This window comes from Vulpes lagopus, chromosome 4 (genome assembly GCF_018345385.1).
Source record: "Vulpes lagopus strain Blue_001 chromosome 4, ASM1834538v1, whole genome shotgun sequence".
In the NCBI taxonomy this organism is placed as follows: domain Eukaryota; kingdom Metazoa; phylum Chordata; class Mammalia; order Carnivora; family Canidae; genus Vulpes; species Vulpes lagopus.
This window is the reverse complement of record NC_054827.1, coordinates 145,361,000-145,505,178: the sequence shown is the minus strand read 5'-3', so window position 1 is coordinate 145,505,178 and position 144,179 is coordinate 145,361,000. Positions and strand designations below refer to the sequence as shown.

At 43.5% G+C, this 144,179-nt stretch overlaps 1 protein-coding gene across 3 annotated transcripts; it reads right to left on the bottom strand.

The window, feature by feature from the left end:
• Positions 1 to 62,692: 62,692 nt before the first annotated feature.
• On the bottom strand, positions 62,693 to 125,552 carry SEPSECS (Sep (O-phosphoserine) tRNA:Sec (selenocysteine) tRNA synthase). Of its 3 annotated transcripts, none has more exons than XM_041752484.1 (11): positions 125,226 to 125,552; positions 97,371 to 97,525; positions 94,835 to 94,953; positions 94,356 to 94,514; positions 91,682 to 91,835; positions 88,288 to 88,390; positions 81,558 to 81,687; positions 81,337 to 81,428; positions 70,273 to 70,366; positions 68,321 to 68,411; positions 62,693 to 66,921 (listed from the first exon to the last, which is right to left on the bottom strand). In XM_041752484.1, the coding sequence occupies exons 2-11, from the start codon at positions 97,457 to 97,459 to the stop codon at positions 66,618 to 66,620; spliced, it is 1,335 nt and encodes a 444-aa protein (XP_041608418.1). In that variant the 5' UTR covers positions 97,460 to 97,525; positions 125,226 to 125,552; the 3' UTR covers positions 62,693 to 66,617. The 3 variants fall into 3 exon arrangements, with proteins under 3 accessions (XP_041608418.1, XP_041608417.1, XP_041608420.1); XM_041752483.1 differs by lacking the exon at positions 125,226 to 125,552 and adding an exon at positions 98,707 to 98,923; XM_041752486.1 differs by lacking the exons at positions 97,371 to 97,525; positions 125,226 to 125,552 and adding exons at positions 97,575 to 97,803; positions 98,707 to 98,843.
• Positions 125,553 to 144,179: the final 18,627 nt, after the last annotated feature.

Here is a 144,179-nt window from a genome sequence, read left to right as displayed (position 1 = left end):
TAAAGAGTCACATTCTGAGTACTGAGGATTAGCACTTTGATGGATGGATTTTGGGGGAGCACAGTTCAACCCATAACATCAAGCTATTTAAAATATTCTCATTTCATCATGTAATCAGAATAAAAATTATTGAAATTTTAATTTAATTTAATTTTAATTTTACTTCATTCTCAGTCTTTGGAATCTGGTAATGAACTTTACATATATATATATATGTATGTGTATATGTGTGTGTGTGTGTGTGTGTGTTTTATATGTCAAATAGCTTATCCTTAGAGCATAAATTTTCATTAGAAATATTTTATCTGCATTTAGAGGTCATAAAATTTCCAGTGGAAAGTAAGATTCTCATATCCAAATTTTACAAAGCACACTTAAAAGTTTTGCAGTAACCTAATTAAGTACCAAGAGAATCATTTTCCTTTGGTATTTGTGGAGTGCAGGCACACAGTGGGTCTTCAGTTTTGAAGGCAGATGTAATCACTGGTCATGGCCTCCTTTCTATCCCACTGTGGGCATGAGGGATGGTCCTCACTGACATTGCCAGCTGGATCTCTGACGTTTCATACTTCTGGATTTTTTTTTCATTGTTCCATGAGCCAATAAATTATATTACTTTGTTTTTGCCAATTTGAATGGAGTTTTCTGGCCACCTGCTATGAAGAATGCTAATCATTGGGATGCCTGGGTGGCTCAGAGGGTTAAGCATCTGCCTTTGGCTCAGGTCATGATCTCAGGGTCCTGGGATGGAGCCCCACATCAGGCTCCCTGCTCTGTGGGAAGCCTGCTTCTCTCTCCCTCTCCCTCTGCTCGATGCTCCCCCTGCTTGTGTTCTTTCTTTTTCTCTGTCAAAGAAATGAATAAAATCTTAAAAAAAAAAAAATGAATGCTAGCTATCACAGCAAAACAAGATCTCATGAATTCACATGTCTGGAGTCACCATGTTCATCCTACAGATAAGGAGACAGGCTTAGAGAGCTTGAGCAACATTCCCCAAGCCAGGAAGCAGGAGCACTAGGATTCACCCGCATTTCTTCCTGCCTCCAAGAGGGGTGGCATTTCTAACAGTCCCCACTGCCCCCTAAGTGCAGGACACATACAAACCAGAGAAAGGAAGAAAGGCAACAATCAGGCTATAGAAAGATGACACCAAAGCACCAAACAAAGGGGGGGGGGGGGGTTACTTCCTATGCATCACAAAAAAAGGGAAATTAATTACATTCATGTACATGGAATGAAAAGAACTAGCCTTAAAATAGGGAGGCTGAGTAAAAACTCTTAAGAGATGTGCTTTAATGAATGGGGGGAAATAATTAGGAATTATTATGTCAATTGCATGCAATTAGGGGCTCTTAAAGTATTCAAGAGTACTGAAAATAATTTGAGGTTTTACATGATTTTACCATTCCCCTGGATATGCTCTCTGCCCAACTGGTAGTGTTGTGGTTGCTGATGGCTCCTTATGATGCCCACAGAAAATGGATCCATTTGAAAACCTACACTGGGACTCAGTGAGCTTTGTCCTGTGCACTTGATGAATCATTTGGGACAAACTAAATATTGGAATGAACTGGGAGGACTCCCAGGGAAAGGAAACCATGCATCCTAGAGTATAGCAGGCCAGGCCTGGAGACATGAGCCCCTTCCCTAGCATGGACTGGGAGGCCTATTCTCAGAGGATATCTCATTAGTCCTCACACTTCTCTCCTGGCTGGGGAAACCGAGGCTCAGAGAGCTTGAGGAACTTGCCCGGGTCATGCAGCCAGCCCACAGGGGACAGAGTTTTGCTTCACTGTCCTTTAGGAGCCCAAAAATGTAGATTGAGAGCCTGGTGGTTTTCCCATTTCGCATTTCTTTCTTATTTTCCTTTATATCTCCCTTAGTGCTTTGTTATGTCTGTGTAATTCATCCAGGTCCCACCACCTTGTGTTCTCATAAGGTGACACAGGAACACTAACCACATAATTGGGAGGTCTCAGATGTGTTGATAAGCAGGTCACCCAAGCAGAAGCCCTGAAATGCTTGAGACATCAGAAAGCTTCCTGGTGGGACATGGGAAAGGACAATCCACTCCCAATTTCGTTGACTGCTCTGTAGAGTCTTCCGACAGCAATGAATGAATTCAAGCACGTTTTAGGGGATTCATGAGAAATATATTTTTTCTGGAACAATAGGGCACTTTGGAACTTCAAGTCTCTGATCCCCACTTAGAGTTGGGTGAGCTCAAGGGCTCCACTTACTCTATGTGAGAATCAGTTTCCTCGTCTACAAAGTGCTCAAATAGTCACAACCACACGGTGGTTGTTAGGTGAATCACATCTAGGTAACGTTTAGACGTTTCTCTTCCTAACTGCCTCCCCTCCCTGTGAAATCAGTCAGTATATCTGTGCTTTATACACAAAAATAATTTTTTTCATCATCTAAGAACCAGTTTGCACACTGAGGTCTGCGTCGGCTCATGCTGTCCTTCTCCATCAGCCACTGGATCCAATGCCTCTGTTTCCAAAACAAACCATCAGTGTTCAGACTTGCTTACCCAGGCTACTTTACTTTCAAGTCACTTTCTTCAAGTGCCCAAAAAACACGGGGGCAGATCTGAAGACCTCTAAACCACATCCTTGTGCGTGTTGTATGTCCCTGTGTCTCTTTGCAAAGTTAGAGAGCCTGCCCTTTCTGGCTGCAGATTTAATTTCCTTGGCACTGGCAGTCTTTCCGGTTTGGTCTGTCTGAGCTTTCCATAGGCAATCATGGGGCTTATAGAGGTTTTCCTCACCGGTGTTTTGAGGGTGTGGGGCATAAATACGTCTTGTGGCTACTCTGTCCGGTGCAGTCCCCAGGCTACAGGACAGGAGAATAGTGAGCATCTAATGTTTTTTTCAAAAAAAAAAAAAAAAGATTTTATTTATTCATTTGACATGGAAAGAGAGAGAGAGCACAAGCAAAGGGAACAGCAGAGGGAGAGGGAGAAATAAGGCTCCTCACCAAGCAGGGAGCCCAATGTGGGGCTCAATCCCAGGACCCCAGGAGCATGACCTGAGCCAAAGACAGAAGCCCAACTCACTGAGCCACCCAGGTGGCTGCCCAGCTGGAGCAGCTGAATGCTCCCAGGTGCCCCTCTAATGCTTTTTTGTTATTGTTGTTAAACAGTTATAAGTCAAGGATACACAATAAAAATAATATATTAATAATTTGTTATTGAAGTCTAGAAGCTGGTCTCCTTGAATTAGGGAAAAAAAAAAACACTGTTTTAAAGGACTCATTCACTTACTTAGTAGACAATTATGGAATCCTTGATGTGTCTTCTGTTCTAAGCCATGGAAAAGCAGAAGTGAATGAAGCAGTCAGCATTCTTAGAACTAAGCCAAGTGTTGGAGACAGGATAAACCAGTAAATGCCCAGTGATTGGTATGATGAAGCGAATGCAAGAGGGCAAAGGCTTGGAGAATAGGAACAGAGTACTGCCTTTGAGGAGGGGGCATTTAATAAGGCAGGGCCAGGTGAGGGAGGTTGGGAAGGCCCTACTATGTATGTGGAAGAGAGAGAAGACAAAAGGCCTTCCTGTATTAGAGAAGCAGGAAGAAGGTTGAGGTAGCTAGCACAGACAGACTGATGTGGAAATGGGCAGGCTTGATGGTAGGTAACCACCAGGGGCCCCCCAGGCCACTGAGGCAAGCTTACGGTCATTCTAAGTACAATGGGAAGCCTCTGGAAGGCAGGGGAATGACAGGATCTGGCTTTATAAAGAATAGACTATACACAGCAACCAGGAAGGGGAGCCACATGGAGAAGGATCTCTGGAAGATGTGATGGGGACTTGGAACCAGTCATGGTACCAGGAGCTTTGCAATCTGGAACCTATACTTACTTACCATTTATTTATTTATTGGAACCTGTACTTTAAAGAGTTATGAAAAATATGCAGTCACCACATTTTATATTCACACCTGGTCTAACCAGTCTTGAAAGCACTTGCAATATAGATGAGTAGAAACGACTCACAAACATAAACCCCCAATAATGGCAGGAGGCAGTACGTGTGAATCAAAAGCATGATAGAGAGAGTCACATACATTCAAACCTTTATTGAGGGCTTCCTATGGACAGATCCTGAGTTAAGCACTTAATGTCATCCTATGTCATTTCTGAACTTCATCTCAACCCTCTAGGATATGTACCAATATCCCCAAGTGGGCAAGTGCAGCAAGTGAGGTCTAACTAGTAAGCAGCAGACCCAGGATCGAATCCAGCCCTATCTGGTCTTGAACTGCAGCCCAGATGGTCAGCTGAATGCTCTTTCTCTTGAAGATGCCCTCTGAGGCCCCGTTCAGGTCTAGGCTTTGTGAGTCTATGGTGTTATCCCAGTCATCAGGGTGGGCTGAAGTTCCTGGCCCTATGGAGAGGCCTCTGAACATCCCTAAGGGAAGGAACTGTCTTTCTTACCCATAACTCCCACTGGCCGGCACAGTACCTGGCTCATGGCAAATCCTCAATGGCATCTGTTCAATGAGGAAATGAATGAACAAATGAATGAACTCAAGTCATTCACTCTCTTCCAAACCAGAAGCAGGTCTGCCTCTTTGCACCATGTTGCTCAGGCGTAGAATTAGCAGGTAACTTGCCTGAAGGCGTGCGGTAGCTGGCTGGAAATTTTCATTCATTTATTCATACATGAATGTGATAAATATTTAACAAATGCATGCCATGTATAAATTTTTGTTGAGTGAAGGTGTTCGCCTTTCCAAATGATAGAAAGTCAAGCTGAAAAGCAAAAAACCCAAAAAACTCAATATAACACTTAAAAATTTTGATTCCAGAGTTCCAGTTCAGATGCTTACCACCTGGATGAACTTGATCTACTGAGACTCAGCTGCTTCAGCTGCAAAATGTGGCTAATCATATTTTTTTCATGAGGTCATGAGAACCAAATGAAAAGGGTATACAAAGTCCCCATAGTATAGATTCTATATAGTTAAGTCATATTAACTATTATTGCTACTGCTACTGTTATTATTAGTCTATTTCCCTTATTTTCTTTTTATTTTATTTTATTTTAATTCTGTTAATTAATATATAGTGTATTATTTCAGAAGTAGAGTTCAGTGATTCATCAGTTACATATAACACCCAGTGCTCATTATATCATGTTCCCTCCTTAATGTCATCATCTAATTACTCCATCCTCCCACCCACCATCCCTCCATCAACCCTCAGTTTGCCTCCTATACTTGAGTCTCTTATGATTTGTCTTCCTCTCTGATTTCGTCTTGTTTTATTTTTCTCTCCCTTCCCCCATGCTCCTCTGTTTTGTTTCTTAAATTCCATGTATGAGTGAAATCATATGATAATTGGCTTCCTCTGATTGACTTATTTCACTCAGAACAATACCCTCTAGTTCCATCCACATCATTGCAAATGGTAAGATTTCAATTTTTTGATGGCTGAATCATATTTCATTATACACACACACACACACACACACACACACCACTTCTTCTTTATCCTTGGGGCTCTTTCCATATTTTGGCTATTGTGGACATTGCTGCTATAAACATTGGGGTGCCGGTGCCCCTTTGGATCACTGTGTTTGTATCTTTGGGATAAATACCTAGGCAATTGCTGGGTCATAGTGCTATCCTTTATTTTCACAAGAATCTGTCTCCTTATTTTTGGCCTTTGTCTTTCTCTTCTCCACCCCCTGACTTCCATGGAGAAAGAAGAAAGGCAAGTCAATGCCATGAGCCCTGCCATTATTTAGATTATAAAAGCCCCTGCAAGCACGTGAGGTATTATTTTATTAAATATCCTTTCCCACTTCATCTATCTGAATCAAGCCCGTTTAATTTAATGAAAGCACTCCAGTAATAGCATAAGACATATTATAGTTTTAATAAATACCATCAAAGTAGTGTTAACCATCCACCAAAATAAAGCAATTATGCCAAAGAGTCGAAAAGGGGCATTTGTCAGAATGCAACATGATGACCTGTTGACTAGAGGCATTTGATTGAATCCCATTTGTAGATGCAAATCAAACTCTAACACAAGATAGCTGTAACGTCGTTCACGGCAAACAGTGGGGCCTGTAACTGTTAGGATTGCAAGAAGTCACCTGCCGTTATTTGCTTGGCCTTCGACTTTCCTGGAGCCTTCGTGGCAGAGAGGCATATTGAGAAATGAGCAGGAAAGAAAGAGCACAGTTTCACATTTGTGCCGTTTGCACATTGTGTCAGCTGGAGATATAATAATGCTGGCTGTTTTATTTTGCTATTTGAAGTGGAAGGTAAAAACCTAATAAGTTTTTTATGGCTTTGGCAAGAAATGACCACGAACTTAGTGGCTTCCAGCAACATAAATTTAGCACGTTCCAATTCTAGAGGTCAGGAATGTAAGATAGCTTCTCTAGGCGAAGGTCGAGGTGCTGGCAGGGCCCCATTCCCAGCTGAGGCTCTAGAGGAGGATCCTTCCCCTGCCTTTTCCAGCTTCTGGTGGCCTCCTGCATTCTGTGGCTCGTGGCCACTTCCTCCATCTGCAAAGCTGTGGCTCCAACCTCTGTCTTCATCATCACATCTCCTTTCGAAACTCTGACCCTCCTTCCTCCTGCTTATAAGACCCCTGTGACTGGCCCTGGTAATCTAGGATAACTGGATAGAAAGTTCCTTATCAACTAAGGTAATATAGTCACAGTTCCCAGAAATTAGGATGTGGACATCTTTGGGTGACCATTATCCTGTCTGCCACAGAGGGAGGAATAAAATACATATAAATACAGAGGAATGATTCCAAATCTTCTAGGAAATAAATAGAATGCCATCTGACCTTCTAGAACATTTTTCCTGAAATGTATCCCCATGACGGGGTCCAGGTCCTGAGCAGCCAAGTTCTCAACCCACAGTGGTTTCTATTTCCCTAGTTGGACCCTGACTGATACAGATGGGGGAAAATTATTTAAGTAGACTTCAGAGGAAAGTAGACACTTATTTTAATGATAATATCACTATTCAGATTAGTTCTGAAATTCCTTTCTCTTTGGGAATTGTCTTAAAGCCACATTTTCAAGCCAAAAAAATATAAACCAGTGTATTAATTTCCTGGAGCTGCCATAACAAATTACTACAAACATGGTGGCTTAAGACAAAATAGATTTATTCTCTTAGTTCTGTAGGCCAGAAATCTGCAGTTAAGGTGTCAACAGAGCCTTACTCTCTGTGAAGTGTCTCAGAGAGAACCCTTTGTTGTCTGCTCCAGCTTCTGCTGTCTCCAGGAACACCTGGGCTCATGGCCGCATCACTCCCATCCCTACCTCTGTCTTCACATGGCATTCTCTGGGCTCTCCTAAATCTCCTCCTGTCTCTTTCTTAGAAGACACTTGTCATTAGATTCAAGGCCCACCCGAAGAATAAAAGATGATCCCACCTTGAGATCCTTAATTACCCCTGCAATGACCCTTTCCCCCAAATAAACTCACACTCACCGTTTCTTCAGTATAGGACGTAGACGTGGACCTTTTCTGGGGGAGGGAGGGGGCCCTATGTAACACACTACGACCAGTTTCATTGCTTTATGGTCAGTTTGGAAGATCGCGTACACAGATACACACATATATGTGCACATGTGCGCGCACACGCACTCATTACTCAACTTTATCATCAACTTTATTCACCCGACTTAGCTCTCAATGTTTTTCACCGTTTGCAAAAATTAAATCAACTCCTAAAAGAGTTGAGGAGTAATGGAATGATAAATGATGGAAAGCCTTATCACAGCAGCATAAATAGAGATGAAGAATGATTTGCCAACGTCACAAAAGCTGGTCGATGGAAAAGGTGTGTCCTGACGTCCGTCATTCGCAAAGGCTGACTCCACCGATCAGCAGGAAAGGGATTTGAGTCTCTTTACTTGAAAAGTGTGCTCAGTCCACTTTACACTCCTTCTCTGCCCTCACTCAGCAGTTGCTTTTTCTGTTTTTAATCCAAAATATGTTTTCTCATTTATTCTTAGCACTCATTCGCCTGCCAAGTTAAATATGGTTAAGACGGCTATTGGTCTTGTGATTATTTTTAAGGGTACAGGGAGGCCCTTCCTAAAGGCATAGTTTTCACACGATCATCTGAATTTGTGTCATCGTCCATGTCCTGGTTCAAGTCAATGAACCACAAACAGTGACGTGGATGAGGACTTTAGATGACTTACGGAGATTATACTCTAATTCTTGGTTCAGAGCAAATAGAATCCTTAATGAAAATATAGCTGCACTGACTAATGCTCACCAAAAATAAACCGGAAAAGAGCATTAGATGTAGAAATAGAACAAGTAATTGCCCTGAGTTTTAAAAAGGGAGAAATGTGCTTTGTAGATGAGTCAAATTCCGTATAGCTTTTAACGTAAGGGAGAAACCAAGTCCCATGTAGACTACTCGGAGAGTCTTCGGAAAGCGAAGGAGAGGGAACTGCAGAGCTTTAAGTGAGCACTGGGTGTTAGGCTGTATGCTGGCAAGTTGAATTTAAATAAAAAATAAAAAATAAAAATAAATAAAACAAAAGAGCGCACCCTAGTGACCGGTTCAACAGCACCGCTCTCCCCATGGCGGTGCTGGGGAAGGCTTGTCTCACAATATAAAGATACTAGAAAAAGGGTTTGTACAGCATTAATTAAAATGTAAAGAAGAAAGAGCCCCTAAAATCTTCTCTTTCCTCTCGTTTTTAAAATTGTGAGTAGCCAAGTGTGTCACCGGCCATACAAGGATATGGATTATTCTCGCAAAACACTAATCTGACACATATTTTATGAAACTCATAATAGACTTTCTCCTGATGAATTAAAGCCACCGGTCACTGTGCGGAGGCCGTTATATACATCTCCAATATTTACGACAACGCTGCCCTTTTATAGATAAGGAAATTAGGTCTCAGAAAAGCAAAGACTTTACCCAAGGCCACAAATGGAATTACCTCAATTCCAAAATGCCATTGACTGTGGGACTCGCCATTGATTTCATAACTGCTTCACAGGGACCAACAAAAAATACACTTCATTAAGTGTACAGCTCAGTTGTAAGATCAATTGTGCTTTCAAAAACATTAAAATTTGAAGGGGAAAAAAAAGAGCATTTGAAATCCACAGAAATGTGGCAAATGTCAGCCCTGAGGAAGGGCTTCCAATCATCCTGGTCTCTCGGGACCCAAGACCCAGGCTCCCTGCACGACCACCGGCTTGCTCGCTGCTGTACGCGTTGGGGCCAAGGACTGAGAACCATAACCAGCACCACAGTGTACCATAAACCATGTTTTCAGCCCTCGGTATCTCTTGTTAGCTCTTTTGTAAGCTGTGGCAGCAAGGACTTTTTTTTAATCTAATATCAGGCATCAGTGATTCATCAGCATCCTCTTGATCCACTTCCTTATTCTGCAAATGTTGTGAGTCAGAACCCATGCTGGGCCCCGGAGGGACAGTGGAGAGCAGAACTCTGTCTTCAAGGAGCTTCCATGGGGGTTGGAAGAGGTGGGAAGATGGGAGCCAGGGGCATTAGCAAGCAATCACTCAAAGTGAGGAGAGGCGCAACTGAGGTATGTGCTGTGCAGAGGAAGTTCTCAGTGCTCTGGGGGCTTCTCTGAGGGGTTCTGATCTACTGGAGGAAATCACGCATGGCATTCCTGAACCGAGGTCCAGGAAGTGAGGAGGAGTCACTTCTGCTAAAAGGAGAAGGAAGAGCATGCTCAGTAGAGGACAGAGTGTGTGCAAGAGCCCTGTGGTGAGAGAAGAAGGGGTACAGGAAGTGGAAGTAGGTCGGTGTCACTGGAGTGCAGGGAGTGAGGAGGCTGGTGAGGTGGCAGGTACATGATGGACAGTTTCAAAGGCCACCAGGCCATTGTCCAGAGCAGTAGGTAAGAGTATGACCTCTGGAGCCCAACTCCTTGGGTTCAGATCCCTACTTTACTGCTTATTAGCTGTGTTACTTAATCTCTCTGTTTGCTTGTATGAAATATGAGGATATTAAGGAGATGATTAAATTAATTAATCCTGGTGTGTATAAAACTTTTTAGAACAGTGCTTGGCATATACTTAGTGAGATAGATAGATGATAGATAGATAGATAGATAGATGATAGATAGATGATAGGCAGGCAAGAAGCTTCAGGTTGGCCAGTTAGAATTGTTGCAGTAGTCCGGGTGACACTTGAAAAATGATGTTCGAGTAGAGTTGGAGAGAAGTGGACAGAATGAAGAGACAAGAGACAAAATCCACAGGACGTGGAAAGCAAGAAGAAGGGCTCATCCTGGTCGGTATCACCATTTTTACCACTCAACAGCTCAGAATCTGAGAATGCAAGACTCAAGGCAAAAGCAAGAAAGAATTTTTTGAGAAAGCCAGAAAATTAAAACAACGACAACAACAACACAACAGATCTTTAAAAGAAAAAACTCAGGGACGCCAGGGTGGCTCAGTGGTTGAGCATCTGCCTTGGGCTCAGGGCATGATCCCAAGGCCTAGGATCAAGTCCCACATCAGGCTCCCCTTAGGGAGCCCACGTCTCTGCCTGTGAGCTTCTCCCTCTGCCTGTGTCTTTGCATCTCTCTGTGTGTCTCTCATGAATAAATAAATAAAATCTTTTAAAAAAGAAAAGAAAGAAAAAACCCTGCATTACTACCAAGGTTGCCAACTTTGCATTCACCTATTGATGGTGAAATAACCAGTTTTCAGACAGGACGGCCATCTTCACATCCGCAGAAATCAACATTGGACAAGTCAGGGGTAAAGGCATTTTGCTAGGTAATCAGCAATGGCCAGGAAGTGCTCAAGGATTCATTTGTTTGGGTACTAGAACTAGGCAGGATGATCCTATTCTTTTGTTTTATTTTGTTGTTTCTATTTCATCTCGGGATGCGGTGTTTTATATTTTTTCCACCCATGAGGCATGATGGGTACACTTATTGATTTCTAGTGGAGGCGTGCAAAGAGGCAGTTTTGCTTCTGCACTTCCTGTCCCACTTCCTTCCGCCACCTCCAGTGCTGAGGGGTCTTCTCCTCTGCACATCCTTCTTCAGTCTTTGCTGGATCCTGGAGGATCCGTTTGGGAGGTCCTCAAAAAGCTCTCGGGGCTCTTCTCCAGCGCTGGACTTTGTACATACAAGGGGCTTTGAGCAGCCGAAATTCAAGGCCATGGTGGAAGAAGGTGGTTGGGAAGCTTCTGGCATGATTCAGAGTCCTAGCAAGGTAGTGTAGTAGCTTGGATAGTGTCCTCAAAATTCATGTCCGCACAGAATGTCAGAATGTGACTTTATTTGGAAATAGGGTCTTTGCAGGCATAATTAATTAAAGCATCTGGAGAAGAACTCATCCTGGATTTGGGGCCCAAATCCAATGACTGTCATCCTAAGAAGAGGAGGGATACAGAGAAGAAGGTGATGTCAAGATGGAGGCAGAGATTGGAGACATGCGTCTACACGCCAACGAAGGCCAGGAGGTAGGCCAGAAGCTAGAAGAGGCAAGGAAGGATTCTTCCCACTGGAACTTTGGAGCGAGCGTGGCTCTGACAGCACCTTGACTTTAGATTTCTGGTCTCAAAAGCTGTGAAAGAAGAAAATTCTGTTGTTTAAGCCACCATGTTTGTGGTAATTTGTTATGGCAGCAGGTGGAGAAATACAGGTGGCGTGTTGGTGCAGGAGATGGAGAAGGCTCAGGAGAAAGACAGAGGGATGGGTGGGGATCTCAGACAGGAACCCCCCTCCCTCCCACCCCAACAGATTGACTTTCAGGACCAACCTAGGGCAGAGTATGAGTTCAGAATCAAGGAGAAGACTGCTGAACAATTAAAGACAACTCAGACCGTATGGCAAAACTTGCTGTCTACCAAAACCTTTTCTCCCCTTCTTCCTCTTAGTAACAGGCCTGCCCCGGCCAAGCGCTAGCTGGATACATGGCCACCCAGCTGCAGACCGCACTTCCCACACTCCTCTCCAGCACGACCGGTCCACGTGCTGAGATTCTTACCAATATTAGGTCAAAGACAGTGACAGCTGCAATTTGGAGTTTCGACTCTACAACTGGGCGTGTGTTGCCCTTGCCTCTTCCCATGAGCTGAAATGCAAAAGTGGTGCCAACGAGCCAGGTCTAACCAGACAGACAAGAGCTCCCCTCTAGGGCTTGACTAACATGAGAGCCACCAGCCACGTGTGCTACCGAGCCCTGAAATATGGCTCTTCCAAACTGACATCTCTAAGTATGCAAGATACACTGGATGTCAAAGACCCAAGACCAAAAAAAAAAAAAAAAAAGAATGTAAAATAGCTCCTTAATTCTTATTTTGATTATGTGTTGAAATGATAAACTTTCAGACATGAGCTAAATACCACATGATATTAAAATTAATTTCCCCTGCTTCATTGTACTTTTTCTTTCATTGTACTTTTTTAAATGTTGCTACGAAATCAAAAATTATATGTGTAGCTCCCATTCTATTTCTGCTGGAAATAGCAAAGCTATGGCCCACGGGCCAAAGCCCACCCACCACCTGTTTTCATAAACCAAGTTCTGTTGGCGCTCAACCGCGTCCGTGCGTTTACACTTAGTCTCTAGCTGCTCTAGTGCTACAGTGGCAGAGTCAACACATCTCAACAGAGGCCACAAAGCTGGAGATATTTATTGTCTGGCCCTTTACAGAAAATATTTACTGATTCCTGATCTACAAGGATGGTTGACTTCAGAAGAGAAGCAATCTGGGTCGCAAAGACGAGGTCTCGACAGACCAGGGCTGTCCACCCAACCTGTGCCATCTGCCTCCGCTAAGTGCTTTGTGAGGGAGCAGTACATCTGACTCTCCTGTGAAGCTCTGCACCTTTGCAATACTTTGGCTTTACCCTAAAAAAAAAAATTTCTGGGGAGCCTGCAAGCTGAAGCTATAGGGAGAGGTCCCCCAAAGATGGGTATTTAGGGTAGGACGGTGGAGCACAAGTTAATAAAAGACATTTCTCAAGCTTTGCCCCCAACCCTCCACCCGCACCCCCACCCCCCCAGAGCTCGGGCCCAGAAATGTTAATTGTCACTATAGACCGTGAGCCTATAATGTAGGGTCGGAACTTCATCTGGGCCTGGCACCTAATTCTGCGAAAACCAGTGGATAATAGGGGTTGTGGAGGTTAATTGCCAGCTTTTACTAAACAATCACACTCGGCATTTTAAATCCCTTTGTCACCAGGCTACCGCTTATTTAAAGCCCTAGGTAATAAGGACAGTGCTGTTTGGAAACAGGCTCCGAAATGTGCAGTCAGCTCTCTTTCCTAGGCTTAACCAGGGCTGCCCAGGGGACCGTGACAGGGTCCCCAAATGGCGAAAGTCCAAATACAGAGGCTGAGTGGTCTCCCCGACTCTCCCCACCCCCCGTCTCCTAGGCCTTGAGCTCTCCTTAACACCCCTCTGCCTGCCAACTTTGAGCAGAAGCGTGTCCCCTTCACAGCACATTTGCAATGCAGTTATTTACCTGCATTCCCAATGACAGCAGTGCCTTGGGTAATAAATTCTCCTCTCTCCGACATGCCCGAGAAGGCAGGCTCTTCAGCTGATGGAAAAATTAACCTATAAACCGAGGGCCTTATTACCGGACACAGCTTGCAGCCCTACAAGCCAACCCCCAGCCCTCTCCTTTTTTTCTGATTATATAAAGAATGTCACAGTAATATATGGAACTGTTTTCGTGGGCATTCAGATCAGCTTTGCAAATGGCCACTCATTAAAGGGAGGCAAAAATGTAGGGGGGTTGCTCAGGGTAGAGTGGTGCGTGCGTGTGCCCCAAACAGCCAATTTCCGGTGCCCAAAATTATCCATCCGTTTTGGGGAGACATTCACAGGAAAATCCCTATTTTGAGTTGAGACCACCAACTGCACTCTCTCGTCTGCAGCAGATTCAAAGGTGGTCTTGCATGAACTTTCATTGTTCCCACTGTCACTATGGCAGAAACCGATAGAGAAAAAGGTCTAGAATGAGGTCAATCCCACAAACTCAGGGTCTGGGGAGGGGACTGAGCCACCCAGATGCGTTCCAGGGAGAATCAGAGGTTTTGTTTTCATTGGATAAGACTGATACCAGGTGTGGAGGTATTCTTCTGGAATTTCTTTGTTTGAGTCAGTTACTTCCCTGATGGCCTATTTTTCCTGCCTTCCTCCTCGGTACCTCTCGCATTCTTGAATGGAAGCGTCAAGGGTATTTGAATTATTTGTTCCCATTTGTCTCAAAAATTTGCAACTCCAGGAATTACATCCTTGTCTCTCCTGACCTCAGCGGCCCCACTCTCCTCCTTCCCCCACGGTTGCCTTGAGCCAAACCTCAACAAGTCTTGGCTGGCCTGTCTCCTCACAAACTTCCTGAAACAGAACCAATGGCTCCACAATTCTGCCTGCAAATCCAAACTGACTGTCCACCACCTGATGCTCAGGATGGGCCCCAAATCCTTCCGACTCCAATTGGCTTCTCCCCTCTCCCTCCTATCACAATGCACACAATCTAAGCTCTTGCCGTATCAAACTCCTTTCTGTTCCTTAAACGTACTCCTTCCGTCCTCCCTGCATGTACACACGTCTTCCTTCTGCCTGGACCTTTCTCTGCTCTGGCTGGTAAACTCCTATTCGTCCTTCAGGACCCAATTTAAATATCACCTTCTCTTTAGAACTTCCCTGACACCTCCAGGAAGACTGGTCCCTTCCTCATCGGGTTTCTTGCTTTCCTTTGCACTTAATGTTGTGACTAAGAGCTTTTTATTGCATTGTATCGTAATTGTTGCATGGCGTGAGATGCTATGATTATGTTACGCAGCAGCAAAGCTGCCTAAGACAGGTCATTGTCAATTTTTCACTATAAGTGAAGATGCTTGCATCTCTGCTTATTTACTTTGGATAGGTTTTGAAATGTGAACAAAAGTCATACACATTTTTAAGGCCCTTGATGCATGTCATAAAATTGTTTTCTGGAAATGTAATGATTCGATCTCTTACCTGCAATGATGAGAGATCCCCTTTCACACCAACACTCAGCAGCATTTTTACCTAGAAAATAAAGCACAGTTTGCCAGTGTGATTGGGAGAAAAATCTTACTATTTTATTTTTCTATCTTTCATTACTAGTGGATTAAAAATGTTCCCATATATTTAATATGAGTTGTACATTTATATCATTAGCACATTTATATCATAGTCTCCACTGGACTGTTTGCCTTTTCATATTTGGTTGTAAAAGCTCTTTATATATTAAGGATACAAATCCTTTGTCATATTTCTTTTTGCAAACTTTCAATCGTAGTTCATTTCAGGCTAATTTTAATATTGCATATGGAATTTAACTTGTGCAATGATGTCTTTCTTTTCATCATATGTTTCATGCTTTAGAGAGTCCATTTCCATCCCCAAATCCTATCAATTTTAACTTACAGTGTCTTCTAGATTTTCTGGCTGGGGCGAGGGGAGAGGTTAATTCTCCAATCAGTAATTCTGATCCAAAGTTTGAGGTAAAATCTACACTTTCCCCCTGATAATTAAAGAATAGTCCCAACACCATTTCTTTAGCTATTTTTTTATTTACTCTTTTATTATGTTTATCAAATAAAAATCTTATCCTAGAGTTTATTTCTGGGATACATCTTCTGCTCCATTCATCCATTTGTCTGGATGGGCTTTAGAGGCTGGATTTTTTTTTTAATTTATTTATGATAGTCACAGAGAGAGAGAGAGAGAGGGGCAGAGACATAGGCAGAGGGAGAAGCAGGCTCCATGCACCGGGAGCCCGATGTGGGATTCCATCCCGGGTCTCCAGGATCGCGCCCTGGGCCAAAGGCAGGCGCCAAACCGCTGCACCACCCAGGGATCCCTAGAGGCTGGATTTTTACTGTCATGTTATGTTTTCTGGATATTAGGTTTCTCAAACCTCCTCATTGCCCATCTACTCTCCTCACCTGGTAGCCTTTACTTCATATCTTTCTATTTGAGTATGGCTTCCTTTGGGAAGCATCTCTTAATGCTCATCTAATAAAGTTCCCCTCCCCAAGGCTCACCTAGTAAAGCACTTTACTGCAATTCACTGCATAGAATATCTTAACTCTTAGTTTTGTTGCCTACTTATTCCATTAGACCATCAACTTCTTGAGGGCAGAGACTTTTAAATTATTATTTCTTTATTTTGTAGCCCAATTACCTAGTAAGTACAATGCCTTTCTCAAGGTAGGTGCTCAATAAACATTTGTTTATTTGAATTGAGTTAAATTGAGTTGAGTTGAATGGAATCAAATCATATTGGATAGGATTGCTAATAATGAAAAAAATAAATAATAATAAAAAAAAGGATTGCTAATAATGTATGGATTGAGCTGCGTCTCAGATGTCATTGCTCAGCAAATTGGCTTCCTTTTCTGTACCAGTCACGCTCCAGCTGGGTAAACAGAAACCAGTCTAAGTATTTGGAGCAGAAGGAATTTAACACAGGGGATTGCTTGCTCAGTCAATGAACTGAGAAGCAAAACAGGGGATGGGGAGTCACCTCCTCACCAGGAGAGACATAGGGAAAAGGTGGTGCTACCAAAACCAGGATCCTCCTACAGGACCATTTATATCCCTGGAGAACTGAGGTCACATAGAAGAGGCAGCTACTGCTAGGATCACTGAGAGCAGAGAGGAGTAAGAAATACCCTGCCTTCGGCCTTCTTTCCACCCTCCCAGCTCCCACCCCTGCCTCCTACTGGCCAAACACAGCTGAGGTCAATTACTTTGGAACCTGAAGAGTACAGCCTGCAAGGGGGGCTCTCTCAGATACAGAGCAGAGCAGGAGAGGGAATGAATTCAAGAGCAACAGGATTGACACTTTTTTTTTCTTTTTCTTTTTTGACAGTATTATTTATTTCTAATCGGAGAAGCTAGGGAAATGAGATCAGGAAAGTCAACAAGTGAAAAATCAACCCACAGTGGAAGGCAAATTAACAGACTGCAGTAACTCCTAATGGGCTCTCATCTCCAGCAGCCGAGGAGTCAGTTGGGATGGGTAAGTGCTTGGGGAACCGGGGGTGGAAAGGGCGAGGCCATCACAAGTCAAGCATGGCTGCAGTCTCATTAAAGACCCAGGGTGACAATAACCCTCAATTTCATTTTTCCCAGAAACTTTCTCGGATTATGGGCTTTGTGGAGATAGATGGCTGGAATCCTGGGCAGGGGGAGGGCAGCAGGAAGCCCAGGTACCCTGATACATACCCAAATTGCTGGGTCTCAAACTGGGCCAGATTCCCACATGAAAGAGAAGAGAAAAACAGCAAATGTGTCACCAGATGACTAAGGAATGCTGGGCTCTTGGCTTCAACACTCCAAATTAAGATTCGGAGGAAGTAGGGAAGAGGCTCTAAGAGTTTTGCTTCAGGAATTGGAAATGCCAGGTTCAGTTCTAAACTCAGGTGCTACCTGGTTGTGTAGATTTGGAAAAATTATTCAAACTCCCTGTGACTCAGTTTCCTCATTTGCAGAATGAAAAAATGAGTAGCACCTCTCTCCAAAGGCTATTGTGAGGATTAAATGAGATCATACATGCAAAGTGCTTTACCTTATAGTAAACATTTAGGAAATGTTGGCTACCACTATTTGGGGTGTTGTTTTATTATTTTCAGGTGGGTCTTATGGAGCTGATCCACACTTTTGCATGTGCTGTATTCTCTGGCTGAAATGTCTTTCTCACTGGTCTTTTCCCTCTCCTGAATACCCACCCCTCCTTCAAGACCCAAGTCAAATGTTACCTCCCCCAGGATGTCTCTCTCTCTTCCTCAGGGGTCCCTGAGCCCCACAAGTCTGAATTGGCTGACCCTTCTCTGCGTTCCCCCGGCATCCTGTTCTTACACTTATACCACTTCCCACATTGTATTGCTTGTAACGCTTTGCTTAGCAGGCCACGAGCTACTCTCTGAGTAGAACTGAGTCTTTTCATTCTTTCTCTCCAGTCCCTAGTATGTGGACCAGGAGGACACAATAGGAGCTCAAAAAATGCCGGTTGAATAAAGGATATATATATATATAATGTAATTTCCAGAGTTTCTGGAAAACTCCTGCTAGTTTCAGAAGTGCCTCTCTCAGTTCCCAAAATTCTATCATCAGAGCTTTTCCTTCTAGCTAAGACTCTGGTCTTATTTATTTTATTTTTTTAAGATTTTATTTATTTATTCATGAAAGACACACAGAGAGAGAGAGAGAGAGAGCGGCAGAGGTGCAGGCAGAGGGAGAAGCAGGCTCCATGCAGGAAGCCCGATGCGGGACTCAATCCCAGGACCCTGGGATCATGCCCTGGGCCGAAGACAGGTGCCAAACCGCTACCCAGGGATCCCCTGGTCTTATTTAAATCCTGCATATCACCCACCACCTTCTGTCACCTGCCACTGGAATGTATGTGGTAGGTGCTCAATTAATATTTGAACCACCTAATTGATTGAGAGGTTGGGGCCTCTAGGGGGGAAAACGCAGACATCACTTAATCTAAGAGGAGAGGGTGGTGTAGGGGGAACAGAAGGTTCCTTCTTGATGGGGACCTATCCCTGAAACAGAAGCCCAGCTCCTCCCACTCAGGGCAAAGTACAAGGAAAGGGAAGGCTTCTTCTGGGTCTGCATCTCCCTTGGGTTCTTCAGGGTCCTCTGCATCTCGCTTGGGTTCCATTCTCCCTTGGCCCTTCCAGACCTCCTACCTCATTTCCTCTGGAAGTCTCCTGGACTTCCTTGGACTGCTCCATGCTTTCCGGAGGACAGACTTTGCTGAGGAGCAATACTTAACTCACAGGAATAGTGATTTAAATGAAGGAAGGAGGGCACGGACTCATGGCTAGACCTCTACATACTATTGGCCGATGCCTCTAACATTCCAGAAAAGTGCGTATGATTAGCTCCATTTTACAGACAGGGAAAATGAGGCTCAGAGAGATGGACACCTTGCCCAAAGCCACACAGCAAGTAAGCTGTGGGAAGTACCCGCCACAGCGCTGACCATCCGAAGGGCCTGCAGTGAATGTGCGTATTTTGTTTGCTAACTGTGGCCACCCCCATCCTATCTCAATGGTGGGTAGAAAGTACTTCTATTGCTGTCCTAAGTTCATAACGTGAAAAGCTCCCTGGTATTTTTCTTCTTCACACTGTGGCTGCTCTAGATCCAACTTTGCTTTTTTTGTTTCTAAGTTCCCAGATTTATGTGCTATCTCTTGGTGGTTTTTCTGTATCTTCCTCTTCAAAGTTTTAAAAGGGTTATCAAGCACTGGACTAGCTCTCAGTGTGGTGATGCGTGTTGTATGGGTAGGGAACAGAGAAGAAAACACTCCGTTGAAACGCTTTTTAAAAACACACACACCCTCAACCGGAGATAGTGGTGGGTGATATGCTAAGAAGAAATGACATCATGTTTAGACCAAAGACAGGAAAACGCAGCCTTGCTGGGTGACAGCCGGTCGAGACAGCCCTACCTAATGGATAGTACAAGCATTGTCTGGGGACATTTACTACAGAATACGATGGGGTAAAGGCACCAAAGGTGAACAAAATATCATCCTTCATAGGCAGAAACACAGGCGGTGACAGAAAATAAATTGCCGGAGAAGCATCTCTTAAAGAAGAATAGGTTTAAATGTCTGCCTGATGTGAGTACCAGAGGCTGCTAGGATTTTTATCAACTGGAGGGATGGAGCTCAGCAGAAGACTTTTGTTTTATTTTTCTTTGGGCAGGGGGGACATGGCATGGGAAAAGCTGGTTGGGTGTGGAGAAACATTAAAATGCCCGGCTTCTTTTGCAGTAAGCATTCATTTTTTTGAAGACCATATATTTAACCTCAAATAAATTGGGAGCAATACAGGATAATGTGACAGTAGTAGAGTATAATGCTGAAGACCACAAAATTTGGTATGAGAGCTAGGGTTGAACCCCGACTCCAATGACTACTAGCTGGAAGATCTTTACAACCCCTCTGTATTAGTTAGGATAGGCTCAGGCTCTGCTGCGGTAACAAATATGCCCAATAGCTCCATTTGATTTCTTGCTCAAAGTTTGATGGAGGTTAAGCACCAACTCTTGGTAGCTCTGCTCCAAGCAGGGATTCAAGGATTCAGGCTCCCCTCCCCCCACCATCTTTTGACACCACCACCTTAAACATGTGGCCTCTGAGGCCACTATGAGAGGGGAAGAGAGTCTGCAGGTGGGTTCAGGGCTGGGCCTGGAAATGATGTGCATCACTTCTGCCCATTTTCTGTTGGCCAGACCAGTCGTGTGACCCCATCTAACTGCACAGAGGCTAGACGAGGTGGTCTCTCAGTGTGAGTCCCTAGAACCATCCTTGCCACATTGAGAACATCTGTGTGAGGAGGAATGTAATAGAAGCTCCTCACATGGCTGCTGTGCAATTCATAGCTCACACAGAGTTACCATTACTTGAATTTGCGCTGATAGAGCTATAATTAATGTGCCATCAAACTAGATTTGAGTTGTAGTCAAATTCATAGAAAACCTAGAATGGTGGTTACCAGGGGCTGGCGGCAGGGAGGGATGGGCATCATTGTGTCAACGGGTACAGAGTTGCAGTTTGCAGGGTGAAAAATCTCTGTAACTTGAGGGTTGTGGTGGCTTCACCAACCTGTATACTTACTAAGGGGTAGAATGGTAAATGTTATGTTATGTAGATTTTAGCTCAATTTTAAAAATAAATAATTTGGTTAAAAATCGGGCCTGGGTTAACTCCAAGGTCTGGGTTCACCTGGCTCAGGGACAGAGTGACGGCTGGGTAGTGGAGTTTGTGTCAGATGGAAGACAGGTTGATTCTGGGCCTAAACTTCTGAGGACATGAGGAAAGTTTGATCTGATTCTCTCTTTGGGAGCTTTATCTAGAAACATGGTGTTTAAAGCTCTCAAAGTCTATCTTGAATGCAGAGTCACTTAGCAATACAAAGAAAGGGAATAAAGTGGTGATGATCCCAGTCACTTTTCCCAGGACCCCCTTCCCCTGACAGCACACTCACACACTTGCTGGCTCTCCTGTGCTGGTCTTACCTCGGTCTAGGTCACCTCAGGACCTAACCCCAAGTCTGCACCGTCCAGCCGGAGTTCCCAGCCCTGGTGCACATCAGGTTCACCTAGGGAGCTTTAAAGCGTTCTGATACCCAGGCCAAGCTCAATCCCATTAAATCAGCCTCTCTGGGATGGGGCCTGGGCACCAGTGCTGTTTTAAAAGCTCCCCAGCTGATTTTCATGTGCATCCAAGCTGAGAACCGCTGACTACATTCTGTTCTGGCCTCTTCCCAGCTGCCTTTCTGCAGAGCCACTAAAAGCAGGGCGCTGAGGACAGGCTCAGGCTTCCAGCCCATCTCAGCCCCTCCTTGCGGTCTTAGGCACATTGCATAACCTCTCCGGTCCTTAGTCTATCTATACAGTAGGGGTGATGAGAGTGGGCGCATGGGAAATAGTGCAGCACCTGACACAGGCTTCAGTGCTTACTACGCGAGGATACATATCATTATCAACACTTCCTTTTACTGTTACTTCCTAGTGTGAGGATATGCTGCCAGTTTCCCACAAAACTCCCTTTTTTTTCCTTGTGGATCCGTAGTCCTGGTTATAGAAGTTATTTTCTATAAATTTTTCAATTATTTAAACTAAAGAAAACCCAACAGTTCACCCAGTTCTCCTACCCTCACCCTCCCACCTCTGGTAGCCCCCATCTGTTCTCTGTATCTATGAGCTTGGCTTTTTGTTTTTTAATTCCACATATAATAGAGACATACAGTATTTGTCTTTCTGTATGAGTCGTTGCACTTACCATAATGCGCTCGAGGTCCATCCACGTCATTCTTTTTCACGGCTGAATAATATTCATATTTATCACAATTTCTTAATCCATTCATCCGTTGAGGGACACTTAGGTTGTTTCCACATCTTGGCTATTGTAAATAATGCTCCAATGAACATGGAGGTGGATATATCTTTTCAAGTTATTGTTTTCATTTTCTTAGGATGAATACCCAGAAGTGGAGATACTGGACTATACGGTGTTTCTATTTCTTTAAAATTTTTTGAGGAGGGACGCCTGGGTGGCTCAGCAGTTAAGCACATGCCCCTGGCTCAGGGCGTGATCCACGGTCTCGGGATCAAGTCCCACATCAGGCTCCCTGCCTGGAGCCTGCTTCTTCCTCTGCCTACGTCTCTGCCTTTCTCTCTCTGTGTCTTTCATGAATAAATAAATAAAATCTTAAAAACATTTTTTTCCTGAGGACCCTGCATACTGTTTAATTTTTGAGGACACTGTATACTGAATGTTAAGTGGCTGCGCAAATTTATAGTCCCACCAACAGTGCACAAGGATTCCCTTTTTCCCACATCCTGGCCAACGCTTGTTATTTTTTGTCTTTTGGTAAGAGTCATTCAAACAGGTATGTAGGGGCATCTCATTATGGTTTCACTGTGGATTTCCCTGGTGAGGAGTGACGTCATGCATCTTTTCCTGTGCCTCTTGGCTATCTGTATGTCTTCTTAAAAAAAAAAAAAAAAACTATTCAGGGGGCTCCTGGGTGGCTCAGTGGATTAAGCATCCAACTCGATTTTGGCTCAGATGTCATGATCTCAGGATTGTGAGACTGAGGCCTGCATTGAGCTCTGCACTCAGCGTGGAGTCTACTTGTCCCCCTCCCTCTGCTCCTCCTCACACGCATGTGCTCTCTCTTCCCCCGCTCTCTTAAATAAATAAATATCTTTTTAATTAAAAAATTTAAAAAATTCAGTCTTCTGTCCATTTTTTAAATGGGATTGGTGTTTTGCTCTTAAGTTATAGTTCTTTATAGATGTTGGATAATAGCTTCTTATCAGATATGATTTGCAAATATTTTCTGCCATTCAGTAGGTTCCCTTTTCATTTTGTGGATGGTTTCCTTTGCTGTGCAGAAACGTTTTAGTTTGATGTAGCAATTCTTTAACTTGCAGCTTGGTGCCCGTTCCATTGAGATCTCTCAGATTCTGTCAAAGGCAATGAAGGAGCCGTCTCTTTGTCCCCGAACACAGCCCCTCCCTTGGCCAGTCACCTGCTACTCTCTTAAAGCATTCCCTTCCCTCAGAACATTCTAAATCCTATTAAGCAAAACCAAACATGAATATAAATAATCAAATCCAGATTTCTTCCTAGCGCACCTGCCAAGAAGTGTGACAGAAATGTTTTTATGGGGGGGGGGGTGCTTTAACCACAGCTTACAAGAATTTGTTCAGGCTGGTTTGAAGCTTAGTAGCACAGAGCAGTAGCGAGTTGGTGCCAGTCTGAGTTAAACTAGGTTTGGTCCTTAATCTCCCTGAACAAACCCAATTCAGACAAGCTGAGGCATGAGGCATGTGAGGGCCAGGCCACTGGGACCGGTGGGAAAGTCAAGGCAGCTGGGGAACAGAGGGATGGAGGACGGGAACACGCTCCAGGGGCTAACCTAGGGATGGAGTGACCTGAACTTGGTCCAAGCCAGAGGTGAGAACTCTTCCCAGACATCATACCGGGTATGAGCTTGATTCTTGCTTTATTTACCTAAAGCATATTATTTATATCATTATACATAAAATGAAATACAAGTCAAGCCTCCACCTACTGAGTTCTTTTCTTCAGAAAGCTCCTTCAGGGGGTTAGGTGGAGGAAGACAGGAGTTCATAAGTGATCCAGAACATCTCCGGAAGGCCCTTTGGACAACATTCATGAGCCCATTGTCTGAGAGTCTTAGGACCTCCTGGTGGGAACCTCTCAGAAAACCATGCCTATTGTACCTGCTTTGGGGTGCTAACCACAGCAAAGGAAGTGAGGTGAGGCCCTGACACCCCACACCAGCCCTAGCCCTTGACCTTCCAAGTCTTTTGGAATCCTTCCCCCAGCTCTTACCACTTGGAGGTTTCCCACTTTACCCGCTCAAAACCTCACTTTGCTCATTGATTGAATGAAAATAATAGCAATTGTGTCTTCCTCGTAGGATCAGGTTGTAGCAAAGCATAGATGAGTTCATAGAAAGCTCTTGGCTGGCGCCTAGCACAAAGGAAGTGCTGCACGCACGCTAGCTTCTGTTGATGCTGCTAATCCTCAGAGTGCCCCAGACCCTCAAACACCGCCCTAGCTTCCTGGGCCCCTAATCTTAGCTTTCAAAAGCAGGAGTCTCCTCCTTCTGTCTCAAGCAAAATACTTAATTTCAAGACTCCAAGTTCCCAAGCTCTGCTTCCCTCTTAAGGGAAACAAACAAACAAAAAAAACCCACCTCCCCCCCAAAAAAACATGCCTTTCATTTTTACCAACTCACCTACCATGACAAGGACATATAAAAACTTAATATCTCAATATCTTCAGCAGCTTGGAGCCTAAGAAAGAAGGAGGATCCAATCCCCCAGAAGGAAGGCAGATTCACTTGTTTTCTTCATTTTGTATTAAGTACCTACTGGGTACCGTAAGACAGCGCCCCCCCCCACCACCACCACCTCGCCCTGCCCTCAAGGAGACCACAGCTTGGGGGCAGTTGTCTCAACCCTGGTTGCACATTCGGAGCTTGTAAAAGTGCCAATGAATCCAGACCCATTACATCAAAATCTCTTGGGGGTGGGGGCAAAACTCAGGTGGCAGTATTTTTTAAAGCTCCCCAGAGGAGCTCAATGTGTAGCCAAGGGGAGAGCCAGTGATCTGGAAAGAGTGGCAGGGAAAAGATCATTCCAATCCAGTGTTGCTAGAACAAGTAAGTGATATATGGTACCAATACTATACCTCAGGAAGGCTATTGAGCAGAAACAAACAGGTAAGTGTGGGGTTACAGGCACCCAGGGAAGGCAGCCTGCTTTGGCCCAGGGTTTGGGGTAGAACTCAGCTAAGCCTCCCAAAGGCGGGAGTTTCCTCTCTGCTTCGATAGCAGAGGTAGTCAGACATGCTGAGATAATGAAGGGAAAAGTGTGCACTTAATTTTCATTTTGAAAGCAACAACCCCCTATGTTATTGACAGTATAGGACACACTGCATAATTAAGTCCTTTAATGAGTATTAATAAAATTGGCACATTTTTTTTTTCATTTAGATTAACACTTCTCAAGCCTCGAGGATAGCTTTTGGTGGTTTAGTTGGAGCCTCTTGGGAACTCTGGGAGAAGTCTGATGTGTGAGCAAAAAAAAAAAAACCCCAAAAAACAAAAAAGCACAAGGCCTGGGCCAGAAAATCTCAGTGGCAGCTTTGACTCATCCCTTCCCTCATCCCTGGGTCTGAGGAAGTCCAAGTCCTAGTAGGTCTCTGTGGTGAAGAGAGTTCAGATACGGCCCCAGGAAGTCTTCTTCCCCTTGTGCTTTTGTGCCACCCTTCACATTAAGAGGTAGGGCCTGTATTCCCTCCCCTGGGATCTGGACTGGCCTGTGATTTGTTTTGATCGATAGAAGGTTGTAGAATTAACAACTGCCACGCCCAGGCCTGAAGAGAGTTGGCAGGGGCTATATCGTCTCTCCGGAGTCTAGACACTGTGCTAGTAGGAGATGGAGGTTGGCCGACTGCAGGATCAGAGGTTGTGCGTGAAGAGAGGCCTTGGAGAATGCTCTGGACTGAATTGCATCCCCCCAAAATTCATGTTGAAGCTCTAATCCCCACTGTGACTCTATTTGGAGATAGGCCCTTTCCGGAAGTAACTAACATCAAGTGAGATCATCAGGGTAGAGCCCTGCTGGGATAATAGTAGTGTCCTTCAAAGAAGGAGAAGGAGGAGGAGGAGGAGGAGGAGGAGGAGGAGGAGGAGGAGGAGGGAGACCAAGGCTCTCTCTCCACCCACATACACCAAGAGACCATGCGAGTGCCCAGCAAGAAGGTCTCTGTCTACACACCAGGAAGAGAGCCTTCACAAGAAATCAAACACCGCCAGAAACTTCTTGAATTGCCAGACTCCAGAGCTGGGAGGAAGGAAATTTCTGTTGTTTAAGCCACTCAGTCTGCGGTGTTTTGTTACGGCAACCTGAGCAGAAATACATAAGATGTGAGGCCAGCTTGGAAGTTCCAGGTCTAGCCAAGCTCCCAAGTGAATGGAAACACATGAAAAAACCCAACTGAGACCAGCAGAAAATTGCCCACCTGAGCTCTGGCCAACTACTTGACCCGCACAATCATGAAGAGATTAATAAATCATTGTTCTAAGCCACTAAGTTTCAGAGCCTTCTGTTATACAGTAATAGTAACTGAAAAATAAAATCCCCCTGTGGCATCTTTTCTTTCCATTGCGTGTAGCACAGTGATCTAGCCAAGCTCGTTTCGTTGCGCCCAGTTATTAGTTGGGCAGCTGTTAGCAGCCTCCCTGTGAAGGTTTTTAAACTGTGGGTCATGGAATTCAAGGAAGTCCCCAAATTTGGATAAGGAAAAAAATAATAACATCTTAATTTTCATTAACCTTTAATGGAAATTTAGCATTGTCTTTAATTATGAACGAGGCCACAAACTACAATGGTATAAGAATATTTGTGACTTTGTCACTAACAGAAATTGCGGATAAATTTTTCTCAGGTCACGTTCCTTCCAATTGTCATCAAATATCCTAAAATAGCTTTCGTGCTTATCACTGCCCGCTGCTAGGTATTGCTACTGAAGGTGTCAATGAAGGAGCACGTATATTGTGCTAAATGTGGTCGTTAATATCGTCAGTGTAATTCATCCCCTCCGGACCCTAGCATTTTGTTTTATGCGTTTGGAACCATGATCCTGCAATGGTATCATAGGCTTCACGACTGCTAAAGGGGTCCAGGCCCTACAGAGGAATAAGAACCCCTGAACCAGATGTGGGTATGGGCCAAAATCCCCTATAAATTTCCCATGAGATTTCACTGAAGGCAAGTCTCAGACTGAGCCCTGCTACCTCCAAGACATTTATCCATAAGTTGGCACGAAAGCAGTTCCCACAATGTATTCTGGAAGCAAGATCAAGTTCTGGCTCCCTCTGTCTTTTTTGGGGTTCCTGTAGCATCTCATCCGAAAGGTTCATTCAAGGCAAATATTCTAGTTGCTTGTGTCAGCCGGCTCGCAGCTGGACACTATAATCACGCCTTAGAAACTTGTCCAAAAATCACAATGAAAATAGTGTGAATGAGAAGAATAATCCAATAATAATAATAATCCAGTAACAGCTAACACTTAATTGAGAACTACTCCTTATGCTGTTTTAAGTACTCAACATAAATTAACTCAGTCCTCACTACCACCAGATGAGGGAGGCATATTATTAGACCCATGTTACAGGTGAGGAAACCGAGCTCACAGAGGTTAGTATCGTGCTCAAGGTCACACAGCTCACAAAGTAAGGGAGCTAAATGAGAAGCACACCAAGGGAGTCAAGCTCCGCAGGTAGAACTCAGGTATCAGATTATTTTATTTTTTTTTATTTTTTATTTTTTTAAAGATTTATTTATTCATTTATGATAGACATGGGGTGGGGGGCAGAGACACAGGAGGAGAGAGAAGCAGGCTCCATGCAGGGAGCCCGATTTGGGACTCGATTCCAGGACTCCAGGATCGCGCTCTGGGCCAAAGGCAGGCTCCAAACTGCTGAGCCACCCAGGGATCCCCCTCAGATTATTTTTAAAGCATCCTGCCCGGCGATCACAATGTGCAGCCAGGTTTGAGAACTCATGTGCTGTGGATCTCCCTGCTCGTGCAAGAGTCGGAGTCCCCATATCAAGCCCATCCACACATCTTGAATACTACGTAGTTCACCAATGAGAAATAATTTCTAGCATCCATTATGTTAATTAACAAAGCCTCTGACATTGACCGGAGATGAAGATAGCTGAAAACGTGTGGCGGCCACCTCAACGGGTTAGACTGATTTGCAAAGCTAACCAAACACCCCATGGAGCACTCTGATTAGAATGTTCTAAAGGCTAACTGTCTATAGACCCTGAATCGAAACCCACTCATATATGCTTACACATCATGCTGTCTCTGTCAAAATTATTTATTTATTCATTCATTCGCTCATTTATTTTGAGAGAGAGCGCGCGCATGGAGAAGGAGGCAGAGGGAGAGGGAGAGAATCCCAAGCAGACTCTGCGGCTGAGCACAAGCCTGATGCATGACCTCAGGTTGATCTCACAACCCTGAGATCATGACCCGAGCCAAAATCAAGAGTCCAACACTTAACCAACTGGGCCACCCAGGTGACCCTCCGTTAAAATATTTTAGCTTAATTTATAGACAACATAATATATTGCCATTACCTCCATTCCCCTCTTGTGTTGAAAAACCTAACAAACCTTCCCACCTGCCCTGGAGTTTTCTAGATCACCTAATCAATAACATTAGTAGGTCTTTTGAACCACCAAACCTTCAACATGGAACTTCAAGATCAGTTGGTGTCTCTCTATCCCTTGAGATCAAAATGCCTCAAGCTACCCCATCCCCCCCACCTTTATATTTTTTATCACCACTAATCAGTCAGGATCTGAGATATTATCCTCCTCGCAGACTATTATTAAGTCAGCCTGACACAGTTTCATGGATGCTGGCAGAAGACATGAGACTCCTGGGTCCGAGACAAAGGGATTTATTACTCACAGCCTGGCAAGCAGTAGAACACGGTGCTGGCACTGGTTTTCCTGTCTCCCAAGTCCTGGCGGGATGACACAGAGGGGGGCGAGCTAGATGCCACACACCCAGTGCATTTGCATCCCAGCAGAAGAGCATCACGCTTGGGGAATTTATAGCTTTCACAGTGAGCGGTAAGCAAACGTGCTCTCTGTGTGATGGCAAACAGGATTGCTCACCACACACACAACCATGAGGGAGGCCCAGTAGAGAGGAGCGAGGGCCACGCATTCCGGGCGTACTCAGCAGCGATTAGCTGGGACTCTCAGCACCCATGTTGGGTTGCCTCTCCCAAGACCCTTTGCTTGGGTTTATTTTCATCTCAGCACCTAACTTCCTGATATTTTCTCATTAGGGTTCCTACTCATGTCCTCTAATGCCGTGGCAGCTCCGGAGGGCAAGGACCTGTCTGTCCGTCCTGATTTCCCAACACCAAGGACGACGCCTGGCTTGGCCCACAGAAGATGCTCAGTGAACGTAGTGAACGTCTGTTGAACGAATGAGTAAGACTGGCTCCAACTTCCAACCTGGGCCACAAATTCTCCATGCCAGTCAAACAGAGTTTTTAGTTGTCGCCATACATGTCCTCGGCCTAAGGAAACCTGTGCTGCAGGGCTTACCTCCATCCCCCCTATACACACGCTCACTCACCCCCAAGCCCAGTTCGGTTTCCCTCTCTCAAATTCCTTCCACCTATACATCCTCCTCGATTTTCCCAAAGTCTTCCCTTTTGGCCTCAGGCATGATTATTATTGCTATCATCATCCCCTTCCTCCCTACCACTATTATTTAGTTGCAATGGCTTAAGGGTCTTGTTAACACGTAAACATCCCGAGTGGGGAGCAGAAGGAGAGGTGAGGCCAGGGAAGTAGTAACAGGCCCCAGACATCTGCCTTGCTACTTGGCAGCTGCATGCCCTTAGGCAAGCAGTTTAACCTCTCTGTACCTCAGTCGTACCATCTGCAAAATGGGAATATGACCATACCTACCCCGGAGGGTTATTCCGAGGATCCAGTGGGCTATTTTACAGCAGGCACGCAGAAGAGTGCTTTTTGGGTCATTTGTGTCACACCTCCCACAAGCCCTCCTGAGGTTTCCGAGGAATTCGTGGAGGCCCCCCGTGGGAATGCCTCCCTTGAAAGGGCAGGGGCAGGGACTTCGGTTGGCCTGCTTGCCAAGCAGTTCCCCACGCTGGCCCAGAGCCCCTGACTCCTGGGGGAGGGAGGGCGCGAAAAGCATGTTGAGCAGATACTCCCAGACGAAGTCCGATCTTTCACAGAATCGGGGGTGGGTGTTCACGCATGACTTTAATGGTCAAAAAGAAGAGGCTTGTCGAGCCAGATGGCTGAGGACCAGTTACCCCAGATTTCAAGTCTGGTCATAGTAGCAAAAGTTACAGTGGGTACCCCTACGTGGAGTTGGTTTTCTGAGCTGAGGGAGGCCCTGGAGTGGCCTGCACCAGTTTTTCTCCCCAGGTGCCATTTAATTGATCGCAAGAAGCTACCTGTTTGTAGAACTTCACAAAGCACCTTACCATGTACCATCGCCTTTAACCTTTCCAGGCCGAGGCGGTAGGTATTTCCACCAGCCTCATCATTACCCCGCTTTATGGGAGAGGAACCTGAGGCCCAGAAGGCTGCAATTTAAGGGCTGGGATTTAAGCCCTGCCCCACCCCTTATGGTAAACAGAATAAGGGGATCCCAAGAGATGTCCTTGCCCTAATCCCTGAGACCTATTGATATGTTTCCTTGTGCAACCAAAGGGACCTTGGAGCTGTGAATAAATTAGGGATCCCAAGATGGGAAGATCAAGCTGGATGACCTGGGTGGGCCCTGTCACACGGGCCCTTACAAAGAAGAGAGTAGAGTCACAGATGGGAAGACGCCGCTGCCTTTGAGGATGAAGGGGCCACAAGCTAAGGAACGCAGAACCCTCTAGAAGCTGGAAATGGCAAAGAAGGGAGTTGGCCCCTGGAGTCTCCAGAAGGAATGCAGCTCCATCAGCATCTCGATTTGAGCCTAGTTAGACCCACTGAGGATTTAGGGCCATCAGAACCATAAAATAATAAGTCGGAGTTGTTTTAAGCCACTTTAGTTTGGGATAATGTGTTACAGCAGCAACAGGAAGCTCATACAGCCCCCACGGGGCTGCCGGGGCATCATGATGTTGTCAGCATGTGATTTTCCCAACGAATCTGTGCTTGATGGGAATAGCACGGAGACACGTGGGACCCAGAGAGGGCCCCCACCTACCCTGTCCCGTCAGCTCCTGGAATTCCCTGCGAGGAATTGGGAGAGGCAGGACGCATGGTGGGAGGACTGGAAGGCTGCAAACAAAGGACTCCGCCTCCTTGTGCCTATTTCCTCATCCGAGGACACGCGTGAAGGCAGCGCGGACTTCCAGGACCAGGGAAACTTGCCACTTGGCTGTCAGCGATCACTCTTAATGACCCTTCAGTCCTTCAAAAGCTGGTTAAAATTTAAACATGGTAGGAGGGCAGGTGAGGGGAGAGATGGCTTCCTGAGCCTCCTGGGGGGCGGGGGGCAGGTTCCAGACACTGTCTGGGGAACCCCGGGCCCACATCTGATGTATCCTTCTGATGGCCAAGCGGGGAAGCTCAGAGGAGTCAACGCCCAGTCACCCAGCAAAGGAGGAGCTGAATTCAAACCCAGATCTCTCCGATTCCAAAGGCCTGTCCGAACCGCCTCTCCCACCTCAGCAAGGGCAGAGCGAAATTGGGAAGAAACAGACAAGCCCATGTTTCTGAATCTCCATTTTCTCACCCACATAATGAAGAATAGCCAGAAGCATGGGAGCAATCAGAAGAGATGAGACCCACGAGCTTCCTTTACTCGCCAAAAATGCACCACTCACGTGGAAGGGGCTCGGAGGATTGCCCCTCAGCTGGGGCAGCCGGGGTGAGACTGAGGTGAGGGAGGGCAGGGGGCGCCAAATGTGCACAGGGCGGCTGGGGATGGAGAGCCAAGATCGGCCCGAGGCCCTTTACTCAAGAGCCACTATTTGGAAAGGTGGCTCTGGGCCGGGCACTGTGCCAAGTGCTGGCCACTCCGTCCTCACCAGCCCCACCTTCGTTCGAGTGGCAGATTCTTCTTCCTTCCAGATAGAAGGAGAGGTTGGGTGGGGGGGGTGAGGGGGGGGTGCAAGTCACCGATTCATTTTCAGCAACCACAACCCAGGTGTTGAGTGGAGAATGTTCCGGCCCGGAGTGTACTGGCCGATGGATTCTCCAGCAGGCAGTGGCCAGACCATTTGGGGTCAGTCAGCAACCGAGTCTAAAAGCAGATGCTTTTGGGTGGAAGAGAGGTCTCTGTGCCCCATGATTTCAAGCCCTCGAGTCTGGGTTTCTTGGCCTGGAGCAGACATTGCCAGTGTTTCCAAGCCAACAGCAAACACTGTCCGTTTGTGGGGTGCTTTACAGTTTGCAAAGTGCTTTCACGTATGTGTTTCGTCTTTAACATGATTTCAAGGCTGAGGAAAATAAAGGATGGCTGTGTGAGGAATGCTTTAGGCCATAAGGGGCAGCAAACATAACTAGAGTGGGTTAAGCAAATAGACTGGGCTGTTTCTCAACACAGGAAGTCCCGGGGTCGGCAGCTGCTGGCTTTGATTCAGTAGCACAGTGATGTCAAGACGGTTGCCTCCAAGTCTCCTGGTCTCCCCCTCATGGCTGCAAGTCGGCTGCCACTGCTCCGGGCATCTAGTTGCATTCTAGGCAGGAAGGAAAAGAGAGAAGGAACAATGCCAGCAGATTCTGGTTCTGTTCCTTTGCCAGAACAGTGTCACACAGCCCTCTGAGCTGCACTGGCTGTTGGGGAAATCGAGTACTTCGCTTTCTAACGTCCACATCGGAGGAAGGAAACAGATAAAAGGCTTGGGAATGGGGCTGAACGAGTCACCCACAGGGTCTGCTGTAGTAGGAGTAGAGGCTACAGGCCAGAAGAGACTAGAATGACTTAGGATATTATGGGGCCCAGGGGCTCTCAACACGTGGCTGTACATGAGAATCGCCCGAAGATCTTTTAAGAGTGATGCCAGGCCCTACGCCAGGCCACCTAAACAGAATCTCGGCGAATACATCCTGGTATTGTCGCCTTTAAAAGCTCCCAGGTGGATTAGGACGTGTGGGGCCGGTTTTCCAGAGCTGTTCTGTCCAATATGGGCAGCCCCGAACCCCCCCCCCGCCCGTGGCTATTGACATTGAGTTGAAATTAATTAAGATTAAATAAAATTTAAAATTTAGTTGCTCCATCTCAACAGCCACATTTCAGAGTCAGCGGCCCCACGGGGCCAGTGGCTATGGTACAGCGCGGCCCATATAGAACAGTCCCATCCTGTGGACGGCTCCCTGGGGGGATGGCGCTGTTCCAGAGGAACCCAAGAGCAAGAGCCTGTTGGGAATTTCAAGGCTCCTTAAGTCTGGCCTGATTTGGGCAGACGGGCTTGACCTGGATGGAGGCAGTGCAGGAGAGTGGTTAAGGGCAGGAACCGGGCGGGCCATACAGCCGGGGTTTGAATCCCAGATCCCCAACTTCCTAAAGAGGTGACCAGACAAGTTTTTTCCCTTCTCTTTCTCCATCTGCAAAATGGGAATGCCACCTCCCGGGGTTGCAGTGAGAACTCCAAGCCGATTCGTGGCACATGCTACCTGCAGCCCTGCTGTCTAGGAGGGTTGACAGCTGGCCCCACCCCCGAGGCGCCCCCAGCTGGACAGCCTTGTCATGGTCCTCCTCGACTCCATCTGGGACTGCGTCTAGGCTGCGGTGCTGTCCCCGATGGACTCTGACGCTGGCACTTCCCTGCCACCCCCTGCTTTGAGTCTGACCTCCTGGTGCTCAGTTGGACGGCCCACCCTGGCCCGTGTCTATAGGGCGGCGGAGAGTGAACGAATGTCTGGATAAACACTGGCCCCATCCCCGTTTTCATCCACGGAGCTTAAGCAGGGCTTTTTGACCTGTAACGAGGTCCTGGGTCGGTGGCTGCAGAGGGTGTGGGGGCAGGAGAGGCAGGCTGTGTGGTCCTGAGCAGGTCACCTGCCTCCCCGAGCCGGTGGCTGCTGATGTAGAGAACCGGGGTTGGGGAGAGTACGGAGGACAGGCTCTGAAGGGCATGATGCCTCCGCAACACGGGTTTTTCCCTTCTTGGGGACAATCACAGCTTCTAACCAGGGTGGCTGTACATTGGTCTTCGTCCAGGGTTTCTGATCTCCGCAAGGTGACCCGCGGCTCCGTTCTCGGCTCCCAGGGCTGTGCCCCCAGCCTTCCCTGCCCCTTCCCTGTCTCCAGGCAGGCTCAGCAGTGTCGGGGAGTAGGGCCCCGGGTTCGGAAGGTGTCATTCACGCCACCAGGAATGAGCAAGATGCCCCCTCCCCGCCACAGGAGGGTTCTCGGGAGGTGGGGGGGCTCCTCCACCAGCCCGCCTCCCAGGGAGGGAAGGGCATTTTCAGATGCAACAACCTTGAGCCTCAGCACATCTGCTCCTGGCGGGCGCTCCACAGCGCGGCAGACACGCCACGATGGGTCCCAGTCATTAACTGGCTGTCAGGTTCTTCAGATGATGGAGCTAAAAATAGCGCGCTATAGATAGAAGCTTCTCCCACGCAGGCGGCACCGGCTGCAAATGCAAGTGGGGAGAAGGAGCCCCCGCTCCCTCTCCCCTCCAGGAGGCCCATGCGCATCCACAGCCCCCCTGCCCTCGGGGGGCCCTGCTTACTTCAGCCGCACCCCCCTGGCCCCCCAGCCGCGCCCCAGCTTGCCGGGGTGCGGGGTTCAGCTGTGTGCTACACCCTGGGTACCAGCCATAAGGCCCCAAACCCCAAGGAGACCGCGCAGATGAACCCCCATGCAGCCGCTCCGGAGGCGAGCTATTTATAGAATCCAAATATCAGCATTTTCCACCCATTTACACAAAGCAATTTCAGCCTTCTCAGATGAGAAAAGAGTGGCCTGGGCCGTCATTCATTCCGGTGCCGGAATCACATTTGGGGCCAGGAAGCCCTGATTTTATAGGAAACCTCGAGGCCGGCTCGGATTAAAGATCAATGGCCACATAAAATGTAGGCTGTCATATTCTCGCTGCGAACTTGTCCCGGTAATAAAAAATGTTGTTTTAGTAAATAAACTCGGGGAGATGCATTGCCGGGGGCTGTTTATTCCCCACCCCCCACCCAGGCCCCCCACCCCGGGCCTCGTCCTGAGTGCTCCCAGCAAAGGACCCGGAGACGGAGAGCACAGGAGCCCAGGGTGGGGGCCCCCGTGGAGCCCGCCGGCCGTGGACTGGCCACCCAGGCACCTGCCCACCCAGCCCCCCAGCCACCCAGCCACCTGCCCACCTGGCCCCCCAGCTCCCTGGCCACCTGCCCACCCAGCCCCCCAGCTACCTGGCCACCTGCCTACCCAGCCCCCCGCCACCGGACCCACCCGGCCCTCCAGCCACCTGGTCCCCCAGTCACACAGCCACCTGCCCACCCAGTCACCCGGCCACCCAGTCACACAGCCACCCAGGGACCCTGACACGCTCGTGCCCACAAAGCCCACGCCACCCTGGCTGAGTCTCCACACACACGCTCACCCTGCGGCTGCTTTTAAAAAAAAGGTGAAATGTGTTTGTAAATAATGATGAGGCCGCAGTGGAGCGGGGCTAGCAGGACAGACAGACAGACCTGGGGCCAAGGCCTGGCCCTGCACATCCTAGTCCCCCGGAGTCTGGGAAGTGCCTGATGGCCCTGAAGTTCAGTTTCTCATCTGTTGTTAGGTGGGGGCCTGTGACCCCTCCCTCTCTCTCTCTCTCTCTCATTGGGCAGAGTCCTGTGCAGGCCATCTGCTCCGAACATCCCCCTCCCCAACACCACACCCTGATTTGGCAAACCCACCAGAGAAGGGAGCCGGCCAGGGGCTGGCTCTGTGCCAGGCGCCATCTGATCATTGCTTGCTTCCTCCCAGCTCACCTGTCTGCCCGCTGTCTGGACCAGCGGTGCTCCCACCTCAGCGTGTCCTCAAAACCATCAGGACAGCTGGCCGACCAACACCCCTGCCCCGCCACCCCGCCACCCTCACCGAGTGCCGAGCTCCAGCCCCAGGCGCTGATGGGGTGAGTGGGGTAGAGTCTGAGGATTTACATTCCTAGTAAGTTCCCAGGTGGTGCCCGATGACACGGATCCCACCATGCAGGGAGGCCCACGCTTGGAGAACGGACCTCCTGGAGAAACCAATAGGAAAGCTGAGGCTCCAGAAAGTTCTGCTACTCCTAACCGCGGCTCGTGGCGTTGCAGTGACTAAGCGCTTCAGGTTTGGCTGAGTCTGGGCCGTTGAAACACCGAGATAGGTCTCTAATTGCACACTGAGAGGACCGCCACGTAGGAAGACTCGGCGCGCCTGGAGAGCGTGCGGGCCCTGGGTTAGGATCGCGCCTGCTCCGAGGACACAGTAGCAGAAGCATTCGCCGTCCACAGCAAGGGAGGACGGGGGTCGGGCCCTTCAGCTCTGGGCGTGGGCAGGCGGCTACACAGGCCTGGGGTCCCGGGCTGCGGCCCCGGCCCCCCATCCCTCCCTCTGCCTCGGCTCCCACGCTGTTGGCCGAGGGCCCTCTGAGCGCCAGCTGAGGGGACACAGCTGTCCCTCCAAGCTCTGTGTTTCCGCAGAAGAGAGGCTCGGGCCTTACACAACTCCGAGTCCCGCCGGGGCCCGGCCTCCCATTCCTCCTGCACCTGCGTGCTCGTGGGCCTGCCCGTGGGAAATAGGGCAAGAAAGGAGTTTGGAAACGTTCTTTTCTCTCAACAGTGCCTGGCTCCAGGGGGCTGCCCTCTTGCTGGAGCAGGCCAGAGATCCCAGCCCAGGAAGCCGGGGACGCCACCTCGGGACTGGTGGGCCCCCTGCTCTGCGCCCCTGCCTGTCCACGGGCACCCTGAGCTGCGATCACGCTGAGGGCTGGGGTTCCCTGGGGGGCCCCTGGCTGCCCTGAGCCACGAGCACCCAGTGCAAAAGCTCCAGCCCCCAGGTGCCCTAGCGCACCCCTGCCCATCTGGGTCTTTCTAACGCTACTTGCCCCGCCAGCGGCCAGCAGGGGACAAAGAAGCAAAGCCCCAGGTAGGCGAGCTTTCCAGTCTCCTGTGGTTCCACTGTTCACCATGACCTCTAGGGATCCGAAGGGTAAGAAAGGGGTCTCCACCTCCCTGGTGTTATACCCTCCTTCTTCCTAACCCCAGCCCAGCTTTTGTGACCCACAGTGTCGCTGCTCTCTCCCCAGGGCCTAGCACAGAGCTTGGCCCACCGGGGGCGCTCACTCAGTGTCCCCGGGATGGGTGAGTGCCTGCGGTCCCCTCCCTGGCCAGTTCCTGGGACGGCCACAGCCCAAGCACCCCCCCCCCATACCCATTCTCCGGGCCCCCTGGTTCTTCCTGGCGAATCCGGCTGACCCTTCAGTGTCCAGCACACACTCGAATTTTCCAGGGAGCCCTCCCATCCTCCGCAGCCGCTACAATGACCCGGAGCGTTTCTTCTTTCTTCCCTCGGCCTCTCCCTCCTCGAGCCTCAGTCCCACCCCCTCTGCTTAGAACGGATCCTTTTCTTTTCTGTGACTTTGTGTTAGATCAAGTTGCTAGGTGCTTGTTCCTTTGCTGAGGAGAACAAGAGACATTTTATTTTGCTTTGTATTTGTTTCTCCTGCCTTTCACTCCCATTTCCAGTAGTGGTCACCACGCTAGGTACGCAGCGGTGAATATTTGTTGAACTACCCCTAATTACTATTATATGGTAAATATGTGTATCATATTGTATGCAACATGATGTCCCATGATACCACCTGTTAGATGCATGTGGTTTCGCATGTACCTCCTGTGTGCTGCATACACTGGCTCTACTGAGGGCTCCTCTACCTTCCTAGGGGTTACGGACTCATGCCGTCCTCCCAGCAGCCCCGAAGTTTGCCCAAGCCCACACAGTCAGTAGTGGGGAGACCTGGGAATCTAGTCCTGGGGGAGTGGGGTGCCTGGTTTTAAAAGTGGCGTTCTTCAAGGGCGCCTGGGTGCCTCAGTCGGTGAAGCGTCTGCCTTCGGCTCGGGTCATGATCTCGGGGTCCTGGGATCGAGCCCCATATCGGGCTCCTTGCTCAGCAAGGAGCCTACTTCTCCTCCTCCCTCTGCCTGGCTCCACCTGCTTGTGCACTCTCTCTGTCAGATAAATAAATAACATCTTAAAAAATTAAATTATGAAAGCGCATTCCTTTTTTTAGGATGTTATTTATTTTAGAGTGAGCGTGCTCGTAAGGGGGGGAGGGAGGAGCAGAGGGGCGGGAGGAGGGAGGGGGGATATCATCCCAAGCGGACCCTGCGCTGAGTGCAGGGCCTGATGTGGGGCTCAGGCTCAGGACCCTGGGATCACGACCGGGGCCGAAACCGAGAGTCAAACGCCCAACCGACTGAGCCACCCAGGCGCCCCTGAAAGTGCCTTCTAAGCAAAGGGCCTGGGCCTTGGGGCTTGGCAAACCCGGGAGGCTTCTCGAAGGCAGGGGTAGAGTCCATGGTCATTTAGAGGAGAGCAGGCGGGTCTCAGGGCCGGAGGAGGCCAGAGAAAGCGGGCAGGGTGGAGGCCGGGGGAGGCTGCTGGCCTCTCTGCGCCTCGCTCATTCCCCTGAGGTCAGTGAACTTGAAAGAGCAGCTGCCTCCTTTGGTTGCAGGGGGAGACGATCCAAGAGGCGTGATGCGGGTGTGCGGGCGTCATCGCCGCTGCAAGAGGCCTGTTGGGCCTTTGCTGGGAGCTCACGCCGGGGGGCGATGACAGCCACCGTTCCACTGTGTCCCTTGCCTTCTGACACGCCCATGGCTCTTCGCGGCCTCACACCTGCGCCAGCCACAAGCTCCGGAGGCAACAGCAGAAACTGCATTTCCCGCGGGTGCTCATCTGGGAGGCTCATTCCCCAGTGCCTGTGGGCAGCTACCTGGGAAGGTTCCAGCACCTGCTCTGTCCCGCTCTGTCCTCAGCAAGTCCCCCAAGGGGACCTGCCCCCCACCTAGAAAGGGAAACTGAGGACAGGGCGGGAGGTAGGAGTGTGCCCTTCTCTGGGGCCACTGAACAGGGGTAGGGGAGCCCTCCGCGGAGTCTCCCGAGAAAAGCCCAGAGCATTCCCCACCACACAAAGGCTCCCAAGGGTGTCACGGTGAGTGTGCTTCGGGCGGGGGGGGGGGGACGTCAGCACCCACCTCGCCAGCATCAGCAGCCACACTTGGCTCGGGCTCTAAACCCCTCAGACGAAAGAATGTTCGCCCGCAGCGAGGTTGCACAAGAATCAGCGAGAGGGATTTTCTTTGCGGTCGGCTTGACACCAGGACAATGGGCTGATGCGAGGGTGTGCGAGCCGAGTGAGGGTGCCAGACAAGCTGGTTATTTGCTTTTGTCTGAACCCTAAATCCTCTTTCTCTGGCTGAGCATGTCACTCGCGCACCTATTAGGTGGGTGTCGCCCTAAGTGGTGGCTCCTCAGTTCTGGCGTGTAGAGGAATTTCCCAGTGGGTGTGTCAGGACCGGTCCAATCCCCGGGGGGTTCTGACTCCCTGAACTCAGGAAAATCCACGTTATTACACCGGAGCAACACAGGGTTCTCTTGGAGGGACCTCTCAGCTGGAGTTTAAGAAACGTGGTTGCCCCACGGTCCCTTCCTTCTGCATTGACTCTCTCCTCGAGGGCTAGGCCGAGGGTGCCAACCTGGGCGATGTCCTGCGCTTCCTCTTTTCCACCCCAAGACATTGTGTCCACTCCCAGGACACATCGTCTGCCATTCACGGCTTGGGATGACCCTCACGTTCCTGTGCTCTCCCTCCTGTTTCTGTCCAAAGGTCACGCGCTGGGTCTCCACGTGGGCAGCAGCAGAAGCCGTGCCTAGCGTGGTGATGACCTTTATAAATATTTTTGAGCTACTGCATTTCATATATATTAAGTATTTTTTTTTTAAGATTTTATTTATTTATTCATGATAGAGAGAGAGAGAGAGGCAGATACACAGGCAGAGGGAGAAGCAGGCTCCATGCACTGGGAGCCTGACGTGGGATTCGATCCCGGGTCTCCAGGATCGCGCCCTGGGCCAAAGGCAGGCGCCAAACCGCTGCGCCACCCAGGGATCCCTCATATATATTAAGTATTAACCTTGCTTCAGGCCCAAAGCTAGCTGCTAATGAGAAGAAAGAAAATAGACAAATTCTAACCAAAATTGATACACAGTGCTGAGGGTCAAGTATAAAGCCTCAAACCTATTGGATTGGCTAAGGTTGCAAAAAAAGGAAAATACCCAGCTTTGGCAGAGGCGAGGGGACGCTCTGACGGTGTGTGTAGGATTGTGAATTGCTAGGACCATTCTGGAGAGCAATCTGGCAATATAGGACTCAAATTTAAATGTCTATTCCCTTTGACCCTAAAATTCTAGTTCTAGGAACTTTTTCTAAGGAGATAACAGAACAGGGATGGCTGGGTGGCTCAGTGGTTGAGCGTCTTCCTTCGGCTCGGGTTCTGATCTTGAGGTCCTGGGATCGAGTCCCGCATCGGGCTCCCTGCAGGGAGCTGCTTCTCCCTCTGCCTGTGTCTCTGTGTCTCTCATGAATAAATAAGTAAAATCTTTTTTTTTTTAAAGGGCATAACAGAACAAGGACACAAAGCTATTCACTTGAGTCGTTACCCAAACATTTACTGAGCACCTACTACACACTGGGCAGAGTGTGATGAAGCAGGCAGGAGGATATGAGAGTGTGGATGGCGTATGTGTGTGTCTGGGGTGGGGGTGGGGGTTATCAGAGCAAGAGCCTGACAGCAACCTAAAAGTCCATCCGCGGATGGCCCACACCACATTTTGACATAACAGAATACAAAGCAGCCATTTAAACTGTTGCTGTGTAGTCATTGTTGGAGGAAGCTCCCTGTGACACTGTTGAATAAAAAAAAATGCAAATTGGGAAGCAGGAAATGTCTCATTATGTCAAGTGACACATAAATGTCTACATGAGTATATACATAGAGGAAGGTGTCGAAAACTTCACTGTCAAATGTCAGAATGTTCAAAGGATTTGTTTCTGGTTCGTCGGGTGTTTTGTATTCGTCTTTCTACCTTTCTGTATTTATTTTTTTTTTTCAAGAGGAGGTACACAGAATGCGAATAACATCTTTGTAAACAATGAATGGGTGGGTGAGTGAATGAAAGAACAAACAAGGGAAAAAGCAAGATAACATCCAAGCTCAACCAACCTGGGAAGGCACAACAGCCTTCATGGAAGCCCTGGTACTCCCTCACACGCCGCCCTGGGAGGAGTTGAGCTCCTAGAGGGTACGGACTAGGCTGGCAAGTGGTAAGTGTGCATCTGTGTGGCTGCTGCCCTTCTGCGGTGTCCTAAGGTGACACACTCACCCCAGAAAGCCTCACAAGTCTTCTCTCATCCAACAACTGTTGGACCCCGTGATTTTCCTGGGCCTCTTCCACCTGGGAGGCTCAGAGAGGCTGAGACTCAGACAACAAGTGAAATCAATCCGGGCCCCACTGGGCTGGAGTTGGCTGGCTGGCCCTGGGTTGTTGTTTCTTATCTGCCGAGGCTCCGTTGAACTGGCTGAGTGACGAGGCACAGCTGGGGTTGTTAAATCTTCCCCCGCAACGCATGTGCTGCTAGGATTATTCACAGTGGCTTCGGTCCCCTGCCCAAGACCCCTTTTCCCCAAAGATACCCTTCCAAGCCCGATGCACGGCTAATAAACCCAAACCCAAATTGATCTCCCAGCTGTTCTTCAGATGCACTGCCAGCCCCCTTATCTGAGCCAAGCTGTTTGGACTTACAATAAATAGGGGCAATTTTTCATCCGGGGATTTTCATTGGTTTCAGAAACTGTTCTCATTCAGCAAAGGCTTTGTTTTTTGTTTTTAAGATAGTATTTTTTAGAGCAGTTCTAGGCTTACAATAAAATTGAGAGGAAGGTGTAGAGACTTCCCATATATCCCCCTTTCCCTCCTCCATTATCAACAACACTTATCAGAATGGCACATTTTTTTTTATTATTATTAAGGATGAACCGACATTGACACATCATAATCACCAAAGTGCATAGTTTATCTAAGGGTTCACTCCTGGTGTTAAACATTCAGTGGTTTTGGACAGATGTATAAGGACACGTATCCATCATTATAATATAATACAGGGCATTCTCACTGCCCTAAAAATCCTCTGTGCTCTGCCTCTTTATCCCCTCTGCCCCCACCTCCACCCCTGGCAACCATTGATCTTTTTCTTGTCTCCATAGTTTCAGCAAAAGCTTTTCAGTGGAGGCAGTAACACATCTTGGCAACGTCATAGGTTTGGAAAACTGGCTTTCTCTTACTACCAGATATACTGGCAAAAAAAAAAAAAAAGAAAAAAGAAAACCTCTATCTGTTAACATAGCTTGGTTCCTCCATGGCTGCATGGTTTGCTCATGAGAAAGAAAAAGGCACAGTGAATGCCCCGTCCCCACAGCTTCCTTCCATCCAATTGGGACAGAACTTCAAACAACTGGCCCAGGTGTAAAAGGAAGGCTGGGAACTCAACACTATCGATCAGCTCAGTACTAGGCAGTTGGGGAAAGAGGAGAGGTGTGGTTCTTTGGAACGACGTGTCTGGAGGTCCATGAGGACAAGAGCTGCAGACCGCTCTAAGCCTTGGACTCTGTAGCCACAGCGGTGGGAGAAATAACAATTTCAACAACAAATATTTAGGGTGGAGCTTGGCCTTTCATAGAGTGTGTGCCCATGTATAATCCCATTAGCTTCAGTTGCAAAGCCAGATTCTCCCTCAGATGCATAGTGCCCAGGGGCCATGCAGGATCCATTTATTCATTCGTTCGTTTGTTCCCTTATGGGCAAACACTTACCAGGCACTCTGCTAGGTAATTGTTCTACCCAGGGTATGCCAGAGAAGCAAAGCTGATATGATATTTATATACAAAGGGAGAAGTTTAAGGAATCTACGTTTGATTATGGAGACTGACAAGTTCAAAATCTGCAGGGTGGACCAGCAGGCTGGACAGCCAGGAGGAGCTGATGTTGTAGTTGAAGTCCCAAGACCATCTGCTGATAGAATTCCCTCTGGCTCAGCGGAAGTGGGGCTTCTGTTCTAGTCAACTGGTTGGATGAGGCCTTCAACTGATGGGGCGAGGCTCACCCATATTATGGAGGGCAATCTGCTTTACTCACTGTCAAGTGACTTAAACGTTAATCTTATCCAAAAATACCTCGTGGAAACATCCAAAATAACATTTGGACCACATATCCAGGCACCATGGCCCACCCGAGTGGACACAAAATTAAGTATCACACGAATGAAGGCACCGGGATGAGTCAACTCCGCCCCCAAGAAGATTGAAGACTAGCAGTAGGAGCAATAGCATGTCTTAGAAGGGCAGTGCCATAGGAAGCGATACATGCTGTACGAGAGACACACATAGTGTGGGAAATCTGAATGGCATTTCGTTTGGCCACGGGTAAGAGGTGAAGGAGCACGGGGTCCACAGAAGGCTTTGTGGAGCAGGAGAATTTGAGTGGGCTCCTGAAGGATGGGTGGACTTGAGGTGGGTGCACACAGAGGGAGGAAAATGGCACTAGATAGGTGGAAGAGCCTGAGCAAAGAAAGATTTGAACCTGTTCACGGAGCCGCCAGGAATGGATTACAGGTGTGTAGAGAAGTAACACGCAATATTGCAATCCACAGAGCAGACCAAGGCGTTGCACCCGGCTTGAAAGTGCTCCTTCTTGTCCCTTTCCAGCTCCCTGCTCCCTGTGCTCTAACCTCTCTCTCTGTCCCATTACAGTTAACAGCCCAGGTTCCAGGGAGGCTGAGCCTGAAGGCCGTGCCCTGCTGGGCAGCTCAGGGAAGGGCGGGAAGATGGGTCCTGGTGCCTCGGAACACGGCCTCGGGGCATGGAGGAGGCTTCCGTGGGACAGATGCTGGAGGTCCACAAGGCTCTGGCGATACCTGAAAACCCCGATGGGAATATGAGCAATGGGGATGCCTGGGGGACTCAGTGGCTGAGCATCTGCCTTGGGCTCAGGGCGTGACCCCAGGGTCCTGAGATCCAGTCCCTCATCAGGCTCTCTGCAGGGAGCCTGCTTCTCCCTGTGTCTTCTGCCTGTGTCTCTGCCTCTCTCTCTATGTGTCTCTCATGGATAAGTAGAAGAAGAAGAAGAAGAAGAAGAAGAAGAAGAAGAAGAAGAAGAAGAAGAAGAAGAAGAAGAAGGAGGAGGAGGAGGAGGAGGAGGAGGAGGAGGAGGAGGAGGAGGAGGAGGAGGAGGAGGAGGAGGAGGAGAAGGAGAAGGAGAAGGAGAAGGAGAAGGAGAAGGAGAAGGAGAAGGAGAAGGAGAAGGAGAAGGAGAAGGAGAAGGAGAAGGAGAAGGAAGGAAGAAGAACGAGCACCAACGGTGTATTGAACACTTGGTGCCCGCCAAACATGGACAGATTCCGCCATATGGTCGTTGCTGTCACCCCCCATTTTATCCCTGAGGAAACAGCCTCCAGAATTTAAGGAACCTCCTCAAGGATCCCCCCATCAAAACAGAACAGGAACATCCAGTCTCAAACCCAGTTCTCCCTGGTGTAAACCCCAAGCTCTTGCCACCTCAGTGGTTCAGAAACACCTGGGAAGACTCTGAGAAAGTGGGGGAATCCAGGCCCCCGACCCCCCAGACATATGCATCACTTGGCCTGGGCGGGGGGCGGTCCTGGCATCCTTCACTGGCAGCCACTGCCCCAGATCATGGGGGAAGGAGCGACTCCTGCTGGCCGCTTGCGCAGAAGCATGTGACCCCCTCAGCCCCCCAAACTCCCAGCAGCCCAGGGCGACCCTAACTTGGACAAAACACTGCCCTTTGGATTATGTGACTCCTGCACTCCCCCCCGCCACCCCGACTCAGAGAAGTGCCCTGTCATCTAGAGGGTGCAAGTGAGGGGTGGGAGGTGGCCTAGGCCAAAGCAGGAGACTGCTCCTTCTCTTTTTACATTTGTCCTGTCGTTTGTAGAAAACACGCTGTACAGTCAAAAGCAGCTGCAGCGGGAAACTCAGGGATGTGGGCTCCTGGCTTGTCACAGCTATGATCCACGTTCTGTTCCACTCCACTTACGAGCACAAATGTCCCTGCAATATTCCGGGAACGGTGTACACAGCTGGTCCCACCACACACACACCACCTCCAGGGCCAGGAAAGGGGCTGTTCGAGGCAGGGCATGGGCCTGACTCCACGTCTGGGGTCGATTTGGATTTTTAATTGTTGGGCTGTAGGGATGGGGTGGGGGGCGGTCATATGCGGGAAAGGTTGGGTTATTTGCTTGTTTTCTGGAGTTGGCCAAATGTAATCATTCAGGATTTCTTTTCTGAACATTCTTCTTGCTTTAAAAAAAAAAAAAATGCCTGGGCTGCATTTTTGATTTTATGGCCTCTCCCACGAGATCAGCTTTTATTTCAAAAGTAAAACCCCAGCACAAAGGGTAAGGAAGCTTGCAAGCCTTTTGAGGATGGCTGTATAGCATGAGCTCTCATTAAAATGCTTCCGTAACTTCTGTGTTATCAGGAAAAGACCTTTGTACTTAGTCTAGAAACTCAGGTTCCTTCTGATTTTTTGACCCTGTGATTCTCTTGTGCCCAGCACAGTGCCTGCCACATAGTACTAAGCAATTTTTTTTTTTTTTTCAAAGAACAACAGCAGAAAAGAAGGCTTATTGACCAACTAGCTTTGGTCTTCATCAGCAAGTTGCCTCAGGGACTTCAGTATTACATGAAATGTGAAATTATTACCAAACTGAATTTTAATGAAACATTTCACCATTGGGGGAAATTTTAAGAAAAAAAAAAAAAGCAAAATTTATCCTATGTTTGTGGTTACCATTTTAACATGATTCTATGAACAAACAAACAAAACTTTAAAACGATGTTCAGGGGCCATGGAGCCTGCTGCTCCCTCTGCCTGTGTCTCTGCCTCTCTCTCTGGGTCTCTCATGAATAAACAAATAAAAAAATAAAATCTTAAAAAAATAATAATAATAAATAAATAAATAAAATAATGTTCAGAGGGGGGAAAAAAGAAACAGAAAAATAGGAGTAGAGCTGGAGAGCATGGTATCTATTTCTAAAATGCAATAGAAAGATGTTTGGATCTAAGACTTAAGACCTTCCTCTCAAACTGGTCATTATTCAACATTCTTTGTCTACAACCGAAGATGAATCAAACTATCTGGGCTATACAGTCAGACCACATTTCTCCGTCTTGCCCAAAAGGCTGTTGTTAGGGTCTCTGATAAACATCTCACAAGATCAAGGCTTACCAAGTCTTCAGCATTTCCCAGATCCACATTAACCCCATCCCTAAAAGACTTATAGTGGGTTTGGCGTGACTTGTTTATAGTGAACCCACAAGAGTACCAGGTGATCACTTCTTTCTTCCAACCCACGTATGCCCAAGGCATCTAATATTTTTACAGGGGATTGTTATCACCCCAGTCTGGAGTCTCTACAATTTTTCCTTTTCTCCTTAAAAAAAACAAAAAACAAACAAACAAAAAACTAGGAGAGCCCTTTCCATCCCTGGCTCTCTCCCACCACTCCCCTATCTCTTGACTCCTCACTGGATGCAGGCAGCAGCTGTATGGCCACTTCGGCAAGTTTTCCAGTGTTCCTGGGGTACAGCTGAGCTGAGCCTTGGGAGTGGCCCTAAAGTAGCTCCATATGCTTTCACTCTCTTCCTGGTCTTAAGAATCTGTTCACTCGTTCCCTGAACGATCATGTAAAGGTCAGCCTCTGAGGAAGCTAGGAGCAAACTAAGTGCCATCATGGTGTGTTCTGGGCTTCCACACACGCTCACATTCTGTGTCATGACACCGACATCTGCTGAGGAACATACAGTGTGTTGGACAGTGTCCCCGGGGCTTTACTTACGGGCTCACAAGTGATTCTTCCAACAACTCGGTGAAGAAGGTACAGCTATTAACCTGGTCATGCAGATGAAGGAACTGAAGCCCAGAGCCGGTGAGTAATTTCGCCAAGGTCACACAGCTCAGTGGCAGAGCTGGTGTCCAAACCCATGTCCTGACCACTACGCTACACTGATCTGTCCCTTCTATGTCACCTTTTTTGAACTTAGTTTTATGGTAGGATGGGATCATGGGAGATGATTCTCTGTTTTCTGTTAATTTTTTTTTCTTTTTAATCTGGTGAGTAGTTTACAAAGCCTGTTCAGGTGGCCCTAGGAGCACTGAATGGACCCACCTTTGTGGAAGCCTCGCCAATGAGGCTCCTCTTCTGCCTCCTGCCTCATTCCCCATCAGTCTCTTCAGGAGCCACAGCCCCAGGCGAAGATGGTGGCAGGGACTGAAGTGTCCTGTCTGGAAACATCGGCCACAAGGAAAGACTTGATGTTACGGGTTGAATTGCGTCCCTCTACAATGCATACGTTGAAGTCCCAACCCCAGTATTTCACAAGGTGACCCACCTTGTTTGGAAACAGGGTCATCGCAGAGGTGATTAGTTAAGACAAGGCCATGCTGGAGGGGGGCAGACGCTCATCCAACATGACCGGTGTGCTTCTAAGGAGAGGAAGTTTGGACACAGACGCACACAGGGCAAACACCATGAGGAGGCATAAAGGTGAAGACAGGGGTCAGGGTGACGTGTCAGAGGCCAAGGAGTGTGAAGGGTTGCCAGCAAAGCACTGGAAGCTGGGAGTGGGGCACGGAACAGGTTCTCCCTCACGGCCTCAGAAGAAACCAACCCAGCCGACACCTTGGTCTTGGACTTCCAGCCTCCAATCGGGAGACGGCACGTTTCTGTTGTGTAAAAGGCCCCCTTTGTGGCACCTGGTTACAGGAGCCCTAGCAAACTACTACACTGAATGTCAAACAGTAAAGACGGACGAAGGCCATCCCAGCCAACAGGATCCTCTGACCCCCCACTTAGGTGCCCCCTTTCTCAGGAAGCCTTCCCCAAGGCCCCGACGATGGTCTACAGAAGAGTCAGGCTGCGGGGTGGGGAGCTTCCTGGCAGAAGAGGAGGCCAGGGGCTGGAGCGGAGTCGGGGCTGCAAAGAGTATCACGCGAGCATGTGTATTCGTGGTGAGCTCGGGTGCAAGGTGGGGGTGAGTCGGGTAGTGGTAGCTGAATAAAGAGCCAGTCCTCTTATTGCACGGATACTCTCTCTCTCTTTTATTTAAATTATTTTTTTTAGGGCTGCCAAGTGATTTTTTTTTCTGAGAATTTGTTTTTTCTGTGAAGATAGGGGTGGGGAATGAAGCACCTATGAGCCTCCCACGTGGGCTCCATCCCCGCCCCCCAGACTGGGGGAGGTACTCCTCCGCCCCCCCCCCCCCACTCCCATGCACTTGCCTCCTGGCCGAAGTCAGGCCCATGCCTGCTCAGTCAGCGGGACCTGCATGACCATGCCTGGCCCAGTGCGGGCCTCTTGGGTGGGTGAGTGGGTGGGTGGGTGGGTGCTGGTGTGCATGGGAGGGGAGGAGAGGGCCAAAGAACCAGGAAGATGGAAAAGTAGAAAGGGGAGGGAAAGAAGCAGCAGGATATTTTGTAAAGTTGGCGGGGAGGGTGGTAAAAAGGAAGGACAAAGAGGGAAGGAGAGAAGGGTCAGAAGAGCGGTGGTCAGCCACTTTCCTGATGGGGATCCACAATTCCATTTCTGATCCTCTTGGGACCAGATGTTTTCCATACTCAGAATTTCGGGGTTTTGAGGAAGATACAATGGCCCTCTCTGCCTTTGGGCCATCTTCTCGGAAACCATGCGAGCCCAGGGGAGGAAGGAGTGGATGCCCAGGCTTGGCGGGGAAGAAGCAAGGGGACGCAGAGTTCCAAGTAAGCTGCTGGCCCGTGTGGCCGTGGAAGCCACAGGCGCGGAAATAAGGAAGGCCAGAGGCCAGGGGCTGCGCGCCTACTTTCTAGAACGTTGATGCAATGGATTGAGGACATCCATCACCATCCGACCGCAATGACCACCTTGGAGAAACCCGCCTTGCACATACTAGAGCAATAGGTCCCTTTGGGTCCTTTTCCCTGGACCTGTGACTTTCAGGAGTAGTTCTGTTTTCATCTGTGGCGACCTGTCACACCTGTATAATAAATCATGGATTCTGCTGTCTTAGCTGAAGAAAAAAAATATATAAAACAAGATACCAGGGGCCATAGTTCATATGGGGTAGCAGCATCCTGTATGCAAACACATGGATTTCTCTGGAGTGAAAATGGATGAATATTCACATAAAGTGGAATAAATGAAGGCTAAAAAGAGCCCTACATTCAAGTCAGATTTAAAATATATATAATTTTTTATTTATTTGAGAGAAAGAGAGAGCACAAACAAGGGGAGGGGCAGAGGGAGAGGGAGAAGCAGGCTCCCCGCTGAGCAGGGAACCCGACGTGGGGCCAATCCCAAGACCCAGGGATCATGACCTGAGCTGAAGGCACACGCGTAACCCACCGAGCCACCCAGGAGCCCCAAGTCAGATTTTCTTAAACTTCAGATTTTCTTAAATTTCAGATTTTCACAGGATTCGGCCCTGGGATGATGTTCACAGAGTGCGGCTCTGTAAAGGAACAAAAGCCAAGCCAAGATACAAATCTCTGCTCACGCTTCTCATTTCCAAGAAGCGGGGAGTCCTCGGGCAGAGAGAGCCCTCCCCTGTCTCTGTGTTCTAAGGTCACGGGCTTTCCGAGGAACCTATCGAACAAACCATTTGTTCAAAGTATATAAAAAGACAGAGCTTTGTTCTCAATCCAAGGAAAAGAGGCAGGGACAGAAGTCTTCTCAATGAAACTCAAATCTTTCCTTTAGTTCCAGACTCCTCCCCCGTCCTCCCCTCCCTAATAAACCATATTTCCCTGGGAAAACATCCCACAGACGTCCTCCCAGGGCCCAGCTGTCCCAAGCTGGATGGTCTACAGCGTCTGAGCCCCCGGGGCAACGCCGAGGACCTACTAAGCGTTGAGAAGGCCCCTTCCTATAGGATTTGCCCTTGAGCCTGGCTGGGCTCATTCTCGCCTGGTTGAGGCAGCTGCCCACATGGCTCTGCTGTCGCTCAAGGCTCGCAAAGCCGATCCAGGCTCGTCCCTCCACCTCTTCAAGGGGTGAGGGTTAGGATGGGGCAAGAGGGAGGAGAATAAAGTTCAGGGCCAGGCAGGTTTGGCTTTCAGTCTTGTCCTTGCCACCTGCTTTGCAACCTTAGGCTTTGTGACTTAATCTTTCTGGATTTCAGTATCCCCCTGCGTAGAAAAGGGAATAAGGATTTCTCTTCTAGGATTGCGGCAGAGATGAAGCCAGATGGCGTATGATCATACATGAAAAGCCAAGGTCCTCAGTATAGAGCAACCACTCCTGCGTCTGCTGCTCCGTGAACCACCCAGTGATATTCTTGGAGCCGGGGGCCCACTGTTGCCTACGCGGTATGTCGGAGGTGGGGTGATGGGGGGTGGCGGGCTTGGAAGACGTCTGGAGCAAGGCCCCAAGCTTCTCCCGCGCGGGTCCACACTCCCCACACCTCGGGCAATTCCGCAGTTTGCGGGGGACCCTCCAGGGACTGTCCTTAGAAGGTTATCCTGGGTCTACGGCTGGTCCCTGTAGAGGTAGGTTGATCTCAGAACCACTTCCTCGAAGCGTCCTCGGCCTTCCCACCAGCCCATCCGTGAGTGATCTTGCCTCCCTGGGGCTGGTAGACCACGACAGCTGGCCCTGCCTGGGGCGGACACCCCGCGACCGGGGCACATCTGTGCAGGCCGCAGCCCGTCCGTTCTTATCAAGCTAGCCGGTGTGATGATGGGCAGTTCACAGGTCCATGAGGGAGGGGACCCAGCCAACACGGGGTGCGGGGATTGATGCCCAGGGTGGCACCAAGGCCTCCTCAGCTTCTAGTCCACGTCAGGTCAGGTTCTGGAAAGACTGGCTACACACATCCCTATAGTCTGTGCCGTGATCTTCGCTCCTGGTGTCTCCCTGCGGAGCCCTCACGGTCCAAGTTGGTTGCGTGAGCTCCAGCCGTCACATCTGTGCTCTGCTTGCTTCCCAGGGCTCCGCCCCCCCATCCCATCCCCCGCCCCCGCCAGCCGGCGTGACCATTCCTGGTGCTCACCTTACTGACCCGTGGGGTGGTTTCAAGCACGTCTACACGTTCCCTGACGCTCCCACGGAGAAAGGCGGAGGTCCGTGCCCCCTCCCTGCATCTGGGCCAGCATCTGTGACTCACTTGCCACCCCTAGAGTGCAATGGGAGACAGACAGGTAGTGCAGATTAGAAAGGACGTGCTGACTCCACCTGGGGCTCTGGGGGTGCTGGCCCGGGGTTCGGGGAGCCTCCCTCCCCTTCAGAAGTCTCGTGCCCCAGAACCAGCAGGCTGAAAAGGCCGCACCTGACGAGGGACGACACTGGTATCAGGACCAGCTGAGCGGCAGTTCCCAAGCCACACGTTCTCCCAAGAGCCTGTTAGGGGACAGCAGGGTGCAGCGTTGGGGTGCGGCCTCGGAGGCCGATCGCCAGGGTCCGCGTGCCACTTCATCCACTCACTGGCCGTGTGTCTTATGCAGGCAATTTTATCTTCTTATCGTGCCTCTGTTTCCCCCACCTCTTAGATGGGGATTATAATGGTCCCTTCTTCACAGAATTGACACGAAAATTAAATCGGTGACCACATGGGACCGGCTGAGAACCGGGCCACACTCAATATTGCCTTGTCCTCTTTGCTTCGTGGCACCCACTATTTCCTGGGATTACTGTGTTTCCTCATTTACAGGCCTCTCTGCGCTAGGATGTGAGGGCACAGGGCGTGTGCCACGTGTACGATCCTCGCTGCTCGGTCACCCCCACCCACCCGGAAAAGGGTCTGGCATTGGGGGAGCACTCGTGTCCGTTTAGATCGGGTTTGTCTAGGTAGCAAGTGATCATGACAGTAGTCGTGTCCGAAGGGAGCCGTTTATCCGCCTCTTACAAAAAGTGCCTGGAAGGGTGTGGCCCAGGGAGTTTTGTGACGCTGTCGTCGTCGTCACAGGCCCAGACTCCTACCCAGCTACTCCACCAGGCTTGTCCACTTCGTGGCTCAGGATGGTTGCTTGAGCTCCAGCCGTCACATCTGAATTCTGTGTTAGGAATAAGGAAGCACAAAAATGGGAATTGCTTCCCTTTTAAGGAAACCTGCCAGCAGTCCCACACGACAACTCTGCTGACCGCTCACTGGCCTGACCTTTCTGTGTGTGGTTACACCTCCTGACACCAAAGCAGGCTGGGAACTCAATTCATTGGAAGGGTGCCACTCTTCCAGGTAAAGCTGGGGTTCTAAGGGAGGGGGGAAAGAAGCTAGCAGTCCCCAGCCAGTGCTCAATCTTAGATAGATAGATACAGGGGTGGGGGCTCTTGCATCCATGCCCGGCGGAACCCCTGGGGCTGGAGGCCAGTGGACCTGTAATTTGTGAAGACCGGGCTATGAGCAGTGACTGAGTCAGAGTCAGAAGGGAGGACGCAGGCTCGGGGAGAGGGCTGAGCAGGGCAGAGGCAGCCAGCATTCGGGCTGTGGCATCCCCCCTCCTTCCCATAAGTGAGGTCCCCCCACATCACTGCCAGGGCAATCCCTGGGCACAGGAGAGGTGACACTGAGGCTGTGGGGTAATGTGGGCATGGCCGCGAGCCGACCTTCCCCACTGGCCCTTCAGCCCAGCCCTCATCTACTTGGTGACCGAGGGCTCTCCCCTACCGCTGGCACCTGCAGCGTGGTTGGCGGGAGCGCCAGGGGGCCTGTGGGCACGGGTGGGTGGACAGCCTGCTGACAAACGGGGAGCCCCGGGGCCAGGAGTGCACACACTCCACTTGGTCTCCTGGGTCCCCAGAGCTCTGCTCTCACCTCTGGGCCTGCGTCGTCCCTGGGTCACCTGACAAGGCTGGTCTCTAGAGGATTCCAGAAACAGGTGCTGGGCCACGAGCATCTGCTTCTGAAAGGGGAGGTTGGGGAGCTACACTAGGGCCATCCCAGGCCATCTTTGCCATCCTGGGCCATCCCAGCTCATCCCGGGCCATCCCAGACTCATCCCGGGCTGTCTCCGGCCATCTTTTGGCAACCCAGACAATCTCAGACTCATCTTAGTCCATCCCCGGCCATCCTGGGCCATCTCAGGCTCATCCCAGCCCACTCTGGGCCATCCCAGGCTCATCCCAGGCCATCCCAGTCTCATTCCAGGCGATCCCGGACTCATCCTGGGCAGCCTGGGACATCCCAGGCCATTCTGGGCTCATCCCGGCTCATCCCAGGCTATCCTGGGTCATCTCAGGCTCATATAGGACCATCCCAGGCTCATCCCGGCTCATCCTGGGCCATCCCAGGCCATCTCGGGCCATCCCAGGCTCATCTTGGGCTATCCGGAGGGGTATCCTGGGCCATCCCAGACTCATTCCGGGCCATCCCCAGCCATCCTGGGCCATCCCGGTTCATCCCGGGCCATCTCAGACTCATCTCGGGCCATCCCCGGCCATCCCAATCTCATTCTGGGCCATCCCAGGCTCATCCTAGGCCATCCCAAGTCATCCCAGACTCATCCCAGGGCATCCCGGGCCATCCTAGGCTGAGCACACAGGCCCAGGGCCTTTTCCCGGACTCAGCCTCTCAGTAGCTCACTGAGCTCCCAGGCGCCTTCTGGCCTCCACCCCAGTCTCATCGGTGACACCAGAGCCCTGGGGACGTGCCCCCTGGCCTGGGTCTGAATTCTCCGGGTGACAGGCTCAGAGGGCTGTTTCCAAAGTTCTGGCCATCTCTGTCCTCAGGGACCAGCGGTGCATATTTGGCTAACAGACGACCCCACCACCTCCACCACCACCACCCAACCACCGTCCACACCAACACTGGCCTCTTCAGAGCCTGGCTTGGAGGTGGGCACCGACGAGGGACAGGCCAGGGAGTTCATCTGCTCTGGAAGAGCGCTCACCCCAAGCAGAGCACCAGCCTGTGCCCCGCACACCTATTATCCTATTTGATCTTCTCCATCCTACGAGGTGGAGACCATTGCTATTACCCCCATTTTACAGATGAGGAAATTAAGGCCAGAACACAGAAACTGCTTATCCTGATTTCGGGGCGGACACCCAACGGGCAGCCTGTACTCATTTCGTTTGAGCCTTTTTTTTTTTTCCATCAGTGATGAGATTATTTTTAAGGGCATATCTGTGGTTTAAAAAAAAAAAAGTATTTCTGCCCTGTGGGCATGTCTGGATTTGTCTTCAATGCACAATTTTTCATCAGCACCAGGTGCAGAAAAGGCTGAGGTGTTTTGAAAGAGCCAGAACATTCGGGCAGGATGAACTACTCCCCAGAACGTAGCAGCACCGTGGAGAGCACCCGCCTCCCGTCTACCAAGGGCGGACTCCTAGCAAGCCTTACGCCGGACGCTTCACAGTCCTTAGATCTCGTCGCTCCGTCCCTGCGGGGAGGTGTCGTCACCTTCCCCACCTTGTAGTTGATGCTGAGGCTTGTCGAGATCGCCTGCCCCAAATGACACACGTCCTGGGAACCGGCTCTCGACGCGCATCCGCCCACCACGGCCCAGAGTGAGATCCGAGCGGCCCCCTTGGGTTTGTACAGCTCACGAGCTAAGAATAGGTCTTACACTTTTAAGTGATTGCGGTGGGGGGGGGGAATCCAAAGAAGACCGATATTTCACAACTTGCGAAAATTATCTGAAATTCAAATTTCAGTGTCCATAAATAAAGTGTTATTGGAACACAGCCAGGCCCGTCATTTACATATTGTCTGTGGCTGCTTTCGAGTAATTACGGCAGGGGCCGTATGGCCTGCAAAGCCTAAAATATTTACTACCCGGTTCTTGACAGGAGAAGAGCGCCGGCCCCTGTCGCGTGATTCTGTCTGAAACCTTATTGCCAAGTTTCCAGGAAAGCTCGGAGGCCGGGCCCACAGCCCTGAGTTTCGAAGGCCCTACCCTCGGAATGAGGCCAGACGAGACACCTGAGTCGTCAAACTTCTCTTGGGCTTCACGGCAAAATAAGGGTCATCCCAGGGCGCCGGGGTGGGTGGCTCAGCCGGTTAGGCGTCCGCCTCTCGATTTCGGCTCAGGTCATGATCTCAGGGTGGTGAGATCGAATCCTGGTCGGGCTCTGAGCTGGGCGAGGTGTCTGCTCGACTCTTTTCCCTCTCCCTCTGCCCCTCTTCTCACCCTCTCTCTCTCAAAAAATAAAAATAAAAAATAAATAAGGATCATCACCACGCCCGGCCTGGCTCTGAAGACCGTCAGATGAAAATACAGTAATGGATGTGAAAGCATTCCTGCAATCTGGAAAGCACTCTAGAAATGAGGGATCACTGCAGTATTTGATTCAGAGGAAGGAGGTTGGTAGGAGGGAAATAAGCCGGTGGGGCGGAGGGGCAGGGGCTGGAGGGAAATTCGACTTTGCTTCTGCACACGATTCATCAATAATTAAATCCAAGCCTGCACGAAATGGCCTTTGTCATCAACCCCGTGCCCCTGGCTCACGTCCTGGTTTGTGTGGCCTGGCACTCGAATCCACCCGGCAGCGTTCACGTCGGAGGCCGGTGCCCCTGCCCCGAAGCGGCCGAGGGGGCCTGCCCCGGCCTGGCCGTCGTCCCAAGGCGTGGGCTTCCTGCCCAGGGCATCTCCACCCCAAACTCGCCCTGTTCTTTCTGCTCCCTGGCTCGCCACGTGGCGCAGGAATCCACGTGGGTCTTTATTCCAAACTCGTTTAAACGAGTATCCCTAGAGGAGCCCAACAGTAAACCGTGTTCCCTATTTCTACAGCGCGAGCAAGTTCGTGGGTCGTTGGTTCACCCCGTACCTGCCACCTGCCGAGGCCCCCCCACGTGCCGAGGGCACGGAGGGAAGTTTGATGCATCAAGGCCCCCCCACCTCCGGCAGAAAGGAGGCGATCCGAGGGGCCGGCAGGGAGAAATGGGATCTGATGCCACCAGCCCTGGGCCGAATCGACCCCATTTTTCCAAGGTGTCTAAGCGAGTGAAAGGTGGAGAAGAAAGTGCAGCAGGAGTTTCAGCACGTCTGCTTGGGTTCGGGTAGTTCCGCGGTACAGAAGGCGAGGCCCTGAGCCACATGTTGAAGGGGTATTCGGAGCCGCTGCCGGCTAACTCCGGGGTGGGGTCCAGGTTGGGGTCCAGGGTGGCCCCGGGGTGGGGTCCGCGGCTGCCGTGAGCCCCCCCTTTACAGGAACCCTGCTGTCCTGCAGCCTCTCAACACAAAGGCCAGGCTGGAGCCCAACAGCAGCCCTGCTGGGCCGGCCTCCCCCGCGCCCCCCGGCCCCATGCCCAGCCCCCAGGTCCCCCCAACCGCTGGCACTGCGCACGCCTGACACTCGGCCGATCTTTTAAAACCGAGAGGCAAACAAAACCGTGCGCAGAATTGGATGTTTATTTCCACCATCTGCGTGGCAATCCAAGTTCAAGTTATAATGGCATCCGCTCTCCATCAGTATTAGGGGCCGTTCAAACAGCCACAGCCATTTACTGATTATAAACACACGCTGGAAAAGAAAAAAAAAGGGCGGCAAGTGGCATGTGGCCCCGCACCTGCTGCCTTTCCGTGCGTCAGTCAATTTCACGCCTAGGAAGCGCCGGCTCCGTGGGGACGGCTATAGAAGCAGTCTGGTGGGTTGTCAGTTCTCCTTTTTATTTTTTTCCCTCTCTTTTTTTTTTTTCCTGGGGAACAGTGTAAACCAAGTATTGGCCCCGATATACTCTTATGGCAAATAGATGGGAATAAATGGGAAATAGCGATCATAAATGCAACCCCCCCACCAAAAGAAAAAAAAAACCCACCAAAAACCCAAAATGCTGAATTTCCTAATGTTAAAAGGTCCGTGTGCTTATAATTGGTAGATTGAAATCAGAGAGTATTTTTACTGGTCTTCAGAAAGTTTCGGGGTCGCTGTGCCAAAGGCTCCTGCCCCCCTGTCCACCCAACCCCCCCCCCACCGGGAAGGTTGGAGTCACCGGCGAGCGGGACATACATTGGACACGGTGGGAGCAGCCAGGGGAAGCTGAAGAAACAGACCTCCGTGCATTTTACAGGGAAATGAAAGTTTACCCGAAAGCTGCGAAAATGTTCTCCGAATCCACTTTTTACCTTGCAAAGGGTTTGCTCTCCCGTGCTTCAGCCCTGGCCCTGGCCCGGGGGCGGCTGTCCACCGGCGATACGCGGGCCAGTGCGACTGTCTGCTCAGTGGGGGTGCGGCGGGGCTGGGGGGGCTCCGTCACGTTTCCAGGTTAACCTCTCCAAGCAGAGGGGGGCTCGGGGGACTGGGTTCCGTTGTTTGGGGCTCCCCGCCCAGCTTCCTAGCTGAAAGTCCTCTCTGCCTGTGTGGTGTGAGGGACCCGTTTGGGGTCGGGGAGAGCAGAAGCGCCCCTCTCAGCGTCTCGTCTGCTCCAGCCCTCCAAGGCCCCCCCAGGCCCGTGTGTGTCTCTCAGGAATGAATAAATAAAATCTTTTTAAGAAAAGAAAAACTGTTAGAAAACACCGTCTCGAGCGTTTCGCATCTCCTCTCTGCACTGACTGCACTTTCACTGGCATCTCGAGCTGCTTCTCACTTCTTCACTTTTTTCCACTAAAATCTATCCTTAGGAAATCTCTTTTTTTTTTTTTTTTTAGATTTTTATTTATTCATAGAGAGAGAGGCAGAGACACAAGCAGAAGGAGGAGCAGGCTCCCTGCAGGGAGCCCAATGTGGGACTCGATCCCAGGACCCCAGGATCACACCCTGAGCCAAAGGCAGATGCTCAACCGCTGAGCCCCCCAGGCGTCCCTACCCCTAGGAAACCTTATTTGGATCCTGACTCAAGTGTAAAAAGAAAGGTAATTAGAAAAATGGACACCGACAGCATATTTGATGATATCAAGATATTACAAGTTTTTAAAAACTGTGATAATGGTGTATCGTGACTTCTTTTTTTAGAGTCCTTTACTTTGGAGATACATATTGAAATGAGATGTCCATGAAGTGATGCCTGAGATTTGATTAAAATAAGGTGGTGCTGGGGACACAAAATGAGACGCAAGTTGTTAAGTGTCAAAGCTGAGTGATGGATACAAGGCTTCATTTTATGGTTCTCTCTGCTTTTATACATGCTTGAAATTTTCTATAATAAAACTTTTTTTTTTTTTGTCTTTGTTTTAAATAATCTGCTCCTGGGGCTTCTGAGTGGCTCAGTCAGTCAAGAGTCTGCCTTCGGCTCAGGCATGATCTTAGGGTCCTGGGATAGAGCCCTGCATGGGCCTCCCTGCTCAGCGGGGAGCCTGCTTCTCCCTTTCCCTCTGCCTGCCGCTCCCTCTGCTTGTGCTCTCTCTCTCTCCCAAGTAAATAAATAAAATCTTTAAAAAATAAATTAACCCACTCCTAGGGAAACAAGTGGTAGACTTGTTAGATAAACTCATCTACACAAAGATGATGCTGACAAGGATAAATAGCAGCTATCAACTTCTTGATGTATCTGTATTTTACTTTCTGTTTAAGATTTTATTTATTTTGAGAGTGTGCACGCACATGCAGTGGGAGGAGCAGAGGGAGAGGGAGAGAGAATCTCAAGCAGGTTCCATGCTTAGTGCAGAGCTAATGCGGGGCTCCTTCCCCCCACCCCGAGATCATGACCTGAGCAGAATCAAGAGTCAGATGCCTAACTGACGGAGCCACCCGGGCGCCCCGATGTATCTGCATTTTATTTTAAGATTTTTATTTATTTATTCATGACAGAGAGAGAGAGAGAGAGGCAGAGACACAGGCAGAGGGAGAAGCAGGCTCCATGCAGGCAGCCCGACGGGGACTCGATCCCGGGTCCCCAGGATCAGGCCTTGGGCTGAAGGCGGCACTAAACCGCTGAGCCCCCCCCCCCCCACCTCCCGGGCTGCCCTGTACCTGCATTTTAATAGGAGAAAACAGACATAAGACAAGAGCCAGGACTCCAACAGCGGCAAGTCAGGCAGAAGCAAAAAGCAAGGAAGGAAGTGGGCAAAGCACAACAAAGAGGCCGCTTGAACCAAGACTCTGAGTGCAGTTCTGGTCTCAGTGTTCTTTTTCTTCATCTGACCCAATAGGGTTTAATAAAGATTGGGCCGATAAACACAGCTGTATTTTACGATGACTGGTTTTGGTGCTACTTTATGGAAGATACTTAGCATTTTTTTTTTGAGAACCACCATGTAAAAATAGCTACTATCAGAGCACTTGCTGTTCGTCATTCTCTTGGCTAGGTGATTTATATCCATGATTTAATGCGATCTTTATTAACCCCTTTCGATATTTTTGTCCCCATTTCACAGATGGGTCAAAAGTGACTTGTGCGAGGCCACGAGGCCCAGGTGAAGTCTGCCTTTTACTTTACTTCAGAGCCACGACAGGCCTCAAACGAAACTCTTCCTGAAAGTTGGCTGGTGGGTGATTTAGGTCTCTCGCAGAATATGGACCACTCATCAAAGCTCTGCCAAATTTGATGTCTTGCCACACACTCAAAAACATTAAATCAGTATTTTAAGTTATGACACAGCTAACAGATGATGCCAGATTAAGACAATGTAAGAATCTGTGATGGCCAACAAATGAAAGAGCAATTAGCCTAACGAGGAACTATACTATGCATCGGTATTATTTAAATAGTAGTAAGGGGGGATCCCTGGGTGGCGCAGCGGTTTGGCGCCTGCCTTTGGCCCAGGGCGCAATCCTGGAGACCCGGGATCGAATCCCACATCGGGCTCCCGGTGCATGGAGCCTGCTTCTCCCTCTGCCTGTGTCTCTGCCCCTCTCTCTCTCTCTCTCTCTCTGTATGACTATCATAAAAAAAAATAATAATAAATAAAATAAATAGTAGTAAGTAGATGCCTCTGGGATTCGGCCGGTCTCTTTAGAGCAAGGGAGAAGGCGCGCGGGAGAGGCAGCAGGTGGGAAAGGTAGGCAGGCAGGCGAGTAGAGCCCACCCTGGAGGCCACAGGTGGCGTAAGTTGGATTCTCTGGGAAGCAGACACGTGCCTCCCTTTGTACCTAAGAGTACCGGAGGCTTACGGGGAGGAGCGCCTGTAAAGACGAGCGGGGAGGCAGCTGGGGCAGGGGGAGCCGTCAGACTGCGATGCCGACCCCACCAAGTCGAGCCAGCCCCGTGAGGGGCTCTGAAGCAGAGACAGCCCGTTCGAGGGATCCTTCAGGCCCCGGTACCAGGCCTGGCACCACGCTGCCGTGCTCGGAAATTGACCAAGGGGGTGACTTTGGCTCAAAAACTGAGGTTTGAGCTAAACTTGAAGGAGCTCAGGGCAGGGAGGCGGTCAGCGAAGCACATGCTCCCTGCAGCTGGGTAGCAAGTCCTCTCTGGAAGGGGGGTCCGAGCGGTGCCTCTGTGTCTGCCATAACTAATAGGAATTTGGGAGCTCTGTTCTAAAACTGGTGGAAAACTGCAGAATAGCTCCAATCAGACATGATGGGATTTCATATATATATATATAAATATTTAGCAGTGCCCACGGAATCATTCCTACAACAAATATTTGAGCATCTGACACGTGCCAGGGGCTCTCGAGGTGCTTGGGATACATGAGTGGACAAAACAAAGATCCTGCTCTAGTGGAGCCCACGCTCTAGCCAAAGGGAAAGAGACAAACAGGACACAATAAATATGTGAACTTTGTAGTGTGCCGGACCTCTGCTCCTTGTGTGTGGCCCGAGGGATCAGTATCACGTCGGGGCTTGCTAGAAATGCTGGCTTCACCCCAGACCTACTGATTTCAAATCTACATTTTAACAAGAACCTCAGGAGATTTTAAGGACGGTAAAACTGAGGCTTTGTTCTTGGTTTTAAGACGATATTTAGATGCTGTTACAGTGGCGGAGATAACCAGAGTATTAAAAAGGAATAGTGTGGGGGCATCTGCCTTTGGCTTAGGTCATGATCTCAGGGTCCTGGGATCGAGCCCCAGGCTGGGCTCCCTGCTCTCTCAAATAAATAGTCTTTTAAAAAAATAAATAAAAATTAAAAAAAATTAAAAGGATAATCTAGGTAGACATCACTGAAAAGGAAAATTTTGATTAAAAACACGAAGCCGGGGAGGCCTTTAGCCAAGGATCTGGGCTGGGGTGTTCCCGGTGGGTGGACGGGGCATAGATGTCTGGAACCAAGGCTCTGAGGCAACACGCACCCATAGCGTTTGAGGAACAGCAAGATGGCCAGTTCGGCTGGAGCAGAGGGAGGAGACAAAGGTAAAGAGTAGGAAGAAGGGCCAGAAAGGTAAGGGAGGCAGGGGTCGGATGGCCACATGCTGTTGAACTTTGGAGACAGCAAGGACTCTGGCTTATGCCCAGTAGCATGAGTATACTGGGTGTACTCACACCGCAAGAATCTGAGCAGACAGCTGATAGGATCCATGTCTTAAAAGGATCCCCCTGGATATTATATTCTCAATAGATTACAAAGGGGCATGGAGAGAAGACACGGTGGCGTACTGTCTCCCTCTTTAATGGCAGGAGGATGCAGAGAGGGGGCGTACTGCAATAATCCAGGCGGGAAACACTGACAGTTCAGGTGGGGCTGCTAGCAGAGGAGAAGGTGAGTAGTGGTTTGATTCTGGATAATTTTTTAAAGGTAGATCCGATATGATTTTTTTGATGGGTAAGACACAGAATGTTAGAAAGAGAGGAACAGAAGAGAACTCCACGGTTTTTGGACTAAGTAATTGAAAGAACAGAAACATATTCGACTGAGAAGGGGAAGGCTGCGGGTAGCCTCAGACCTGTACATATTCACAGGTTTTCTGGGGAAAAGACATATTCACAGGTTTTCTGGGGAAAAGATCAAGGGATCGCCCTCAGCATGAGGAAGATGAAGGTTCAACAGACGGAAACCCAAGAAGTGATCGACAGTTTCTTACAATTGCAGAATTGAGGAAAGAGGTCTACTAAAAGATGTAAATTTGGGAGTCATTAGTCATTCTACTGAATGTGTAGAGTCATCTAAGAATAGGGCTGAATATGATGAACTGCTCTGCTCACTGGTCTGCTGGCTACACCAAAAACTTTGGTCCGATAATACAACCGATGTGAAGTCACTGTGCCAGGAACTATTTATGTACGACTCTCCTGAGCTGTGATCTGAGTTCGGGTGCATAAAATAGCAAATCATCTTTACTGTTTCGTAAAAACAATTCTCAAGTGTAAAGGCAAAACAAAAAGGAACTCATAGAAACCAAAATAGAAAAATTCTGAAAGTAAAAAAAAAGATCTAAAATCAACTACACACTTGACGGGATGAGCACTGGGTGTTATTCTCTATGTTGGCAAATTGAACACCAATAAAAAATAAATTTATTATTAAAAAAAAGATTTAAAAACCAAAAAAATAAATAAATAAAAAATAAATAAATAAAATTAAATCAACTACATACTTTTTAATTTCTACTGGAGAATGGACAAAATTCATTGATGATTCCCCTTCAAAAAAGTTCTACTAAACCAACTAGAAAATGAGTATCTTTCCATTTAAATCTAGTACAAATGAGCTTCATGTACAGCATCATAGCAGTTATTAACAGGAAGTTCTATACCAGGCACTGATTAAATCTTTACATATATTATCATCTCATTCAATCCTCAATCCTGTAAGATTGTACCCATTTCACACATGACGGGGCCTATAGTCAGAGGTTAAATATGTGAGCTCACATGGTTATTAATAAGTTCCCGTGCAGAGATCCAGTTCCAAATCAAATGAGAACTACCTGCAAAATTCAAACAGCACAATTTAAAAATAAAATCTGAAGAAGGCAGTAATACTATTTTATTTTCAAATAAACAAAAAAGTGTTTTAGAAAAGATTAAATAATTCTATGCATCCAACTTTCTATAGTCAATAGATCCCTTGCAAAAGGTTGTTGGAATGTCATCTTCCTTTTTAAAAAAACAGCAACAAACTAGCCCCCAACCCCATGACTCATGATTCCCACTGTAAACAGGACTTCTCTTGCTGATTGGTACTGATGATTGAATCCAAAAATGAGCAATAATTTGACGTTCATTATCTGTACTTTCAGATTTTTATCTGCAGCAATGATTAGGTAAAATAATGTAATGCACTGTCAATGATTTATTAAAAATTTATTTCATGTAATAAATTATATAATTCACTTTTATTTTTAAACAGTCTACACCAAAAAATATTTTTTTGAAACATCTTTTTCTTTTGGTAAACGTACAGGGTAGCAGGCTGACATGAGCTTCAATTCTAGTAGGTAAAGTCCCCTCACAATTGTTACGGTGAAACATAGCTTGTCTTCACATTTCTCTAAAAGTTCCAAGTTGACATCACTTGATAAAAACAAGACCGTATAAACACTTTGAGATTTTTGCCTCAGGCCTTAGATTGAACTGAGTATTAGGTGGGATGTTATAAAGATCTATTCATTAGCCCTGAACTCATCACCTGACATGTGTACACACCATATGGCTGAAAGGAGAAGGAAAGCAAGAAGAAAGGCACAAGACTCAGTGGGGAGGTCTCACGCCTGTACATTAAGAGTGGCCATAAGGAACATATCATCAACACGATGTGACAGACAAGGCAAAGCTGCTTACAGGAATTTCTTTCTTAAGTGCTAATAGCATATTCACAGTTTTTACCAAATTATTCAGAGGGCACCACACTTCTGAAATGACCAAGCTTCTATGTACACAAGCTGGATTATTTCCTAGTTCCAAAATAAAGTCAACCTCACGAATGCAAGATATAACACAACCACCTAAGGGCTTGGGAGAAATTAGCACATCTTAGGAAATGGGAAGAAAAAACTCAAGTTTTAGGTGTACCAAACGTACATGCGTGCAAAAGTGCTACACGAGTGCTACACAAATGAGACTCACCAGTTTGCTGCTATTACTGTCAACTGTCAGCTGTTCTCCTCTTTGAAGGGACACAAGAATTTTACTCTCACGATGAGCTATTTCAAGATTTTTTTTTTTTTGAGCTATTTCAAGATTGAAGTAATCTCACCGGTTTAAAAAAAAAAAAAAAACTGTCTTTATTTCATTTAAATTTTCCTAAAGCCTCTCCTAAGCACATAGTCTACAAATGAAAACACAGCCTATAGCTTCGGCCTCGACAGAGTCATGATGCGGTGCTTACAGAAACAGAACCATAGGAAAGTTATGTGCTGGGGAGAAATATCAGTAGGAACTTAATTTATATTTAAATTTACCATCCTGTGTATCAAGTGCCTACTGGATGAACAGAACTGTATTCAACAATTCACATTCTATAACTTCATTCAACTAATACTTAAAGCTAAATAGAAAGATTTATAGTTGAACACTGGGCTCTTAAGGCTGGTATCACATATCATTCCCTGATAGAGAATTCATCAGCAGAGGACATAAGAGCCAAATTGAGAGCTGGATTTTAAAACACCTTTCCCTGCTGAGCGAATAAGTAACACATTGTGTAGTGACCTAAAGAATATTTTGTGTTATTCAATTTTCTTTTCTGGGAAGACTACCACAGTCCAATGACTTTAAAAACCAAACTCCAAAACTCTGCCTGAGAACCTTAATAAGGGCAGTCAGATCATAAAGATAGGTCATCTTAGTCCTGATCAGAAAAGGCATCAGGCCGTTGCTCCCCAGCCACCGTCGAAGGGTAACGAAGGCCAATTATGAGGTTTACTGGTTGGTACTAACAATTTAAAATAAATAATTGTATATACTTATTTATAGTTACATGTGGAAATGGACAAGAGTGAGCAAAAATGAGACTGGGGTAGGAGCGAAGGCAAGCCTGAGTATACAGGACCTATGGCACCTCTTCAAAAGCTCTTGTGAATTCTAGGACCTCAAGGTCAAATATAAACCAGCAGGAATAGAGCTGTTATTCCAAAACCTCTGAAAAGAAAGAACTAATAATAAAAACTGCAGCTGATTTTATGCACCAGGAATGAAATGTTACAACACATCTATCATTCACATGTGGGTTCATGTAATTTATCTTCAATTAGAATTATTATCTATTCAGCAGCTGAAGTCCAAGAACTGCTGATACACTGCAGATGAGAAAACATTTGCTGGTCTCTCGGCTCCGGCCTTCTCAAGCTAAATGATGATCACACAGTATAGATCACTTGTTCTAGAAAACCATCTTGGCTCATGTGTACAGTAAGCTGTGCCACCAGCACTTAACATTTCCAACATCGCTTCATTTCCTCTCGTAGACTCCAGAGGTATGGCTCGGACTCTTCAACTTTATTGGTTCTACAACTCAGTCCCAAATTCATATAAAAAAACCTCACATAACCTTTTAATCCAGGATTTACACCTCTGAAATGTGTTACTATAGCTATTAAAAAAAGATATCTAAAATATCGGAGCCCCAAAGATATAATAATTTCAGAGTAACCTTTACAATATTTATAATTAAGTACTTTATCTGAACAGTCTTGACTTCCAAGGTTGTCAGGTTAGCGTCAGTATTTTAACTTACACACTGATAGGAGTGGTATCTGTCGGAGCTCATGTTTAAGATGGTTAACATTACTAAATCAACAAAGAAAAACACAACCCAGAAACTGAGGTGGCATTCTCAACTGCAGCGTTTTCAAAAGCATGTTCAGCGGGATGTCAGTAAGTATTTAATTGGAAAAAAAGGGTTCCACCTTTGGTTAAGGCCATATTTAAGCTGGTTTCCAAGGTATCTCAGAGCCTTTAACATGCTGATAGGCAGGTTTACAAAGGCCCAAAATTATCTGCCTATGAAACACTTTATCCCCGTGAGCATCTCATTGGAATAACTGCTCCACCAAGGAGGTATGGAGAAATAGGACTTTGGCATTTTGGTGTACTCAAAAGCTTCACTAATTCCTCAGGCTTTGAGACATTAGTCTATTTCTCAAAAATAAACAACAAAAATTGTTATAGCCAGTAAGTCTGGAATATCAGACTAAGAATGTGAGCATGGGGATGGGGGAAGGGGTGGGCAGAGGGAAATACACCTGTTTATCCCATTACATCATTTTCACCTCCCTAGCAAAAATATGTTCAAAAATACTCAGGTTAACCACTCTTGATAATGGCTATGTACAACACAAAATGTCCAATATGCAAAGCCTGCTTCAAGCAAAAACAGTGGAATAAAGCTTTCACCTGCCCAAAGGGAAAAAGGCACAAATGCCCTAAGATCTCATGTTTAGAACTGGTAATCCTGGTTATCACTTAAGAATCTAACGCTATATAATTTGATAACATTTGTAGAGCTTTCTTCTTTGAAGCACTACTGAACAACTAAAGTTGCCGTGGAAAACTTTACTTGGGAAGTTTGTTTAGAGTAGTATGCCTCGACCTCAGTATTACTGAGATTTGGGGCTCTGCTCTGGGAAGTTTTCTGGTCCACTGCAGGATGTTGAACAGTAGTACCCCTGGCCTCCACCCCTAGATGTCAACAGCATTCCACAGGTTGTGACAACTAAAAATGTCCCTCCACGTTGCTTAGATATAAGCAAATCATCCCCAGTTGAGAACCACTGCTACTGAGTGAAAACTGAAGCTTACGCCTGGACTCTGCTTCCCTGGGGAAGTGTCCATTTCACAGGCAGACCATGACTTACACATATCAACATCTTGTAAATAGTAGAATTGGATCATTCTAAATTCTCTGTGACCAGAAACATAAGTAATTTGTGAATGGTATTATTAGGAGAAAGCATTTCAAAAAGAATTAGAAGTAATTTGACTGTCACATTAGTAAGAATTATCTGAATCATGTTTAATTGACAAATATTCTAACAATTAGAAAAAATCCTAATTGTATTTTAACTGTTAAGGGTCATAATGATTGAGGCAGTCTAAGAGTAAAAGAACCTAACAGTCCTCAATGGCTCGCTCAGCCCACATTCTATCCCTTGACCAAATATTCTCCGTGAAATTCTCAATTCCGAAACCTCAAGTCTTATCTTTAAACTGCTTATTTGCACTGCAGCCTCATCGCTTTTTTCAAATGATAAAAAAGAAACCTTTCAAATGTCAGGAAGAATTCTGGTATGTGTCAAAAAGCACATTATCTAGTTTTAAAGCCATTTCTTCAATATCCACATCTTCAGTTTTGTCATAATTGTCAACTCCAGATACGTTACTCTCCTTATTTTGTTCTTTTCTTACTGTCTTTAAACACTTGTCAAGTCTCTTGATGAACAAGTCCACATCCTGTGTCTTCATTCCAATGGCTGATGCAGCATTGAGGTAAGCGCAAGGGTAATTATTTGTATGTGACATAAAGCCTCGGAAAGTGTGGCCACTCACGGTTTGCACAGACCCAAGAGGCACAACCCTGAAAGGGAAAAGATTTAGCAATTTCATATGTCTGATGATGTTAACAGAATATCATGGATATCTGTGTTACTAAGCTTTATTTCTTCTGATTAAGAAGCTTAAAAACAGCCATAAATCATGACCTATGAAAACAGACTGTGGCAGCTTAAAAGAAAATGATACAATACACTACTATTCTACATAGAGGAGTACTGCCCAGAGATTACCATTTACGTATCTAACATTAAAGAGCTGTAACTTCCAGGAATCATAAATATCTTTGTACCTTCTTGAAAGAGAGAAAAAGAAAATTATTTCTGTTTTTGTACTAAGTATGGAATCTGACCTTCACATATACATACTTTAATGGAATACTGAAATTTCTAAGTCAAACCACCACCTTGACTAATTGCCGTGTATCACCTCAAATAACCAACAAACTAGAATTACACCTATCTGATCAGTGTGGTACAATGGAGGGTTTTAGAGCAAGGACCCAGGAAAAAAATCCCGTAACTGCTTACAGCAGGGGGGTGGTTAGCAATCAGTGATATTCGGCAGTGGTACATGCATTTTTTAAGTTTGATTTCATTGGCATACTTGATCATAAGCAGATTTCTAACAGTACTTTTAAAAAAAAAAAGTCAATTAAGATCAACCTTAACAAAAAGACAAATAGTGGCAACGCTACAAGCAAGGCCAAGAAAACCATTTTTGGAGCATCAAAACTATGCTGTATATGGATACAGTTCATCAAGGTAAAAGCTGAACTAATCTAAGCTTTTTTCTTTTAAAAAGTTGTCCTTTGATGTAAAATCTCTAATCTCTGGTAGTCAAAGAGAAAGTCTTTAATAAAGGCATGTAAAGAAGAGTACTTAGAGCAGGATATTTCTTTTCAAGTCATTTTTCTCTGACCTCATCAAATATAAAATGAAAAATGAAATTCATTTTTAAGCCATGTACATATAGGAGCAAAGAGTACATTTTTCAAAGGCAGTACTTAGACAATAATTGCATAACCTTTTTGGTTCAGGAAATGGGCTTTTCCTTAGAAATGTTTTCATCCAAATTTAGTAATGAAGATGACTTATTTCCAACACCACAATGTGACACCACTAAAGATTATCTAACAAAGGAAAATAAGGATAAGAATGCATATGGAGAGGTGCTGAAACTCTGTTTGCAGGTCCTATAACAACAGACAGGAGTCCCACCCTCCTGAGATGGTTTCCAGTGCAGGCCTTGCACAGGTGGGCCAGCACGGCCTTACAAACTCTCCACCTCACCCCTTCTTCACCCGTGACCGATTATCACATGGAGCTCAGCAGATATTTGGGGGACAACTGTTTGGGAAAAGTACTTTATTACAGTTACCTTGGAAAAGCCCCGTAAATCCAACCTCTTTTAGACAGACTTACCTGGCTCCAGAAACCTGTCTGGTAAAAAGCATCGAGCCAAGCTGAGTGATAGCTTTGTCTTGGTGTTCACCTCGTGTCTTAAGTGTCATAGCTGAAAAAGAAAAAAAAGGATCCCACTGTACCTTGGTTCACCAGCACAAAATCACTCAAAAAAAAAAAAAAAAAAAAAAAAAACCACCAAACACTTACTGATGGAGACTCCACTTTTGTGTGTGTTAAAATACACATAACATAAAATTTTACCATCTTAACCACTTTTAGGTGTACAGTCCATGATTAAACACATTCACACTGTTGTGCAACCATCGCCACTGTCCATCCCCATAACTCTTTCCATCTCACAAGATAAAAAGACTGTACCTATTCAACAATACCTCTCCATTCTTGCCCCCGTGCCCGGGCTCCCCACAGTCACCATTCTCTGTCTCTGTGGTTCTCACTACACTAAGTACCCCACACAAAAGGAATCATATATTTTTTGTAACTGGCTGGGGAAGTTACTTTTTATTCATTGTCAAATGGCATGATTTCATTTTAATGCACTTAATAAATTATAGTAAGCATCTGTTTGCATATCAGACAAAAATATGTTAATACAAAAGAACATACTAAGAGTCAGAACAGACTTTCCATTTCACCCTTATGGAGAGTGAACTTTCCAATTAAATAGAACAATGACACGATCAATACGGTAGTTTATTCAAATTCAATATTTGAATATTGTAAATATTCAATATTTCAAATATTCAGGAATATTTTCAGTATATATGTTAGACTAAGTAAGATCACCTTCTGCATATGCAAACAAAAATCTTACTGAGGTTATGTGGGTAAGCCATGTTCTCACCACCAATATTAGCTACCATTTCCTGAGGACTGATTTACCATACTAGATACTTTATAATCTCAACCATTCTTTTTTTTTTTTAAGATTTTATTTATTGAGAGGGGAGCAGGAACAGAGGGAGAGAGGGACAAGCAGACTCTGTGCGGAGAGGAGCTCAGAGTCCAATGTGGGGCTTGAACCCATGACCCTGAGATCACGACCTGAGCCAAAATCAAGAGTCAAATGCTTAACCGACTGAGCCACTCAGGCGCCCCTCAAACATTCTTTAACAATTGTGTATGAGGAATCATTCTCCCTATTTTATAGATAGGGGAATGGGGGTCAGAGGTTAGTACATTGCAGAATTGGGATTTAAATCATACCATATCATTTTCTACAACATCTATATACTTTATATACCAGCAAAGGACTAAGTGGGATGGGTTTTATTATACATCAGTGGCAAATGGTTTTCCACGGAAGCCTATTCCTGAAAAAGGCTTCAGTTACAAATGATTGATTCTTTAGTTTCCTCAGATATACATAACAAGTGAAACATGTTATTCTATGACTAGTCACAGAAGGGATAATTATGAAACCTAAAAGTTAAATGTATAAAAGTCAACATTCATATTATCTTGTTTAGTAGTCCTTATAATATAATATATGACAAAAATATATAGTCCTTATACAAAGGAAATAATCATAAATACAGATTACTCTAGTATAAAGACGCTCAGGAAAACAATCATAGCATTAAAAATAATAGAGATTTAATTTCTAACCTTATGATGTGTTAACTGGTAGAAATTTTAAAAAATTTTTATAGAGCTCTTCCTAGTGACTAAATGATTTTGGTTAGAAAGAATTAAAGTATCATTTTCTGTATATGCATTATAAAAACTTAGAGTGATTTAGATTCTTTTCAGTGTATACTTTTTATCTCAGAAATACACTAAAGCATTTCTAAAAGCTAGGCTTTTTCAATTTTCAAATTAATACTGTATTCAACTTAGAAATATCATTTTAACCAGAAAGAATTCATACTCTTTCTAGAAATACCAAGTCCCTGCTGGGAAAGGTTAAGCAGCACTGATTTTTATTTTTCTTAAGAAAAATATATTACCTAAAGATATGGGATTGTGAGGTGTATGCAACAGTCTTTCATTGTAGCTTTCTGACAGCTTCTTCAGTTGGCTGGACAAATATGAAAACATTTCCTGCAACAACAAAATGTCACATTTAAAGAAAATCAAATAAATGCTTATTGCAACTTACCAGATTAAATGAGACAAAATCTGTTTAGTGCGATGTCTATGCTATAAATTAACTCATCTATGTGCCCTAGGAGCAATTCTTTCCTTTGACACAATATAGTGAGATTCAAAGCCACCACAATTATTAGAAACCACAGGCTTTAGGTAAAGAAGGCAAAGGACCAGCATATTTCCTTCTTTGGGACTATTATGTATCTATCACAAATCTATCCTCTTTTTAGAACCTCCAGAGCCTCCACTCTAATCCAAGTGGCCATCAATCTGTTCCCTGGACCACAGCAATAGAATCTAAATGACTTCTCTGCCAACTTTCCTTGCCCCTCTATAGTCTGTTCTACATTCAGAGGCCATGAGTAGTCTTTGAAAAGCATAAATCAGATCATGTCCCTCCCAACGATGGACTCTCTTCTGTAAGTATTACAAAACCAAACTCTTACCTATAAGGCCCAAATGAACTAGGCCAGCCAAAGCCAACTGCGCAACAGTCATTCCCCCCACTTACTATAGTGCCGGCCACATCAGCCTCCTCTCCAACCACTGAACATGTCAAGCTCCTTCCAGTGTCAAAACCTTCATGCCTGCTTCCCCAAACTCAGTTCTCCCAGAATATTCCATGGGACCTACCGTTATGACTTCCCTATTAATGAACTCCTAATCTCCCTCCAACAACCACTCCCTAATTTTGGTTTCTTCACTATATGTATCAGAATCTGAAATTATCTCATTTACTTGCTTAAATGAATACTCCCTATAACTATCTACTCAAATGGGAAAACCTGAAAGCACGGACTTTGTGTTCTTCATTACTGTTTTCCAAACACCAAGAAAAATATGCCAGACTTTTAGCATGTAAGTGACTTAGGAAAAAGTAGTTTAAAATGCATTTCCTTTAAATTGCACAAATTCAAAATTAACAATTCCAACTCAAAAGAATATAAGCAACTAAAAATGAAAAACTGTATTCTTAGTCTTACTCTGGAAAATAATATAAATCTAATAATAGAAAATAAAAAATATTTTAGAAGTACAAAATTTCACATGTACATGTAAGTAGTTTAACAAAGTTTTAACAAAATACTGTAAATAAATATTAAATTGGAAACCGTTAGATAAAGTTATACTTTCTTCTAGTAAGCCCTTTATAAAGTGTTAAAATGAAAATCTGCCCAAATAAGTCTTTCTGAAGAAGTGTATCTGTACTGACCTCCTCCAGTCATAGTCAAAACACACAAACTCTAAGGATACACCATAGAGCCAAGGGCCAACAGAGTACCCAAGTAGAGACAGCAGGAAACAATACTTCTACTTCAAAGGCCACAAAAACTGCTTCAGTTTCTCTAAGGTAAAGGCTGGATAGTCTGATCCCACTAAATCTGTCTTTTATTAAATAAAGATTAAGAAGAGGAAAGTCCTACCAAGTTTGTTCATTATTAATGAGTCTACTCTTAAGATCCCAAGTATTTTTGCCCTTGTCAATATGGTATATTTTATACTCTGCCCTAAAAAATTTTAAACTAATAGTCATTCTTAAATTTTTAGGCTATTTTATAAGAACAATTCTCTCAGGAAGTCAGAATCACGAAATCTTAGGTCACTAAAATAAACCAATTTTTTTTTTATATTAGAAAAGTTAACATCCACACTTGCCACATCTAATGAAGCCACGAGGAAATGTTACTATTAGACGTAATAAGCCTTTCTCTTTCATTAAAAAAAAAATAGAGAGAGAAATATTTAAGGAGGCAAATGTTACCACCATTTGCAAATTGTAAAAAGCTATGTAGGCAAAAAAAAAAAAAAAAAAAAAAGCTATGTAGGCATCTGTTCTTAGACAAGTAGATTTCTTGGCCCCCCCCTCTTCAACTAATATTCTGATATTCACAGTATATCAGAAACAGTAAGATAATCAAGTGGAATGTAGAAATGAGTTTTTTTCTGGCAACTAGAACAATCTGTTATCTTTTAGTACTATATACCAGTGTTAAATGAACAGTAAAATTTCTGGGTTTCATTTATATATTTTCAACTACTATAAAGTAACTAGATCACTAATTTAAATGCTCTGTGTTGATTAAAAAAAGAAAAAGGCAGTAGCATGTTTTAACTTAGAGATTAACTACTGATTTTTCATCATCTGTTACACACCAAAGTCTTAATCTGCATGTCTGTCTGTCTAGTTCTTAGTCTCAAATTCAACTTCTCATAAGCAGAAACAAATCTGATAGAAAGAAAAAAAATGCCTTTTATGGATTCCTCCGTTTTCCACCGTAACAGTTACAGCAAAATACTTCTTTAAGCAGCAAGAACAAATTTAAAATATTATTCTATCTAGTATGGCTGCCACGGTCATCACTGATGTGGTCACACCTGGAAACTAAGAGAAGCCTGATGAGTAATTAATATGTACTTAATTTGTAGTTAGCTATTTCCCAAAAAAAGAGGAAATATTTCCTTAGTAACACCCCTAGAGGGTGCTTTTAAACTTATTGATGCACACATGGCTATTAAAAAACTCAGATTTTCCTAATACTCCATTTCTAATACTTTAACGAATCAGTTTTAACTGGTTCTACCAATCACTTCTTAATGCCACTAGAATTCAGCTTTAACTGCAGTCAAAATCTTTAGACTACAAACATTATACTAAGGTAACTGAATCTTACATATCACTAGCATGGGAGTAGTAAGACAAAAAAGAAAACATTTGTGAGTCAAGTTCACAGCCATCCGCAAATACTCAGTGTAAAGGGCTATGATACGTAATCCAATCAGCAAAGAAGCTGAAATGTCTTAATGCACAATATATGAATCCTACAATATCTGACAGCATAAGGTCCTAAATGCTCTCCTGTTAATATCACTACATTTAAAATATATCGTTTAGGAGACTGAACCACTATTTCCCACATACTACTTAGCTAAGCAGTTTTTTTCCTGATATATTAAAGGTACTACAAAACCTGCACTATTTTTTTGCCACAGTTAAATCTATAACTGACATTTATTATAAAATACTTCTGTAAAGGGAGAAATTTATAAGCACCCAAAGCAAATGTATATAGAAAGATCTTACTTAAAAGAAATGAAATATTATTGATTTTTCATGTCTTTTGTGCTGTATTTAACTTAATTTTAAAAGACTCTTCACTAGAGATAAACTGAACTGCATACCTGAATGCTAATGTCAGCTATATTTCTAGAATAAAAATACAAAACTTTACACCATAGTTCAAGATGTTAATGGAAGGGAAGTTAAATTATATTAAGCATTATCTTTCACATGGCCTTTCACAAATTGATTTGCAGTCGTAAAGCCCAACATTTAGCCTATCCCTCCCCATAACCCCCAAATGCGCATAATTCACTACATTTTAAGGGACAATGTCTTCTGTAATCATGCTTTTTGAAACATACTGTTTCACATTACAAGAGAAGATGAAAACAGAACTTCACAAATTATTATGTCTTACAGAGTTGGTAATAAATCAAAAGGGAAACATAATAAGTGCTCTAACGCCTCCGTAATACCATGAAAGGGCAGATGGACAACAGACTGTAGGTACAGATCCATGCACAGAGGTCCGTATGTGCAGATACCAGTACTAACTGCAATATGCTGCTCTGACTGTGGCCAGCTGAAAGGACCCGGGCATACTCAGCAGACCATGCATCTCAGGCTAAAGCACTGCTTTCAACAACTCTTCTGTCGAGGCCATTGCCAGGTCTGAAATGCAACACTTTTGAGATTCAACAACTCCTCTTTTAGGGCTGCAAATCTACTCATGTTTCCAAACCTAGCTTTGTTATAGGACAGTGTTTGAAGTCGTATGTCTGATGTTCTTCTAGAACTTAGCTGATCTTCCAAAGCCTCAGCTAACAAACGCTAGCCATTGAAGCAACCACCCACTGCCCTTGCTCTTCCACACTTGTCCAATTCAGGAGATACCTGCAACAATGAGTGATTATCTGCTTGCTCGGTTCAGCAAAGCACTCTTCTAAAAGGAAAGCTAAGCAGAATGATGGCCTTCTCTGGAAGCAAACAGAAGTGGGGAGAAACTTCTAAGACTGATCTTTCTTTTTTGCAGAGAGAAACTCACAGAAATAATGTCTTAAATGTTAACCCCTTTTCTTAAAGGCCTCTTCAGTTAAATTCCTGGTCATCTGTCCCCTCAGTGAAGCACATGCGTGGATCGTGGATCGGGAAGGGGCTGAGGGCAGGGGTTCAATGCACACACACAGTCCCACTCTCTCTGATCCTTTCACCCTTCAAAAAAGAAGGCTTGAGAAGGAATGGCTTCAAGCTGAGTTCTTGTCTGCCTCTACTGTGAAAAGATAAAGCCCTTTCTGAAGAGATATACTAGATGAAATAACCTCTAAAAATATCATTGTGGTGAATAAGGGCACGGAATAAAAAAAAATCCTAAGTTTTCTTTTAACACTCCTTTTTTAGTACGCAATAACACCGATAATATAAAAAGGAGCTCTCAGTGATGGTATATAAATAGCTCTGGCTGAAGCAAAATAGCTTTACCTCAGCTTCTCCAGAACTGAACCGATAAACTATCACGATTAAATTTTCACAGTTCAAAAGCAAGTCCATTTAAACAAAAGAGGCCCTTACTTCTGCAACAAATCCAATAAAAAAACAATATTTATGCTACATATATGCAATTATGGCTTATGGCAGACATCCACATTTTTCAGTGAAAAGATTTGCCTGTTGAATGAAGTTGTTAAAGAGCAAACTTTTATTCACTTAAAATGACAGAGTTCTCAAAGGAGCATTTTAATGCTTTGAAGATTACTTACTTCAGGTAGTCTCTGTTCTAAGTACATTCTATACAAAGAATTTTAAATAAAACCTATTAATATATTAGAGCCTTTGGGGTTTTACATACCTCCAGTAGCTAAGAATAAAGGGTCACAAGATCATCATTTTTATGGGTCCAATGCCTGGTACAGAGCGGGAAACCACTCCCTCAATGCTGGATGAGTGATTGGAAGCAGTAAGAGAGTGGTTAAGACATAAAGCACAGAGGCTTTAGAATCACACAGATCTGGGTTTCAGTAGCAGTTCTGGCACTTTTTTGTGCTCTTTGAATAAGTACTTAACTTCTCTGAGCCTCAATTTCATCTATAAAATGGGGATAATATCTTCCTCACAAACTTGCTTTAAGTAGTACATGAAATAATGAATAAGTAAACCTAACAGAGTTCTTGGCACAGAGTAAACATTCATAAAAATGCTAAAACTTTCCACCCATCTACTTTTCCCTCCTAAAATAATTTTCAGGTTAAAATAGCTAACATTAGTGGGACACCTGTGTGGCACATTCAGTTGAGCATCCAACTCTTGGTTTTGGCTCAGGTCATGATCTTGGGGTCATGAGAGCAAGCTCCATGTAGGGCTCTGCACTCAGTGTTGAAGTCTGTCAAGATTCTCCCTCCTACTTCTTCTGCCCTTCCACCCCACATTCGTGTTTTCTCTCTCTCAAATAAATATTTACCAAAAAAATAACTAAAAAATAATAATATAAGTAACATTAGCTGACAGGACTCTTTACAGACACATGCTAATACCCTGTAGCTATATCCCATACTTGTCCTGTCCCTGTGTATTCCACTCTACTCCATCTAGATAAAAGGAAATGAACAAAGTTCTGAATGTTACAAAGAGAAGTAACCTCCTGACATCTGAGATAGTCATTCAATTCATAGATATCACTAGAACTTAAAATGCCCTATAAGATATTTATATAATGACTAACAAAGAACAAAGTCCCAATGAGAAGTAGAGCTGGGCTACCTGCTGGATCTATTTACCAGTTAAGCTACATATTCCTATAGGTCATTCTCAAAGCTGGTAGATTTTCTTTTTCATGCAAAATGTACACATGTATGAGTGTTTGGAATTATCTTGAAGTAGCTGAAAATTTTAAAGTCAAACTATAAATGTCAAAAGTCAGAAGAACCATGGCATCGCAGAAATTCTTAGATTCCAAAAAGATGACAGAGTACCCCTACAATCAACAATTCCAAAATCCTAAGATTAAGAAATTAATTTGAAAGTGGAGTACCTGCTAAAGAGGAAGACCTATTCCCAGAAATACAGGACCTGTTACACATAACAGGTCATCACCATTTTAACTCACTCCTTTTCACAAATTTGCAACTATATCCATATAGAGAAATACTTCCATGAGAACACCTAATTATAATGTCAAAAAGTTAATTTGCAGGACACCTGCGTGGCTCAGTGGTTGAGCGTCTGATTTCGGGTCAGGTGGTGACCCTGGGGTCCGGGGATTGAGTCCCTCATCAGGCTCCACACAGCGAGCCTGCTTCTCCTGCCTATGCCTCTCTCTGTGTCTCTCATGAATAAATAAATAAAATCTTTTAAAAAATTGATTTACTTTCTAATTTTCCAGAAAGATATTTATTCTGTGTAAAACATGAGATGATTAAACAAAACTAAACCTAGGTGTTCCCAAATCCCTTCCATTGATTCATTCAACAAACATCTGATCAGCACCTAATATATCAAGCAAAGGATACGAAGAACAGAGAGGGATGAATGTAAACTCCGAGGGAGACATGAGTCTCCCAAACTACCTTATAATCAAAGACCAAGTTTCAATTTAGACACTTGATGGGGATTTGGGGCGGAGGCGGGGGGGAATGCACTCAGATCAGCTTAATTATTAGTTATCATATACAGTTTCAATTCAAGAACAGAAACAGGAAATATAAAATAGTACATTTACCTGATATAATAACAACAGCATAAAAAAGTTTTAAAGTTTCTATCTACATTATAAAGAGTAATCTTTAAATGTCTAACTTAAAACTTTATGTAATAATTTTATCAGAGCTATTATAAATTCCAAAAATGAATTTTTAGCCAAATCTGCAGAGGAATCATTATAAGGTAAAGAGCAACAATATAAGAAAAGACTATAACTAGGATAACAGAAAAGATCAGAAATAAAGAGATAACTAACAAGTTATATCATTAAGCTTTGATATTTGGGATGCTCATGCAGTCCATCCCAAACTCCGTAAGATTTTATCTACCTATGAACTAAAATGCTAGGACATTGTTGTGTTTCTTCTCCAAATTTCTATTATAGATACAAGTGACCTGTGTGCCCCCCAAACAATGGGTTTCAAACTAGGATGTGCATCAGATTCATCAGGGAAGTTTGTTAAAAATGCTGTTTTTTGAGCCCCATTCCAGACTTACTGAATCTGAATTTATCCTAAAGGAAAGCCAATTTTATGAAGTGATCCAGAACAAACTCTCCAATAACTGGCACAATACTTTTCTTTCTAGACTCAGTCTAAAGTACCCTTTAAGAGTTTTTACAGTTATTTTAGTCATCCACTCTAGTTTATGATGACACCATAGATGTCTAATAAATGTACGAGTTGTACTTTTGTAGAACAGATGTCTCTTCCTCGGGGAGGCCCTCCCCAACCCTGCCAGAACTGGGTTAGGTGCCCCAGCTGGGTTAGGTGACACATGCTCTCATACCTTCTGCTTGTCCTTTCATAATGCCAGACAGATTTATAATAGTGTATTTAATATCTAGATTTCCCCCGACTATAATTTCCATGATGGTAAAGACTATGTAATATGTAAGTCTCATTTGTGAATGAGGGCCTAAGCATAAATATCTCTTTGCCCGAATAAATGAATGAGCAGGGTCCAATACAGACTATAAAGAATCGTGATGGCAGGCTAAGGAATATGGACTTTGTCTTGCAGGCAACCAGAACCCAAAGCAGAATAACCTGAAGAACTTTAAAATATTAGTCTGGTACTAGTCTAGAACATAGCAAATTAGAGAAGAGTAAAATTGGGGATCAGGAGACCTGGTAAATGACTAACGATCCAGGTGTGATGTGGTAAGAGCTTGAGCTAAGGGGTTGTGGCAGTGGAAGTGGAAAGGAGGAATTGAATGCTGGTAAACATTATGAAGGACTCAAGGGTATAAGAGGAATCAAAAAGCATCAGTGTTAGAAATCTAATTTAAAACAGAAAAGGGGGTAGCCCAGGTGGCTCAGTGGTTTAGCGCCACCTTCAGCCCAGGGCCTGATCCTGGGGACCCGGGATGGAGTCCCACGTCGGGCTCCCTGCATGGAGCCTGCTTCTCCCTCTGCCTGTGTCTCTGCCTCGATCTCTCTCTCTCTCTCTCTCTCTCTGTCTCTCATGAATAAATAAATAAAATCTTTAAAAAAATAAATAAAACAGAAAAGGGAATTTGTTGGTTCATCTCACAGCCAAGTCTACAAGCAGGCACGGCTGGATCCAGAGACACAAATGACTCTTAGTTTCATTTTCCCTCTCATATTCTCAATTCCCAAGAAGACTCTTGGCATGGCTAGAAACATGGTAGCTGAGTATTAAAATTATCTCCTTACAGTTTACTATCTGCGAAACAGCAAACCCTCTCTCTCTCTAAAGGATCTATCACACCTGCTGGAAGGAATCTACTGTCGCATGCCCACCTGTGAACCACGTAAGCCAGATCATATGCCCACCACTCTGAAAAGACAGTAAGAAGGGATGCTGTGATTGACAGTCTCAGTAGGATTGCCTGGTGTCAGGAAGGGGCAGTTCTCAACCAACAGATTCCACACAAGTAAACACCTTATATCCTTTCTAAAATATAATTGAGTTTTGGTCAGAATCACCAAATTCATTCATTGTTTTTGCCTCCTCTGGACATTAGTAGACCTAAGTCTTCATATTGATAGCTATATAAGACAACTACATAGCTACCAGGCTAGACTATTTATCCATGTAAGAAAAAAGCAGTAGAGTTTAAGGTTAAGATAGAGGATCAAAGGCCCAATTGCCTAGCTTTAAACCCATGTCCCACAATTTACTTCACACATGTTACTTTTCTGTCCTTCCATTTCCTGTAAAAACGAGGTAATGGGAACACCTCACAAAAAAATCTGTGAGTTCAAATATCTTTTCCATAGTGAAACAACCAGTTACAGGAGAGTTAAGGCCCACGGACATCTAACACAACTAAACTCTCATATAAACAATATAAACATAAGAGTTTTGCTCATCTACAAACAGGCTTCCTCTGTCATATGGAAAGGGTTCCTTGGAAGATTTATTGAGGCCTTCTCTTAGCTAAAACAATCTATGACCATGATGATTATTTCTGGGAGTTTATGAAACTGGCGTTTTATTCTAGTCATTTGAAAATCTTTGTTAGGTTTATTGAGGTATAATTTCAGAGGCCTAGTTTTTAGGGGTCCACTTCTATGAGTTTGGACAAACATACACAGCTACAAAACCACCCCCACTATCAGGATACAAACCATTTCCTATCCCATGAGCCCTCTCCCTCAACTCATAACTCTGACAACTTCTCTCTGTCCTATGTTTTGCCTTTTCCAGAATAGCATATATATGAAACCATATAATATGTAGCCCTTAGAGTCTGGCTTATTTCATTTAGTATAATGCATTTGAGAGCCATTATTTTGTTGCTTATATCAGTCATTTGTTCCTTTTTATTGCTGAGTATGTATGTACCACAGTTTGTTTATACACCAGATGATGGACATTTGAGTTGTTTCCAGGGTTTGGCAATTATGAATAAAATCTCTATAAACATTCATGTATAGGTTTTTGTAGAGACATAAATTTTCATTTCCCTTGAGTAAATAGCTAGGAGCAGGATGGCTAGTTTATACGGTGAGCATATGCTTAACTTTCTAAAAAACTGCAAAAGTGTTTTTCCAAAGTTACTGTACCATTTGTGTTCTTGCCAGCCATGTCTGAGAGTTCTCTACTTGCTTGAGATCTTTGCCAGCATTTAGTCTGATCAGTTTTCTTTATATTAGCCCTTCTACTAGGCGTGAAGTGGTATCTCGCTGGTTTTCTTTCTTTTTTTTTTTTTTTATCTCGCTGGTTTTCACATGCATTTCCTAAAGACTGATGTTGGGTCTCTTTTCCTGCATCATGTAAATCTTAAGAGATGTCCCCATAATACTAAGTAAACAATTATCTTCCTATGGACTAAACTGGTGAGGGGAGAGAGGTGGCTAGAGGAAAACAGGGAACAAAATTTTTCAACTTCTATTGCATATGCATAAGGCTATTGAGAGGCTCTATCAGATAATACATATAACATATCTTAAAATATGGAAAGTACTATTATAAATCTAAAGGACTATAATTGCTACTGAATGTTAGAAACCTACATAGATGCAAAAACTGTAACAGCAGCCTCTGGCTCTCCCAGATGGGAGATGAATAAAACATTTTAGTTTGACCCAGACCCACCCTGCCAACACTGTCTCTGTCTACAGTTTTGGAGTTGTCCCGAATTAATTAAGCCACTTTCAGTGTTGCAGATGAAGTCCAGTTTTCAAGCAAAAATGTCACTTTTCTTTCACAGCCAACATAACCAATGCGTTCAGCATTCCAGTAATGGCAAGGGATGAATTATCTTAGAATGAGAAGCTGGCCAGATTCTGACCTGGTTCTTCTCCTCTGACTGACATCTCACACCTATACAAGTCTTCAGACATCCAAGAACTAAAAAGAAAAAACTTATTCATTTGTCTTTCAAAACCTTCTATTTGAATATCTTGAAGTGATAAATAAACTGAATTTTAGTAAACTAATAGGAATCTCTGATGTAGAAATTTCACAATAAAAAACAAAAGCAAACTCACCTGTCCAAGATCCCTCACAACATCTGAACGCACAGGAAACAACGACACCTGAAAACCACCTGGCACAGGATTCCATTCAAAGTAGATCCCATAGGACCACACTAGCTAGCTATATTCTCAAAGTGACAAGCCAAAAAGCAAAAACACCAATAATTTGGAATAAGTTTAGTCAAGGGTACCATTTAACACCTAAAAGGAAAGCTTACCTTTCTTTCTTTCAATAGCTTTTTATAGCCATTTGATCCAAGTGATAATAAAGTAATAAGGACATCTAAAGAAGGTGAAGCTGAAGCTCTTCCTGAAATAAGATAAACAAGTTACATTCAGGAAGGGGGAAAACCCTTTAGAAATTAAGATTTATTATAGTAGCCTGGGTACAAATGGATTTTTGTTGTTACTTTTTCTGAAGAGCAACTGATTTATTTACCTGGATACATCTTGCTGATTTCCTGAATGAAGGAATCATTAAAGCCAGCAATTATAGCACCACCTACTGGAACCATAAAATTTTTGTCCAAGCTCTGAACGAAAGCATCTATTCGGCCAACCCGAGCCCCCTGGAATGAAATACACGGAGTATTACATACTGGCTTGTAGGAAAAGAAACGACAACTGCTATTAAGAAATAAATACCATTAGACAATGCATGAAAAGTCAGAAATAGAGCAACTATTCTTATTTTCTTTGTAACAGTGCCAACAAAGGATTTTTAAGCATGAAAATGAGTTTTTAATGTTGCTCCTTTTAGGTGAAAGAGCACTTTATAGTCTACAACCTGCTTTCATACAAAAAAAATCATTACATCCTCACAACCACCTTGGGAGGAAGGCAGAGTTTCAGTATTATTCCACGTGGGAACTCAGCTTTCCATCTTAAAGTTGGCTAAGAGTAGAATCCTCCCATACCTCTCATCCTGTCTCATCTGTGATCTTCTATTTACAACAAAGGCCAACAGTGGGTCCTGCAACTATTAAGTAATTTTAAACACACTCTGAGCTCAAGAGTGGCCACCATAATCTCACGTAGCTTACCCGTGTTGCCAATGAGTTAACACATTTAAGTACTTCTCTTTGATGCTTAATCTACTACTTGCATGACTAAGCAACAGCTCTGCTCCTACCACCACTCAGATAGCAAAAGAGAAAAAAATTTATTTTTAACAGCAACTAATGGAAATTTTTTTTTTTTGTATACTCTTGGCAATGTTTCTACATAACTCATGTTTCCTAATGTTATAATCTTAGATGATCTCATTCCACTGCAAATGAACTTCAAGTGAAAATCTAATATTCTGGTGAAAAAATGAATACTTACTTCCTAGAAACGTAAAAACTAAGTTCTAGTCCCCATCCAATGTAGTCTGTGACCTTCTATCTAATGTGCTTCAATTTTCTCCTCTTAAAAATAGAGATACTATCTAAATTTCAACTAAGATAGTTTTTTTCTTTATCTGTAGCGACAGATTTTTCAATCTGTATTCACAATCTACATTCCTATTAATATTATAACCACATATGACCTTCATCTTCACACTTTCCCTCCACAGCCATATCTCAGGGAGAATAGAAGGAGCAGATAGCCAGCCTAATCTAAGAGACCAGATCCAGGCAATAGGTAGAAACACAAAAGCAGGAAAGGGAAGCAGACTACTTTGGAAGCTACTGCATGATTGTTTAAATCTTAACCTTTCCCTGTTACTTTTCTAATTTCCTCATAAACTATGATCAAAGAAAATCTCACCATATCACAGGAAAACAGAAAGAAGCATATAGAGACTAAGAGAACCATATAAGACTAATAGAATAAATAACTAAACAGCACACAAAGTAGTAGAACATAAAAATAAAGAAGAATACTCAGAGTTGTCTTTTATTAACATTTAAGTACTGTCCAGAGCTTCCTAAGAGAAATGTGAGCCTAAATCAGGAGCAGGAGTATTAAGAGAACGATCACTGCGAGACTTTGCTAGAACCCTTTCATCACTAACACACAGAAAGTGGGGTGCCTGGGTGGCTCACTCAATTAAACATCTGCCTTCGGCTCAGGTCATGATCCTGGGGTCCTGGGACTGAGCCCCATGTTGGGCTCCCTGCTCAGTGAGGTCTGGTTCTCCCTCTCCCCACCCCCTGGCTTATGTTCTCTCTCGTGCTCTCTCTCTCTCAAATAAATAAAATCTTTAAAAAATAAAATAAAACACAGAAAGCATAAAGAGCAGTACACTACGGCAAGAAAGCAAACAGCCTCACAAAAAACAAACGGTTTTATCAAAGAAACAGAATGAATGAGCCCCAACGTAGATCTAAATATTTTTTAAAAGATAATTGAAGCTTTGCAAATAAATGTGGAAGTATGGGGTTTTTTCTTTTTTTTTTTTAATGAAAAAACACTTTTTTTGTCAGTTTTATTGAGATATAATTGACATAGTATGTATAAGTTTGAGGTGTATGACATGATGATTTGACATATGCATATATTATGAAATGATTACCATAGAAAGTTTAGCTAATATCTATCACGTATGGCTTAATAAATTACCCGCTTAGCAAAAAAGAAAAAAAAAAAAAAACAGCAAGCTGGACCCACTCTCAATGAAGTCAGAGGATATCAATGAGAAGGAAAAAAACCCACCAGAATAAGGCTGAAAGGGCTTAAACATAATAGGGAACACATGAGCTTCTGCTATGAAGGAAAGGGCTGCCATGTATCAGTTCGTTTGTTTCCTTGTTTATTCACAAAAGAATATCTGGGCACCTATCAGCTGCCAAACACTGCTCAAGGTTCTAGGGACAGTGGTAATAAATAAAAGATAATTGTTCATGTAAAAATTTCTGCTGGAATTCACTGCGAACTTACTATGCATCAGGCACTATTCTAAGCACTTTACATTCGACCCTCATAATAACCATATGAGGTAGACGCCACTATAATAGCTATTTCACAGATGAGAAAATTAAGGCACGATAGAATTAAAGCGGCCTGCCCAAGGTCAGAAATGTACTTAATAGCACAGCTGGGATTCAAATCCAGGCAGTTAAAGCACCTTACTGAGAGTCACCCAGGTAATCAAAGACACAGCAGGGACTAAACCCTAGCCAGGTAATCTGGAGGAAGAGCCCATGTTTATGAAATAAAATATTATTCCCATGGCATTTCCATTCTTCCAGCTACCCAAGCCAAAGCCCTGGAGTCGCTGAATTCTCATTTCCTCATACCTCACATCTGATTCATCAGCACACCCTGTAAGATCCACTCTCAAAATACATCTGAATCCAACCACATCTTAACACCTTAACAGCTACCTGCTTGGCCCGAGCCACCAACATATATTTCATGTGGGCTCCACAACAGCCTTCCATTCTTGCCTATCATCTATTAACCCCATAGTAGCCAGAATGAGGCTGAAAAATGTAAATTACATGTCACTCTCCTGCTCAAAACCTTCCCATGGTTGACAACCATACCAAAGATAAAATCCCAAGTCCTTAGCACACCTCAATCTCTTTACTACTGTCGTTGTCCTCATTTGTCCAGATCCAGCCACCCTGGCATCCTTGCTGCTCCGCACATACTCCTGCCTCAGAGTCTTGGCACTTGCTAGTTACCTTCTGTCTGGACTCTAGAGCACGGCAGGGCTCATGCCTTCCTATCACTAAGGGCTCTGCTCAAATATTACTTCTTGGAGAGGACCTCCTGGATCACTCCATCTAATCTGACACCCCTTCCCCAATCCAGAGCATTTATCAAGACCCGTCATACTTATTGTTTACTGTCTGCTTCTGCTTCATGAAGATAAGGATTTTGTTGTATTCACTACTGTATCCCCACGGCCTAACCTGATGCCCGGCACCTGTAAATATTTGTTGAATGAATGGACGACTAGGTCTGTGAATAAGCAGTAGGACACCTACTTTCCCCAAATTCTTAATAAGCGAAGCTGCTGCTTCTCACACTCTGGGCATTTTATAATCCATGCTGACTCTAAAATCATTTATCCTATGTATTTCTGTGACTCTATAACATTGCTCTCCATTAATCTGTCCTCCCATCCACATTCCATCAGTCTCCTAAATTAGTCAGTGTAGTATATAAACAGAAATATAGGTTCCTCAAAGCCACCTTCCTGGGGATGACATGCGCATGCCAGAATGTTTCATATGCTCTTCATAAATCATTCTGGGGCATCATCTCTAAAATAAAAAAAAAATTAAAACAGAGCTGAAACATTTTAGTTATAGCCCTTTGATTGATTAATGCAACACCATCTTCTCAAGGAAGTATTTGCAATTTTAGCACTTTGTTTTTTAGAAGAAAATAGGAGGCTCTGAAGTTACACTAAACTAAATGGGCCATTTTGTAGCTATGGAACCTTGGGCTAGTCACTTAATCCTTCTGAGTCTGTTTCTTCATTTGTAGAAAGGAAATAATAAGTACACCTTAAACCGTTAGGATTAAGTTAATAAACTTTAAAAGTCTAGCAGGATGCCTGACACATGGTGGGTACTCAGTAAATGGCATATATTACTAAGAATTATTGCGATGAATTAAATCTAACTATAATTTTTTAAATGTCATGAATAGCAACTAGCACTCAATAACACCCAATTTTAGCAAAATCACCTCACAAATGAAGAGAGGTGTTGACAAAGTAGGGCATTTGTGATGTACAACTCCAACAGCACCTTTTACATCATATCCTGGAGCTCACTGTCTCTGTCTTAAGCTCTCCAGCTATGCTGCCAAATTTTCTGGTATTCAAAATTATACTGTGAGCACCACAACACTAAGGACTTCTAGGTTAAATACATAATATTTGAGTAAATGTCTTGGAGCCATTGAAATGATCAATATGAAGATTTTATAGGGATGTGGAGAATATCAAAATATAACCTGCAAAAATTAAATATATTTTTTGCCCTAAGTTTAAAAAAGGTAACATTTAGTGCACAATCATTGCCACGATGTAAAAAGCAATCCACATATAAAAAAAGAGAAAAAGTGAACAAATAAATTATTAAGGGTATTTGTTGGGGTATATAAGTGACCTTCTATTCCTTCCTCACTTTTATGACCTTTTAGTAATACTGATGTACTAAACTTTCAAAATAATTGAGGCTGCTAAAAATTAAAAAGGAAAAGAAGAGAGGGGGGAAAGGAAGGAGGAGTAAAAACAAATCACTGAAAGAAAATGTTTTTTAAGATTTCCAGTGTAGAGAATTATGTGACTTTTCTTGGCTATCATTCACACTGGAAATAACCTAGTCTAGAATTATGATAAAGTTCCTCAAAAAGTTAAGGAATAATAGAAAAGGATATGAAAGAAATGACAGTCTTCCTCTGGCATAACAAGCCTACCACCCACTCCACCTCTGGACTTCTTATGCTATGTAAATGCATCTAGTTCCTCATTGGTTAGGCTATTTTGAGTTGGTTTTCTTTTATTTGTAGCCAACTGCATCCTAGCTGGCACAACCTTTGAGAAAAGAAGCAAATTGGCTAATAACTATCACATAAACCACATTTATATGAGTTGATATTAACACTCCAATTTTTTTTTTTTTTTTTTTTTTTTTTTTACCAGCAAAGACCTACTGGGCTAAGGAGCATTCACCACTGCACTGAAGAAGGCCACAGATAATCTGTGAATAAGTCCCCACATAACATAAACCACATGTGTGTCAAAACCAAGTATGTGATCAACACCATTATGCAAATTATACACTTCATACCATACATGAATAGTATCTATCCACATCTTCATAGAGTATAAATAATCATTGTAAGTAGATAATGCTTTCAGTAACCAGTTACTGAGTATCAATTATGTACACCAGATTCTGTCCTAAGTACTGAAGACATAATAGTGAACAAAGTCCTTAACAGAACCTCAATTTTCATTAGTAACAATAACTAGACAATAAAAAAGTAAATAAATCATATTAAATGGTGAGATGTGCTTTGTAGAAAAAGAGCAAGGGACCATCAATTTTAAGAAGCACCCAAATTTTCCACACCACTAGGTAAGAAAGAACATTGTCAACTAACATTATGAGACACCACTAATTCTAAGATGCTCCCATTTTAGAGATGTTACAATGTGGGAAAATGTATCCCTTAAAACAAATGAGTATGGCATAAAATAGGAAAAGGGACACAGAAAACGCAGGCAAGGAAAAGGAACCAGTAATTTCAGATCGGGTGTCTGACAAAGGTAAGAAGCCATTCAAGTCTCTGGAAGAGGAATCTAGTGAGGGGAAGGGACGAGCACAAAACCAGGGCAGTGGGCACACCTGTGGCACACTGGAGGAACAGAAGGCAGGCAGGTGTGCAGGAGACAGCAGGTGAGAGCACAGCAGGAAACGAAACTGAGAAGCTACAGAGGCCTGAATACACAAAGCCTTGCAGGCCATGGCTCTAATTCTTAACCTGAGCAGGATGGGATGCCCAGTCATATTTTCAAAAAAGATCTAAACCAGGGGCGTCTGGGTAGCATCATCAGTTAAGCGTCTGACTCTTGGTTTTGGGTCATGATCTCAGGGTGGTGGGATAGAGCCCTGAATCGCGCTCAGCACAGAGTCTGCTGGAGATGTTCTCTCCATCTCCCTCTGCCCCCTCTTTCCCACACGTGCGTGCGCTCACTCTCTCTAAAATAAATAAATAAATCTTTAAAAAAAAATGTAAAACAGATGACCAGGATCTCATCCTATTTGATATTTATAAGAACAAAATCATAACATTATTTTAAAACCTGTAACTACATAGCTATATGCTAAAATGTTATAAAGTGAAGCCATTTTCCAGCGTAGGATAATAAAAGTGATTCCTTAAATATGAAATAAATCATCAATATAGTTTTTAAATTATAATAACCCAGTATATTAGAAAAGTGAGAATGCTGGTAATGAAACAACCTCAGAAAGTTAAAAAAAATGAGCTATTGAAGTATTTCTCTGTTGGTCCTGACCAAAACTATTAGTCCAACTACCAGCAAAGAAGAGTGACTTTTACTGTATGGATATCAGATGCCAATTTCTAATGCTGCATGAAGTTGAGGATGCCAAATGGTTGATTTTACTATATTAAGTAGTAAGGAAAACAAAGGAAGAATCTTGTAATATGTTAAAATAGTTTTTTCTTGACACATCTTTTTAAACTCTTACCTGCTGGATGAGGTGCATACACTTTGAAGACTGCACTCCATAAGCATTGTTGACTATATGTGGAATGCCAGAATTAGCACAAATCACAGCCAGTTCTTCTAATCTACAAACATAAATATTCAACAGAAAGACATATTCCTACTGTGCTTTTATAAATTACAGTGTGAGAACTTTTTTCAATTCAATAGTTATTCTTAATGTACACTATGAAAAAAATGGGAAAACTGAAATTTCTACAGCAGTATTTTAGCATAAAATTCAGCAGCAGGCACTTTAGGATAAACCTAAAAAAGCTTTTAAATTAATGTTACCAATAAATGAGAAAACGGGTATTTATAAAAATCCGTATACATGGGAGCTTTTAAATCACTTTAAAATTTCCTATATAAAAAAGCGAAAAGATTATAATGACCTCTTAACAGGGTGGTATGCTCATTTTTAAATGCTTTTGGTTGCTTATCATACTAAAGCTAATAGTTGCAAAATAATTAGCATGTCTTAAAATCTTAAGAAATCTTACATTTAACATCTCATAAAGTAAAAAATACATTTTCAAGTAGACTTTAATGTATTAAAAAATACAGAACATTAAAATGTTTCAGTACCAAAATAACATTTTCCAACAACTTGCAAACTAAAGAATCTTTTAAATAGCTGCTGGTTTTAAATTCACTCTTACTTTTTCATTTGACACTCCTTATATTAAAACAAGTTGAGAGTCAAGCTCTATGCAAAATAAGGTAATAAATTTCAATTAGTGTGTAATGAATGGTGTTCCTCTGCAAATCCAAATACTACTTGTGACTGAGGCCATCTCTAACAAATATCTTCACATGCTATGAAACTAAGACTAAATCCTATGTTTTAATAAAGTTTTAAATTTCTTAAAAATGTTCTTTCTATAATATAAAGGATTTGAAGCAAAGCATTTTTATTCAATAAAAGTTCTTTCCCATAAGGATGTATTTCAAGTATATATTACATAGTTATTTATTTTTGCAAAATACATTTTTTTAGATGTACATTGTTTGTTTTTTAAGATTTTATTTATTTATTCATGAGAGACACAGAGAGAGAGAGGGAGGCAGAGACACAGGTAGAGGGAGAAGCAGGCTCCATGCAGGGAGCCCGACATGGGACTCGATCCCGGATCTCCATGATCACGCCCTAGGCTGAAGGCAGTACTAAACTGTTGAGCCACCCGAGCTGCCCGCATTATGTTTTTAAAGTACAGACAGAAAAAAAAAAAAAAAGTACAGACAGGAATGCCATTTTTCTGTCAGAAGTTTTCAATTTACTTCCTTAAGGTATTATGAGTTAAAGTCATTTTATCATTCATTTTCATAAACCTCACAAATTGAGAGGAACCTTTCATTACTCAAATTAATCAGATACTTGTTTTTAACAAAACAGACCTTCTGGGATGCACACAAGTATTTTCTTCATAAAAGGCACTTCAACATGTTTGTGTTCTAATGAAAGCATTCCTTATTAACAAAGTTCCTTGAGAGTAAGATGCTATAATAACATAAAGTACTATTTTAAAATGGAAAAAAAATATCATTTGAGTTGTTTTAAATATTCAGAATTGATCAAATCTGCTAATATTGTATAAAGATATTTAATGAAAGGCAAGGACAGATAAAAAATACTTTCCATGTAGATCAAATTGTATTGCAACTTAGCAGCCAATTGAGATGTTATTCAGATAGAAGAAATGATACCCTTATTTTTTTATATTTCCTTTGACTGATTTTGCCCTACAATACTCTGTCCAATTAATTAACTAATAAAGATAACATACATATGCTTATTTAAGTTAAGACGATAAAGGAATCTTAATGCAAAGAAATCAAAATACATCTTAAATTTAATAAAATTAGAAATTCGAACATATTACTAATAACTGTGCTTCACCATTTTCCTAAAGTTCACTCTTATCAGGAACATTCATTATATAACAGAACTAAAAAGTGTCATTTGAGAATTCTGCTGATAAAAAATATTTGTAATTTTTTTCCAAAAGAGATAATACATGTAAAATACTTAACCCTACACCAAGCATACTGTAAACATCTTTAAAAAAAAAAAAAATCAAAAGGAAACAAAACTATCCTAAAGTATAAACAATCTAACACATACCCATGTGCTGTATTTGGGAAATGCGATTTATTTCTATCACATTAAAATATTTCTAGGTAGCAAAATCATCAATGAAGAAAGTAAAGAGATCTTTATTTATATTTCAATATAAATTTAAAAACTGTTAAGTAATGAATAAACAAGGAAATGATATGTAATATTATCTTAAAATAGAATTCAGAGTCACAAATAAAACAAGGTAAATTTTCAAGAGCATGGTCTTAAAACTGTCTCTTAAAACATGCCTAATAAAAAAGTAACATACATTCATTACTGCCGAATTGTGTGATTCCGTGAATAAAACTAAAGTTTAACTTGATCTTAAAAAACAGTCCAAAGTCAATATAGTTCTGACAAATTATTAGCACTTCTGTTCAACATGATAGAATGAAACAGAGAGTGCCATCAAAACTAGAAATTTGTATTACTATACCCAAGCCTGTTATATTTTCAGAATAAAATTTGTGGACATCCTTTAGAAAAAAAAAAATTTGCTTTTTTTTTTTTTTTGCTTTTCTCTTAAATATATGCAGTTTTCTCTAAATGCAAAGACAATCACCGTGTACACTCAAGTGTACACGAGTTCATCTTCCAATTAAGAAATTCAGAAGTGGGGGATCCCTGGGTGGCTCAGCGATTTAGCACCTGCCTTCGGCCCGGGATGTGGTCCTGGAGACCTGGGATCGAGTCCCATGTTGGGCTCCCTGCATGGAGCCTGCTTCTGCCTCTGCCTGTGTCTCTGCCCCTCTCTCTCTCTCTCTGTCTCTCATGAATGAATAAAATCTTTAAAAAAAAAAAAAAAAAAGAAAAAAAGAAAAGAAATTCAGAAGGTAATAAATAATCCTAAATTTTCTACTTAAAAATCTGTTGATACTGGTAGTTCTGATATAAGAAAACTAACTGTAAGATCAAAGAAGTGGAGCAATGAAAACAACTAAATCCAACATTATGCTTAGAAACTTCTATTAAATAATGAGGCAAAGATGCAAAGAGATCAGAAACAGACAAAAACAGGAAGACAGATGCTCTGTGTCTACTCAGGTGATAAAGGGATCTCCATTTGGTATTAGTTGTTTTTCTTCTTTTGTATCAAATTTTTATTTCTCCAAACCCCTGTGTTGTTTCTCCACTAGTCCATTCACCTATTTCCTGCCAAATGTTACTTAATAAGCATCTTTGAGAGTCCGTATATCTGCATTTCATTTAAAAGACCAATGGACGCCTAAGGGACAATTATTTGGAAATGATTTACCTATCAGGCACCCTTGGAGCGAAACAGGATGTAGTAGAATGAACACACAGAATGTTATCAGGCCCAAGTTCCTGGACTTTAGCCTCCACTGCTTTCAGGTCTGTGCGCAGCTCGTCACCTTCTAACACGTTCTCTATCACCACAGGCTCAAAACCTAACCAAGCCAATCAGAAATCAAAATGTTAGATAAACTAAAATAAGGGAAGATCCTAGAACTCTAGGAAGCAGTGCTATTCTACACAGGAACTCTAAATTTGGTCAGTGAGCCCTTGCCTCGTAATAAAGACCTGGCTCAATCTTGGCATGAATCAAAAGCAGGTCAAAACAACGTACGTGAAGGACAAGTAGACCACAATTAGGACCGCAAAATCTATTTAATACTTAGATATGACTAGGAAGACTTGTTCTGGGAAGGAAAACAAAGGTCAAATAGATACCTATAAAAGTAAGGATCCTTCACTATGATTCCATTTAGACTGAGGAAAAGTAAATCCATTCTCTGGCAGCATTTCATTTTTAAGTTGGCTTTATTTCAGAGATGGACAAGAATAATAATATAATTCGAGTACTAAAATCACAATCGTCAACTTTATATTTTAGTCCTAAAGTAAAAGTAATGAATTTTATCAGCCTAATGATCACTGACCATCCCATAGTTTACAAGGACCTTCTTCTATACTTTAAATATAAAAACTATTTCTCAATTTTCAATTGAATTAGTACACTTAACTAGCACATGATCAAATGTCTGACCAAATAATGTGTTATCTTATATGGTGAATATTAAGGTATCCATAAACTTTAAGAGTTGTATGTGCAATATATACAGTAAGCAATGTACAAAGCACTTAGATAACTAAATATGTTGTAACACTAGTAAGTACTTAGGGTAAAAGTAAAATCAACATGCTTAAGTCTTACAAACTGGATAGAAAATAAACTAGGGAAATTTTACAAGTAAAGTTATTATGTAGTCACATTTTCAGTCTTCCCAAATAGCAAATCTACAGCAGGCTGGACTCATGTATTTAGAGGCTATAAGAGATTTAGAAACCATTTAGTTCAACTCGCTCATTTCATAGACAAGGGAGACAAAACACAGAAAATTAAAGCAGTTAAGAGGAAGTAGTTTTCTTCTGTGTTTTATAATCCATATTAAGTTGTCTGCATTCTATCTACAGAAATATAAAAACCTGGCCACCCTAAAATCATCAATCCGATCATGTTGGTTCAGAGATGTCCATGTTTTACATCTATACTTTCACAGCTATTAAAACAAAACCTAAATAGTGCTTCCTAAATGACACCTAATTTTCTATTCTTTCTTAAATTTTTGAGACCTAACGCTACTTTCGCTTTCAACGTTAAAAATGTTTTTTGTTTTTTTTTTTGAGAATACAACTATCTTGTCTCCTAAGAATATAGACTATCCTAAGAAAGGATAAACCGTAAATTGTAGTACAAATCCTAACATCTTTTGGAAACGTTTCCAATTCTTCAATATGGCCATCTTTCCCCTAAGTTTGGTTATTAGTTCTTTGGTTAATAGGATATAAATAAACAGACTTCTTGACAACTTCATACCACTTAAAATAAATCAGTATATCTCTTAAAAGTCTATCAGTTTCTGCTATATGTCCATATTATGAATCCCTTTTCATGAGTTTCTTCAGGATTATTTACATGGTTTAGTTATAGGCCAATACAGTTCATTTCATACAACAGACTGAGATTATTCAAAATTAACCTTAAATTCTCAGATTTGCCTTGATTTAAGCAAGCCAAATACTAAAATACCAATGTAAAGTTTTTATCTCGTCTATACATAACGATGCCTGTATCCTTACACTTTGATTTATGACAACAATTTATGTGTTTTCCACATATGTATATACAACAACCATTCCTGAAGCCCTTAGCACCCTTCATGCTCAGGGATTACTGTTGGGCATTTCATATGTCATCCTGCTTAATACTCAAACAATCTTGTGAGATAAGTATTTGTAACTCCATTTTAAAGAATGGACATACGATACAGCCATTCCACTTCATGGCATATACCCCAAAGAATTCAAAGGAGGACTCAAATGGGTATTTGTGCACCCATATTCACAGCAGCATTATTCGCCAGAGCCAAAAAGTGAAAACAACCCAGGTGTCCATTAACAAATGAATGAACGAGTAAACAACGTTGAGAAAGATAAATACAGTGATGTATTAGCCTTAAAAGAGGAAAGAAATTCTAATACATGCTGCAACATGAACTTTAAAGATATTGTGCTATGCGAAATAAGCCAGTCTCAAAAGGACAAATACTCTGTAACTCCACTTATATAAAGGACCTAGAGCAATTTCAGAGACAGAAAGAATAGTGATTGTGAGGAACTGGGGGTCGTGGGGAGGGAGGAGTTATTATTTTAGTGGGTACAGAGTCAGTTGAGGTGAAAAAGTTCTGGAGATTATATGTTACACAATGGCTGTACGACAATGTGAATGTATATAATGTTACAGAACCATACATTTAAAAATGATTAAAATGGTAAATCTTGTTATGTATACTTTCTTACAAATAAGAAGGGAAAACAGGAACACATTTAGTTTCTTCTTCATTCATCTTTCTCTATACAAAAAGTTTGAATTTCCTACATTATATATGCCACTTCTCTTCTCTTACCTGCAGTGATCATGGATTTAAAGCAAGACTTCTGGTCTATTCTCGGCCATATAATATACTTTGCCTTTGGTCTTTTGTGTCGTAACGTTAAGAAACACAAGGTTAGACTCATACCAGTCGCCATGGGAACTACAAAGCAGTTGGTCACTGCAGGGACACCTAAAAATAAAAAGTAAGAGAAATTAATTATTCCGCTGAAAAACTAGCATCCTTCTTGAAGAAATTCTGTAGTTCTTCAATCAAACAGTAGGAGTTACAGACTTAGTGCTTCCTCTCTACTTGGTCTCAGGAAGCTCACTGCCAATTCAACCTCCAGGCTTATGGCTCTGGTTTTCTATCTTTTTCTAAAGGGTTTTTAAAAATATTTATCTTTCAAAAGCCATTTATAACCTGTTTGGAAAGAGGCGTTCATAAAAGATAGGAGGCAAAGGTGTATGTGGCTGGCCAGCCGAAAATATTATGATTAACACAGTACGTACCAGCCAACTTTATGATGTCCAGGACCAAAGAATTGGTAATTTTGTTCAAAAGGCTAGAACCTGCAGCTTTTGGTTGCACAGCAGAAATATCACCCGATCGTCCAATTCCATGAATGAACCTAAGCAAAAAATGGGCCAACAACCGGACAAAAATATTCAGTGTTCCTAAGTAATCCACTGTATAAGTATACAGATACAATAACCAAAAAAAAAAAAAAAAAAAAAAAAAAAAACCCACACCAGAAACAACACTTGACTATTGCAGACATATTTCATAAACTATTAATAATGTAAAAATATCCTGGTTAAATTGAAACAAATTTATCAATTACATTGTAGGGCTAGTCTCCAAAGATGGCCACCATCAATTCCTCTTCTCCCAATGCCCATACACTATTGCCAACACCAAGAAATGGAATCAAATTCCTCTCCACTTGAATCTGTGCTGGCCTTAGTGACTGGCTTGGCCAGGAAGAATCTAATGGAGGTGATGTTCTGGAATTTCTGATCTAGATCCAAGAAGCCTTACAGCTTCACCTGACCTCTTGAAGAACTGCTCTTGCAGGAGCTCCCTCCTATTATCCAGATGCCATGCTGGGAGAGGCCCAAGCCACCCGGGGAGGCCATCTGAGCTCCCGGCCACCTAAGTGAGTCAACTTGGATAAATTGCCCAGTTGAACCTAGTAACTAAAACTCTCAGCCAACATCTGACTACAACTGCATGACACGCTGGAAGCAATAATCAACTTGCTGAGCCCAGTTAATGCACAGAACTGTGAGAGATAATAATAAGCTATCGTTTTAAGCTACTAAGTTTTGAGGTGGTTTGCTAGCAGCAAAAAAAACCAGAATATATGCAACATTAGATTCTCTTATTTCTTTCCACTTCCTTAACGAGAGCAGTGGACTAAGTTCCCATGGGGATGAGCTGCAAGTTCAAATATTGCCTTAATTTAAAAAAATACTACACTTAATCCCTGAATGGGGGGGGGGGGGGTAGGAGAGGCCTGCATAGTCAAAAATTTATGTATAACTACTTTGATTCCCCCAGAAACGTCATTACTATTTGCCTATTGTTGACCGGAAGCCATACCAATAACAAAGTCAATTAACACATATTTTATATGCTATATTATATACTGTTTTCTTACAATAAAGCAAGTTAGTGAAAAGAAATATTGTTGACCGGAAGCCATACCAATAACAAAGTCAATTAACACATATTTTATATGCTATATTATATACTGTTTTCTTACAATAAAGCAAGTTAGAGAAAAGAAATGCAGGTCCTAAGTCCTTAAGGAAATCATAAGGAAGAACGAAAGTACAGTTTTCATCAAAAAAAGTCCACATGTAAGTGGACCTGCACAGTTCAAATCCATATTGTTTCAAGGGTCATCTGTATACATTCCTTGAAAATTAGTGTCCAAATCCACTCATGTTAAATTAGATGACATTATACACATGAATGATACCTCTGAATATTCTTCAAAATTATATCTGTTTGTACTTTATAGTTAGATTAGAAATCTGTCACACTGGAATTATCACAGAACACCAGTGTCATACATCATCACCACTGAAACCTAATGTACAAAGCATTTTTTTTTTTACAAATATCATAAATCATGTTATTAGCCTATGTTAACCATGAATTTTTCATCCAAGTTATAGATTCATTATCATTAGTTCTCACTGCAATGATTCTGAGTGAAATAATATTCTACTATCCCCAGGAAAACTTCACCACTGAACATTTCAAGACAGGAGTTTTTAAAAGTTTACCTATATTTCACAGAAAAGTGGAAGAGCAGAGAAATGATCATATTTGGAAACACTACCAATTACATGGTTAACAGAATTGATGAAAAAGCTTTCTAAAATATCACAAAAGGAAAAAGTGACTTAATTTAAAATCAAGTGTAGTGTACCTTTCCTGCACCTATTTCAGCAAAGCAAGGGATTTATAAAATAGGATTTGGTTCAGATCCAGATGAACGTTTTAAAGTTCTACCTACTAATCAGTTTCTTAAAAAACCTGCAACGTTAGGAAAGAAATATAGCAAACTATAAACAACTTCAACATATTTTAAATTCTAACAACCAAATAGGTTCATTCACATTAAATGTACAGGGGGTAGAGTTAAACACCCAGAACCCGACAGGATAACTAGAACTTTCACCCTACTGTCCTGAAAAGCAACTACTCAGGCAAATTGTTTCCATCTCCCTGTTGCATCTGGTTCATGCGCCCATTTGAATAGGGAAGAAGTAGGTTACCAATAGATGTTTTATTGGTATTACCACCATCGTTTTTAACAACAAAAATCTTAAAAAAAAAAAAAAAGGGGGGGGGGGCGGGAACGCCTGGGTGCCTCAGGGCCTGGTCCAGGGTCAGGGGATGGAGTCCCACATGGGGCTCCCTGCAGGGAGCCTGCTTCTCCCCCTGCCTGTGTCTCTGCCTTGCTCTGTCTCTCATAAATAAATAAACAAAATATTTTTTTTAAAAAAAGATGTTTCTATTTTAAAAATATACCTGTAATGACGTCGAGCAACTAATGCAGATGCGACTCTCCCTTCCCTTTCTCCCACACCACAATTGCCCAGGAAATTGTTGCTATCCATGATGGCAAGTTCATGCAAAAAAAGTTCAAGTGTACTTTCATCCCAACCATCCTCTGGACACTTCCCCTAAAAAAGATAAAAATGAAAATAAAAATAAATTCTTAAAAAAGCTTACATTTCAGCCCTAGAATCTTCCTTCAATGATTTTTTTTTTTGAAACTTCGCCACGTGTATTTTGCCATCCTCCTTGCTTTCTAAACTTCAGACATAAATTGGGCCCAAGGCAAGAAAAACCTTGAGGGGGCCACACATTTGTTACACGGCGCTGCCATCAGCTCTGGGTTGCGGGGGGAGGTGGGGGGGCGGTAACCAATGACTACGAGGAGATCCGCTCGGGTCTCAAGCTGCAGGAAGCACAGGTTAACCGAAAACCAATAAATGTTATTATCTTCAAGTGACGATTCTCCAACCGAGGCCGTGAAAACGAGGACTTGTCAAAGTGGAGTGCAATTAAAATTCGGGTGAGAGGGATTAGAGGGAAAGGGGAGGAACTGAGTGGGAAGCATCAGAGAGGGAGGGAGACAGAGCAGGAGACTCCGGACTCTGGGAAAGGGACAGGGGGCGGTGGCAGGGGGTGGGCCGGGCACGGAGCCGGGCGCTCGGGGGGAGGAGCACCGGGCGATATGCTCTATGTCGGCGAGTCGACCTCCAGTAAAAAAATATACAAATATAAATAAATAAATAAAGTCAAGTAAAATAAAATAAGCACAGGGTGTTATGCTATATGTCACCAAGTCGACCTCCAATAAAAAAAATATATATATGCATACATACGTAAAATAAAATAAAAGCACCAAAAAAAAAAAAAAAAAATCCTGGAGCCTGGCGGGAACCAGACTCGTGAGGCTCCGGCAGCTCCCCCAGAGCCGGGCATAGGGCCCTCGGGGTCCCTGGCAATGGCCAAGCTGAAAGGATGCGAACTTTGCCCTTTCTGCAAACTGGCCCGGAGTTGGGCAAAAAAGCAAAACAAAACAAAAAAAAAAAGCAAACCAAACAGGACTCCACCCGCTGACCCCACGAGCTCCCCAGCACCACGCTCGGCTCCGGCTGGAGAGGGAGGGGGAGGGAGGGGGAGGGCGGGGGGCGGGCGTGCGCCGCGGGCTGCAGCGGGGGGGCCGCGGGGGGGGCCGCGAGGGCCGCGGGGGGGGCGGGGGGCCGCCAGGGACGGGGGGTCCGCGAGGGCCGCGGGGCGCGGAGCCGGGGCCCCGAGGGGCGCGGCGGCCGGGGCCGGCCCGACAGCCGCGTACCTTCTCCAGCAGCAGCCGTATGAGGTGCTCGTGCGAGCGGCGGGCCTCACAGCCCTGCCGCACGTAAGCCGGCGACACCAGCCGCTCGCCCGCCGCGAAGCTGTCGCGGTTCATCTCGGCGGCGGCCCCGGCGGCGGGGGTCCCACGCCGCCCGCGCGGGGCACGGCCGCTGAAGCAGGAAGCCGCCCGCCGCCCGGACGGTACGGCAAGGCCTTGGGACAAACATCCTGAGTCGTTTGTGCACATGCGCACAACTGGCCGAGGGCGCTCCCGGCCTGCGGGCTTGGGCATGCGCAGCGGCGCCGGCGCTGAGCCCGACCTGGAGGCGGAGCGCTGCACCTGTGCGCGGCGGCTGCGGCGCTCCAGCCCGGTCGACTGGCGAGATTTGCGCAGTCTGTGCTTCGGGCTTCCGACCCCGTGTCTCTCTAGTCCCAGAACCTTTCCTCCGCACTTTCCTGAGCCTCAGCATGTGCTAGGGCCTGGCAGCCCGCTAGGACATAGCAGCGCCCCATTCCCTTCGTCCTGGCACTACAGAATTTTGGGCCTCAACACTTACCACCCATCACCTGATTTTACTTTTTTTTTTTTTGGTACACCCCGCACCCACACACCTATGGATGTAAACTGCCTAAAGGTACGCACCTGGTTCCCGCTGCTGTACCCCCCCAAGCGCCTGGAACAGTGCCCGGAATATAGCAAGGGCATGCATGCATGCATGAATAAAAATTAAAATGAACAAAATTAAATAAATAAAACTAAATAAAATAAAAATAGATAAATAAAAAATAGAATAAAAAATTCCTGTTGAATTAACGAATTGCTTTGACCATTCAACAACCTAGCACTAGGGATGAGAGGTACAGAAATGAAAAGGTAGGATCCCTGCCTTGGGTTTCCTTGCACTCTCCTCCTTAGGTGAGCCCACAGCCATTCCTGACGTTGCATTGCTCTTGTTCCGCCTGTGCTGGAGTCCACTTGAACTGGTCCAAACTCGCTTTGCTAAATGTTCAGGATCCTTGCGAGCTGGTTTGTAAATGCAGTTGCTTTTTTAATAATGAATTGTGTGGCTTTGCAGTAAAGTTAACTCTCTGAAAAGCAAAAGTAGATACACAAACTTAACCACTTCCTACTTATTTTTACATTTTGCTGTTATCTGTGCTTTTGAGATTATTTACATCTATTGTATCTATAGGGTGGAAATCCAGCATAGCGGTGTGCTGCTACTGTATTATCTCTTTCTGGCTCCCTCTTTAGTGGCGTCATGTTAGGAGTTTGAAAATGGCCATGGGCGGGAGTATTTGCTCCATGGAAATCAACAAATGCTGCAAATCGGGCTCTGGCCTCCCGGCCACTCCCCAGGAATAAGTTGTCCGGCGTGTACCAAGTCACCACTGCTTCTACTATACCTTCCCAGGGTATCCTATAATTTATCAGCTTCGTACTTGTCAAACTGCATTTCAGTTGTTAATTTTCTGTTTTCCTCAACTAGACTGTGAGCTCCTGTTTGACAAAGGCGATAGTTGATATGTATTCAAAGCACAGAACTAAACACAGAATAGATGTTTGACAAATATTTATTAAATTATAGACCATTTGACTACACAGAAAGATGAACGACAAAAATAACAAGAATTTAGCTTATTTTTTTTAGTGAGCATCAACTTTAAACTTTTGAAGAGTTGAGTTCTTATTCCCCAAATATAACTATGCTTCCAACTTCTCTGAGAAAGCCTTCAAAGCCGTTTTGTCAATCATAGGCAAATGTGCAAAGATCACAAGATCCGTCTCATTACTGAGCAGACACACTAGGTTTCTGAGCTAGCAGTTTCTCTCACCTTATTTCCTGGTCTTAATTTGGAAAAATATTTATTTCTAGAAACTAAGTCCATCATCAAGCTATGCCTTCATAGAAGTTACTCAAAACAAATACAGGCTCTGGAGGCAGTTGCAAAAGAAGTGTTCTGAAATTATTTTCACCCGTTCTCTCACCCAAGGAATACTTATTGAGCATCTAATATTTTTAATAGGGCAACATCAGAATAATTTCATTGTCCTTACAAGATGTAACATAGTTAAAAAGTATATAACCAAGTTAATAGGTCTGAAGTTTGCTTGTGTCACCGGTTGTATGACTTTGGATACATTACTCATATTCTCTGAGCTTTGCTTCCCTCACTTGTAAAATAGAGACGTGGAGGAGCCCGTTATGATGATTAGATGAGATGTAATTGCTTAACGCTGTCTTCACTCTGATAAACTGGACAAGGACTAGACCCTGTCTGATAGGATAAGAACCTCAATCCATAATCTCTACAGCAAGTAGCCCAGGGAGCCAAACCAAAACCCAGGCAGCAATCTTGCCAGAGCCCTTAGGACTCAGCCAATGACTGCCAGCTCCCCAATTTTTTCACTTGCTTCCAACTCAAGACTAACCAGAGAAAGCCAAATATGCTCCCTAAACCAATGATATAAGATGTTCTTTTCTAGCTAGCCTTCCTCCCTCTTCCTCTTACCAACAATCAGAGTACACATGAACCCTTCCCAGTTTTTTCACTATAAAGCTTTTCCGCTTCTCTGGCTGCCCTTGAGTCTGCCAAATGCAAGTGATGGAGACTAATTCCCTTGTTCTAGCCAGCTCTGAATGACTAGTCTCTGCCCATTATTCGAGTGGTCTTTGTTTCTTGCCACAGCTTTCCTAGAGACCCCACTGAGGCACGATCTGCAGTGTCACCACAGACCCTAATCTTTGACCAGATGTGGTCCCCACAAAGGACTCTTGTGCCTTGCTGCGTGTGGCTTGTCAAGTCTGTGCCAGCATTGTCAGTGCTGGGTCTGAACTCTGCTATCTTTGCATTGAGTTCCTCAGCTATTTATTCTACTTATGCTATCTTTGATGGAATCAGGCTATTCCTTTTCCTCTTTTTTTTTTTTTTTTGGCTCTATTTTGTACTTTTATTTTGTATTGTGTTATCTGAAAGTACTATTTGTCATAAGAAGGAGAGTCATAGGGTAAGACACAGCCGCAGGCCCTATAAGCCTGTTGTTCAGGCCAGCCTCATAAACCAATGAGTTTGCAGTTCTCACCAGATGGGCATCCATTTGGACAAACTTTACTGCGGGTCACCAATAAAATTGGATAAGGCACTCCTTCCACCTTGACTTTTTGTCCTGAGAATTTACCTTTAATTTAGAGAGAGGGCTCACTCTACCTGCCAGCGGGCACAGACTGTCAGGTAAGTGATTGGAGGGGGCCAACCCGCAGGTTGGGAGTCTGACACACAAAGAGTGCAAACATCACTTTCAACCAACCTTTTGCCAGCTTTCCTGGGGTTGTCTAAGCCTAAATCTGCTCCTCCTCCAGGAAAAGCTGCTGCTACTTATGTGTGTTCTCATTACAATCCCAATTCTGGTGGCCGTCTCTCTAAATAGCATCACATCAGCTCTGAGGATTTGGGCCTTCAGTGGCCACTCTGGAACATTTGACTTGAATAAACTTTGTATTTAATAGGTACCCTAGAAAAGGAGGGGAATTAAGATTTCTTAGGTCAATGGGCTCCAGTTTTTAATTGGTATACAGAAGCCTCCAAAAGAAATTCCAGTTCAAAAATTATTTCATTAAAAGATTCTTTGGTCAAAGCTGGTGAGCAATTTGACAAACCTAAGCAACAAGAAACTAGACTCATTGCTGAGTAAATCCTCCCTCTCCTGGTCCTCCACTTGCTACCCTATATCCAATATCCCTCTTCCTCTCTATCCTTCTCATCTCTGTCTTTCCTCACTTCTGTCAACTACGTCTGTCTCTTACTCTTGAACAGATCCTCTATGTTTTCCCAACAACCTCCTGCCACCATAAAATGTCAGTTGCTTCTAAACATCCATCTGTCTTATGAACCAGGTATGCAGGCAACTGTAGAATTTGAACATTGGACCCAAGATGAATTAAGAGCTATAGGTGAAGACCTCCCTACAAAGCCCCCAAGAAGACCAGCAACTATTCCTGGAAGAATTTACAATTCTTTTGGGTGCATATGATTCAGGGTTGCCTAACCTACATCATTGTGTACACATCGTAATCAGGACCTCAGATGCTAAATCTTGAATAGCAAAGGCTAATTGGATTAACCCAGAAAGGGTTACAGGATCTCTTTTAATAAAGCTAGGGTCCAAAAAAAAAAAAAAAAGGCCTGAAGTGTAGGGCAAATCTCTTACCAGTTGTATCCCCTAAACATTTCCAGTAAAAATTGATTGGACTATAATTTAATCATGAAAACAGAAAAAAGGTAAAAATATAAGAGATTTTTGTGCTAGATGAGAAAAGACTTCTAACAACATTTGGGAGTTTACAAAGGTGTCAGTGTAAAAACACCCTTTTCATCTCAATCTCTCAGTGGAGCTGAACTTGAAGCTGAAGCCTGATTCAAAAATAGAAATTAGGATAGGAAATAGCATCTTTGCCTGAACACTTGTTGGAACATTTTAAGAAGGATTTAGAATAAATGAGTGATGGGTATTAAGGAGGGAACTTATTGTGAGGAGCACTGGGTGTTTTATGTAAGTGGTGAATCACAAAATTCTACTCCAGAAACCAATATTATACTATACGTTAACTAACTAGGATTTAAATAAAGATTTAGGGGGGAAAAAAAGAAGGGTTTAGAATAAAAATGTGACAATCTAAAATAAACGATGATCTTGTAGATCAAACAGCTGGGTGGCACACCTCCCAAGCAACCGTTTTTGACAAGGACATTGTAGATGTTGTAAACAGAAGGGACACTGGCAAAAAGAATGTCCCATCTTATAAAAGAAAAACAGACACAGAGAAAAACCCTCATTTGTGATCAAAGAGGGCACTCTGAAGAAAGAAACAGTTCCCAATACCCTGACTTAACCCTTAATGTGGGCGACCACAAACTAGCTGGAGTAACTGAACCAAACCAGGCCCGGACTTGCGTCCCTCATTCACTCAAAAGGCTCGAGAGCCTAAAGGGTGAATAGTTGGTAGACGCTTGAGAAAGGGCTTGAGCAATGGTTCTCAGGGCTGGCTTGTACGTGATCGCCCACATAACACAGTAGATAAAACTTATTCTGACCTGGTCATCAATGTAAATAAGGGTCTGTCTGTCCTTGCTGGTCTGTTTACCATACCTAATATTCCTTCGAAGTATGCACATCTGGAGCAACAAGCTTATCTATTTACCAAGGTCTTCTGGCACCCATGAGTCTGTCTTGCATGCTGAGAAAGGGGAACTTTGGAGGGTTTCACAAACCTGCTAAAAATAAACACCTTCTTGGCTTTGTTTTGCTCATGCTATAAAATGTTGTAAAACCTTGAATAAAGCTGGCACTGCTTGGACATCATCCACTGTGTCCCTCCTGTCCCCATCTCTTTACTTTTATTTTCCTCATCCCCTTATCCTCAGGACCCTGATCATGTTGCCGCAGCGCGCGCAACACCTTAAACACTCAAGTTGAATATAGATTGTCAACCTAATCAATTCCCGGTAGAAAGGGGTGCTCCTCTTACTACATTAAATCCCTCATCTTGCTCAACCTCTTCCTCAGACTAAACATGTACACAAGTGATATGTCTTTCAAACAACCCACAGATTTTTTTCCTACCTGCCGGCCCTTAACTGCAGGACTTGCACTCTTGAGTGAAAAGCATTCCTTTTTGCTCTGTAACAGCACCCCTGCAAATTTAATAAGCAGAGACTTACTCTGCAAATGGAATCATAATATTAAATGCTCAATGGAAAGAAGTATCAAAGTTCCAGAGGACTCTTCTATTAATAATAGGTTGTGTCTGTTATATAACTATATATATATATGTGTATAAAGATATATGTGTATATCTTTGCCCTCCCAGATAAAGATCTTGCCTTATTTCTGACATTCTACGACCTCCAACATCTCCTGACAGAGAAAAAATAATTGAAGCAGAACCCAAAAAATAGGTCCTACGAAACTGTGACTCAACATCTCCAATATCCCTTGAAACCAGAAGCAAAGGAAGAGTTCAAAGCAATAGTTGAAGGTCTTATATCCAAAGTCTCCTGGGTAGCTCAGCTGGTTAAGCATCTGATTCTTGATTTCAGCTGAGGTCATGATCTCAGGATCATGATCCCAGAATTGTGAGATCGAGCCCTGTGTCTGGCTCCACAATGAGTACAGAGTCTACTTGAGATTCTCTCTCTCTCTCCCTCTGCCCCTCCTCTAAATAAAATCTTTGAAGGTCCTATATCCAAAGGTCTTCTCACACCCTACACTAGCCCTTTTAACACTCTACTCTTGCCAGTGAAAAAAAAACAAACAGGTAAGGATTATCAATTTTTTCAAGACTTCAGGACGATCAATAAAATTTTTGTCCCTTGTTTCCCATTAGTATCTAACCCAAATATCATCTTGGCATAATGCTACCTTAAGTAGTTGCTTTTCTGAGGTCAATTTTTGCTTTGCCTTTTTCAATGTGCCAATCCAGGAAAGCACATTGCATTCAGTTATCACGTCTCCTTTGTTTCCTTCAAGCTATTATAATTTCTCAGTTTCTTCTTATTCTCCATGACTGTGAAAACTTTGAGGAATACTGGCCAGGTGTTTTCTAGAATGTTCCACAATTGAAGTTGGATATTTTCTCATGATTAGACCAGAGCTATTGGTTTGGAGAATACCACAGAAATTCAATGCACTTCCCATATCAGGTATACATGATATTCAAATGACTTAATCACTTATGGTATCCTAGAGTGGATCCTGAAGCAGAAGGAAGACACTAATGAAAAAACTAGAGAAATCCAAATAATGTCTGAAGTATGGTCAAGAGTATGTGTCAAGTTGCTTCTTAGTTTCAGTAAATGTATTATGGTAAGATAAAATTAACATTGGGGGAAAAAATTAAAAAATTTTAAAAATTAAAAAAAATTAACATTGGGGAAAACTGAGAGAAGAATATATGAGAACCTTCTGTTTTATCTCTGTAATTTTAAAAGTATTCCAAAATAAAAAGTTTATTTTTTAAAAAGTTAAGGGTACATTTTCAGATAAAAACAGAATTTTCACCAACAGAACACCATGAAAAGAAACCCTAAAGAGTGTCTTTAAGTAAGGCAAAAAGAAACTGGTTTCAGATGGACTATGCAATGCAAGAAGGGTAAAAAGCACCAAAACTGGCAAGTTAAGTGTGAGTGAATGTAGGTTAATATTATCTATATAAAAAACTACAGTAATGTGTTGAGGGGTTTATATATGTATAGAATCAAAGCACTTAACTAACATTTAATTAAATAGAGTTGAAGTGTTCGAAGAGCTTTTTACTCCTAGACTGGCACATAGAGGTTATTAGAAAGGAGAATCTTGAGCCTTTCTCCAGACTTGCTAAATCAGAATTCCCATTTTAACAGGGTCCTCTGTGATTTATATACACATTAGAATTTGGGAAATTCTGTTCCAAAGAGACTTGTATTGTCTCAGAAGAGTAAAAATACCAATCTACTTAGGATTTTTGCAAATATAGAATTTTTTTTGTCATTTCTAGGGTAACCCTTAAAGAAATAGTAAAATATAATTTCCAATCTAATACAGAAAAAAATAATAAAAAATGATCACTTCAGATAAGGCAGGAAAGAGAGAAAAAGAAATGGATAGGACACGTAGAAACCAGTATTAAATGTAGGTGAGCTAAATATTCCTTTTAGAAGATGATGATTATCAGTCTAGATTTTTTTTTTAAGATTTTATTTATTTATTCATGAAAGACCCGGAGAGAGAAAGGCAGAGATGTAGGCAGAAGGAGAAGCAGGCTCTAGGCAGGGAACCTGATGTGGGACTCGATCCTGAGACTGCGGATCACACCCTGAGCCAGGGGCAGGTGCTCAACCGCTGAACCACCCAGGTGTCCCCAGACTAGATTTTGAACAACAGAAGCAATTACATGCTACTGAGAACACATCTAAAACCAAAAGCTATGAAAAAAGGGCAGCCCTGGTGGCTCAGCGGTTTATTGCTGCCTTTGGTCCAGGGCCTGATCCTGGAGACATGGGATCGAGTCCCAAGCCTCCATGCACGGAGCCTGCTTCTCCCTCTGCCTGTGTCTCTGCCTCTCTCTCAATCTGTGTCTCTCATGAATAAATAAATGAATAAAATCTTAAAAAAAAAAAGCTATGGGAAAAGATACAACTTGCAAATATTAACAAAACAGAAAGCCAGCAAAGATTACTAATAATAGATTTTAAAAGTAGACTTTAAGACACATGGCAACTGGGTGACAGGCACTGAGGGATGCACTTGATGGGATGAACACTGGGTGTTACGCTATATGTTGGCAAGTCGAACTCCAATAAAAAATATACATATAAAAAACGACGCACGGCATTATTAAACATAAAGAGGAATACTTCATAATGATAAAAGATTCAATTCACCGGGAAGATAGAATATTTTTAAATTTGTGTATACATAATAACAGTTTCGAAATACATAAAGTCGGGGATCCCTGGATGGCTCAGCGGTTTGGCGCCTGCCTTCGGCCCAGGGCGTGATCCTGGAGACCTGAGATCGAGTCCCATGTCAGGCTCCCTGCATGGAGCCTGCTTCTCCCTCTGCCTGGGTCTTTGCATCTCTCTCTCTCTCTCTCTCTCTGTCTCATGAATAAATAAAATCTTTTAAAAAAATACATAAAGTCAAAACTGACAAAAGGAAAAATAGACAAATTTACAGTCATACTGGGACATTGAATTGATGATACTTAACCCCAAAATTGGTAAAGATATAGAAACTCCATGCTTAGTAACTTGACCTTGTTGGGGAGCAAGACCTCTGGGGATAAAAGAAACAACAAGAAAAGGGACAGGCATAAATGACAACAGGTGTATGGCAAAAGCCAGTTCTTCCTGCCATTGGTCCGTACTGAATTCAGTACATGCTGAAGACAGCAATGATGGTGGATAGATAGCCGGGCCTGTTGTGGTCCGTCGTCCCATCTCCTGCAGCCCCTAGTTAATGCTCCTCTGAGAACCGTGCACATAGTCATGGATGCAGTTCCTGGCTGCCCCTCACGTGATTGATTTATTTTTTTTTTAAGATTTTATTTTATTTATTCATGAGAGACACAGAGAGGTAGACACACAGGCAGAGGGAGAAGCAGGTTCCTCACTGGGAGCCCGATGTGGGACTCGATCCCAGGACCCCAGGATTACCACCTGAGCCAAAGGCAGATGCTCAACTGCTGAGCCACCCAGGGGTCTCACGTGATTGCTTTCTTAAGCCCCCAGACTGGGAGCTTCACCTTAGCACCTGCCCTCCTTGGTGGTGCCTGATGGTGTAGCCTCTTTGGGCCTCTCTTTGATCCAAGATATTGGACTCTGAGTAATCGTTTCATCTCTCATCAGAACGGGCCACACAGCATCACTTAATGTACGTTCATAGAATACTATTCCAAATTGGGAAGCGCAGTTCTTTTCAAGCTCACATGGAACATTTACCAGAATTGACTATATCCTGGGTCATACAAGTCACAACACATTTCAAAGCTGTGAAATCATACAGAGCACTCTCTGCCACATTGCGACTAAGAAGCAATAATAGAAACAAGGCTTATTTGGAAATTAAGCATAATCCATATATCATAGAAAATATTATATCAGAAACTAAAAAGAATTTTGAACTGAATGGTAATAAAACCACTGCATATTAAGACTTACAGAAAATAGCTTTAAACGTATACAGTAGGGGAATGGAGGATGTAGGGGGGAAAGCGTATAGACAAAAAAAAAAAAGGCTTAAGACTTTCTGAGCTAGGGGCACGTGGGTGGCTCAGTGGTTGAGCCTCTGCCTTTGCCTCAGGTTGTGATCCCGCGGTCCTGGGATCGAGTCCCACATTGGGCTCCCTGGAAGGAGCCTAGTTCTCCCTCTTGCTATGTCTCTGCCTCTCTCTGTGTGTCTCTCATGAATAAATAAATAAAATCTTAAAAAGAAAAGATTTTCTGAGCTAAATTTAGTAAAAGAACAGAAAATATACCCAAAGAATATGGAAGGAAAGAAATAAGAAAGACCAGAAATTAGGGAAATAGAAAACAAAGAGGAGATTAGCAAAACCAACGGGGTTTCTGTGAAAAAAAGCTGTGGATGAAACGAGGAGAGTCCAGGTCCAAGGGGCAGGGACACCGCAAGAAGGCAGTGTGGTGGGAGGTTGATGTGCAGCAAATGGCCAGGGAGAAAGAGAAGGGGCCAGGTTTTCAACAGGGGATTGGAAGTGAAATGCTGTACGTTCTAGAGGAAATCCCTACCCTCCATCTCCCTATGAAACACTTAGTCTTTTCTTGTTAATCCACTGTAGGGGTGGGTCTACTTAGGGGATGCCTTGAAGCACTAAGTCCTGAGGTGACAGTGGTCACAGGGTGAAATAAAGGCAGCTCAACAGCACCTGGTCATCTGCTTTATACTAATACACCCTCACACGGAGCCTGTGCGCCAGGCCCTGCTCAAACTTTACCTGCAGTCACTCATTCAATCCTCCCAGCAATACCACGGTGCTGGCATGAGTAACCTCACTGCATTTCACAACTGAAGAAGCAAAGTGTCAGGAAAGCCGGGTAGGATGGCACCATCAGTCAAGGGAAATAGCCAGGATTGTGACCAGGCTTCTGACTCCAGAGACTGTGCTCTCTCTCTCCCACTCCCCCACACTGTCAGTATGTAGTGTCAGGGTTCTGTCCACTGGGATGTGGATGGATTAACAAGATTAGAGCCAGAAGGAGAGAGAGGACAAGTTACCAAGAAGTATGCTAAGTCACAAAACCCATTAACAACCCCATGCAGAGAAGGAGCCCCCCCCCCCACACACACACACACACCATAGTGGTGCTGGGATTCCTTGATGCTGAAAGTGTGGAAGGCATCATAGGCCTCTGCCCAAGACCGCCCACACCTCATTCATCAGCAACCTTATCACGCCTCACCCCACCCCTTTCTCTCCACTTCCCACACCACCACCTAGACCTGTCCTCTTGTCGTCTCCCCTTGAACAGATGCAGTGGCCTCTCTGCTTCCACGTTGGCTTATCTTATCTCCCTCCAGTCTGCATCCCGCAGCGAGAATTATCTTTTAATTCTGTATCAAATCACATGCTTCCCTTTTAACGTTTTCCCGTTACACTGAGCGTACAATCTAGACTCCTTATCTTGACCTGTAAGGTCCTACAAGGTCTGGCCCCTCACTAACACCGAGCACTATCCTCCCTCACCAGTGGGCTCCCATCTCGCTGACCTCTCTACAGACCCTGAAACACATCTTTTTCTTTTCTCACCTGAGGATTTATCCACATGCTCTGCTTCCTGCCCTAACCCATCTTAGCCTCTTCTTTTGCCTGGCTGGCTTTCAGTTTAAATGTCAAGTCATCCAAACGTCTTATCTAAACAGGAACTTAATTTGAAGTAAATGCTCTACATGTTCACTTAAAATTCTTTTATGAATTGATTGCTTATGTAAATCTGGAATGGAAGCTTCTGGAAAACAAGAACCCTGACCACTGATTCACCTACTCTTCCTAGCACTTAGCACAGTGCCTGGCACATGGTAAGCATTCACAATCATTTCTGAGTGGAGAAAATAAGAATGGGTCCAAAAGATTGCTTATCATTTGGTGGTTGCTGAATGAACCCAGGGGAGGAGAGAGGACAGAGAGCAGGGATCAGGGACAAATCGGTGACCTCTCAGATTAAGAGGACATTTCCAATCATGGAGGAGCTATTTTCCATTAGCAGATGCAAAAAGCAAATACTTGACCATGCTATTTTGTCATTCCATTCACATGTGTTCCAAAATGTTTGGGGTAGGGGAAATGACAAGTGTCTTAAGAAGCATGGCAGGATCTGGCTGTCATCAACCTCATTAACGAGGCCTCTTAAGCAATTTGAAGCAAAATAACTTCCATGCCAACGCCAAGCTTCAAAGAGCAGTTGGAAGGAGCAAGTGGGGAAAGAGCAGAATCAGTAACTAGGTTGCTCAGAAAAGTCTCCTGTGATTAGGGGCAAAAAAAAAAAAAAAAGGTAGTAATTACATTTTGCTGAGCCTCAGAATTCAGAGAGCTTGGTCTCGCCTTCATCTTCTCTATTTCAGATGGAGGGAGATGAAATAAAAGTCGATGTGGATGTAGCAGGAGGTAATTTAAGACCTGCCCTGGGATGCGTAAAGCGGTTCTCTCTCCAGAGGGTGAGGAGGTAGGTAGAGAAGGCTGCCTCTGAGCACTAAGCCCGCCGAGAGGGGATAATCCCCTGTAAAAGCAGGAGCAAGAGAAAAGCTGCAGGAGACTTGTCAGGAGTGTGTGAACCGGCCCAGAGCCTGGGGCTCGCTGACACTTGAAAGAGAGCGAGGAAGAGCTTCCCAGGCCTTTGACACAGAGGGAGGGCGGGTGGCAGAGCTGTGATCAAGGCGAGTGGCCAAGCCGCTGGGGAAGTGGCTCCAGAATCAGGCAGATGGAGTCTACAACTGGCTCTTCTTCCTCCCCGCAAGTCTGTGCAAATTACCCAACCTCTGTAGGCCCCAGTTTGCGTGCCTGGGAAAGGGGCATAAGGATAGTGAGGGAAGGCAATGACGGGTGCAGGGGGGCTCGGCCCGCACATGGCACAGGGGGGCCCACCGCCTGGTAGAGCCAGTCGCCGCTGGCCCCCCGGTGTGGGCTGGCTCGCTCAGCTTCCTTCTCGTGCACCTTACCCGGGGCTGGATAACCTCAAACTACATTCTCCAAACTTCCTCCTAACTGGCATTCTAGAAGCAAATTAAGTGTAACCCTTTAGATGTACTTGTGTGAGACTTGGAAGGTGGAGGGCACTTTCTTGCTTCTTTGAACCGTGTTGTCATCAGCCAGCAAGGCAGTGAAAATGTGAGGGGTTTTTTTTGTTTTGTTTTGTTTTGTTTTGTTTTTTGGCCTTTTAAAGTCCATTCTCTGGGTGTCCAGAGGCAGTGTGGCTTCCTGATACAAGAACAGTCTCAGTAAGGGGTTCCCGACGTCATAGCCCTCATGGTGGTCTTGGAGGAGGTAGCTTCCCTGGTGGGTCAATTTTAACAGTATTCTGAGAGTCTGTTCTAGAAGCCCAGTCTAGAGCCCACATCTCTAGACCTCCTAATGATTTTGTAAACATCTTATTCCCTACGTTAAGTTCCTTCATAGTTAAAATATCTAGAATCATGTCCGCTTCCCACATTCGATCCTAACTGCTTCTCTAGGCATTTATATTTCTTTCCTTCGAAATCTCACTTATGTACCACATTTTTTATGGGTGAAAAAAACATTAAAGCATCACTCACTTCCCCCAAAATAAATAACTATTTTTCCTGCATTATTCACACCTACAGAAAGACTGATGAAATGCCCTATCCCTAAGTAACTAAGCCTAAGGCATCGTCATCCCCTATGACAGCTGCCCAAACTGCAATTATAATTCTGGGAAGGGAATATTATTAGAGTCTGAGTTAGAAGACCACCACTTTCACAGTCCCAAACCAAGAAAGTGAAGCTCCAATCAATACTGACTTTCATGCTGAAAATGGAGATGTTGAAAGAAAAAAAATTGTCCAGTATTGCCCAGGAAAGATGGAGCATTGATGATTCAATATGAGTCTTCCCATTAGCTTGGCAGATTCAGCGTTTTCATCAAGAATGACTCATCATGCCTCACTGGTGACTGTATTCCTTAAAAATTGCCACTCCCTTTGCAATGGGCTCAAACTGTTTTTGGAAAAAGGCAGGAAATACATTCTGCATCTTAGTTTCCCTATTGATAAAAGATCATGCTGACCATCTGACACCTACGCTGATGTGGTTGTCACTTCTCCATCTTCCAAAACACTAATAAGTTAACATTCTAGACTTTTTTCAGGCCTCTGACATCATCTTACCAACGGTTGAGTTCTATAGAGCCGAGAATCATTTCTACAGAGAGCTGAAAACCATTTGTGAACCTACAGACCTGAGTCAGAATCTGAGCTTGACTCTGGGAAAGCCTGTTACCTCTGAGACCGTTCTCTGTCCTCAAAGGCTGAGGAGAACCGGCCCGGAGACATTCCCAAGAAGACGAACATACACTCCTTGGTCAATTCTTAATTATCTACATGTGGTTTGTTCAAAACCATGCATTTTCACTCAATTAGGAGACTAGTTGAAAAGACCAAGCTCTTGGATTTAAGAGAGATGGGTTCACATCCTGTCTCTAGGGCTTCCTGACTCTGACTCTTGGACAAATTATTTTACTTCTTTGTTTCACTTTCCTAATCTGCAAAAAGGAGCCAATATGAATACCTCTTTTGTGTGAGATGAAAGATATACAAAATAACTACAGTCAGTAAACAGTTGCACTCAATAAACTGTAGCAATTGTTATTATTTGCTGGATATTGCAGGAATACAAACATGACCAAGCCACAATATTGAAAGAAAAGAAAAAAACCTTTTAGAAATATCTGATCTAGTAGAGGAGGATGCCATCTGTATATAGGTAACTGTCATAGTCTAAATGAGATGTGCTATATAATTGAAGACCCCAATTAATTTAGACATCAAGCTTAAGCTGCAGGTAGCATTTGAAAGTGGATTAAGGCTCTGTCTGAAAATAGAGAGTGCTCCAGAAGGGAAGAGAAAAGCAATACTGTAGAGATAAAAAGAAGCCTGGTACACCTTTCTGGAGAAGGCCCTAAAGGCAAGTTTGAACTTGAATTGTTGGATTACAAAAGCCACCACATGTGCTTCTGCCTTCCACCCCCACCCCCTTAGGTAACCCTGATGTTGTTTTTTAACTTTTTATTTACTTTTTAAATTATTTTTTTAATTTAAATTCAACTTGCCGACATATAGTAAAATATTTTCATTCTCATAAATGACTCTACGATGAAAATTTGTAGCCTCATCTAGATACTCATCCTTATTCCACCCACATGTTTTGCCTACCCCAGAGCCATTCCCTCTCCCCCACCTTCCCCTTAAGAAAACCTCCCTTTTTTGGGAGACAGAACATGAAAGACTCCTAACTTTGGGAAATGAACTAGGGGTGATGGAAGGGGAGGTGGGCGGGGGGTGGGGATGACTGGGTGATGGGCACTGAGGTGGGCACTTGACAGGATGAGCACTGGGTGTTATTCTATATGTTGGCAAATTGAACACCAATAAAAAATAAATTTATAAAAATAAAAAATAAAAAAATAAAGGAAACCTCCCTTTTTGGAAGTTGAAGGGAGACCACCTTTCATCTAGACACCTTTTCTCAGCTCCTGTTGCAGTTGGCCATGGACTTATGACTGAGTTCTAGCCAATGGAACATGAAGTGAAGGTGAAATGTGCCATTTCCTAGTCCAAACTGGGAGAAGCAGCTGTGTCTTCCATTCCCTCTGTCCCCAGCTACTAGGGAGTTGGAACTGCAACTACATCCTGGCACTGGAGAGTGACTGTGTTAGTCGGGGTTCTCCAGAGAAACAGAACTAATAGGATATAGTTTTTGTACAATTTCCTACAAATCTACAACCTCAAAAAAAAAGTTAAAAAACATATGCAGAAATGTTGCCTGTGCTTATAGAAACAATGTAGATGGAAATGGAGTTCTGAGCCAGGGGGACGGCATCTAGACAGCCAGAGGGAGGAGGGTAACCTGCCCCGAGGGTGTACCTGTCTGGGAAGGTGGTGCACTTTCAATTTTCTTAGCAAATAACCCAAAAGTGCTCTCGCCTGTGTATCAGCCAAGAGGGCTTTTCCCCTCCCTGTGAAAGTTGTAATTTTACTCTCACTATTCAAGCTCCTTCTCTCTCAGAGTATGTTAATGTTTTGAACTTGATTTGTTAGCTGTCTAGTCATTTAGGAAGGTATACTTGATTGCACGTGGGATATTTTCAAAATATAAGCCACACACAGAAAGAAAACAAAATATAAGCCACAATATATTTAAAGAACAGAGAGTTTTCTGGGAAGATTTGAATCATATGAACAGACTTGCCCTTTGTGATGTTCAGGAATATTTCTGGGAATAGGCTTCTGCAGAGTGTTGATGTCTGTGTGTGTGTAAGGAAATACACCACTGGGTGTTATGCTATATGTTGGCAAATTGAATTCCAATAATTTATAAATAAATAAATAAATAAATAAATAAATAAATAAATAAATATAAAAAAATAAAAGAAATACATGAGCCTCAACCCAAACAGAGTTGGTGACTGTAAAAGGCCCCAACTCATAGATCTTAACCATCAGGGCATCACCAGGGGAAAATTTGTGTAAAACACAGGTAACCTGATCTCCCATTCAGAATTTCGGGAGGCGTAGGTCTGGGGATGAGGTCCAGGAATGTGGAATGTCCCTAGCGCGCCCGGGGAATGTGGCTGCTGCCTGCCTGTCTGAGGATCACTGTGTGAAGCACACAGGCTTAAATCCTCAACAAGGAGGAGGCTTGCCCACTGGCTTTTAAGTATTTAGTTGAGTTCCTGCTGAAATGGTGCAATTTGGCTGAACAGTCAGCTGTGGAAGAGACGAATAGAGGCAATGCTTCAAAGACATGCTGAGCAAACCGAAAAGCAAGTTAAAGCACCGTGACATTGCTTCCAGAAGCCCAGGATTGACAGCCCCTGACAGTCGTGCTGGTACCAGTGTCACCTCTGAATACAAAGAACATTGGGTATTTTGACTTATTTCAGCAGGGATAAATGTTAGGGAGGAAAATATTCCCCTAACTAGTTCCCTCCTCTGAAGCATCAGTGTGGAATAATAATGCCTTATATTCGTGCATCAGCTTTCCAATCACTAACTTATTTGAAGCCATCACAAGAGAGATCTTTTAAATCATCTGCCCTGAGGCAAATGGTACATTTCTTGAAATTCCTTGAATGTTGAAAAATGTACTTTTGAAAAACACATTTCAAGTTCTTTATAGCTTAGAAACATTTCCTTCTCGGGATGTTAGGAGATGTCCAGCTGAAATAAAAGTGAAGGCAGAAGGAGGCAGAAAGTTGGCTGGCAGACAGTTAAGACATCAAGGAAAATTCTATCCCCAAGCGACACCGAGCTGCATTTGAATTTATAAAAGTTATGAGACCTAGGTTTTTCCAAACACTACCCCGAATGCTAATTGAAGAACACCCTCCTTACTATGTTCTAGGATACTCTGAGTTCTGATCCATTTTTAGAATTTGGGTCTGGAATATTCTTGGTTTCTCAAGGACAAAGGCCACAGTCTGCTTGTTTTGCTTATCCTGCACTTAATTCATTATCCAATGTACAAAAGATACTGAATAATTTTGAGAGAATGAAAGAATGCACTAACCAAGGGGGAACACAGAATGGGTGGGGAGGGTCCCTCCTGGCCCCTTCCTTCTTTCTGCCAATAATTTGCTCAGATACACAGAGTTAACAGAGCTAAACGAGGTGGTGGTGGGACCGCTGTAGGCCAGAAGGAACAGTGGAGAGTAAAAACCAACAAGTACTCCTCATAGGGCTGGACATCTTAAGAAATAAAACCGAATCCCTAGTCTGGCTGTTCCAATTAGGCATTTGAATCACATACAATTTAAGATTAATAGTAACAATAGCAGATTGTTCTGCACTAGACCTTTTGTTTGAATTATCCCATTTAATTCATACAACAATACTACGAAATTATTATCTGTAAGGGACTGTATCTGTGCTTGCTCATCATTGCATCCCCAGCTACTACTACATACTTGGATGCCCAAATCACAGTGCTTCAATAAAGGAAGCAATGAGCGAGTGAAACTCCACTTTTGCAAGTAAAAAAAGCAAACTCAGGGAGGGAAAGAAATTTGCCCCAAGGGCACAGCCCATCAGAGGCAAAGCTGCAATGTGAACCCAAGTCTGCTTTCTGGAGAAGCCCACCTGGCCTCATTCCCTCACTTCATCTCTGAAGACAGTATGTGGTTCTCTTTTACAACAAGCGGACTTACATGATAAACTAATATTCTGGTACTCTGTTTACCAGACTATTTGTACCTTCTGTAGAAGACTTGTTTCCTCAAACTTCCCAAGGTCATGACTTGGAAGACACGCTGAATCTCTCAGAAATGATAGTTTGTACATTTGCCTCGACAGGTCCAAGTGGTATAGATGTGACCGAGCTTGCAGAAGTAAAGAAAGTAGAAGAAATGAGGAACATAAAATATGTAATAAGTCTAAAATGGGGTGGAAGGAACATGATTAAGCAAGATACCATAATGAAGGAAATGGTGCAGACCCGGTTTAAGATGGAAGCACCAGTAGGAGATAACAGACTCAAACACATCATGTGTGCTCTGCCGGGAATCTCAAGTTTTCACTGACAACCCACGAGTAACTGAGAATTCATTTCCTACCTACCTTCTACTCTTATATTTAAGGCATATTTACAAAAATTGGTCATATAGTTGATGAGAAAGACAACCTCGATAAATTCTGAAATATATTGTCTCTAGAGAAAACACACACAAAACCAAAAAACCCAACCCTTAAGCAATTTGGGAGTGTTAAAACTGAATTTTTTTTAAAACTTAATTTTAAAAACAAAGCAAAAATAAACAAGAAAACAATAAGGAAGTGACTTCATACCCAAGCCTTTGCATACAGGTAGCATGATACTCAAATGGCAAGTTGAATTTGGGTTAATGCTTAAATGCTATCATTATTTGAAAAAATCTGAAAATAAATGAAATAGGTGGCCAATTTAAGAAAGGTGGTCCGTCGGTTAAGTGTCCAACTCTTGATTTTGGCTCAGATCTCAGATCTCAGAGTTGTGAGGCTCCATGCTCAGCAAGGAGTCTGCTTGGGATTCTCTCTCTCTCCCTCTCCCTCTGCCCTTCCCTCTGCTCTCTTCCTCTCTCTCTCTCTCTCTCGTGTACGCTTTCTCTCTCTTAAATAAATAAATATTTTAAAAGAAACAAAGAGAATAAAATAAAACAAAGGAAATAAGAGAAGGCTATTAATAAAGATAAAAGCTAAAATTAATAAAATAGAAAAGCAAAGACAAATATAATAGCCTTATTTTTTGGAAAAAGATTGAATATTAATGAACAAGTTAGCTGAATAATTAATTATTAGCAAATCAAACCTGGTAGTATATTGAAAGGATCGTATACCATTTCCATGTAGATTTTATTTCAGCACTGCTAGAATGGTTCAACATTAAGAAATAGATCAGTAAAATTTACTACATCAAGTTAAAGAAGACAATTGTAGTTAAATGAATAGACACCAAAAGAACTGACCAGAGAGACCAAATTGCATTTAGCACTGCTCTGGTTTTTATTTATCATCCCTACACCTGCTCTACACCCCAGTGACAACTCTTCTAGTAAGAATAAAAGCTGAATGCCCCCCTGTAACCCCCTCATTCCTCCCCTCTCCCCCAGGAATATTTCTTATAAAACAGTAAGTGCATGTCTATATTAACTAAAATACTATCTCCCCTACTTTCTTTGTCATAAGTCTTCTCAGGCACACAGTAAAGGATTCCCTCATGGATGAACATTATTATACAGGCCCTCTGACTTGTACACAAGAAATCCTAGAAGTCTAGGGGCAACTGGATTGTTCAGTTGCTCGAGCAGCCAATTCGTGATTTCAACTCAGGTAATGATCTCAAGTCGTGAGATTGAGCCATGTGTCAGGCTCCATGCTCAGCATGGAGTCTGCTTCAGATTCTCTCTCTCCTTCCCCCTCTACTCCTCCACCCTCAACTCATGTGTGCTCTCTCTCTCTCTTGCTCTCTCTCAAATAATAAATCAATCTTAAAAAAAAAAGAAAAGAAATTCTAAGAGTCTATAGATGGAGATTATGTCCATCTTGGTAAAAGGCACCACCATTGGTCCATGTGCTCAGACCAAGAAACCAATAAGCCACCTTGATTCTGTCCCCATCCCTAGACCCTCATCTAATGCATTAGTGTCTTAGTCACCTCAGGAAGCCATAACAATATACTGGGTGGCTCAAACATCAGAAATCTATTTCGCACAGTCTAGGAGACAGAAATCCAAGATTGGGTACCAGCAGAGTCAGTTAGGATAAGGATCCTCTTCCTGACTTATAGATAGCTATATTCCAATAAAACTTTATTTATAAATCAGACAGTGGACGAGACTTGGCCTGCGACATAGCTTGCCATCTCCTGGACTGGATGAAAGGATTGATTTCGTGGCACCATAGTACTATAAATGTAGTACTTCCCCATCCTTTTATTGTCAACTCTAGGGCTGATGCTCAGGGATTCTAAGGGAGTTTATCTGTCTCTCCTTGCTTCTTAATGAGCATGAAATATCATCAACTCTAAGGGGAAAAAGTGGACTCTCTTCAAGCTCACAGCTTCAAAACCCAAGAGAAAACTAAATTTGACAAGTATCCTTACTGGACTCAACATATCCAATGTGTTTGAAAAGCCATTTTACGTTTTCAAATGTGCTAACGGGTACCATATAATTAGGTTTATTATCTATGCAGCCACATGTCACTCTGCATTTAGTGTCAGATCCAAGTTCTGCCAGTTGTGAATCCTAGCAGCCAGTAGGTGGCATTCCCATTTGATATTAATACTCAATGCTCAAAACACACACGCACACACACACGCACACACACACACACACACACACAAAACTGAATTCTGACTCAGTTGCAGCTCCTTTCAACTTGAGGAAGTAAGACTCTCCCCTCCCCCAACACTTCAAAATAGTTACTTAAAATTAGGGTAAAATAATCACATTACCTAGAATTTAATCCAAATGGCTTTTATAAGGGTATTTAAAACTACTCTTTCCAGTCTATAGTAGATTGAATTGTGCCTCTTCAAAAAAAAAAAAAAAAAGATATGTCTATGCCCTAATCTCTGGAACTTGTGAATAGGACCTTACTTGGAAAAAGAGTCTTTGCAGACTTAATCATGTTAAGTATAACAAGACAAGTTCACCATGGATTACTGAGGTAATTACCTAATCCAATGACAAGTGTCCTTAGAAGAGACAGAAGAAAGAGAGAAATGGGGGAAAGAGAAGACCGTGTGAAGATGGAGGCACGGATGCATGGGTGCAGCACAGGCCACGGAACAGCTGCAGCCACCAGGGCCTGGAAGGGGCAAGGAAGGATTGTCCCCTAGAGCCTTCACGGGGAAAGCTGCTTGCCAACAGATGGTTTTGGACTTCTGGCTTCGAGAATGGGGAGAGCATAAGTATTTGTTGTTTCAAACCACCAGGTTTGTAGAAATTTGTTATGGTAGACCTAAGAAACCAATACACAGTCCCAATAAAATAAAACCGAGTCAAAGGCAAGGCAGATTGTTTGATAAAATCATGAAGTTTCAGGGGCCCCTGGATGGCTCACTCCATTAAGCATCTGCCTTGGCTCAGGTCATGATCCCAGGGTCCCGTGTCCCAGGTCCATCGTGATCTCTGGGAAGAGAACCTGCTCCTCCCTCTCTCACCCCCGATTCTTGCACATGCTCTGTCTCTGTCAAATAAATAAAATCTTCCCCCAAAATTCTTTAAATCATGAAGTTTCAAACTCAGCTACTTAACCAAAATGTTCGACCTACCGAACTATGAATCTATGCATATATCACTGTGAACGTGAATGTTCACATTATTTGTAAGACTGAATTCTATTGGAAACATGTGTTTTGGTTTCTCCAAAGATGACAAACCTATCTAAGACCTTACCACGCCCATCATCATCCAGGAGCCATGAGGCATTGCATTGCCCGCAGCTTTTCCAAGTGTGGTGTTAGAAACAAAGCAGGGGCCACGTGGACATAAACATGCATTCCCGCATCTCTGGATTGGCTATTCTTGTCTCCTATATTATGACCTTGCACGGGCCCGCATTCAGACATAGTCAGCATTTACTGTGCCCCCGGCAGGGTGCTGAGCAGTCAAAGACTGATCAGATAGAGTTCTTGTGCTTTAGTGCAGAGAATCAAAGTGGTGGGACCCTGGGTGGCTCAGCGGTTGAGTGTCTGCCTTCAGCTCAGGGCGTGACCCCCGGGTCCTGGGATCCAGTCCCACATCGGGCTCCCGGAGGGAGCTGCTTCTCCCTCGGCCTGGTCTCATCCTCTCTCTGTGTGTCTCTCATGAATGGATAAATAAAATCTTTAAAAAAAAAAAAAAAAGAAAAAGAAAAGAAAACATAGTGGACTTGGAGAGACATAAGAAGTCTGATGCAGTGAACGTGATGAGTGAGGAAGTTCAGGAGGAGGAAGACAGGGAACCTGGACTGAATCTTGCAAACCCAATTAACCGGACTGGGGCTGAGACATGTGGTGTAAGGGAGCAAGAGTAAGAGCATAGAATTCTGGGAAACTGCCAGAGGGTCAGCCTGTCAGGCTTGGGGAACGATTCACAGAAAGGCCAGGTGTGCAAACAGAGCTGCAGTGGGTAAAGGCCTTGGCGACGGGTTCGAATTTCATCCTTAAAATAAGAGAGCATGTGATGCTTGGGTGCTTAGTGGTTGAATTTCTGCCTTTGGCTCAGGGCATGATCCCAGGGTCAGGGATCAAGTCCCACAACCGGCTCCTCTTGGGGAGCCTGCTTCTGCCTATGTCTCTGCCTCTCTGTCTCTCATGCATAAATAAATAAAATCTTAAAAAACAAAAAACAAGAGAGCAGGGGGTATTGCACTGGGTCTGCACCCTTTACTGAGTGTCTGGATCAGATTGCTTTTTGGAAACGCTCGTGTGCTGGTTTGTGGACGCTGGGACATCGGGCAGGGGACGCCAGGGAACCCAGGTGAAGAGGCCACGGCTGCCATCCATCTCGACTTTCAGAAAACCTAGCAACAGCAGGTGGGGCGGAGAGGTGGAGAAGGTCTAGAGAGGGTGTGAAGGGGCTCCCTCTTAGATCAAGAGACAGGGGCAAGGGAGGGGAAAAGTAGTGTTGAGAGTCACTCTGTGGAGTTTCTGAACTCCTGAGAGGTTAAGTGCTGTCGCTTTATTCATCTCTGTGCCAGTCCAGCCACTTGTACAAAATAAGTCTTCAGTGTGTTACGGGTTGAATCAGATTTCCTAGGTTTTTATTAGAAACTGAGGTTCCATGTACCTTCCACCACGCTCCTGGAATACCCTTCACTTTCAAGTATATAAAGCTGTTATGAGAAATAATTTACAGCTCTCAGAAGGGCCTCCTGTTTTTGTTCGTCTGCCCATTTAGCAGCTTCTTACTGGATTAATGGCCTGGTGCATGAATCACAGTGACTGCCTGTGCAGAATTAAGTGCTAACCGGAGGTTTTGGGAGAACCATCGCTGATGCTGCCCGGGGAAAGGCCAGACACAGCTGACGTCCCCCATTCCGACCAGCCTCCCCCACCCCTGGGGATACATACATATTTTATTCCTTCTATATAGGAAGGCCCCCTGTTCTTGTCTCTCTCGCTATAAGTCCCTAAAGAAATTCCTACATCACTGCCAATTGAAGCCTTTTTAAATCATTTCGTGATTGAGTGAGTGAGCAAGCAAAGCACTGTAGCCACGGAGTGCTGGACGCAATTGGATAGCAGACTGGCTTCCTGAAGCCATAGCGCCTCCAATGTGCTTTGAGAGACAGGCTTTTACAGCAAGAAGGGGGGGGCGGACAGAAAATGTAGGACTGAATGCTATGCAGAAGAACGGAGGTAACAGCAGCATAGAGTCTTTCAAGAAGGAAAGGTGACTTGGGACCAGGTTGGGCACAGAAAGCCTTGCAGAGATTACTTGAATTAGGTCTCTAGAGACAAGATTTAGCCAAAGTGTTTTGGGGGGAGTGCTATTGGCAATTTGGGCTGGATGATCCATTCATGAGCCACGCATGGCATAACACTTACCATTCCCAAATTTTGCCTCCTAAGTACCAGTAGGTCCGAAAGCTCGCTGGTGCATGTTTTTGAATACCCCCCAGAGGACTGGACTTTCCTGAGTGTGAGCCACTGACGGGTAGGAAAGGGATGTGAGAGATTGATTGACATGAAGGAGATACAGGAGCACCTGAGTGGCTCAGTCAGTTAAGCATCTGCCTTCAGCTCCGATCATGATCCAGGGGTCCTAGGATCAAGCCCCACGTCAGGCTCCCTGCTCAGCGGGGAGTCTGCTTCTCCCTCTCCCTCTGTGTGCTTACTCTCTCTCTCTCTCAGTCTCAGATAAATAAATAAAAAATCTTTTTTAACAAATGAAATGAAGGAGACCCAGAGGTGAAGGAGGGACCCCTGAGACTCATCCTGGGACCACTCGTGGAGCAGAAGGCTGTGATAGAGGACTTGACCCGAAAACAAGATTTAAAACGAGCTAAAGATGAGGTTTCTCCTGAAATACTGTTCAAAGCATGTTCAAGTGGCCTCCAAAGATCATGTTAAACACTAACGTCAGGTGCAATTAAGAAGTCAAAGGCAAGCAGCAAATGGAAGTGAGCTCTGAACTCAGATCTAATTGCATCCCAGCCTCACCACGCAGCAGCTATTTCCTTGGGCAAGCTACTCGTGTTCATTCACTCTGCTTTACCACCTTCTACAGGAAGATTGTGCTTTCTGAAAGGGTTGGTGGAATGTCTTCATGCTAGATGAGGTCACCAAGAGGATGTGACCTGGCTGACACGGGCCGATGGAGGCTTCTCACTCCTTCCCCTGTTCTTAGAATGTACGTTCCACCCACTAGTCCCACAGTGGGAGCCACTTCAAGAATGTAGCCTCGAGAGAGCAAGGTATTGTGGAGACCATCTGGCCTCTACATGAGACCATCTTCACTGAACCCCGTGAAGCCTTCATATAAGCTCCTATGATTCTGGTGAGCAGGTGCAGAGATCTGCTCATCCTACTGTCGCCCAAGGCAAGTTTCGTCTGTTAACTTCCGTGGTTTATTAAAACTACCACCCTCCTATCGGGAAGTGCACACCTTTCTTCAGTCTCTGCTCACCCTTTGCAAGGGGAGGTCAGTTTTGAATTTCACCCTGGGGAACGCTTGAGGCTGCAAACCAGCAACCATGCGATCTGATACTAAATCTGATATCAAATCTGCTTGCCCCATACCAGTGTATCAAACTTTTATTGGGAAACAAGTCCTCTGAATTTTGATTGTATGTTGTTTCTAATTGGAAATTTTCCCCTCTTTTTTGTTAATCAAGGTAATGTCTATAGTTATTTTAAGTGTCCGGTTTGATGAATGTCTGTAATTTTTTACAATCATTTAACCGCTACCACAATTAAGAAGGTAGAACAATTCTCCCGCCCTAAAAAGTTTCTTCGGACCCTTTTGTATTCATTTATCTTCCCTTACCCTGGCCCCAAGCAACCACGATGTCTCTGTTATTATAGTTTTGCATATTATAGAATTTCATATAAATAGATTCGTACTGTTTGGAATCTTTGGGCTTTACTTAGTATAATATTTTGAGATGTATCCATTTTGTTGTCTGAATTAATATTTCCTTCCAGAGCGCCTGAGTGGCTCAGTCAGTTGAGCATCTACCTCTTGATTTTGGCTCGATCTCAGGGTCATGAGTTCGAGCTCCAAGCTCAGCCAGGAGCCTGCTTGAGATTCTCTCTCTCTCTCTCTCTCTATCTCTCTCTAGCCCCTCCCTCTGCTCTCTCTGTCTCTCTCTCTCTCAAGAAAAAAAAAAAAAAGAAACTTCCTTCCTTTTTATTGCTGTGTGGTTTTCCATACTATCAATACCCCACATTTCATTTATCCATTCAACAGTGATGGGCCATTGGCTTGATACCAGTTTGGGGCTATTGTGAATAATGTTGCCACAACCATTCGTGTACCTGTTTTGTTAGGACATATGTTTTCACCTCTTCCAGGTAAATAGCCAGAAGTACAATTTCTGCTCATATGTATGCTTGTATGATAGCGAATTTTTGACTTTGTAATGTCATGCCATACTGTTTGCCAAAGTGACTATAGTCCTACCAGCAGCGCATGAGAGTTCCAATTGCACCATATCCTTGACAACACTTGATAGTGTCTGTCTTTTTTATTAAATGAAACTCACTGTGATTTTAATGGACTCTTCTCTGATGACTAATAAAACTATCATGTGCTTATGAATATTTCTAATCAAGTATTTATCAAATGAGGTTTCAAAATTGTTATTGGAAGCATGATTTGCAAACAGGGAGACTGGAAATTTATCCTTTTCTAGCACAGGAGGTTCTGAACAAATTAAACAATGAGCCTTCAACTAGTGTACAATATTAATATTGAAATTCTGTAATTGCATTTTGAAATATCTCAACTTGTAAGATGAATCATTTGCTAATGCACCTATTTTTAATTGGACCAATTTATGTTCTGAACTGGAATGATATGAAATGTAGGCGGCCTATAATTATGCAGCATCATAAATAGAGACAACTTCTTTGATGAGGTTCTTCTTATGAAATATTTGTTGAAGAAAGGTACTCTCAGTGAAAGCAAAAAAGGCAGCATTTGCGAATATATTGGGGCTGAAAAATTTACCCATTGCCACATGCAAAAACTGAAAATTGTGAATATCCTTGCATTCATTTACTAGGGCTACCATAACAAAACAGCAGACCAGGTGACTTAAACACTTACAGTGCTGGAAGCTAGATCAAAGTGTTGACAGGTTTAGTTTCTTCTGAGACCTCCCTCCTTGGCTGCCTTCTGGCTTTGTCCTTACATGGTCTGTTCTCTCTGTGCTGACACATCCGTGGTGTCTCTCCATGTGTCTAATTTCCTCTTCTTACAGGAATGCCAACCAGATTGGATTAAAGCCCACCTAAGGGCCTCGTCTTCATCTAGTCACCTCTTTGAAGACCCCATCTCATGTAGTCGCATTCTGAGGGTGAAATCATTCAGTCCATAATACTCTTCCTTTAACAGAACCAGTTTTTGACATCCCTTTTACTTCCACGTGACCCACAAGGAAACATGACCGCTAGCATCTGGAGAGGGGTAGGTATTAAGTGGACCAGAAAGTAAATACCCTCTGCCCTACAATCTGTAGTCACTCTTGTGTCATGAGCTTTTCCACGTGTCACCATTGACCTGCCAGGCTCCAAAGTCCACCTATTCAGACCCATAATATCTACCTAACCCTTTCACATTGGCATACTTAAAAAAAAAAAAAAGTTGCACTTCTTCTTTTTATAAAGTACTGTATATGCTCACAGAAAAAAAAAAAAAAAAAAAAAAAAGACCAGACCAAGCTCAAACACCAGTGAAGTATAATAAGACAAGGAAGTATATAATAAGAAGATAAGGATCACCTCCAGAAACACACCACTGAGTGGATGCTCATCAAAATATTTTGTCTAGGGGCACCTGGGGGGCTTAGTCGGTTAAGCGTCTGACTCTTAACTTCGGCTCAGGTCATGATCTCAGGGTCATGAGATTGAGCCCTGCTTTGGGCTTCCCACTCAGCAGGGAGTCTGTTCGAGATTGTCTCTCTCTCTCTCCCTCTGCCCCACTCCCTGCACGTGTACATTCTGTCTCTCTCTTTCAAATTAAGTAAATAAATAAATCTTTAAAAAATATTTTTTCTATACAGATACTTGTATGCTTTTTTATATAAAAATAGAAATCACAACATACATAATTTCTCAGCTTTGTTTTTTCTACTTAATATATTAATGACATTTTTCCCTTCCAGTAAATAGATATTATAGGACCTGTTAAAATTCAGGCTGGACAACCCTGCCTCCACCCAGAGTTAAGTTTTACTTAGACTCATTGCAATGAAATGGAAGTTTCAGGGCCAAAAGGGGCACAGCCACTCAATGTGAAGCAAAGTCTAGGCCTTACCCCATACAGTTCCAACAACCTGCCTAAAGGTGAGAAGCATAGATTGTTAAGGGATGCTGGGCCCCGAGTCAGGGAGGCTGCGTGGTGGTTTGTGAGCAGACAGCAAGCAGCCTCTGGTATCCTGCGGGCTTGTGAGGAGAGCCTCTCCCAGACAGGAGCTGTTCTCACCTCTTTTATTGAACTTCCTCCATTCCTCCAGGCTGAAATTGTGAGCCTTGTCCACTCCTGATCACAGTTCTCTTCTCTCATTTAGGAGACCAAGGGGCATCTTTCTTCCGCCCAGCTCTTAAACACACACATAAAAAGCAACTCAGCATCACACACCCTGCACATACAACCTAGAGGAACTGTCAAAAAAGAATTTGCAAACATCACACATTCCCCTCCTCTGCTTCAAATACACAGTCCATCTTCTGGGAATGGGGCCCAGAGGTGCATAAGAAAAATAGATGTTTGCCCTGGTCTGTTCATTTCATCTCCTCAGGACAGGAAAAACTGCAAGGAAAAAAGCCCAGCAACACAATATCCTTAAAGAAGTGCTAAGTGTTCCACTGACTAATAGAAATTATGTCCTAACTGATTTCCTATTGCTAGATATTATACCTTATTACCTTATATCACTAGATATTATACCTTATTTCCAAATCTACTAAATGACACTTCAGGCAATATTTTAGACATATATTTTGCACTCTTGCCTTAATATATTTCATTAGAATATGTTCTGAGAAGTGAAATTTTTGGGCTGAAGGGTATACACATTTAAAGTAATAAGAACTATTTCTGGGGCTCCTGGGTGGCTCAGTTGGTTAAGGGTCTGACTTTTGATCTCAGCTCAAGAGAGATTCTTGATCTCAGGGACATGAGTTCAAGTCCCACACCTGGGAGCCTACTTAAAAAAATAAAGTAAAATAAAATTTAAAAAGTCATGATGACTATAATCTGCTCTGTAGAAATGTAATAGCAGTTTATATCATTTCAGTTATCTTGGGTATGTATCTTGGAATGAGATTGAGGGTCATTTGGTTAACCTATGTTTAACTTTCAGGGCAACTATCCAGTGGTTTTCCAGAGCAGCTTTGCCATCTTATATCCCATCAACAATGTATGAGGGCTCCAATTTCTCTAGATCCTCATCAATACTTGTTATCTGTCTTTTACTATAGCTATACTAGTAGGTATGATGTGCTATCTCATTGTGGTTTTGATTTGCTTTTCCCTAATGATGAATGATGTCCTCATGTGCTCATTGGCCATTTGTATATCTTCTTTAAAAAAAAATCTATTCAAATCCTGTGCCCATTTATCAAATGGGTAATCTGTCTTTTTAATGTAGAGTTATGAATTCCTTATATATTCTGAATACTAATTCCTTGCTAGATATATGACTTGAAAAAATTTCTCCCATTTCATGTGTCTTTTTCCTTTCTCGATAGTGTCCTTTAATGCACAAAAGTTTTAAATTTTAATGAAACCCAACCAAGCTATGTTTTCTTTGGTTGCTATGCTTCAGGTTTCACATCTAAGAAACCATTGCCCAATCCAAAGACAAAAGCATTTGAGTTGTTTTTTTGTATATAATAGTAGGAGGTAAGGATCCAACTTCATTCTTTTGCATGTGGTTATCCAGTCATTTCAGTATTATTTGTTGAAAAGACTAATCCTTTCCCACTGAATTGTTCTTGGCACCCTTGTCAAAAATTAATTGACCATAAATTGATTTATTTCTGAATTCTTAATTCTATTCTACTGATCTATATTATATCCTATGCCAGTACCACACAGTCTTAATTACAATAGTTTTGTGGTAATTTTTGAAATCAGAAAGAGTACGTCCATCATATTTGTTCTTTTTGTATTTTAGGGTTGTTTTTGTATATTCTGGGTCCTTTGATTTCCATATGTATTTCTACCATTAATTTGTAAAGTTATTTCTATGTCAATAGCAATCCTTTATTAAACATATTATTTTTCCTTATATATTTTTCCTCTTCAGCAATTCTAATATCTAATTAATTTATTAATTAGATTAGCCAATCTAATTAATTAATCCCATTGTTTTGGGATTTGGTTGTAGCTAACTTTATGGAACATCAGTCTTCACTTTATCTAACTTAAGCTAGTTCTTTAATCCTCCCATTTTTAAAAAAGATTTTATTTATTTATTCATGAGACAAACAGAGAGAGAGGCAGAGACACAGGCAGAGTGAGAGGCAGGCTTCCCACGAGGAGCCCAGCCCGATGCAGGACTTGATCCCAGGACCCTGGGATCACACCCAGAGCCAAAGGCAGATACTCAACCACTGAGCCACCCATGTGCTCTAATCCTCTCATTCTTGATCACTATGAAGCTCAGACTCTACCCGAGTCACAGTCTTGTTAGGTTCTTCTTATGTAAATAGTGCAAAGATAAAAATGGCCAAAAGTTATTTGCCACTCCTCCCATCAAGAGATAAGGCCCATGTGCCCTCCCCTTCAATCTGAGTGGGCTATGTAACTGTTTTCATCAATAAAATATGGCAAAAGCTCACTCTGTGCCTGGGTTTAGGCATTAAAAGACTGGAAGCACTCACTTCTTGGTCCTTGGAGCATTCTCTGAGAGCCCTAAGCTGCCATGGTAGAAGTCTGATCACTCTGAGATCACCCACCATGCTCTGTGTGGAAGCCCCCAATAGCAGGGGTCCTAACCTTTCAGTCATCTTCCAAGAAACCAGACAAGTGAGTAAATCCTTTCAAAATAGTCATCCACAAGCTAAAACCACCAGGTGACCCCAGCTGACAATCATGATGTAGAAGAATCATCTAACCAAGCTCGACTGAATTCATAACCTACACATTCATGAGATATAATTAAATGGTTGTTGTTTTGAGTTTGGCAGTAATTTGTTACACAGCGATAAATAACCAGCAATTAGCCTGGGCTATTAGCCACCCATGTACTGGTAAGACAGATGGAGAGAAAAAAGAAGCATGTAATCCTTTAAAGAAACATTTCCCCTTTTGGAAAGAGGAGAAAAAGTAATGGTTGCAAATCAAGTATGGAAGCTCTGTCAAGCTCCTGTTCTCTTCACAGATTCTAGATAAGAAATTAAGACTATATGGGAGGAGGAGAGGTATAAAAAAAGGTGACACTTTAAGGAAGTCAAATTAAGGTGGTGACTTACTCCATTAGTTTGGTTAATCTCCCTAAATACTCCTCCCTCATATATAATCTAGGAAGAAGATTTTTTGCAGTCCCCATATTTCTAGGATGGAAGAAATACCAGGAAGAGTAGACTTGGGCTAAATTTTCAAGTGCACCTTGCGTACTTTAAAACTGCTTGGCCATTGGTGGAAATATAAAGATGCAGCTATTATGGAAAGCAGTATGGTGGTTCCTCAAAAAATTAAGCATGGATTTACCATTTGTTTCAGCAATTCTACTTCTGGGTATATATACAAAAGAACCAAAAGTAGGGTCCACCCTACTTTGTACACCCACGTTCGTAGCAACATTCTTTACTACAGTCAAAAGGTGGATGCAACCCAGGCATCCACTGATGGCTCAATGGATAAACAAAATGTGTTATATACATATAGTGGGAAATTATTTAGCCTTAGAAGGGAGGAAGATTCTGACACATGCTACAACATGGATGAGCCTTAGGGCATTATGCTCAGTGAAAGAAGTCAGTCACAAAAAGACAAAGACCACTGAACTCCACCTATATGAGGTATCTGGAGTATCAAATTAATAGGAACAGAGAGTAAAATGGTTGCCAGGCACCAGGGTGAGGGGTATACTGGGAATTGTTTAGTGGGCACAAAGATTCAGTTTTTTGCCTGAAGAAAAAGTTCTGGAGATTGGTTACACAACAATGTGGATATGTCTAACAGTACTGAACTAAACACTTAAAAGTAGTTAAAATAGTGAAAGGGAACAAAGGGGAAAGGAGAAAAAATGAGTGGGAAATATCAGAAAGGGAGACAGAGATGAGAGACTCCTAACTCTGGGAAACAAACAAGGGGTAGTGGAAAGGGAGGTGGGCGGGGGGTGGTGACTGGGTGACGGGCACTGGGGGGGCACTTGATGAGATGAGCACTGGGTGTTATGCCATATGTTGGCAAATTGAATTCCAATAAAATAAAATAAAAAATAGTTAAAATGGGGCAGCCTGGGTGGCCCAGGGTTTAGCGCTGCCTTCAGTCCAGGGCGTGATCCTGGAGACCTGGGATTGAGTCCCATGTCAGGCTCCCTGCATAGAGCCTGCTTCTCTCTCTCTCTCTCTCTCTCTCTGTCTTTCTCTCTCTCTGTCTCATGAATAAATAAATAAAATCTTAAAAAAAAAAAAAGTAGCTAAAATGGCAAATTTTATGAGATGCCTGGGTAGCTCAGTCAGGTAAGCACCCAACTCTTGATTTTGGCCCAGGTCATGGTCTCAGGGTTGTAAGATCAAGCCCTGCATTGAGCCCCATGCTGAGCATGGAGCCTGCTTGGTTTTCTTTCTCTCCCTTCTCCTCCCCCCATCCCTGCTCTAAAAAATAAGGCAAATTTTATGATATGTGTATTTTCCCACAGTTACAAAAAAAAAAAAAAAAAACCCTCTCCAGATTTTTTTTCTGGGTGGAGGTTGAGGGCTGTGGATTTTGGAAGAATAGCTACTCTGCTGGGAATGCTAAATCCTCAGCAACTCCAAGGATCAATTGTCTTCATTATGCAAAGAACTTAAAAGGGACTTGTTATTTATGGAACATCATTTAGAAATTATACAATTTTCAGCTCCCAAGATTTAAAGAACAGACACTATTAGTAAGTTTTCTTGTAATTTAAAGCTAATCTGTCTAGATGCTTACATTTCAAAATAATGTTTATGTTATAGTACTAATTTGTAGTAGCTAATATTGAGTGTTTACTCTGTGCCAGGCCCTGGCCCACGCTATATCAGTTAGGATGGGTTAGGTTATATCATGGCTACAGCCAACCCCAAAATAAGTGGAATTTTATTTAAAATTAACTAGAGTTTATTTCTCACTCATACTATACAGGTTGGCTAGGGACTGTCTTCCAGCATATCATCATCTTTGTCCTAAGAGCCAGGCTGACAAAGCTGCCAATATCTGGAACATTGCCAGTGCCCTATCAAAAGAAAAAAACAAAAGTATATACCCAGAGTTAACCAGACTAAAAAATTTGAGGACACAGTCCCTAAGATTGTCCTCACTTCTAACACCAATTGCAAGTTCAGAGGTTCCCCAAGATACCTTCAGATTCAATAATTCACTACAAGGACTCAGAGAACTCTCTGAAAACTTTTATGCTCACAGTTGCAGTTTGTTACAGGGAGAAGATACCGATCAAAATCAGCTAAAGAAAGAGACACATAGGGCAGAACCTGGGAAGTTTCCAGACACAAAGCTATGCAGTCCTCAGGATACAATACTCTCCCAGCAGCCATGTGTGATAATACACACGGAATTCTGCAGACTAAGGCAGCTCACCTGAGCTTCTATGTCCAGAGCTGTTATTGAGGTTAGAGACGTGTGTTTAATTGAATGATTTAATGATTGATTGAACTAATGACTGATAACTTGTGCCCCAAAGTTCTCACCCTAGATCGCACAGTTGGTCTTTCTGTTATGGCCAACCTCTACCCTCACCAGAGAAACTCCTATCAAGCATGACTTTGAGAACCTCCTCAAAGCTGAGGGCAAAGGCTAGTTAGTCCTTTCTTTGCGCAAGGCCAAATTCTCTACTACACAGCATATGTCAAAACACACACTGGCCCGTAAGGCTTCCACTCAGAACACGCACATTCTTTTGGCTAAATCAAGTCACAAGGCCAAGCTCAACAACCTCAGAGGGGGTGGGGAGATACATTCTTCCCATAGATGATTAGATAGAGGTAATTAGAGATCCAGTCTATCAAGTAAGTATTTTTATGTGTATTATTCACTTAATTCTCTCAACAATTCCTACTATTATCTCCATTTTTTTCAAATAAAGAAACTGAGCCATAGCGAAGTTAAGTGACATGCCCCAAGTCACACAGCCAGGAAGGTGAGGGCTAGGAACGCTTAGTTTTAAGCCCATTAGAGACATTAGGCACTTGCCTCAATGAAGCTGAGGTTTTTTTGACTTTCTTCTTGGACAGAGGAATTTGTGATGAAAATCAGGGGCTGGAATAACCAGGTCCCTTTCCCCACACCCGCAATCAGCATTATGACAACTATATCACACTCTTTATCCCCCTCTAGGATCAAATCTTGCTCACCCACTTCTTGAGATTGGAGGGGCAAAGAAAGAGGTAAGGGTAGGGATCCCTGGGTGGCTCAGCAATTGAGCATCTGCCTTTGGCTCGGTGTGATCCTGGGGTCCTGGGATTGAGCCCCACATTGGGTTCTCCGCAGGAAGCCTGCTTCTCTCTCTGCCTATGTCTCAGCCTCTGTGTGTGTGTGTCTCTCTTGTGAATAAATAAATACAATCTTTAAAAAGAGAGAAAGATAAGGGGGAAATTAAAATGAAGATGAATGAAATGAAAGTATAAAAAGCAAAATAGAATAACTCTTGGTTACTTCTTCTTGCTTCAAAATACATAAAATACACAATGGTCACAGCGTAGGCACTGCCCCATCTGATGGCAATTACAAACTATTTTCCCACCTGAACTGGTGCTCTGTGGCTCAGCATCAGCCCTACCCTTACCCTTCATCCTCCAGAGTGGGATACCTTTTCCTGGAACTATTGAGGGGAAAAAATGTCTTTTTTTTTTCTACTGGATTTGCTGAGAAGACAAATTTTTGGCAGCTGTCCTGCTACCATAAGAGATCAACCTGTCTGAGAACACAACCACAAGAGAGGAAAGCAGACGAGAAGCAAGACATGCAAACCAATGCTTTAACAATGTTTGGGCTCCTGGATCTGGCCATGCCTGAGGTCAGTTTGGCCTTGACGTTCAGTTATGTGAGCCAATAAATTTTCTTTAGGGCTAAGTTGAGTTTCCTGATATTGAAATCAAAGGGTCTTGGGAGCCTTGGTGGCTCAGCGGCTGAGCGTCTGCTTTTGGCTCAGGGTATGATCCTGAGGTCCTGGGATCGAGTCTACACTGGGCTCCCTGCATGGAGCCTGCTCCTCCCTCTGCCTACATCTCTGCCTCTCTCTGTGTCTCTCATGAATACATAAATAAAACTTAAAAAAATAAAATCAAAGAGTCTTAATACATCCAAATATCTCCCCCCCCCCCTTAAAGTTCCAATGCCAAAAAAGCCATCGAACATCCTACAGAAGAAGGGAGAAAGGTTCGTATTTAAGAAATGAGAATAAACCTGAGGAAGGCAAATGAGGTTCACAGAGAATGATACCAATTTCCTCGGCACCAACCACCAAAATTATCATCACGTCCACCCATACTCACAGCCTGCAATTTTTAGAAAAGCACGAATAGCAACAGAAGGAGGAATTGGCTACCAGAAGCATGGAGAGATACCAGCATACTGAGCATCTTATCTCTCTACCAAAAAAATCTAGTACTCGAAAGCTGAAGTGAAGTCTCATATCCTTAAAATTCATTGCAGCCATAAAAAGCACCAACACATTTTCATGAGCTATTAACACAAACAGTTAAAAATAAAGCCCAAAAAGAAAAAAAAAAAAGTCCATTTGGTATCCAATATCCTTCACTTGATCACATTTTTTTTCATGTATTTGTGAAGCCACAAAATTTGGCTAACTGCAGTACATCTCCTTGTAACTGATTCAGCTTTCCACACTCTCTTTTGCATCCTAAAATAAGAAGCTACAATTTCTCTAGCCATATAATTTATAATTACATAGACTTATATCACCATGTGAAATGCAGTCTCTCCATTTCTTGTCTTTACCTTGTACAACTGATCTTTCATTTTAACAACTCTTGGTGAAATTCCCACAAACATCAAGTGACATGGACGTGGGCATAAGAACAGTTAAAGGGGAGAGTAGTAACACGTATTTGGGGGCACCTGGGGGGCTCAGTTGGCTAAGCGTCTGCCTTGGGGTGGGGCATGATCCCAGGATCCTGGGATGGAGCCCCGCGTTGGGCTCCCTGCTCAGCAAGGAGCCTGCTTCTCCCTCTATTCCCTGCTTGTGTTCTCTCTCACTATCTCTGTCTCTCTCTGAAGTAATTTTTTTTAAAAAAATGTATTTGGCACCTACTGATTGCCCATCGCATGACACATTCTTTTATTTCACTTAATACTGGCCTTAACCCTTACTGCAGGTGTTATTGCCCTCATTTTTCTGATGGGGAAGTCATTGACCCAAATTTGAACAGCTGTACAATAGCTAGAGCAGACATTGTTGATTGCTCAACAACTGTTTTCCTTTTTTCTTTGCTTGTTGAGCATGCTTCTCATTTAAAAAGTTGAAAATGCTGAATATACTTTATTTCAGACTTCTTTGCCGCTAGGGCATGAGTATATGACAACCTAGCCAAAAAGGCCTGGAGGAGAGTCTGCTCCTCTCCTCCAAAAGGCTTTGGGGGTAAGTTTTCTCTCTGATTAAAAAACAATATTCACAAAGATAAAAAAAATAATAGATAAAATTCACATACACAAGAAGGATCCTCCTTCTCCCTACTTGTTATAGACGAGATCTTGTAATGATGTGATATCTGGTGCTGCAGCAGCCTTCTTGAGCCTGAGGGTATAAACCTGAGGTTGAATACTCTATGACACTCTAAAGATGGTGAAAAGGAAGAGTGGTTTTTCATGACATCTTTGAACCTCTTATTTAACTAACCCTGGCACCTCTCTACCTTAACACTTAGAACAAGGTCTGGTGCATATTAGGCACTTAACAAACATCTATTATATGAATAAATGAATGGTTTTGACTTCTCAAGATTTGTCTTCAAAGAAGATAAAAGAAGTATCCACCCAAACTAAATCTTCATCTACCCTATGACTTAGCAATTCCAGGTATATATCCCAAAGAAATGTGTTAGGTGTCTATAATAGACATGGGGAAAAGTGTTCGTAACACCTCCAAGCTGGAAACAATCCAAATGTCTGTCCACAGAAGAATGGGTAAGTACATGTTGGAATATTCATGCTTTGGGATACTATACAACAATCTAAGAGAACAGACTACTAATACTCACAAGAGCATGGATGAGTCTCACAGACATAATATTGAGCAAAATTCACCATACACATGAGAATAGATCCTACATAGTGCCATAAAATTAAGTTCAAGAACAGGAAAAACTAATCCATGGTGATAGCCAGAGGTTGCCTCTGGGAAGTGGGGGTGGTTATTGAGGGGTTCAGGGCATGAGATAATCTCCTATGGGGATAGAAATGTTCTACAGCTTGATCCGAATCACAGGTGAAACATGTAAAACATCATCAAGCTGTACACTTAACAGGTGTGCACCTTACGGTATGTGTTATGCCTCAATTTTTCGTAAGGCCAAAAAAAAGTTTTATTTTTCTTTTAAAGGAGGTATAGGAAACATTTTTTACTCAGTGTTTCTTTAGGGAAGGTATTACTTTAAGTGCCCCACAAAATAACCTTCATAGTAACACTATCGAGTAGACATTGCTATCTATACACCACAGATGCAGATATGAGACTCAGAGAGATTAAGTTACTTTCAAGGTCACACAGCTAATCAATGTCAAAGCTGGTATTTGACTACAAGTTTATCTGATTCCAAAGCCCATGATCCTTTCTCTGTGTTACTATAAAATGTGCAGGCACCTGCAGAGCCCACTTTCCAAGGTCATAGAAAGAATCATTGCTGTGACCCAGGAATACTCTTCTGGAATGTGGATTTTTCTAAATAAATCGCCTAAATACAACAGAAAAGGCTTTATATGCAAAGATAGTCATTGCAGAATTATAATAGTGAAAAACTGGAAACAACCTAATTATTCAACAGCGTATAATTAAGCAAATGATAATACATATATTCGATAAAATATTATGTAACCATTAGATATTATGCTCAAGGAAGCTTATGATGTAATTTTCAATGGGGTGAAATGGAATAGAAATTGAATTTGCTTTAAGAATACAACCATGAAAAGGAAAAGTTTTTTAACTTACGCCTATAGAAAGAAAAAACCCTGAAAGTATTTGCATTTAAAGAACATTTACAATGTCTGCCTCTGAAGAATGTGATTTGGCAAGGTGCTTTTAGGAGCTGAGGTGGGTGGGGGTTAGGGAGAAGACAGGCACTTTTTTTTTTTTTTTTTTTTTTGCTTTATAAGCTCTGCATCTGATTTTTCACAATGAATATGCATAATTTTATGATAAAATTGTAACTCATTAAAAACAGCTGGAAGGGAATTTGTAGAATATTAACAATGGTTGTCTTTGGATAATGGGATTTGAGAGCTCTTTTAATGCCTTTTTTCACTCTCTTATACTTTGTAAAATTCCTATGATGAGCATGTTTCCTTGTATCTGAAAAAAAAATAAATTCATTTCAGTGAGATGATGCATTTTAAAGCACTCTGTAATCTGTGAAGCAATTCAATTATAGGTGATTTTATAACTACTGTAAAACATATTAACTGCTGGCAATGCCATTTGTAAGAGCAGAGGGCAGGTCCTCTATCCTACTGCCGAGCACTCAAGTTGTGCCAACAGCTGCCACCTTCAGAAAGTGGAGGAAGGCTGAGCAAACCACCGCCCACCCACTCAGGACAATTGCAATGCTCAAGAGTCATTCTGGCAAAGCGCAGGCGTTAGTTTAGAAGAACATTTCTTGGGGCTGTGCTTCTCTGCCCAGGCTGCACATTAGAATTACCTAGAGGTGATTTTTAATTTTTTTAAATGTCCTGACCCCAGGGATTGCAATTCAATTGCTTGAGGTGAGAGACTCAGCTATGGGTATTTTAAAGATGTAATCCAGTTAATACAAATAAGCAGAATGGAGAGTGATGCCTTCTAGAAATGCTGCGGATAAATTCCCTATCCAAGTGCAGGAAAGAGTTCTAAAACTCCTCTGGGAATGTTTTAAACTTTCTAACCAGAAAAACATTGCTTTCTACAAACCAACCCGAGTTTCATTTTTTAAAAAGTGCGAATTTTAATCCCTACAACTATATTTGCAGTTTATAAAGAGCACTCAAAGAGTTAATCTCATTTGATGAACTCATTGAATTATGATAACATGTATACTGCTAACAGGTGCAAGTAACTGCCTAGACAATTCTGGGAGGTAAGAGAGGCAGAAACCATTATTTACATTTTGCCCAGGAGGCAATTGAGAGGGAAGAGTTCAGAAGTTTCACAAGATCTAGTAACGGATTTGAACCCAAGTACTCCTTCCTCCAACTACAATATACTGGCTTTGAGGTTTGGTTTTTATCTTTGAACTGCCAATGATATTACACTGGAACAAAAGATTGGAAAAAAACCTTGCCTGCCTCCTTTCTCACTGCGTCCCTAGAATATAGAAAGCAAAGTGAATGTATTGTGTGACCATTAGCACTGCTGAGAACAGGGCCTGGACACATGAGAAAAATGCATATTGAATGAAAGAATAAATGACTCTATTTTCCAAGATAACACTACCTCCATTTGTCTTAGTCCTTTCAGAATGCTTTCGTAAAACACCGTGGCCTGAGTGACTTGTAAACAGCAAGCATCTATTTCTCACAGTTCTGAAGGCTGGGAAGTCCAAGATCAAGGCTCTGGCGTATTCTGTGTTCTGATGAAGGCTCACTTCCTTGTCACAGATGTCAGTCTTCTCCATGGAACTTTACATGTCAGAAGGGGTGAAGGAGCTCTCTGGGGTCTCATTTATGAGGGCACTAATCCCATTATGAGGGCTCTACCCTCATGACCTAATCACCTCCCAAAGGCCCCACCTCCTAGTACTATCACGTTGGTAGTTAGGAAAGCATACATATTTTGGAGGCACACACTCAGTCTACAGTACCATTTTACAGGGGAGGTAACTGAGACTCTGAGGAAAAAGGTAACATGCCTGAGGTAGCAAAACTTGTAAGAGATGGACATGGAAGAAAAGAGAACTAAGGACAGTCAACCTTGTACTCTTACCCACTATACTCAATTACCACTGGTTGTAGTGTTTAAATATCAAGCCCTAAGGACCACAGCCTAGAGGTAATTTATATTGCAACTATACTCTAGATATTATACACAGATATTATAAAGGAGGAATATTAAATAGGAGTTGGCAGCAGTGATTTGCTATTATAGTGTTTTATTGAAAACTATTCATTTTACTTAAGATTTACTTCCAGAATCCTTAGTCTGACTAATGACAATCTTCTGAGACGATTTTTTTTAAAAAAGATTTTGCTTCCTGAAGAATTCACATAATATAGTATGTGACAGATCACCAGAATCATATATTTATATCTACAATTACTAGACACAAAAGAGAGCTGGAGAAAGGATTTCATATATGCTTTTCATCAGGGAAGAAAAGACCGCTCTAATCAATGTCTTGCAAGACCATTAGCCAAAATCCTGAACTGAGGCTCAAATAATTGAAAAATGAAATGATCCATCTATTCATGACAAGGAGACTGAAGTCTTATTTTTAAAAAGTTGAATACATATATGGATGAAAAGGACTGACACTGCCCTTTGGTAATTGGCTAAATAACAGTCATAAACAAATGGAAGAAGTAACTAAGTTGAGAGCAGAAGTCAGAATTTTTCCCCATCATTGTCAAGAGGCCACAATTCACTCATCCCAAGTTTTGATGCAGAATAGAATGGACAATGGTAAAAGCCATTATAATTCATCGATCCATTGTCTATCTGTCCACCCATCCAATCATCCATCCAATAGGTTTAACCACATCGAATTGCCATCATTTGATCATTTCTTTACTTCCAAAAGAGACAACTTCATGTGGTTCAATATAAAATATTCAGTTAATATTTATTGAACATACTACTATGTTCAATGTACTATGCAAGGTTTGGGAAGAATGGTTGGATGAGGAATACACTCCATCTCTGCAAACCCCCGTGGGAGAAATACACACCAACTCCTGTTTATAAGAGAGCTATGAATGTACTCATCTATATGCATAGGAAGAACATATAACAAACTGTCAGTAGGGACATGGTTGGTAGAAGTTCATAAAATTATTTTTCCATTTCCCTATTTCTATTGTAAAACATTTTATTCAATGGACACACATGATTTTGTAATTAAAAGTGCTTGAAAATATACCGTGAAGGTTGCAGAATTGATGGCTGTTAATAAATAAACATAAAATAAAGGCTTTAAAAGTGAAAATACATGAAGCAGCCTAAGTAAAACAAATGACTGAGAGACTTAATATACAAACAGACAATGGCCAGGCCATATATAAAAAGAAAAACTCTGACCCACAATCTGCAGCAACCAGCCTGGGAAACCGACCTATTATCTATAGTAACTAGCCCAGGATGCCAATCTCCTATCTATAAGTCAGACCACTATCTCTATCAACCAGCCTTTAAGCCAGACAATAATCTCTGTAGCAATTGATTCAAAATAGCCAGGACTTGATTAGTAAGTGAATTTCTCTAATTTTTAAACTTTGGACCAGCCAAAGACAGCCCGATATGTGCCCCTAACCAATCATGTAGAATGCCCCCTTCTAGTTAGCCCACTTCCAGCTTCCCCATGGCAACAACCTCCAATCAGGACACACTTGAAGCCTTCCTTTTGTTTGACTATAAAACTTCCTCTACCTGCCTTTCAGTCTCTGCCAAAACACAAGTGATGGTGGCTGACTCTTTTGCTATAGCAAACTCTAAATAAAGATACCTTGCCTGTGCTCATTTGGTTTGTCTTCATTTATTTCTGCAGAAGACAAAATAAAAATAAATTCAGGAATGAGCTTAGCACAGAATGCGAATAACAAAGGCATAGGCATTTATGAGAAATGAAGCATTGTAGTAACTCTCCATACCCCACTAACAACAGAGACTAGCTAGGTTCTGATTAAGACCCAAGAAGATGGGGATCCCTGGGTGGCGCAGTGGTTTGGCGCCTGCCTTTGGCCCAGGGTGCGATCCTGGAGACCCGGGATTGAATCCCATGTCGGGCTCCCGGTGCATGGAGCCTGCTTCTCCCTCTGCCTGTGTCTCTGCCTCTCTCTCTCTCTCTGTATGACTATCAAAAATAAATAATTAAAAAAAAAAAAGACCCAAGAAGATGAAGTTATTTTACTGTTTTGTATGTCCTTCCTCACACCCTTTTCCAGCATGGTTTGCTCCCAACCACTTAACATGGAAAGGAAAATCCAAGTCATGAAATGCCTCTGCTGATATTTGATTTTTTGAAGGCTGAATCAGAATCAGAAAGACCTAGGAACCAAATTTAGTCACTAAAATATCAACTCCATGAGGGAAGGGAGCATGTCTGCTCAACTCAGTTGAAATGATTGAAATAAACACATGGATGTATCCAGAGCATAAGCATCACATGCAACCTACAAGTAGAAAACTCAAATGACTAGGTCATATCAAAAACCTATCTTACTTCCTTAAAGTCCCTGAACCAAGGCATAGTCAGAGAAAACCGATGATCCAACACACCAAATGTGGCCCAAACAGACTAGCCACACAGGAGCCAAAGATTGGGGTCATAACTCCCTAGTAATTTGTCCTATGATGCTCAGTGCTTAGTTGGATACAGCTGCAGTTCTAAACTCCATCTTTCTCTCACGCTCACTGGATAGTAAACATGAATCGCTATTAATAATAATTTTCCACTGCACGTCCAGAATAATCCATCCAGAGAAAATTGGAACTTCTTCTTTGCTGAGGTCCAGTCCCATCAATTTGATGCTCATTTTATAGAAAGGCCATTGAGCAAAATTAATGTACCCAAACAAATAGAGTTTGTCCTTGTAACTGATTCAGAGTATGACAGGAAACAAAAGGGCTGCCTTAATGGCCTCCTCTGGGAAATTTATTTTCAGAACATTGAGTTATTTTCTTCTACTCTACCAGATTACATTAATATATTTATTAAAAAAAAAAAGAAAGGAAGAAAAATAAAATGTAGTTGTCTGTTTTCATAGAAATCACTTTGAGATCTAGCTTCATTTAAATTCACTTGTTATTGTCCAAGTCAAATAATGCTATGATCTCAGGATTATTTTAATTCTTTCCATTTTCCATTTCTTCCCATTTTCTTCACACTGCCCTCAGCATGATTTACTCCCAGACTCTTAAGCAAAAGAAAAAACTAAAGCCATCATGTGCCAGAAATGAGGGCACCTGAACCTCTCTCAAATATTACCATATCTTGCAATGAGATAATATTTTAGACCATTATCCAAAAACTCTGATCATCTTTTTTCTGTTGTATTGGAAAGGCCAGTGAAGTCACCTTCCTCATTCTGGGTCACTGGAAAAGAAAAAAAAAATGCCCCCTTTCAGTCTCTAGAATGTTCTATGCTACATGATCTGCCTGCCTCCAGAACTCCTCCATCACAACTGACTGGATCCAAAAGCAGCCCATTCATGGGCTAACCTTTGAAGTGATGAGGCACAAGAAAACTCCATCCAAACAGGAAAGATAATAACAAAAGAAACCGATCAGAGTGCCTTGTTGGAAATTAGATTTAGAAAATATGAAGAGAGAGTCAGTTGGGTGGCAGGAAGAGACTCTGAAAACTTGCAAAGAGAAGGCATGAGGGAGCCCAGAGTAGTCATAAGCAGTGGCCATGAGGTCAGGAAAGCATAACCAGATGAAGAGTCAGGGGGTAGCAGGAGAAGAACAGATAAGATGGAGCAGAGCTGAATCAGCAGGATGACAGGTGACCCCTTGCTGCTGGGGGAGGCACAGAGAGAAGCTAGTTCCTGGCCAGGTTTCCCTCAAGTTCATCTGGACAGTAGTTTCTGCCACATGAGCTTCCTATTATCATGTGTACACTTAAAAAAAACCCCACAAAATCCTATTGCAGGAACCTGAGTGTGCACCTCTTTTTTAATACAAAAGAGCCGGACACACACACACACACACACACACACACACTCCTCTAAAAACTAAACCTTGTCATATCTGGTAGACCTGCGCCTCCTTGCACAAAGCGGAGAGGGACCTGAAGTTATAGGCATGAGGTCTAATCAAGTTCTGCTACTCATTTGTAGGGTAATCATACACAGGGTGTTTTGCATCTCTAAATCTATTATTTCAACCATACAATGGAATAGGACCAGATGCATTCCCTTGAATTGAGTTCAGGCCATGTGGCAAGTTCTGTGCTGGCTCCAGTGAAGAGGGGCACCTAATTCAGTTGGGGAAGGAGGTCCCCAAAGAAGCCTTCTTGGAGAGATTGAGAAGAGGTAGTGGGCATGTTCTGGCTAGACGAGAAGAAAAGCATCGTCCATGTGACAGTTTTATGTGTCAACCCGGTTAGACTGTAGTGCCCAGTTATTTAATTAAGCCCTAGTCTAGGTGTCACTGTGGAGGTATTTTGGAGATATGATTCACAACTATAATCAGTTCATTTTAAGTGAGAGATGACTCACCATAACGTGGTGGGTCTCATCCAATCAGTTGAAAAGCCTAAGAGCAAACACTAAAGTTTCCCAGAAAGGAAATTCAAGAGTACTGCATCAACTCCTATCTGAGCCTCTAGCCTGCTGGCCCGCCCTACAAATTTTGAACTTGCCACCCCCCACAATCACATGAGCCAGTTCTTCAAAATAAATCTTTTATATCCCATTGGTTCCGTTTCTTTGGAGAACCCTGACTGATACAGTCCACATGAAGGCAGAGGCACAAGCCCTGAGGGAGGAAGCCAGGATTGGTCCAAAAAGTGAGGAGGGAAGTATCCAGAGTTTGCAAAGCTTTGTAAACCCAACTAAGGCTTTTGGATTACATTCTAAGTATCAGGTGAAGCCACTGAAACTTTACGCAGAGGAGGAACATAATTACAAATGCAAGTTGAGAAGATAACTCAGAGAAGATAACACAGAGAAGAGATTTGAGGTGGGAGGCCTGGCTGACACCTCTTGCAGCTGGTCCAGTATCTTTTCCTCCCTTACCTCTTGCCAACAGAATTATAATTTGATCTGCTGTCCATCTCTTCAAGGTGACTCAGGAAAGTGGGATCATATTCCAAACTCCAAGGATAAATCATGATTATCCAAGACAGTACAATGGTCCCATTCTCTTTGTCAGTGATTGTTTCCACAGTAGGCATGTGAACCAGTGCTCGGCAATGAGCTTTGAGGGGAGATCTATCATGGGAGACTTGTGGGAAAGGTACTTTCCCTTGTAGGAATGCACTAGGGAATAGTCTTTTCCTGCTTCTGGATATGGCCATGTCTGGGTATGAAGCTGGTTTCAACAGCTGCATAGTCACGTTCACCCACAAGGGTGGCAGCCTGAGAGTAAAGCCAACAAACTAAGCATGAGCTAAAATGGTAAAGAACCCAGCGACAGTGAAAAGCCCTGCATCAACCAGCTCCCAAACCTGCCCACTTGCTGGCCTTCCTCCTTTGCAAAATAATGAATTTCTTTTAAACCAGTTTGCTTTGGGATTTCTGTTTTTGCTTTCCATGACATTTAACTATGTGGGGGGCTAGGGTAGAAATAAGAGTCTAGTTAAGAGACTATTGGAATGGTCAAGACAGAGATGATGATGGTTTGGACTGGGCTGGTAGGGATGAAGAGAAAGAGAAGTTAATGGTTGAGGAGATATTTCAGAAGAAGAATCAATAGGATGAAGGGTGGATGGCTTGAGGGATGGCTAGATTAAATCATGAGGAAATCGCTGTCCATGTTG

Bases quoted from the DNA above. Each gene is read 5' to 3' on its own strand.
- SEPSECS (XM_041752483.1), bottom strand. From the start codon at position 98,820: ATGAACCGCGACAGCTTCGCGGCGGGCGAGCGGCTGGTGTCGCCGGCT. The intron at 91,836-94,355 runs GTAAGAGAAGAG...TGGCTTGGTTAG, and splicing joins TAAATCCATGATCACTGCAG to GTTTTGAGCCTGTGGTGATA. The intron at 81,429-81,557 runs GTAAATAAATCA...ATCTTATTTCAG, and splicing joins AATCAGCAAGATGTATCCAG to GAAGAGCTTCAGCTTCACCT.